We start from the raw sequence: 144,179 nt of genomic DNA on the forward strand, positions 1-144,179 counted from the left end.
TAGTCTAGCCTTATGCTAATCCACACTTCCATCCACTAAAAATTTGGTTTGATAGATCCACTTACACCAAACTAGCTTTCTTCCCTTAGGATGGGGAACTAAGTCCCAAGTATTATTTTTCATCAAAGAATTATATTCTTCCTCCATAGCCTTGTCCCATTCTGGAATTCCTGATGCTTCCTTAAATGAGTGTGGATCTGAAGCAATGGAAATATAAGCATGTGGAAATGATTTGTGTTGTGACCTAGTCCTCTGAGTGTCTGAAGAATTACCCACCAATGAACCTACTACATCAAGGGTTTGTTGTGCCCAACGAGGTTTAGTGGAAGAAGAAGGAATTCCCTCAACTATTTGTGGACCCTGCGAAGGTGGTGTCCTATGAGTCAAAGTTGAAGAAATTTCATCTTTCGAATCACTATCATCACTATGATCACTGTCCACAAAGGAGAAGGAGGAGGAGTTGAAGAAGCCAAACTTGGACAAGTTTCTTCAAAGTGAACACTCCCCTTGTAAAATATTTCATGAGTCTCTAGATCCATTAGTTTGTATGCCTTGAGATGATCAGGATATCCAACAAATATACATGGTTTTCTTTGAGGTTTTAATGCCTTTCACTTTTGTGGAGGTATCCTTGCCCATGTTGGACAACCAAAAATATTGAAGTGCTTTACAATTGGTTTTTTTCCACACCATGCCTCAAAAGTTGTAATTCTATTGAAGGCCTTATGGAGACTTCTATTTGGATATAATTGGCACAACACATGGCTTCTGCCCAAAACATTTGATCTAGAGACTTATGTTGAAGCATACAAGTGGTCATTTCCTTAAGGGTTATATTCTTCCTTTTAGTGACATTGTTCTACTATGGCGTATATGCAACTGAATGTTGAAGATCAATACCCTCATGAGTGCAAAAGTCTATAAGCCTGGAGTTGACATATTCCCTGCCATTATCTGTTCATAGAATCTTAATGGCTTTCCTTGATTTTTTCTCAACTTGAACTTTGAAGGTGATGAACTTATCAAATATTTCAATCTTATGAGAAAGAAAAAAGACCCAAGTGTATCGTGAAAAGTCATCAATAAAGGTTAGAACATAGTGGGCCTTACCAAAAGATGGTACTAGAAATGGGCTAGCTACATCACTATGAACCAATTCAAGAACAATAGTAGCCTTCCAAGACTTCCCCTTGTCATATTTCTCTTTGGGATGCTTGCCTACTTCACAACCTAGACATACACCTTCTGAATCCTTGACTTGAGGTAGACCAATGACCATATCCTTGTTGTTGAGTTGTTGAAGGTAGTGATAATTGAGATGTCCAAGTCTCTCATGCCATAGTTTACTTTGTGTATTTGAATGAGTCAACAAGGCAAGGGAAGTGGACTTAGGAACAAAATGTGAGAAAGAATAAAGTCTTGTCTCATGATTAGCCTTTCCAACTGCCACCATAGAGTAATGTCCCCTTTTTGGACATTAGATTTAAAACCCTAACTGTGTATATATTTTCCATTTTTTTCTCTTTGATGATTCCTTACCAACATTTTCATTCTGTATATATATTTTAATAGTAAGAGTCATGTTTTTCCATAATATAATAATTATATTAATTATATAATTATATTAATAATAAGAATATTAATATATAGATTATATTATATAAGTTAAATTATACATATATTATATCTAAAGTGACATTAGTAATATGAATATTATTTATTTATTTTATCGATTAAAATATCATTATATATATATAATTTATATTCAATAGTATATTAAATATCTAATATATATTATATATATGATAATAAATTTATATAAACTCAATATATAATATTTATTTATTATTAAATTATATGTCAAAATAGGGATATCACAGTCCTCCCCTCTAAAATTTGCTTGTCCTCAAGAAAAATCATTCATACACAAGCTCCTCCACAGACACAACATATTTGCATACAAAGTCTTAAAAGATTTATGAAATATACATCTTAATGAATGAAAACTCGAAGCAAACATGGTGCAGACAGATGAAGACACAAAGCAAACACGGTGCAGACAAATGAAGACACGAAGCAAACACGATGTAGATAGATGAAGACACATGTTATGCACTTCCTTGATTGTGAATCTACAACCACAAAAAAAAATCATTAGTACACATTTATATATAAATTTTTCTTTTTAGTATTTCCTTATATCAATTCCTTGAGAAGGTATTTATGGTCTGAATTTAGTGATTTGTTGATCAAAAGTATAGTTCATTTATTAACTCGTCATGTTCTTAGTATGGGAGGAGAAACTATAATAAGGTGCCCTGTTACCCAGTCATGGGCCTCATCTCTCTCTGATCATCATCTCTAAGATAGCGCCTTTGTATGATGTACCCCGAGGTATTCTCTCCACCATAGGCCTTACCTAGTACCCTCGATGATGCAGCCCAATGCCCATCTCACCACAAGCCTTACCTAGTACCTTCGAGTGGTGTTACCCGGCCCATTCCACCGCAGGCCTTATCTTATCTTGGAAGATGATGATGTTCAATAATTTAATTATTTTTACTTAACAACATTAGTTATGATAATGATTGAAAACTAATCTAAATTAGAATTCAATATTAGAATTTGGAAACTTAGTTCTAATCAATCATTACTTAATTGTAATCATCCTATTTGATAATTATTTAATTAGAACCCTATCATCTTAGGGAATCAATCACTCCATTATAACTAATCAATTATAAGTATCAAATATTCAATATTCATCAAAAGAAATAATCCTTGTTTCCTTCTTATGAGTAAATTTTGGCATAATAGTTATGCGCAAACAAACAATGATTTGGAAATTAATTTCAATTAAGATTTAATATCAGAGTTGTAGAAGTTAATAGTAAAAAGAACATTATTAATTGCTAATTGTAATAAGATATTGAATAATATGCATCTATGCAATTATACCATTTCATTTAATATTTTTATATAGAAACAAATAAATGTGAGAGAAATATTTAGCTTTAATTATGTACCTCACATACCTTTTTCCATCGTTGATGCCACTAAGAGTATCTCTATTCATAAATAATTATGATTGGATGATGTTCCTCATGCTTTTACTTTCATTAATTAATAGTTTCCTTTGGTAATAGTCTATTTAATTTTCTTACTTACCTCACTTTCCAATATAGTGGAGTCCTTTCCTTACATTCTATTTGCCTTCTTTCCAATATAGTGGAGTCCTTTCCTTACATTCTATTTGCCTTCTTTCCAATATAGTGGAGTCCTTTCCTTACATTCTATTTGCCTTCTTTATTCCCCATGTGAACTCTACTAAAGGGAGATGTAACTTATCAAGTAAAGATATCATTATTGGCCAACGATGGGAGTTGTATGGGTGATGATTGTCTTGTTAAAAGATTTCTATTTGTCACTTAGTGCTATGTGGAAATTAGATACCAAAGCTAGGTCCGACACTTTAAGGGTTACATGGTGATACCTTTTGATAGTCAATTGGATGATGTAAACAACTCATTGAGCATTTCGACTACTAAAATAGGTGATCCCTTTTTATGTGAATGAAATATATGTTAGGTATAAGCCTAAAAAGTGACTCCTCCAATCTTCCATTGCCGATGAATAGTCCCTAATTCTTCAATTCCTTATCCCTCTATTGTGCATCTCTCTATTGGCTAATTAAATACCTTGATTCCATTGCACAATCGTGCTTGACGATTATGTCAAATTATAGATCGAGTGTATGTTGCAGAATTTGGCCATACAGTCATCTAAGAAGCTGAGAACATGGTTGGTGCCATCACAACATGAGCAAAGACTTTGTTTGTGTTACCAGAGGACCTGAAAGGATCTACGTCTGATGAATCTATACCTACCAGGCATAATGTTGCACCATTTTTCTTGTTCAAGAAGCTTTTCTTCATATTTTTCCCCATGGCTTTCATATCTCTCATACTCCCTATAATTTCAGGATTTTTTATTTGGTGTGATCTCCTTTTTCTTTCAAACAAACACGTCTCCCTATATTGTTGTCAGTGTTGCATCAAAACCCACTTCTCCTCTCGCAGGTTGTGTTCCATTCGTTGGACTAATATTTTTAATATTGCTCTTCATGTTTGCAATCACACACTCTCATCGAGCTTGTGTAATATATCTTTATTTAATATCTCACTTTGTACACAATCTTTTCATCGAGCATCCACACATATTTCAGTGATCTTCTCAGCTTAAATATAAGCTCTAGCTTCTATCTGACAACCAAATATAGCCAAACAGTTGATATTCTATACAAGGCAAAACTTTAAACCATTACAAAATCTGATTAGGATATATCTTTGTTTCAACTCTTACCATATAATATAATATTTTTCTTTTCTTAACCCTAAAACTGTAGAGTAATCTTTGAAACTATACGTGTTATATTTGACATTTCCTTATATAAAATGATCAATAATGCATGGATTATAATGTGAAGGGAGCACTGAGTGACAGAAGGGATATCGCAACTAAAATGTTGTCCGTGGACAGAGAAAACAGAGATTTCCTTTTTGAATTGATGTTACAGAGGTTCCTAAGTCATAGGAACATTATAAGACCACTGGGGTTTTTTCTAGAAGAGAACAACGCGGCACTCATCTATGATTATATGCCACATTGCCTTGCAGACTATATTTCCATTGGTGAGAACGCCCCTTTTATCATTGCAATTAACTTTTCTATCCTTCTAATGATATAATATTCTTTGCAAATTGATAACTAAATGTTCAATCATGATGTTCTGTAGATTGATGATTCTTAAGGTGGTATTCAAAAGAAATTCCTTATTTGAGCAGAAATAAGCTTGCAAACCACATGGTTTGCCATTCTCAAAAAAAAACTTTGGTTTTCATAAACACCCATATGTAGCTTAATACAGATTCATGTGAGTAATCACGACTTCTGCTAAGAATGTCTTCACGCAACTTGAACTTTATCCAATGTTCTAACCCTCTTAATATGTAATAGCCACTCAATAAGAGTTGTCAATATCAGATAGAGAATACAACACCAATGAAAATACTTGCTATCTGCATTACCAGTTGAAAGCCTAACACCTTTCTGTAATGTCTCCTAATTATTAGTTTTCAAGTTTACCTTAAATTACAAAAAAATCGTAGATTTTAGGGATAGCTTTTGAAACTAAATCAGATTTAAGATGTCTCAATCATAGAGGTAACAAGGATGTAATTGGATGAGGTGCCTTGAGAGATCCCTAACCCTAGGGCCAAGAGTAGACATCCTCATGTGGTTCTTGTCGTGAGTCACTAAGTGATATTCAAACTATGATCAATATCTATTGCTACTGGCATATATACCTAGCTTCAACCGCACTCTCAGATGGAAGTTTGCTTGCTTTTTAGTATCCCTTTCATATTACTATTATTGTGTTACAGTAATTTAATCTTTCTGAAATCATATTTTTGGTAAATCTTGGAGGGAAACAAATTTTGATGAAATATTTTTACATAAATTTCACAGAATGACAAGATCGATGCTCTGATACCACTTGTAATGTCCCCTTTTTGGACATTAGATTTAAAACCTTGACTGCGTATATATTTTCCATTTTTTTCTCCTTGATAATCCCTTACCAACATTTTCATTTTGTATATGTATATATATATATATATATATACATATACATATATATATATATATATATATATATATATATATATATATATATATATATATATATATATATGTATATATATACATATATATGTATGTATATGTATATATGTATGTATATATATATGTGTATATATATATATATATATATGTATATGTATATATATACATATATATATATATATATATATATATATATATATATATAGTAAGAGTCATGTATTTCCACAATATAACAATTATATTAATTATATAATTATATTATTAATAATAATAACATTAATATATAGATTATATTATATAAGTTTAATTATACATATATTGTATCTAAAGTGATGTTAGTAATATAAATATGATTTATTTATTTTATCGATTAATATATTATTATATATATTGTTTATATTCAATAGTATATTAAATATCTAATATATATTTTATATATGATAATAAATTTATGGTATATAATAATTTATATATATTATTAATAGTTTAATATTATAAACTTAATAAATAATATTTATTTATTATTAAATTATATGTCAAAATAGGAATATCACACATAGAATCACCTTTGAGATTTTTCACCACAACTGTATCTGGAAGGAACTCCACTTTGTTGCCACATCCATAATGAGTTATCTGGTAGATGGAGAGAAGGTTGGTGCTAAGGTTAGGAACATGAAGAACATCCTTGAAGACGCCATTTTCCAACTCAACATTCCCTTTCCCTTCAACTTCCACTTGAGTGTCATTACCCACATAGATGCAAGGTACATTTGATGGTTTCAAAAAGGAAAATTGCTCCCTTGAAGCACCCAAATGATGTGTTGCTCCTGAATCAATAACCCATTCCTTAGCATTGTTTGTACTTGCTACCAAAGCTTGTCCCTTACCCTTTGAAGTGGTTGAAGATCCTTTATCCTTATATGTATTTTGTATATCAATATTGTGTTTCCTCATTAATTTTACCAATTCATCAATCTGCTCATCCTTACACTCATGTTCATCATGACCATTCTTCTTACAATAGGAACAAGTTTTCTTCTCCCTTTTGTTGGAGTTGTTCCCCTTCTAATTATTTTTGGAAGAAGACTTACCTTGTTGTGAAGAAAATTGTTGAGTAGAAGAAGATTGATGTGAGAAAAATTGTTGTTTAGAGGAGGATTGTTGTGTGTTATCTTGTGGCTTTTCCTTCCACTACTTATGCTTTGTGTTGGAGTTTTTACCACTTGAATTACCTTCATTAGCTACCAAGGCTTTGGTCTTGGAAGACTTGAGAATTCCCATACTAAATTGTCATGTTCTAAGATCAACATTTCTGAAAAATTCTCGAATGAAGGCTTAGTATAGGCACTACCCATCATTAATTTGTGAGTATTATAACTGGAAACAAAAGGAGCATATTCAAGTGGAAGATGAGTTATTATATGTTTGATCATCTTTCCATCCTTGATGGGTTCACCACAATCCTTAAGTTGTGCCCTATACATGTCTACTTGGGTAAGATAGTCTTTGATGTGTCGAAATTCTTAGGATCCAACTTGAGAAGTTTGTCCTTAATGGTGTAAGCCATGTCTTCATCTACTATCCCATACAATGCTTCAAGTTTAGCCCATACCTCTATTAGATCGGTAAACTTCTTAATGTGATATTTAACGGGATCAGAGATATTTTTCAACAAGGTACCTAGGGCCATCTCTTGTTTGGATTCTCAGTCTTCTTTCTAAGCTTCATCAGCATCAACTGGAGGTTTCTTTGTTGCACCACTTACATAACACAATAAACCTTTTTCTACCAGTGGTTCCTTAATGTTTTATTTCCAAGTAGCACAATTATGTGGAGTTAACTTTGAAAAAGAACCCATAATGCAAGAGCACAAGATCAAGGAGACACAATACACAGTACACCCCCCCCCTTTTCACTCAGTCAAAAAATCCCCCCACAAATGAAAGATTTTGGCACTTTATATGTAGTGCTTTTACAATAGGCCACTTGTCAAAATGGACAAAGTGAGCTTCTGATTTTGCTAATTACAACCTCTTTTAAGAGTACAAATCTGGAACTTTACAATGTAGCTCAAAAATACAACAATTGTGAAGCAATACAACGCAAAAGAGGACCTATTTCCAAAAGTGGTATTTTTGTCCACACAAGCCTATAATCTGTTAATAGATCTAAAAAGTAGATGAAAAAATATACACTTTCAAAAAAATGAAACCTGAAAAGGAGTCTAGATGAGCCCATACGGAGCATTTAAATTTGCAAAATGTAGGATTGGACAAGTACAGTTGCCAAAAAACACTATTTCTGACAAATCCTTGTACCAAAATTAGAAAAGAACTGCACCACTAAAAAATTTTAGGAAATTTTACCCAAAATATAAAAAAATTGCACCTGATTTGGAGCCTGGATGATCGAGTTATGGCCCTTCAAAGTTGGGCTATCAAATCAAAACTGCATCTAAAGAGGGGTTTGAAGAGGAAAACACAAGGTTAAATTTGACGTTCAAATAGTCATCTCAGCAATTCAAAAATGCCTTTGGATGATGGTCAAATGGCCATCTTGAATTTAAGCTCTTCATGACATGGCGGTAACGTAAGATGATGTCAGCTGTACAAAAAAGTATAACCAGGTCCAACGTGGCAGTATGAAAATCTAATGTGGCTTCCAACGTGTTGTACGGTAGTACATGCATGTCAAAGTACAAATCACTGAGCTATCTTATGACATGGCACTGCATCAAAGTTGATATCCACCAGGTGGAGGGTAAGGGCCGGTCATCGAATGCCACATGGACTGTTGAGGGGGAGGCCATGTGTTTGTCCCTTACGAGATTTGTTTGGTTGGCAAGTTTTTGCGGTTGCTAGTGAGTGGGTAGCAGTGTCAGACTTATGTTTACGGGTGTCAGTAATCAACAGACATGCCAAAAAAATTTGACGATGGAGCGGCTATTGTGATTAGGATGACCGATGGGGTGGTTGTCAGAGGGTCAAAATTTGATGGATTTATTTTCCCACATGCATGGTGCAGGGAATGCTTAGTGTGTTCAAAAGTGTAGACCGTCAAGGATAGAGATGAATGTGAGAGCCACCGAATTATGGAATGTTACTGCCATGGCCAGGCCAAAATTTGCAATGTCGTGAATAAGGAATATGTCGCAAAAATGTGGTCAGCTACGCCATGATTTGGAATCATATGCACCCATCAAAAAATTGGTATATTCAAGAGGAATATTCCACATAGGGCTGGGGTGTCACTACCTAGTGCCTATGCAAAAAAAAATTATGCATGCCCAATTGGGCCACAGATTTTGAAAAAATTAGTTTCGAAAATGCAGAAAAATAGCAAATCTAACAATCAATTAAATAGATCAAATAATGACCATACCATATTTGCAAATTGGGCCTTCAGGTTCTGGTTTGCAAAAAAAATTCCTCAAAATCCACTATGGCCAAAAATAGGCAAATTTATAGTCAATTTTCACCGATTGATGCTCTGTACACAATGGCAACATCTGCTTTGGCTCTAGACACTCCCAATTGTTGCAGATACTCTAGATATGAATTGGGTATCTTCGGGAGATGAAGCAACAAGGTCTCTAATGGCTATGTGACAAGTATCTCCCTCAGCTTTCATACCATGTAAGAATTTGTCTTAGAGCAAAATTTACCCAAGACCAAAGAACTCAAACACAAGCACAAAATAGACCAGAGTATGATTAGAATAACAATATAGTATTCAATTCAATGTACAAGTACACTAGGAGTGCCTATATATAAAGGCCTCTAGAATGCTTAGAAGTTAGCAACATGATAAGCCATACAACCAGGCACATGTCCACCAGGTGTGGGTTATCCTCCATTAAGCACAGGAGTAAGTGTGATGATGAGAGGATAAGCCTACAAAGGTGTAGCATGAAAAATAATGTTGTAGATACCATCTGCTTAATTAAGAGTGCAAATAACTGTGTTGTCTACATGACAACTCAGCTAATAATGCAAACTCCAGTGTTGTAGACACCATGTGCTGAATTAGAGTTGCATACTTCTGTGATGTCAACATGACAACTCATAAAAATACATAAACTCCTAAGAAATAATAAAGTAATGCATAATGATAAAATAATGCATTAACGTAAGTAAACTTAAGTAAAGTGTAAATAGTGAATACTTATTTACACCAACAATACAAAAGTCTTCTAGAACTTGAAACCTATTAGGGCCACTGTATTAAGAAATTTTACTAATTCACCTATTACAATGTTTCAGCCTTGACCCTTTAGTTAGCACTAGTCTGTCAAATATTAGATCTTCTCTTTACTAGTGTATACTTGATCCTTTTGATTAGATGTATCACTTCTATCCTTTTCTCTACTTTCTTTTATTCTCTCTAATTGATTCTACAATGCAATCCTTTTACATCTCCTTAGTCACCATGAATGCTATGTCTGCACATGCAAACCTCTTCCTTCACACACAAACTCTTTAGGCTTTTCCTTCCTTAAAAATATTTAGGTGACCTAAGGGTAGGTAAGAATCAATGATTGTGATTCACCCATTTTGCCGCTTAGAAAATCCCTTAATATTATTGGTTGCATGTTCTACATAGGGATTTATAATATACCTTCGTATATATTATCTAGAATCATAAAACAATCGTCAAGTCAACCTAAAAATAGTTTACATTGGAGTTTGTGCTGTTAGAAACAACTATGTCCAAAACTGTTTACTCAGCACTTGAAGCCTCTGATGCTCGACATCCACTATATCTTTAATTTTGTAGTGTGTCATATAACTGACTCAGCATCCACTATTCACTCGGCATCTGAATCACTCAACATGCATTAGCTTGTTCATCACTGGAGTGACTCAGCACTAACTATTTTCTCGACACAAATTGGTGCTCAACATACACTAAGTACTATTAAGTAATGACTTTAAGTGTATTGTTACTTCACATATCAAAACCACAATGAGATCAATAGTACACCCATCCATGATGATACAAAATCCATAAGTCATCCATGTTTGTCTTATATCCTCCATTAAAATACTTACTTTTGAAGAATCTTTATCAAGGATAATGGTTTGTAGTTTTTTTTAAAATTGATGGACCAACAACATTTTTATTTTTTGAAACTATAGTTGGAACAATTGTTATGTTTCCATTGATGTCGAACATACTTGTAAAAAATTACTAATAGTGTAGAGTGCCATATCATTTGATTTCTGAAGAGTAGATAACAAGGTGAGCTAGTCAAGTTGTTGAGTGATGAGAAGTTAAGTATTCATAGAACTACAATGGGAATTTGATAAGTTAGTCATTAACAAGATAATTTTTTGTTCAATCAATATGTGAAATTAAGAAGAAAAGTGAAGTAATGTATGAGTTAAATGACAAGAAGTTGAGTAAAACTCTAAGCTTGACCGAGTATTAGTATTAGTTGGTCAATGAAGCAAGTGGAGTAGAAGACTAAAGAAGTTAAGTAGAAGCTAAGAAAATGTTGATTGTGAGTTATAGCTGAGCAAGATAGTGATCATCAAGAGACATAGTGATGACTGAGAAACTGAAACTAGTGATTTTCGAGTGTCAACAAAAGTTATAGTTTATGAAAGAATTGGATTTGAGGCTGACATATAAATAAATTTTTGGTTTAGTTAAAGTGTGTGGATTATAAGAACTGATAAGATGACATATTTAATTCATGATGAGAGTTTATTAACTAATCTATGGTAAGTATTTGATAAAAAGTTTCTAAAAGTGTTCACAAAGAAGAGGAATAGCACAATGATGGAAGTATTCGATGAATTTGACCTAATCTTGAAATCTAGAGTGATGTTTAAGTGAGAAAAGATCAAAATTACCTATTTAAGGAGGCATACGAGATGTTTTATAAGGCTGATTATTATTGATTATTGATCTCGAAGAGCACCTGTGAAGAGAAGAGAAGTAGAAGGAGAAGTGAAGAGATTGGTAAAGTATGATTTCTTGAAGGGATGCTAAGAAGATCAATGATGGAGATTATAGTGAAGGCTAGTCAATAAACCAATAGATGAGTAAATGGAGATCAAAAAATTTTAAGTAAGTTATGATTTACAGATCAAGCCTACTATTATTTTCTAACCATTGTGGCAGTCAAAATTCTTTAATTAAGGTTGACCTAATAGTCATTTTTGTAAATCCTTTAATGAAGGTGACATTCTAATGGAATGATCCAAAGTGTTATAATGTAAGGCCACTCCTAACAGGGTGATCAAACCCTTTAACAAGGTCATACCTAACAGTTTGTTTTATAACCTTTAATAGGGTTGGCTCTTAATAGAGCTCACTTTAGAAGAGTGAAAAGTTGTTAGCTTGTTACTAGTTGTTTTTCCCAAACTGGGTTTTCACGTTAAATCCTAGTGTCATTTACTTGTGTGAATGTTACTTTATACATGTTGTTTTTACAGTTGTTTATTTTACTATTAGTTGACATATATAGGAAATAGAGATTTGAGTAACAATATGAAAAATTGATTTATTGATGATATTCTTTATTGACCAAGAGGGTTTATGAATTGAATTAAATTTTTTGAAGCTAGTAAAATTTGAATTGGTACTTCTGGACTTGAGGATAACTAATTCACCACTGTCTCAATTATTCTAAATCATACTAACAATTGTTATTAAAGATGTGGTGATTGTAAGGAAAGTTTGAAGGGACTTATAGCTAAAGATAAACATGTACAAGAGAGAGATATCCAAGCTAAATCAAGATAACTTCCTAGCATAGAAATGCTTGATGAGATTACACTTATCTAATATTGGAGATTCTAATTCATAATAAAATGTTTACTATCTGTCAAGCATATGATACATCAAATGGTATAATACATAAGAACAAATCAATACATCATGTATGATCAAATACATCCAAGTAAGACTCTTGGTCTAATCATCAAGACACCACACTAAAACATCAACCCTATCTCCTAAGCCTCCAAATGTAAAGTCCACTTGCTAATCGTAAGACAACAGTGTGGTCTGCGCACTTTACCACCCAACCACAGAGTGGTTAGATCTGTTGGGGTTCTTCCTAGCATGAAGAACTCCCTGACCCTATCCAAGAAGCATAGAAACTTGACATTGATTGATTAGAAAAATTATGGTGAAATTGTACACTTATCTAATAAAATTTCTTTAGTCTAATAAAAAATAATAGACATTGGGTGCCAGAGAGAAAAATATATCTAACCAAGCATATAAAAAGCCATGTGCAAATTAAGCTTTGACCAAAGGATCTTAAATCTCATATTCTAATTGGTAGGTAAATAAATTTATCCTATTTACCCTTCTTTGTATTCCTCGTTACATCTAGTTTCTTTGGTAAAGGTTTTTTCAGCATACATTCCCAACAAATCTTAATGATCTATTTCAAATGAGTTTTAAATATTCTTTCACTAAAATTAATAGAAAATGAATACATAAGAATCTTTTCACTTCTTAAAGGACACATAAAATTTATATAATTGCTTAAACAAAAGTTATATCATGACTATTTTTTATTTTTTAAATTAAAAAGATAGATTTGAATATCCTTATGCAATGAAATTAACATGAATAGTTTTGAAACAAAAAATTTATTTTGGCAATCCAACATGACTATTCATGCAAGATTTATAAAGTATTTCTATAATTGAATACATGACCGAAATATTTCTAGATTACTATATTAAAATTATCGTTTTCCCAATTGAATTACTGATTCTAAATATTCCCATCATTTCTCTTAAATACACTATAATACATATGTTTAGATAGTGACGTAAATTTGGAGATTTAATTTCTGTATGTATGGACCAATTCATTGCTAAAAAATTTTAATAGAATTAAAAATACCATTTCTAGATTTATAAGAACTTATAGTAAAATAGATTTACTAATTTTTTTCTTTCTTATATCTTTTATGATGATCTATGGATACTTAATTCTATATTATTATTATTATTATTATTATTATTATTAAAATCAGGCAACACATATTCTTCTATCTAAGCTATAATTTGAGGGCAACTATTTTGTTTGAGACCCAAATTTTTTAAACAGCTTGTTCAGCTTAGTCAAAATTGTATTTCCAAGCACATGTACACTTCAGAATTTAGTGAAATATATTAACTATTTTGTTTAATCAAAATAAATAAATTCTTGCACATGTATTATCCTTGAGTTCTTGAACAATTGCCAATGGCAAAAGTTGAAAAGCCTACATAATAATAAAATAATGTAAATGGATAAAAGTCTCAGCACGGTTCTAGAGTAAATCCACAATGCTAGGTTAAGACATGAAAGAAAATTTGGCAATAATGTTCTGACTTTTAGTGCAGATAATGCTTTTCTTGTATGTGTCATCTTGTAAACAATCCATCTCTACTATTCTTAGACATTTTATGCATTCACAAGGGATCAGTTAGAATTTTATGCATAAGAAAACAGAGGTTTTGAGAAATTCCTAAATTTTAACATCGATTCACCTACAGGTTACTTGTCATGCCATCTACTCTCACCCTCACTATTGCTTTCGACGTTGAAGGTGGAACCAAAGAAAATAAAAAGAAAACTACAATCATGTCTACAGTCTACAACGTAGTAATTTACTTACTATTTAAGAAACAATTCAACCAATAAGAGAAATTAAGAAGAATAAAATATTTGGTACTGAATAGATATTCCAAATTTAAGGCAATTGGTAAAAAAAAAAAATTAATTTTTAAATTATATTTATAACAGTACCACAACAATGCTCAAATCCCTCTATTCTATAGACGTATCAATAAATAAGAAATTTAAAATAAAAAAACCGGCTCATGTTTGGGCTTCCAACTCTGCACAATTTCTAAATAGGGCAGACATTTCCAGTATCTAGACACGACTTATAACATTGAAGGCACACAAAATAAAAAAATTATAGAAAAGGAGAGTAAATTAGCATAGAGAGAAATTAGCGATACAAATTGATTCCATTGTTCTCTCCAACCATTCTCCATACCAAGAAAGCAAACTTTGAAGGAGACAAAAGTAAACCATAGTTTTTCTTAAACGTTATTAGTACTTGTCTACTATTATGATAATTTTTGGATTTGATACATTAACTAGTGATTAAAACTAAATGTCTCGACCAATTACAATTTACAATTTTTTGAATTCTTTTATAATTTTTTATTTATATAGTATAAATGAAAGATTTTTATCTTTATAATAAAATTATTTGTTATTTATTTGATTGGCTGAAGAGATTTGACTCTTATATGGCATGATTCAGCTTATATATTATAACAATATATTAATATATTAATAATATATAATTATAATTTAGATTGTAAAATACATTTTTAATATATATATATATATATAATTTTTTTCAATTAATATTAAATTTAATATAAACATATAGAATTTATAACATTTATTATTTTAATTTTATTTAAATATGTTTAATATAAAAATATATTTGTAAAATATTATAATATTTTTAAAATGATTTATCATTATAGATATATTCAAATAATAAATTAATATAAAATTATATGATTTAATGCATTGTATATTTATTTTATAATTTTTATTTCGATATATTCTTATAATTTAAAAAAAATTAATATTTTAGATTTTAACGATCATTATATATATATATATATATATATCATATTTAATTTTTTTTAAATTAAATATACTTAATATCTATAATAATAAAATAAGTGTTTTATTTTATTAATTAAATTAAAGCTATAATTAATTAATAACTAAAGACAAGTACTTAGCCACTATATGACACTTGTTTTACATAATTTATATTAAAAAATTCTGAAAAGAATTTTAGCACACCTTTAAACATATCACAAACAAAACATCTATAAAGAAAAATATCGTGTAAAATTATTTGAAGAAATTTTTGTTTAGATTAACAACTAATTTCATTTCATCTATCATTTCGTGGTATTGAGACTCGTGGTTTAACAAAGAAAGAACGATAATCTACAAATATAAATGAAGAACGTAGCAAGCTATAGAAGAGCTTTAAAAAGATTTGTCGTCCCATTTGTCGTCCCTCCTCTTCTCTTGTAGACTTTATTTTTCCTCCTGCGTCCCGCGCCACCCCACCCCACCCAAGTCCAATTTAACCTACTAGTAATTCTAATCTCTTCCCTAATGATAGGAGGGATTCGTGCCTCATAACTAACATGACCACTATTATGTGCATCAATAACTCACTATTTACTTTATGACTACTCTTAGTTAATAATAATCCGCTCTTTCTTTATAGTTATGTAAACAAGTGTCGCATAGTGACATGTACTTGTATTGTTATAATAATGTATTGTTATAGAAAAATTTATTCATAGATAAAAATAGTTGTATAGTCAAAATATATTATAATAAAATATTATAGAAAATACAATGCATACCATGTTAATTTTAATTTAAATAAAAATAAATTGAAAGTTTAAAAAATTAATTTACATAGTAATATTTTTTTATATGTGAAAATTTCTTTTGTATTATGTTAATTGCTTTCGTCATATAAAGAATTTCTTTTTTATTTTGTTATTTGTTATTTTGTTAAATAGTGAATGCTTGGTAATTCTTAAATATTTAGGTTAGATAATAATGTCAAAAAATTCAAACTCAAATTTTAAAAATAATGTCATTTGTTTCTTTTTTATGGCTATCAAAAAAAATTTATAAGAAAATATTGATAAAGAAAGACAAATTGGATGTTATTGAAAATTTGGAAAGTATAAAAAAGATTTGAAATAATAAACACTTGAATATTCTTTCTAAAACATTAATTCTTAAAAGATAAAATTTAGAAATTAAATATTAAACAAATCATTTAGTTTATTTATGCTAGTTTCAAATGTCTAAGTTTTTAGATCAAAGCAATACTGTTTAATTAGAATGTGTATATATCATTAAATTTCAAAAATGTTGTCGAGCTTCGAAAAAAGGACTCCTATAACACCAAATGCCTTCAACCAATTATAGTGGAGAGAAAATATTTCTAATAATACATTTAATTGATGAAAAATATTTAAACTTTAGAAAAAATAAAATGAGGTAAAAATACTTGAGTACAATTGGTGGACATGTTCAAAACTAATTCACTAATCTTCGATATTGAATTCAATAGTACTAGCCTACGGCAAGTAGAGTGTCAAAGTTTATAAATAAGATGAATAATAAATTTCCACTTAACAATACGCTAACTCATTTTTTTCTTTTGCCAAAAATAAATAAAGTCATACGCTCTACTTTTAATTAATATATATTTTATATTTTTAATAAGGAATTTAATCAACTTCTTATTGTAATAATTTTCTAAGTAATAAAACTCACTCTATGGAATATAATTAAAATTCAATATTATTATTATTTAGGTTTTTTTAATGAAAGAAGCTAAATTTTATTAAAAAATAAATAATTAAAATGAAATTTAATTTTGTACAGAATTTTGAAACACTTGACTTTCTTATAATTAAAATTTAAAATTTTTCTTCATAAAATATAAATTTAGTTGCAATCTTACTGGTTCAAAACACTCTGTGTTATGGGATGCTTTTTTGGGAGATGTGAATTGTTTCCTCCACTTTGCATGATTTTCGCCACAATTCTCTCATAAATTTAAATTTTGAAAATAGTTTTACCTTATAAATATAATAATAAAGATATATTTAATTTATTTTATAAAAATATAACTACATAAACCTTTTAATAACTACTATTAAATTTCAATATTTTAATGTTAAATCTATTTATTAATTATAATTGAATTTAATACAAATTTATTTATGTATAAAAATATTATCCATTAATAATTTATGTTTAATAATGTTATGATTTTTTAAATTTTAGTATTAAAATTGAAATTAATGAAGTATTATAAATTTTAAAGAAATTCTAAAAAATTAATAATAATATGTATATTATTGAAAATTATTTTTGTTTGAACTCTTTAAATTATTTCTCAACAAAAAATCTTTCTTTTTATATTTCTTGAAATCGTATTCATACAATTTGGTGTAGTTGAAAAAATGTAATTTTAACGATAATTTAAAAGTGACACATCCTATAGTATTTAGATAATATCATACTATTTTAATTATATATTTATAATTACACTTAAGAATTTATAATTTATTAATTATAATTTTCATTTCAATTAATTTATGATTTGATAAAATTTAAAAGTGATACATACAATAGTATTTAAGTAATATCATAATATTTTAATTATATATTTCTGATTATATTTTACAATTTAATAATTATAATTTTTCTTTCCACTTACTTTTCAACACAATATATATATATATATATATATATATATATATATATATATATATATATAAGGCAATTACATTTCACTACGTGGCACTTGTCTTAGTGGTGTGTGCAACCATACTTTTCCAAACCCATTTGTATTGAGGAGCTAACCTTCTCTACCTCAACCACACCCCTTTCTTCACAGTTCTACTTGTCATTTTTAACTCAACTCAACATCATTAGGTTAGTAACAAAAAATCCATAGTTGGATAGCGGAATGGGGAGTGGAGCGTGTGGAGCTAGCGGGAATGGGTTTTTGAATTAGCAGCTAGGCGGGAATGGGATTTTGAATCAGTAGCTAGGCGAGAATCGAAAGAACACAAGCGTTGGGGGGCAATCTACAACTGCAGGGCAGGAATCGGAGGTGAATGATGTGGACACCTCAAAAGGATGGGGACCCACGGAAGTTGTTGCCTCACCCAAGTGAGAAGATTCCTCCCCTTCACTCGGGTGGTAGGCCGCTTAGGGCCTGGGGGCACTGGTCGAACCTATTTGGAGTCAAACCATCAGGTAAGTTGACATTCTCAAAATTCGTTGATAAATTAGACAAGGAGAAGGGTATCTTTGCTCTGGAAGTTCCTCATGAAATTATAGACCACAATATCCTCAGTATGGTCAATACTCTGGTGGGAAAATATATAGGGCCAAGGCCCAACATTGATGTTGTCAGGGTTTTTACCAAAAACAAATGGGATTTAAAGGGGCATGTAGAGGTGACAGCAATGGCTAAAGGTTTCATGACTTTTGAGTTTTCTTGCTCGGAAGACTTTTCCAGAATCCTGTGTGTAGGGAACTGGTCTCTGGGGAGATCTACTTTAATCTTGCAGAAATGGTCTTCCAATCTGGACTTGAATAATGATTTCCTATCCCAGGCTCTAGTTTGGATTAGACTCCCAAAATTGCCCATGGAATACTGGCACAAGGACGTCTTTGATGGCATTGCCAGGTCTTTTGGAGAGCTTCTTTCCATTGATCCTGTAACGACAGCTAAGAAGAGACTTACCTATGCAAGGATATGTGTAGGAGTGACCGAAGGATAGGATATGCCTCAAGTTATAGAATTTCAATCTCGATTGGGAAGCAGAATCCAAAAGATTGATTATGAAAGTGTGCCTTTTGCGTGCTTCCATTGTAAGAAGGCAGACCACAAGGCTGTATTCTGCCCACTATTCAAAGGAAAGGGAATGGGGGGAAAGGCCCGCCCTTAAGGTGGGAAGAAAGCTGCTCATGTTCCCAAAAAGATTTGGAAGAAGAAAGAAATCAAGTCAAGAAAAATTGAGAGGCTGAAGGAAAAGCTAATGATTCAGTTCCTAATTTCCAAGCTGAACCCCAGGACCTCTAGGTTGTAGTGATAGCACTAGAAGGAGAAGGGAAAGAGACTTCTGAGGACAAAACCAACCCTTCCCAAATGAAGGAAACCAAGGATAATCTCGAAGAGGCAAGTATTATGGAGTCTCAAATCCCTGAGACTTCTGAGGAGGTTGATCCGAACTTTTCCTTTGTCCTAGACTCTATGGAGGAACAAAAGGAAGGGGAACCAATGTCTCAAAACTCCACAAACCCGGTTAGTAGTGAACCCCCTATAATAGTGAATAGAATCTTAGAACGGTTGTCTGCTTCAACATCAAAACAACTGGCCAGGCTAGATGCTTTGTTTGATTTATGTAAAGAAGAAGAAGAGCCACCCTGGACAGAAGTCAGAAGAAGAAAGAAGAAGAATAGCCAGGACCCCTCTCCTGCCTCACCTGCTTCAACTAGAAGCAAGGCCAAAGCAGATCTTGGTCATAAAACCAACTCGGTGGGAAGGAAAAAAAAAATGAAATTAGGAAGGAGGAAGCAAGAAGAAACATCATGGATGGAATGCAGCGCACCATCCAGGAAGCCTGCTCATCAATTAAAGCATGAAGATCATCTCATGGAATATTCGTGGACTTAATGGAATCCACAAGCAAGAAGTTGTAAGGAATATGATAAGCGATCAAAGGCCTGATATATTTCTTATTCAGGAAACAAAAATGAAGAAAGAAAATCTGGAAAATATTAGATTCAACAGCAATATGAATGGAATTGCCTCAAACTCAAAAGGAGCATCTGGAGGGCTGCTGCTATTATTCAATAACAGACATTTCAATATTGTGCCTGAGTATGATGAGGATAACATCCTCTTCTGTAGAGTTCAATATTTGCAAACTAATGATTGCTAGTTTTTAGTGAACATTTATGCTCCCAACAACAAGAGAGATAGAAAAAATTATTGGGTCAAAGTTGGAAAGTTGGTGCAAGCCAGTGACATTAAGAAAGGTATAATCCTGGGAGACTTCAACTCTCCGCTGGAGGACAAGGAGAAGATGGGAGGATTTCCCCTAGATTGGGAAAGTAAGCAGGATCTTTCCAATTTCATCAATGACCTAGCCCTAATGGATTTGGAGCTCTCGGGGGGTACCTTTACCTGGTCTAACAAGAGAACTGGTCAGGACTACATTCAGGTCAGATTGGACAGAGCTTTAATCTCCTCGGATTCATTGCACTCTTTTAGTTGTAGATTATCTCTACTTCCTAGAGTTGGTTCTAACCACTCTCCCATTTCTCTTTCAGTGTCCCCTCTTGAGCCCAGGAGAAATTGCCCTTTTAGGTTCGAGAAAATGTGGACTACTCACCCCGACCTATTGGATAATGTCAAAAGATGGTGGGGGATTGGTGTTGATGGCTCAACCATGTTCAAATTCACCAGAAAGCTTAGCAATGTGAAGAGGATGATAAAAATTTGGAACAGGTCAGATTTTGGCCATATTTTCCATGACAAGGAGGAGTTGTCAGATAACCTATCTATTATCCAAGATAGTATACATGTTAGGAATAAGGTGTCTCAACCTTGTATAATTCCTATTCTTATTATTTGTTTTGTAAAATGTATTTCTTGCAAATAATGTTGATGTGTCAACATCTTGAATTGTGTGTAAGGAGATCATGACTAAAATGGTTATGGCGGATTCCTATGACATGTAAGAGCTATGTTGGGAAGATTCAATGACAGGTGAAGACATGTGGCAACTAAATTTTTTGGGGTTCCTATTTTCTCGAAGAATGGTAAAACCCTAATATAGTTTACCTTTTGGGAGTAGCCTTAAAGTGAAGAGCATTTTATAAGCATTTTTAGGTTTGTGAAGAGATGTGATGCGAAAAAGGTGTATTGTTGGTATTGTGAGTAGCTACTGGAGTCTTCTGTTGTTGATGTTGAACTTGCATTGCAAGTGTATTGTAACCTCGTGTTGAAGATAATACATTGTGCAGGTTCTGAAGGGATGGGGTTGTTTTACTAAAAGGTTTTTTCCCACCGGCAAATCCTTTTGTTATGTGTTCCTTTCTCTGTCTATTTTTTGTATGCATGGTTGGCTGCAATATTGTTGTTTACATGATATTGAATTTGTAAGTGTAGAATATTTTAATAGGATTTGCATCATACTTTCCTTATGAGATTAGTGTAGGAAGCTGTTTTCGCACCTGAGTCTCCTTACAAATGGTATCAGAGCTTGATCAACTTTTGATCCTAGTTGTTGGGTAGGGTTTTTTGAGCTAATCTCAAGTTGAGTGGGAGTCTTGTGCAGAGCATCCTGAATCTTATTTGCAGATTGAGATGGCGAGTTCATCATATGGAAGAATGGAGGTGGAGAAATTTAATGGCACTAATTTTGAGTTGTGGAAACTCAAGATGGAAGAGATGTTGGAAGATCGTGACCTATGGGAAGCGACTACAAGCACTACAAGACCAGCAACTATAGATCAAGCAAATTGGGATATCAAAGACCATAAAGCTAAGGGTCTCATAAGACTCTATTTAACCAATGCAGTCCTTCTGAATGTTCTAGATGAGAAAACTGCATATAGTTTGTGGGAGAGACTTGGGGCCGTGTATCAAGCCAAATCCTTGGTAAACAAGTTGTTCCTGAGGAAGAAGTTGTATTATTTGTGAATGGAGGAAGGTGGATCCTTAACGGATCATTTAAATGCATTTAATTTGCTAGCTACATAGTTGACATCAACTGGTGTCAAGTTAGAGGAGGAGGATCGTTGCTACACACTTTTGTGTTCTTTACCGGATTCATGGGACCATCTTGTGATGGCTCTCAAAAGCACATTAGTCACCTTCAAAATGGATGATGTGGTGTCTTTTCTGCTATCAGAGGAGATGCGAAGAAAGGCTTCTGTTTCAGAAAAAGAAGCCCTTGCTGTTAGTGGGAGATCCACGGAAAGAGGGAAGAAAAATGACAATAAGTCTGACAATAAGGGTAGATCCAAATCCCGTGGGAAGTCAAAGACTTCAAATAAGTCCAAGGAAAAATGTTGGAACTATGATAAGACTGGGCACTTCTGTAAAGACTATAAAGAGCCTAAGAAGAAGAAGAAAGCCTCAGATTCTGGTTCTGAAAAATCTCAAGAAGATGGTGATGCATTCATCGTAGCTTTGGCAGCCCATGCATCTAATGATGTGTGGTTGGTTGACTCGGGTGCATCTTTTCACATGACCTCTCATCAAAACTAGTTCTCAAGATATGAAGAGTTCGATGGTGGAAAGGTGTACTTGGGTGATGATTCTCACCTAAAGATAGTTGGATGCGGAAGGGTCACTATCAAATTTCCTGATGGACGAGTAAAGGGAATCAATGAAGTTATGCACATTCCAGGTTTGGCACGAAACCTATTATCTATAAGTATGTTGAATGATGTAGGTGTGCAAGTTGTTTTTTCTAAAGATGGATGTAAGATGATGAGAGGAGCTATGGTGCTTGCTAAGGGTACTAGGAGAGGTACTTTGTTTCAGCTTGATGCACACATTTCTTAGTGTAATAGTTCTTCTGTTTCAAAGAAGAGAGTAGCTATCACTTCATCCCCACCATCTGAATGAGCAGTAAAGAAGACTGTGGTTAGTGGTTCTGATGGTAGTGCAAGAAGTGTACCTAAGGGTACAAACACTTTGGAAGGAAAGCTTCCTGCAGAAAAGACAATGTTGTGGCATTTGAGATTTGGTCACATTGGTGAGAAGGGTCTCAGAACCCTGAAAAATAAAAAATCTCGTTGAGGGGTTAAATGATTGCAATCTCGAGTTTGACTTCTATGAACACTATGTATATGGTAAACAAAATCGTGTTCAATTTTACTCTTGTTCTCACAAATCTTTTGATGTTTTGGATCTTATTCATTCTGATGTATTTGGTCCTGTAAAAGTTCCTTCAATCTCCAAGTCTGTATTTTTTGTATCTTTCATAGATGATTATAGTAGAAGGACATGGATTTATTTCCTTAAAATTAAGACACAAGTCTTTAGTTGATTCAAGGAATTTAAAGCCCTTGTGGAGAATCATACTAGTAAGAAGATTAAGTGTGTGAGAACTGACAATGGTGGTGAGTTTTGCTCAGCAGAGTTTGAACAATTCTGTAAAGAACAAGGTATCGAGAGGAATAAGACAACTCTGTATACCTCACAGAAAAATGGAGTTGCAGAGAGAATGAATAGGACACTGATGGAGAAGGCTAGGAGTATGCTTAGTGGAGTTGGTTTAGAACAAAGGTTTTGGGCCAAAGTTGTGGCCACTACTTGTTATCTGGTTAACAGATCTCCTACATCAGCCCTTGTTGGTAAGACACCCATGGAGGTGTGGTCTAGTAAGAAGCCTTCAATTAGACATCTTCGTATTTTTGGTTGTGAAGTTCATGCACATGTTCCAATGGAGAAAAGATCTAAGTTGGAAAACAAAGCTGTTAAATGTATTTTCATCAAGTACAGTGTTGGTGTGAAAGGATACAAGCTTTGGGATCCTGTGACTAGTAAGGTGTTGTATAGTAGAAATGTTATTTTTAGAGAGCTAACATCTTCTCCTATTGTGCTACAACTAGATGAAAAAGAAAAGGAAAAAGATGTTGTTCAGTTGCCTCCTACCCCTGAGAAGACTGAACAGAGAGACCATGTTGGGTTTAATGATGAGGAGAGCTCTTGAAGCTCTGATAGTTTAGAAGAAGAGGAAGAACAACCTCAACCTCAGCCCTTGAGGAGATCCACAAGAGAAAGAAAGAAACTAGAAAGGTTTGGTTATTCTATGTTAGATTCCAGTTGTGTTTTTGCTTTGATTACTAACACTGATGAGCCTAGATCTGTGAAAGAGGCTTTGGGCATTAAAGATGTAGGTTCCTAGATTAAGGCTATGGATGATGAGATGGCTTCATTAGAGAAAAAAAAAACATGGGACCTTGTACCTTTGCCTAAAGGGAGAAAATATATTGGCTGTAAATGGGTGTTCAAGAAGAAATTTTGTGCAGATGGCAATGTTGAAAGGTACAAAGCTAGATTGGTTGCAAAGGGGTATTCACAAGTAGAGGGAATAGATTATGGTGAAATATTCTCTCCTGTTGCAAAGTTGACATCCATTAGATTTCTGTTATCTCTTGCTGCATCATATGATTTAGAGATAGAACAGATGGATGTGAAGACAGATTTCCTTCATGGTGATTTGGAGGAAGAGATTTATATGTCACATCCTGAGCACTACATTGTTAAAGGTAAAGAATCCTTAGTTTGCAGATTAAAGAAATCTCTATATGGTTTGAAGCAATCTCCTAGGATGTGGTACCTTAATTTTGATGCCATTGTGTTGTCAATTGAATTTGTAAGATCGAAATCAGATCATTGTGTTTATTTCAAAATTGAAAATGATCGCCTTCTTATTGTTGCATTATATGTTGATGATATGTTGCTGTTTGGGAAGGGTAAGGGTATGATTTCTGATTTTAAATCTCAGTTGTCAGCACAGCTTGAGATGAAAGATCTTGGGGCAGCTAGGTACATCTTGGGTATGGAAATCAGTAGAGACAGGTCTAACATAAAACTTTGGTTGAGTCAGAGTAAGTATGTGAAGTCTATGTTGGACAGGTTCAACATGGTAGATTATAGACCACTATGTGTTCCCATTCCTGTGGGAACAAAGTTATCTGTAGATGATTTTCCAAAATCTCCTAGTAAGGTGGAGGACATGAGTAGAGTACCTTATGCTAGTGCAGTTGGCAGGCTTATGTATGCTATGGTCTGTACTAGACCAGACATTGCCCAAGCAGTGGGGGTCCTGAGTCAATTTATGGCTAATCCTGGACGGATACATTGGGATGCAGTTAAGCGAGTATTCAGATATTTGAGCGGTACATCAGATTACTCCATATGTTATCATGGTAACTCTTTTGGATCTCTGAATTTAGTTTGTATTCATGGGTTTGTGGATTCAGATTGGGCAGGTGATATTGACCGCAGGAGATCCACCAGTGCTTATGTGTTCACTATGTTTGGTGGTGCCATCAGTTGGATGAGCAAGCAACAACCTGTGGTTGCTTTGTCCACTATAGAAGCTGAGTACATGGCTACTGCTCATGCTTGTAAGGAAGCCATTTGGCTTAAGATATTGTGTTCTGATGTTGGTGTTGATGCAGAATAGATTACTATTTGGTGTGACAGTCAAAGTGCTATTTGCCTTGCAAAGAATCCAAATTTCCATGGTAGAATGAAGCACATTGATGTGCAGTATCACTTTGTGAGAGATATGGTGGAAGATGGAAAGGTAAATTTGGAAAAGGTAGATACTGTGAAGAATGTTGCAGATGCATTAATGAAACCAGTGGGCACTAAGAAGTTCAGATGGTGTTTGGAGTCTATGGGCCTTTCGGCCTATAGCGATTAGTTTTTGTTATCTTCTTGTTGCTCTTACAAGGTGTTCGACAAGTGGGAGAATGTTAGGAATAAGGTGTCTCAACCTTGTATAATTCCTATTCTTATTATTTGTTTTGTAAAATGTATTTCTTGCAAATAATGTTGATGTCTTGACATCTTGAATTGTGTGTAAGGAGATCATGACTAAAACGGTTATGACGGATTCCTATGACACATAAGAGCTATGTTAGGAAGATTCAATGATAGGTGAAGACATGTGGCAAGTAAGATATTTTCTCATACTGTACACTCTACCCCAATAGTGGTGTTGGGGTTCCTATTTTCTCAGAGAATGGTAAAACCCTAATACGGTTTACCTTTTGGGAGTAGCCCTAAAGTGAAGCACATTTTATAAGCATTTTTAGGGTTGCGAAGAGATGCGATGCGAAAAAGGTGTATTGTTGGTACTGCAAGTAGCTACTGGAGTCTTTTATTGTTGATGTTGAACTTGCATTGCAAGTGTATTGTATCGTGTTGAAGATAATACATTGTGTAGGTTTTGAAGGGGTGGGGTTGTTTTACCGAAAGGTTTTTCCCCATCGAAAAATCCTTGTGTTATGTGTTCCTTTCTCTATCTATTTTTTGTATACAAGGTTGGCTACAATATTGTTGTTTACATGATATTGAATCTGTAAGTGTAGAAGATTTTAATAGGATTTGCATCATACTTTCCTTATGATATTAGTGTAGGAAGTTGTTTCCGCACCTGAGTTTCCTTACAATATAGAAGGAAGGATATAATGAGAGTAACAGGGAGGCACAGGGATTCTGATGCTAAACTCGCTAACAATAGGAAATAATATACTTAGCCTACACTTTTTTTCCTTCAATGAGTTGCCAACTTATCTTAGAAATGAGAGCTCTATTAATTTCTTTGAATTTACTTATCCCTAGACCACCAAGAGCTAGGGGTTTATAGACCATCTCCCTTTTAACTAGGAATATATTTCTTTTTTCCTCATTACTAACCCACAGAAATATTTTATGTATTTTTTCCAAGGGTTTAACAATTTTTTTAGGCATGGTCACCATAGATAGAAAAATAATAGGGATACTCTAGAGGACGGACCCTGTAATTAGTAACTACCCCCCTTGACTTGAGAGATTTCCTTTCCATCCTTATTACACTTACTTAAGTTTACTTAGGTTAATGCATTATTTAATTATTTTGTATTATTTTACTTGTAAGACACTTAGGAGTTTGTGCACTCTTGAGAGTTGTCATGATGACATCATAGGGGTCTGCACCTCTTTTAAGCACATGTTGTCTACAACACAGGAATCTTCTACACACATCTGATACTTTATCATTCTTATCCATTCATCTAGAATTTTGGATAAGGTGCTTAATTGTCTTATCTTTTGGTTGTTTCTAGAGACATTCTAGGTGCTCCCTGAGAGACCTTTATATACAAGCACTCCTAGTGTGTTTGAATATCTCATTCTGAATAGAGAAATGTATTTGAACATACTCTGATTAATTAATCATATCTATTTTTGGTCTATTGTTGTGCTTGCGTTTCAGTTCTTAGTTCTTGGGTGAATTTTTCCCATAGAAAAATTTTTACATGGTATCTAAGGATAAGCGAGTTTAGCATCAGAATCCGGGTAGATTCTTGTGGTTTCATTATGATACTTCTGCATCTTGCTTTCCCCTATCTTCTTCGTATTTTCCATATGTCTTCATTGTGCATTTTCAATTTGGGGCAATTAAGTTTTATTTAAGAATTCTATATGTTTAGATCTGAAAATAATATGGACTAGGGTTGCAATTTCATGGACAAACCCATTAGAATTAGTCATCAGAGAAATTCTTAAAAGAACAAGTTCATAGAGAGGTTCTGAAAATGGAAGCTTGTAATTTTATAAACAATCTGAGATTCTGCATATTATATATATATATATATATATATATATATATATATATATATATATATATATATATATATATATATATATATATATATATATATATATATATATATATATATATATATATATATATATATATATATATATATATATATATATATATATATATATATATATATACATAAACCTTGTTATATATATATATATATATATATATGTATGATATGTATTTATATAATTGTATCCTTATTATGGCGGAATCGCAACATGTTAAATCGCGTTGCGATTGTTTGATTTCATAAAAACTAATGCATATTGGGTGGGGGCGGAATTCGCACCCCGTACCCGTGTATTTAAGGGGCGCGCGGTACCTGCTGCGCAGTGTACCCGTGACTACATTGGTCGCAGGGTACCTGCGACAGCAAGGTACCCGCAGCAATGGTCGCCACAGTGACAGCCGACGGTATATTGATTCGGCTCTGTTCTAAGGAAACTTTGTTATTCGATTTCCTTATGAATCGAAATTAATAAAAATTCGGTTCTATTTTTTATAAAATGCAAAAATATTAAATATTATATTATATATGTAATATATATATATTAAAAGATTTAAAGTTGTTAATAAAAGATTTATAAATTCATCTCTTTTTTAATGATGAATAGTTTTGTAATTTTATAGTTTTAACTATTATGAATTAATAGTTTAAGATTATAAGATAAATGAAGCATATGAAAGTTAAGTTAGTGGAAACGTCTTTTAAATGTTACAATTGAAAAAACTTAAGTTTAGAGGGAATTTTTAATCCATCCAAAAGAAATTAATACATGGAAAAACGTAGGAAAATGTTCTTTCTCTAAACTTGGAATACAAAAACTGAGATTATGCATATGAATTCAAATTTGAAAACTTAGCAAACCAAAAACATGTGTTTACATTGTGTATTCATTATACTAATGTTTTGGGTCTTGGGTTGACTAGTGTTGACCGGTATAGGACGTCTACCAGAGGCTTGGGGGTTATGTGAATGTGATGTCTTGATGATGTTTTCATTCGATCTTTATAAACCCAACCATGATTATGTGATGGAATGCTCTATGAGTTGATTATGAATACTGATTGTTATAGTTGAGATTTCTTATGTCTGGAACCCTTGACTTAACCATTATTTTGGTCATCGATCAGTTGTCCTTGGATATATTCTAGTCGCCATGGTGGGACTAATATGTGGATTTATTATTGATGATGTCATGATGTGACATGTGTTGACTCAACCATTTTGGAGTCTTCGATCAGTATGACTTTGAGATATATTTTGGTTATTGAGAACCAATGGATATTTTGATTATCAGTAATACTTCAGTTGCTAATAGAGAGCTGTTGTGTTCATGATTTTCTATGGATGTTGCTCATGGTGATTTGATGCTTTTATGCATATTTAATGATTTTTAATCATGGATATTTGTTGATTCCTTATTATGGTGATTTTGTGGACTTTCTTTATGATTATGATACCATGAGCATTAGGGTAGGATATCTGCATGTAGTGTCGGGAAGTGGCTTGCAATGGGGGCCGGGGCCCTAAGAGGCTGCCAGGGTAACTCATTGTAAGTTGGTTAATAAGTGATAACATTCACACACTTAATACTAACTGAATGAACCTAAAAAGATAAGAGTTTTGGTTCTTGCCCATGCCTTGAGTGCTTGTATAGGCTAGGATGGGAGTAGAGAGAACGCATGGTTGCGACCTTGCATTCCATAGTATGCCTTGTCAGTATGAAAGGATACTAGTGGCCGCATGAGAGCTGTATGGACCCATGGAGTTTAGCTAACTACCAAGGTAACTTGTACGAGATAAATGCGATGACACTTTCCCGCTTGCATAGTAGGTTCCTACATGTCATTGTGTGCCTCTGGGAAGTAGATGTCTGTTTTGTGTTTGGAACCTTTGAGTTAGTATACTTTTAGGATTCCTGGACTTTAGAGTCGTGTGCTATGTGGTTTTGATAACCTGTTTTGGGACTTGAGATTATCTCCTCAGCACGGTGGGAGTGGACCACTTAGGTACCACGTGGTCGGGTGGTAGTGTATTTTCCACTCTTATCATTTGAGATTCATTGAGACTTTGTGGTTAATGCGTCCTTCATGATGTTGGATATGTATCCTTTCATTGATGATTAGCATATATTAGATGATGATATCTTATGCTTTACTTTTTATTTTAGTAGGATGTTAGGAGTGACATTCCTACTATGATAATACCGATGACCTCTTCGGTGCTTGGAATGTTACGCATGGAGGGATGGCTAGGATCCACGATGGTCTAATGATGCTATTAACAGTTGGGAGGAACCGTGCACTTAGTTTATTTATTTGATCTTTCTGATAGATGTAAATGACTTTTATGATGATGTATCATGAGTATCATGTGATGTATCATGGATTAGAATAGGATGATGTACTTTATTCTACATATGTATATTCTTTTAAGCCTTCATACCCTGTGACATGTACAGTGGATGAATGAGCAGTTGGATATCTAATAACTGAACATTGGACTTATCATATTATTTCATGTGGATGTTGTACTAGATGGATTCGTGTAAGTAATTCACGTTAAGGGAATCTTAAAGAATGTAATCTGTTGTATATGTTAAGTTTACTCTTTAGATGGACATTGATATTGCTTTTGTTATTGTGCATAAGTTGTATGTGGTAGTGACTTTTAAAAAAAAAAAAAAACTACCAAACTTAGTGAAATACCAGGTTAATTCTTTGGATCCCTTGACGGGGCTTTACATTTGGTATCAGAGCCCAAGTTTCTACGTTGGGAACTCTGGGTATTTCAGAACAACTAGAACTTGAACTATTAGGTGTACCTCTTCAACTTGAACTAGGTAAACTGAAAATGGAACTTGAACTGTACTCGTATGGTTCTCATACTTTAACACTTAGCTGTCAAAACAAAAAATTTACTTAGACCTAAACATAGAACTGAACTTAGTCTATTGTAACATGTGGCTCTTGATTGTAATAGTACTCTGTACTATTGCAGGATGGTATCTGGGACTAGGTCTTCTGTTAGAGGCTGAGGTAGGGGCCATGGAAGAGGCCGTGGTCATGGCAGAACCGTCAGCGCCCATGAGTCTGCCCATGAGGGATCGGTTAGTATAGAGAGCAGGGAAGAGCACTCTAATAGGCAGCAGGAAGAGAACCAAAGCGAGGACCAAGCTGATTCTGAAGAGGTTGGTCTGAGACAGTTAATGCAGACTATTCTAGAACGTCTACCTCTTGTTCAAGAATAGCCTAAAGTGCATCAGATAGAACAAGAGCATAGACCCAGATCTAGAAGCCCTCGAAAGGATTGACAGAGGTCCATTGTGTCCACTCAGATGAAGGATCTTTCAAGATCCAAGGTTAAGCCTTTCAATGGGCAAGGGTCTGGTTATGTGGCCGAGCAGTGGCTAATTTCTCTCGACATGATTTTCGCTATGCAAGACTTTGATAGCAATGTTAAGGCAAGATTTGCGATCACCAATTTAGAGAATTTTGGAGCCACTTGGTGGACAATTGAGGAGAAGAAACTAGGGATCGATATGAGCAGTGTCACTTGGGAACTATTTTTGGAGAGTTTTCGGGAATGATTCCTACCAGAGGAATGGAAACAGCAAAGGGCAGATGAATTTCATAATCTTAAGCAGTGCACTATGTCAGTGACCGAGTATGAGTGTAATTTTTATGAGCTCATGTCTTTTTCAGGATTCAGTGAAAATTTAGCTCAGTTGACACAACATTTTATTAGGGGTTTGAACAACCATATTATTGGGGGTGTCAAAGTATTTGAGCCAAAAACCCTCAAGGATGTGGTACATCGAGCAATTCTTGTTGAGCAAAGCGTCAACCTTGGTCAAGGTGGTTTTGTAGGAGGGCCAGCAGCGTCAGGATCTAAAAGCAACTTTAATTCAGATGGCAATAAGAAGCCTTTCTCTTCTAAGGGAAAATAGTTTCTCCAGCAGTCTCGGCAGACGCAACAACAGAAGGGATTTAATTCTCAGGCTCAAGGTGGTGGCAAAGGTTCTAACTTTAAGAACAATCGCAATGCTCAATGCAATAAAAAAAATCAACCCAATCAGCCAGCTCAGAGTAGTCATTCGTTTGTTAGCAAGAACAGCCGACAACAATCAAATGTACCACCTATGGGTAGAGGGTCCGACAGGAATACAGAATGTTTTTCATGTGGACAGATTGGTCATTATGCAGCTCGTGTCCACAGCGAGTGCCTCAGTTTTCTGGACCTAGGCCTACCGCCTCAGAGTCTACAGTAGGTGATGCAGGCAGAGCTCATAGAGTGTTTGCAGCAGTTGATCACTGTCAGGCGGATCATCAGGGTACAGTGGTTGAGACCATAGGTGTTATTCGAGGTATATCTCTTTTAGTGTTATTTGATTCAGGAGCTACAGATTCATTTATTTCACCATCTATAGTTTCTAAGTGTAAGCTGGATGCGGTGAAGCAAGATCATGGTTGGCAAGTGGAACTAGCCTCAGGTATCAAGGTCTCCATGAATTCTGTAGTTCATAAGTGTGGGCTTAGCTTCGGAAGCTTTGTTTCGGTAGTGGATCTTCGAGTCATACCCCTTGGTTCCTATGATGTAGTTTTAGGCATGGATTGGCTTGGAACTCATAAAGCCAGTATAGATTGCAGGAAGAAGATAATTATGTGCCAAGATGACCAAGGGAATGATGTAAGGATAGCTGGGGTACCAAGGCCCATATCTCTGCAGATGATTTCTGCTATGCAAATGAAGCGAAGTTTTCGTAAAGGATGTCAAATATTTGTTGTTATGGTAAATGATCTTGATGAGGAAGATCCTGTGAGGAAGAATTTAGATCACCTTATTTTGCAAGAGTACGCAAATGTTTTTCCAAGTGAGATTCCAGGCATGCCTCCAAAGAGGGATATCAACTTTAGCATTGATTTAGTTCCTGGAGCAGAACCTATTTCTAAAGCTCCTTATCGCATGACTACACAGGAACTGGGAGAGTTACGTCTTCAGTTAGAGGAACTTCTGGCCAAAGGGAGCATTCGACCTAGTGTATCACCATGGGGAGCTCCAGTGCTCTTTGTGAAGAAGAAAGACGGTTCTTTGCGCCTTTGTATCGATTATAGATAGTTGAACAAGGTGACTATTAAGAACAGGTATCCTTTTCCTAGGATTGATGATCTATTCGATCAGATCAAGGGGGCTACAGTTTTCTCCAAGATTGACCTTAAGTCAGGATACCACCAGCTTCGCATTAAGGAAGCTGACATTCACAAGACCGCTTTTTGAACTCGCTATGGCCATTATGAGTTCACAGTGGTACCTTTTGGGTTGACTAACGCTCCATTAGTATTCATGAGTTTGATGAATGGTGTTTTTCGATCATATCTTGATAGATTCGTACTTGTGTTTCTTGATGATATATTGATCTATTCCAAGAATCAGAAGGAGCATGAGGAACACTTGCGGTTGGTATTGCAGTGTTTGAAAGACAACCAGCTTTATGGTAATGCAGCTAAGTGTGAATTCTTCAAATCAGAGATTCAATATTTAGGGCATGTTATCTTAGGTGATGGTATATCAGTGGATCCTGCCAAGATTCAGGCGATAATAGATTGGCCAACGTCGACTAACGTGTCAGAGATTCGTAGTTACATGGGTTTAGCTGGATATTATCAAAGATTTGTCCAGAACTTCTCTAGGATAGCACATCCTATCACTTCTCTTCAAAGGAAAGGAAAGAAGTTTGTGTGGACAGAGAAATGTGAGGAAGCATTTCGGAAGCTCAAGGAACTTTTAACGAGTGCACCCATCTTAGCAGTACCTGATCCAAAGGGAGATTTCATGGTGTGTACAGATGCTTCTCTTGAAGGTATTGGGGTAGTGTTAATGCAGAATGGGTGAGTAATAGCGTATGAATCACACAAGCTCAAGGATCATGAGTTAAATTATCCTACGCATGATCTTGAGTTAGCGGCAGTAGTTCATGCTTTGACAAGATGGAGACACTTCTTGTTGGGGTACAAATTTGAGCTACACAGCGATCATCGCAGTCTTCAGTATATTTTTACTCAGCCTAATTTGAATGCTCGCCAGAGACGATGGATGGAGTTTCTATGCTAGTATGATTTTGAGGTTAAGTACATTCAAGGTAAGGAGAACGTGGTGGCAGATGCTTTGAGTCGCAGGAGACATGTGGTATCATCGATGACTCTTAGTGTTGATTTGAGGGGTCGGATTCTTCAGGCACTTCCCACGGATTCATGGTATCAGGAAGTGTGTAGAGAGATAGATTCAGGAAGACCCTTGGAAGGAAAGTTTGCAGGCTATGTTCAGGAATTAGATGGTCTTTTGAGACATTTGGGGAGGATTTATGTGCCTTTAATGGATGAGCTTCGCAACTGGATTCTAGCAAAAGCCCATCGTACACCATACTCAGCACACCCAGGTGTTAAAAAGATGCATGCTGATTTGAGACGTTTGTTCTTTTGGTCCGGAATGAAGCGAGATATTGCTGATTTTGTGGCTAGGTGTCTTGAGTGTCAAAGAGTCAAGGCAGAACATCAGCACCCGGCTGGACTTTTGCAGCCAAATCTCATTCCTTCTTGGAAGTGGGATATTATTTCCATGGACTTCATTGTAGGATTACCTTTGATAGTTCGCCGTCATGATGCTATCATGGTCACGGTTGATCGGTTGACTAAGGTGGCACATTTTTCACCTATCAGGTCTTCTTACACAGCAGCTTCTGTAGCTAGTGTCTCCATGCATGACATTGTGAGATTACATGGTATTCCTAGAAAGATCATCCTAGACAGGGATCCTGTATTTACATCTGCATTCTGGACATCGTTGCAGCATGAGCTTGGAACGCAGTTAAACTTCAGCTCGGCATATCATCCAGAAACTGATGGTCAGACGGAGAGAGTGAATCAGGTGTTGGAGGATATGTTACGAATGTATGTGATGGATAGGCAGACATAGTGGGAGGACTATCTCTATCTAGTGGAGTTTTCTTACAACAATGGATATCATAGTTCTATTGGCATGGCACCTTTTCAGGCATTATATGGTCGTCCTTGTCGTACACCCTTGAGTTGGGACAACCTTGAGGATCGCATTCTGTTGGGTCCTGAGATGCTTCGTGATATGGAGCAACAGGTAGTTCGTATCCGTGAGAATTTAACTACGGCACAGGATAGACAGAAGAAGTATGCTGATGCTCACAGGTCTGATAAGTAGTTTGCAGTAGGAGATAAGGTTTTCTTGAGAGTGCGACCGCGAAAGAGTCTGATCCGATATGGAAAGGGTTCTAAGTTAGCACCTCGTTTTGTAGGACCATTCGAGATTTTGGAGAGGTTTGGCTCGGTTGCTTACCGCCTTGCTCTACCACCCAGCCTAGCTCGCATTCATGATGTTTTCCATGTTTCAGTGCTTTGGCAGTATATTCCTGATATTGTACATGTTCTTGATTGGAATGCGTTACAGGTAGAGGATGGGCAGCTGGCTTTGGAGCCGGTTCGTATTCTGGAGCAGCGGGGGTTGACCCTCAAGGGTCGAACCATTGAGCAGGTAAGGGTCCAATGGGACCCTATTGATGATTCTTCAGCTACTTGGGAGGATGCAGCTAGATTGAGGGAGTTATATCTCTATTTGTTTGTAGGCTTCCAGGAGTAAGCCTAACCCAAGGGGGGGTGGATGTAGTGCCTACCATCGTTCACATCTTCTCTGGACATATTATTGCTATTGTTATCAGACTTTGATGGACTAGTTTATGTAGATGGATTAGTGGTATTGTTTTGACACTATCAGACATTATATTATGGATTCAGTTATCATGTGATGAGATCATTTAGACTTCACATTTCATGTATGTATGGTGATAACTATATTGTTTTCGGTTACTGCTGATGATTAGTTAGATGGTTGATTATCTTATGTGCTTTATTATGGATACTTACCCCATACTTGCATGTGTATGGTGTGCGTGTTTTCTTATTGTATGGCGTTTCTGATGTTGTTAAGGAAGGGAGTCGTAGTCACCTGCTTAGTCGGGATCTACACGATGCACCACTTCCTGCCATTGCCTATTTAGCTTAGCACTATATATTTTGTATGTACATGCATGGCTTTTCTGTAGGTTGCAGGTACCGGGTATCGACTTCCCTGAATTGCCAGGATGAGCGTACCCTATTATACTATCGCAATGATAAGAGAGGGGAGATAAATTCTCAAGTCCAAATCCCAAACCCTAAAACCATTTGTCCTAATGAGTTAGGATAAGTATCTGAGTTGAGTACCCATTGAATGTGTCGGATGACATATTTTGTAATTTTTAATCTTTTAGACTGATTTGGTATGAATTGTTCCATGATGGGTTTTCATATTTTATCATGAAGGTCCATGGTGAATTTTCTATTAACTAAGTTTTAATAAATAGATTTAATTAACAAATTAATTATTTGAGAGATTAAATAGCATGATTTTGATATTTTGATTATTAATTAAAGGAGAATTAATTGAGAGAAAAGAATTAAATTAAAAGAAAATTAGAAATTAAAATAAATAATAAATTATAAAATATTAATTAATTAATAAACAAATATTAATAATAAATTATAAAATATTAATTAATTAATAAACAAATATTAATAATAAAAGTTATAAAAAAATTAAAATAAAAGTTATGAAGATTAAAGTGGAAGTTATAAATATTTAAATGGAAATTAATTTAAAAGTTATTGGAGTTATAAGTTTGCATGGGAAATAATGCAGTTCCCTATTTTTCATGTGTCAACAACACGGGGGTTAGTGCATCAATTGAGCACATGGAGTCTACAACCCTAGGGCTTATCTAAAAGGCTAGAAATAGGTCCATGCTTAGTTGGCGATATCTTCCCGCTGATTCTAGAAGCATTCTAGGGTTATCCGAAAGCTCTTTATATTCGGGCATTCCTTAATAGCTCGGGGGAGAGAGCGGGGACATAGCGTGGATAGTATGGTTAGCGCGGAGAATAGTTGAGGCATTGGAGGATTCGGGAAAATTCTGAAGAAGGGAAGCTTGCTCTGCGGGTTGTCTGAGGATAAGCGAGTTTAGCATCAGAATTCGAGTAGATTCTTGTGATTTCATTATGATACTTTTGCATCTTGCTTTCCCCTGTCTTCTTCGTATTTTCCATATGTCTTCATTGTGCATTTTCAATTTGGGGCAATTAAGTTTTATTTAAGAATTCTATATGTTTAGATCTGAAAATAATATGGACTAGGGTTGCAATTTCATGGACAAACCCATTAGACTTAGTCATCAGAGAAATTCTTAAGAGAACAAGTTCATAGAGAGGTTCTGAAAATGGAAGCTTGTAATTTTATAAACAATCTGAGATTCTGTATATTATATATATATATACATATATATATATATATACATATATATATATATATATACATAAACATATATATATATACATATATATATATATACATACATATATATATATATGATATGTATTTATATAATTGTATCCTTATTATGGCGGAATCGCAACATGTTAAATCGCGCTGCGATTGTTTGATTTCATAAAAACTAATGCATATTGGGTGGGGGCAGAATTCGCACCCCATACCCGTGTATTTAAGGGGCGCATGGTACCTGTTGCGCAGTGTACCTGCGACTGCATTGGTCGCAGGGTACCTGCAACAGCAGGGTACCCGCAGCAATGGTCGCCACAGTGACAGCCGACGGTATATTGATTCGGCTCTGTTCTAAGGAAACTTTGTTATTCGATTTCCTTATGAATCAAAATTAATAAAAATTCGGTTCTATTTTTTATAAAATGCAAAAATATTAAATATTATATTATATATGTAATATATATATATTAAAAGATTTAAAGTTGTTAATAAAAGATTTATAAATTCATCTCTTTTTTAATGATGAATAGTTTTGTAATTTTATAGTTTTAACTATTATGAATTAATAGTTTAAGATTATAAGATAAATGAAGCATATGAAAGTTAAGTTAGTGGAAACGTCTTTTAAATGTTACAATTGAAAAAACTTAAGTTTAGAGGGAATTTTTAATCCATCCAAAAAAAATTAATACATGGAAAAACGTAGGAAAATGTTCTTTCTCTAAACTTGGAATACAAAAACTGAGATTATGCATATGAATTCAAATTTGAAAACTTAGCAAACCAAAAACATGTGTTTACATTGTGTATTCATTATACTAATGTTTTGGGTCTTGGGTTGACTAGTGTTGACCGGTATAGGACGTCTACCAGAGGCTTGGGGGTTATGTGAATGTGATGTCTTGATGATGTTTTCATTCGATCTTTATAAACCCAACCATGATTATGTGATGGAATGCTCTATGAGTTGATTGTGAATACTGATTGTTATAGTTGAGATTTCTTATGTCTGGAACCCTTGACTTAACCATTATTTTGGTCATCGATCAGTTGTCCTTGGATATATTCTAGTCGCCATGGTGGGACTAATATGTGGATTTATTATTGATGATGTCATGATGTGACATGTGTTGACTCAACCATTTTGGAGTCTTCGATTAGTATGACTTTGAGATATATTTTGGTTATTGAGAACCAATGGATATTTTGATTATCAATGATACTTCAGTTGCCAATAGAGAGTTGTTGTGTTCATGATTTTCTATGGATGTTGCTCATGGTGATTTGATGCTTTTATGCATATTTAATGATTTTTAATCATGGATATTTTTTTATTCCTTATTATGGTGATTTTGTGGACTTTCTTTATGATTATGATACCATGAGCATTAGGGTAGGATATCTACATGTAGTGTCGAGAAGTGGCTTGCAATGGGGGCCGGGGCCCTAAGAGGCTGTCAGGGTAACTCATTGTAAGTTGGTTAATAAGTGATAACATTCACACACTTAATACTAACTGAATGAACCTAAAAAGATAAGAGTTTTGGTTCTTGCCCATGCCTTGAGTGCTTGTATAGGCTAGGATGGGAGTAGAGAGAACGCATGGTTGCGACCTTGCATTCCATAGTATGCCTTGTTAGTATGAAAGGATACTAGTGGCCGCATGAGATCTGTATGGACCCGTGGAGTTTAGCTAACTTCCAGGGTAACTTGTACGAGATAAATGCGATGACACTTTCCCACTTGCATAGTAGGTTCCTACATGTCATTGTGTGCCTCTGGGAAGTAGATGTCTGTTTTGTATTTGGAACCTTTGAGTTAGTATACTTTTAGGATTCCTGGACTTTAGAGTCGTGTGCTATGTGGTTTTGATAACCTATTTTGGGACTCGAGATTATCTCCTCAGCACGGTGGGAGTGGACCACTTAGGTACCACGCGGTCGGGTGGTAGTGTATTTTCCACTCTTATCATTTGAGATTCATTGAGACTTTGTGGTTAATGCGTCCTTCGTGATGGTGGATATGTATCCTTTTATTGATGATTAGCATATATTAGATGATGATATCTTATGCTTTACTTTTTATGTTAGTAGGATGTTAGGAGTGACATTCCTACTATGATAATACCGATGACCTCTTCGGTGCTTGGAATGTTATGCACGGAGGGATGGCTAGGATCCACGATGGTCTAATGATGCTATTAACGGTTGGGAGGAACCGTGCACTTAGTTTATTTATTTGATCTTTTTGATAGATGTAAATGACTTTTATGATGATGTATCATGAGTATCATGTGATGTATCATGGATTAGAATAGGATGATGTACTTTATTCTACATATGTATATTCTTTTAAGCCTTCATACCCTGTGACATGTACAGTGGATGAATGAGTAGTTGGATATGTAATAACTGAACATTGGACTTATCATATTATTTCATGTGGATTTTGTACTAGATGGATTCATGTAAGTAATTCATGTTAAGGGGATCTTAAAGAATGTAATCTGTTGTATATGTTAAGTTTACTCTTTAGATGGACATTGCTATTGCTTCCGTTATTGTGCATAAGTTGTATGTGGTAGTGACTTTAAAAAAAAAAAAAAAAACTACCAAACTTAGTGAAATACTAGGTTAATTCTTTGGATCCCTTGACGGGGCTTTACAAGTTCTTAATACTTACTCCAGAGGGACTAGACAGCTAATTAACTGGAAGAAAAGCTCGACCTTCTTTGTTAACACCGCTAAAGTCAAACAAAGGAAAATTGCCAGAATCCTTGGTTGTGGGGTGGGCTCTCTCCCTTCATCCTATCTAGGGCTCCCCTTGGGCTCCTCTCCCCCTGACTCTTTCTGGAATGGTATTCTGGATAGATTCAACAAGAAGATGGTTGGATGGAAAGGTGCCTCTCTCAGCCAGGCTAGGAAATGTTTACTGGTCAAATCTACTCTTCAGAACCTTCCCATTTATGCTCTGAGCCTTTTTGGAATTCCTGTGAAATTTGCAGAGAAAATGGAGAAAATCCAAAGAGACTTTCTATGGACAGGACTTGAAGGAAAGAAAAGGTACCCTCTTGTTTCCTGGGAGAAGGTATGCCTCCCCAAGAGGTATGGTGGTCTGGGCATCAGAAAGCTTACCCATCTCAATAAGGCGCTTCTTGCAAAACAAATCTGGCGAATCTTTAATAACACTGGTGAATGGAGAGACATTCTGGAAAATAAATACCTCAGAAGACCCTCTCTTCATTTTACTTTATTCAATGAGGACATCCCTAAAGGGTCAACTATTTGGAATGGTTTCCTGAAGGCCAAGGACCTGGCTAAGGTGAGGGTCTCTTGGAAACTAGGCAATGGGGAGGATATTCAGTTTTGGTCTGACAGGTGGTTATGTCAAGACCCACTTTCTAACAACCCAATTTTTGAGAGATGGGTGCAAGAATGCACAGAGCTATATGGGTTTAAAGTAAGCAATTATAGGGTTGGTCAGGAATGGAGAGACATTTCCCTCATTTTTGAGGATTTGAAACCAATAATGACTATGTTTAACTCTTTGATCCCAAGTAATAATAAGGATGAGCTGGTATGGAGGGATAATCCCAATGGAAGTTATTTTTTTGCTTTTGGCTACAACTCTCTATGGGGTTTAAAGGAGAAACCCCCTTGGGTGGATGCCTAGCTCACGGGCCTCACTCTAAAGATCAACATATTTTATTGGCTCGCCCTTCAAAACAAAATCTTAATGCAAGATAATCTCATGAAGAGAGGCCATGTTATGCCCAATAGATGCCCACTCTATAAAAACCAGTCTGAGTTGGGAAATCATATCTTCATTCAATGTGACTTTGCTAGGGAGGTGTGGAGTTCTCTTAATCAAGAAATGGAGATTCTTTGGTGCTGGCCGAATAACCTTATCAACTTTTTCAGTCATTGGAAAAGCCTTTGTAAAATTTTAGGCCGGCAGGATAATTATACCTGGTTTTTGCCTCACTTCTATTGGAGCATTTGGAAGGAAAGGAATAACAGAATTTTTAGGGACAGAGAGGAGCCAGAAATTATTCTGGGAAGGAAGATTTTGAAAAACATAAAAGAAAACCTTCAAGTGATGAAGGAGGGGGAAGTTGATATAGGGGATAGGAAGACGGTTAAAGAAAAAGACAGGATGCCAGATGGATTCTACCCCCGGAAGGATGGTCAAAAGCCAACTTTGATGGCACTTCTAAGGGAAACCCTGGCCCCTTTGGAAGTGGTGGAATTATAAGAAACAGTTTTTGGGAGGGGATTGTGTCCTTTTCTCTCCCGCTTGGAACCCAAACCAACTATTTGGTTGAAGCCAGAGCCGCATGCAGTGTGGTAAAGCTGGCTTTTGAAGCTGGCATTTCCAAACTTTGGCTTGAAGGGGACTCCAAAAACATAATTAACAATATTAATGGAATCTCCCTCCCCTCGTGGTCAATTGCAAATATAATTGATGAGACGTGTGCCACCCTCACAAAATTTGAGAAGGTCCACATCACTCATGCATTTAGAGAGGCAAACCCAGAAGCTGACTGGTTCACTAAAAAGGGGGTGGGAGCAGACAAAGAGATGATCTGGCATTACGAAAAAGATTTTCCAATGGAGGCTAAGTCACTAATCGAGCTGGAGAAAATCCATGGAAGTATGGGTCAATCTAACTGTTATCATGTTTAATAAAGAAAGATTGGATGTTGGTACGAGCCATAATAAGTTTCTTGGTTTTCATAATCTCAAGGGATTTTTTTCATCATTTCGATACGTTTGGAGGATCGTTATCATTTTCACTTGCTATTGTATCAGAGAGGCGAATGATCACGAACCCAATAATAGAAGCAGAGCCAAAATCTTGGCTGGAAAAAATTTGCAAAGATTGGGGCTCATGAGAATAGTTGAAGAAAAAATGGATGTCATGACTGGAGAACGGAGTAGAAAGGAGCTGGAGGGTGAAGTGGAGAAGTGGAATAATATGGGCAAAGTCTAGAAAAAATTGGAAAAGGGCAGGGTTGTGAATTTTTTTGAGAAACTCTATGGTTTTGACCCTGAGGTCACCAACAGCATGATGAACTCATGGAACAATGGCAAGGTCAAGGTGAATGGGGTTTCTTTCCAAATCACAAAGGAGGTGGTTGCTGAGGTCACTGGTATCCCTATGGAGGGTTTCAAATTCTACAGGGACAAGAAACTTTCGTCCAATGCAGTCAAGGAGTTCGTGAAAAATTTTGCAGAGATGAACAAGCTGGTAAAGAAAGAGTCTTGCTATGTGACAGAGACTATAAAGAATTTCTGGAGATATGTTTTATATGCCCTCATTGATTATGTTACCTTGGACCCTAGGTTTGGTCGGGTCAGAACTCAACATTTTGTGATTTTAAATCATTTTCGCCATAAGAGTAGAATTTCCATTCCCTTTTACCTTCTCACTTCTATGAATAAGGCAATCTCTAGTTTCAAGAAGAAAGCCACTGTTAATCCTACTTTGCATGAGGGATTATTGCTCCTTATCCATGAGCATTTCAAAGCCCAGTCTATATGCAATAACCCTCCTCAAGTTGAGGATATTGACAAAGGCAGCTCTAGCTTTTCTTCAGACTCTGATGACATTGAGAGCATTAGCTTAGAGGAGGAGAATGTTTCCTCAGGAATGAAGAAAAAAGGTCAAGATAGGAAACAGTCCATAGCTACAACTCCCAGTAGGAAAAGCCCTAGGGATCATGGCCAAGCTCAAGAAAAAGAGGGTTATGCTGAGGAGGAGGAGGAAATGGATACGAAAGATTCTAACAAAGTGTCAGAGGAGGAGTTGGAAGAGGAGAAACCTAGGAAAAAATGGAAGAGGGAGGTAGTGATAATTGAGGAGACTAGGAATCAGAGGACGGATGCTATTCCTCTTCCCCTCTCCCCTGTCCAGTCTCAGCCTCCTTTGGAGGAAAAAGTGAATGTCATCACTGGTGAGAATGAGGGGGAAGTGCAGGTCAAAAATAGAAGAAAGGCCTGGAAAAATTTCAATGTGAGGACTGCTACTATGGGGATTTATAGGGAAGTTATGAACCCTTAGATCCTGGTGGACAACTTGGAGCAGCCTAGGCTCAATGAGCTCATGGATCGAGCTATCCTGGCCATTTCAGACAATGCAAGGGAGACTGGAATGAACCTTCTGAATAATGCCCGCAGTAGTATGATTGACAACTTTAGATCAATCAAATGGCTCTTCTATGAGCTAGAGGAAGTTAGAGAAAGGGTATCCCAGATGGAAAGTACTAAGAATAAGACAAGTAATGACAGCCAGGAGGACCAGGATAACAGAGAAAGCTTAAATGAAAGGAGATTTAGAAATTTTGAAAAATACAACCACAACTCGGCAAGTCGGATGATTTCTCTCCTGAGTTTGATGAATGAGAACATCCATTCCCTTGCTGGTAAACTTAAGGACAGGGGCTTACTGGTGGAGGAGGGAGGACAGAATAGGGATAAGGCTAGGTCAGATGATGACAAGGCCACAATCAGTACATTTACCAGTATGGATCAGGGCATGGAGAAGGTCCAGGATCAAATGGCAAAGGAGCAACAAAAGATAGTCAAGGCAGCTCAAACTATGCAGGAAATGGAGAAGATAACTAAAGACTAGTTTTCTTGTCTTTTGTCTTTTTGTCTTCTTGGCTTTTGGCTTTTGGATAGGATTTCTATAGTCTGTTTTAGTTTGACTATTTTCTGGCCTTTCTGTGGGCCTTTGTTTTGGGCTGGGCCTTTGGGCTTTTTGTTTTCAGCTGTTGGACCTCTATTTTGGCTGGGCTTCTTTTTCTTATTATCAGCCTTGTTTCTATAAAACTTATAGGTTTCAGGATCCCTTTGTCATGTCCCTTTTTCAAATAATTAAAAATAATAATCTTTCCTAAGGCAGGTAGGCCCAAAAAGGTGAAGTTTCGGAAAAAGGGGATAATCTTTGGAAGCTAATGGACTAATAAATGAAAATTATTATTAAAATATTTTTTATTAACCCCTCTTGGATGTGAGTTAGGGTTATGCCCTCTTTTAAGGGGTTTGGAGACATTTTGGGCTCATTCCAGAACTTGATTTTTGTTCATTTCTTTGTTATTCTTCAGAGGCTGCCAAACTTGTGGAGAAGGAGACCCAAGAATGGGAGTTTGCATGTTTCCAGGAAGGCTAAGGATGGGAATTTGAAGCCATTCCATGTGCATGCTCATGCAGAGTTTGCCTTTGTGCTAAACAGTGCAGATTTGTGGTTTTTCGGGTGTGTTTTTTGTAAGAGTTTGGTGTTTCTGGTTGAGTATTTCATATCAGTTTGGGTTGCTGCTGTATTTTAGAATTTTAGATGTTAAAATAGAGCTGAATATATGTATTTGGTCATGATTATACTTCTATGATAGATTATTAGTGTTTTTGTGGTGTTTTCGAGCTATTCTATGTTGTTTTTGGGAGCCCGATGAGCATTGTTTTTATCCTCCGTTTGGAGCTGTTGTGTAAATGTTATACAAATCTGAAAATATAATTTTGTAGGCTGTTATTCTGCTTAAATTTCTATAAAAATTTCCACTTTCATATTTACTAATAATATGTGAAGCTGTGAAGTTTTTGGCACTATTTCCGGCATACCCGATTTGGGGTTTATTGAGAAATTGGTGGATCTTTGAAAGATTGGTTGTTTGATCTTAAAGATCTGATTAGAGGCTTGAAATATCATATAAAATCAGAAAAGGGACATTTCAGTGGTATCAGAGCTATGATCTTGCTAGCCTGAGGGTTTTTAGAAGTGTGCATGTTAGTTTTGAGAACTACCCAAATTTTGCATGTTAGTTCTTGGTGAATTTGGTGGTTGCATGTTGCTTCTAATCAGCTGCATGTCAAAATCTATGGTTGCATGCTACTTCTAATCATTTTCATGTTAGTTCTTGGGGAATTTGGTGGTTGCATGTTGCTTCTAATCAGCTACATGTCAAAATATATGGTTGCATGCTACTTCTAATCATTTGCATGTTAGTTCTTGGTGTTTGAAGAAGTTATAACCTGTTGGGGTTACACTCTACTTTATCCAGAATGGACAAGTATAGTACAGAGTCTCAGAGGACACGATCTTGGACAATTGATATCTAGAGTCAGAACAGTAGAAAGGATGGTTATTTAGACATTCGAGATAAACTTAGGAAAATAAGCCATGACATGTTTGAACAGTTGGTTGAGCACCACCGTATGATGAATGACATGTTGTCTGACCCAGCTAAGGTGGATAAGTTGACTAGATTTCTATTTGGCAAATTTTCTCACAGGGCAGATGACACAATTAACAAGAACTTGCATGAGGAGTTTGAGAAACTAGCTTATAGCCAGGTAGAGGTCTCAGATTCTACTCTGTCACAGGAGGTAGTGGGTTTAGATGATGATTATGAGGATGTTATTGTGCATGATGGTGAGATACCTGATAGAGATGATCAGACATTGAGCATTCATGACTTTGCAGAGAAAGAGTACCAGGCACAGTTAGATGCTTCATCACATGAGGTTGAGGCTAGTAGTACTTCACATGATTTGTCCAACCAGCCGAAAGTGAACAAAGATAGTATTGTGACTTCATTATCTCATCATGACAAGTATGTGGAGTTTGTTGGTATTGGTCATATTACTCAGGTGAGGAGTTTTCTTGAGTTACCAACTGATTCTAGTTTACAGATATGGACTCGAGATTGTTATATTGGCATTTGGGATTCAGTTGACTGGAGATCTTTAACACTTTTTCGTAGCAGTGTTTGTTTGGGTGCTATCATGGATTTGATTAGCAGATTGCACGATGTTGTCTTTTCTTGTGCTAGCAGCTTGTCTGATGTTGGTATTAGTTTTTATACACCAGTGTTGGGCTTTGTTCATATATCCAATCGACCATACTTGTTGGAATGTGTTGATGATCTTTCATATTTGGCAGTGTGTACAAATGAGTCCCAGGATCATATTGGCATTGATGACATCCAAGAGGATGCAGTGGGCAATTTTGAAGACTTAGTTTCCTTGGCAGTTTCTTTTGGTACAAAGGAGTTGGATAGTAGTGCTATAGTTTTTTATACTCTGTATGTTGATATGAGCTTTGGATTTGATTCACAGGATATGGATGGTAATACTCTAGAGACTAGCAACTTTGAGGATATTCCTTTAGATAGTGCATCAGAGGAGGTTTGTAGGAGATAGTCTAGACAGTGCCATCATGTGTCTAATCAGTTGAGAGTTAGTGAGCGAGACATTTCTATCGCTTGCCAGCATTTCGACGTTGCTCGTCAGTTGTTAGCAGTTTATGGATGGGGTTCTCCTACTAGTGATGAGTAGGGAGGTAGTTATCTTTCCTTGACAGAGTTCCACTCTTTTTGGGAGGCTATCCAGATTCTGAGACAGAATTATATGCAGTTGGTAGCCAATAGAGATTATCTTATGGAGTGGGGGAGTACAGCATATGATGCATTATTGGCCAAGAAAGACGAGGTGAGTGAGCTTACTCAGCAACTCGAGGTGACTTCTGAGATTCTTGAGAGTACACAGTTAGCTTTTGAGGAGTCGCAGTTTCATTTGGCTAAGGTGACCATGGAATTAGAGTGACTATAGTCTTTACCTGATTCTATACAGTCACAAGCTATGGTGTTTGGTGATTCGAGGATGTCCATGGCTGAGATTGTCAGAGACTGTGGAGATGGGGATGCATCCATCCTTGATACTAACATTGGCATATCAGGTTCGTTCCCACTAGAGTCAGGTTCAGTTGAGTTGGGTGTTGTAGCAGATTGTTGTATGCCAGACATGGTGGTGGCCTCTAGTACTAGTGGCACAGAGACTAGAGATGTATCAAAGATCATGTGTGATGTTGGTGAGCCAGAAGTTGGCATGGTTCCTGCTAGTAATACTACTCCCTTGGTGATATCTTCAGAGGTAGTAGTCAGTACCAACATGGTTAATGATCAATTGTAGTTAGTTTCATCTGGATTGCAGTCCGAGCCACTGACTAAGATTGGTGCATTCTATCAACATTACATTATGAGGTATGCTCATCAATTCACCTTTGATGACCATGTTGATGAGATGATGATATAGAGATGTATTTTGGTTCCTAATGCTTATCATCAATTATGGGATAGTTTGATGCCTCGGGATGAGAGTTGTGATGGACACGACATGGCGATAGGTTTTGCAGTTGACAGCTTGATAATACATGACTTAGAGCAGGAGTTTTGGAGTGATGCTTCAGCAGGTGTTGTTATTGATTCTACTCCTTTGGCTATGACATCTCTTGACTTAGCTGGTGATCAATCATAGTGGGTTATATCACTTGTTTATGGTGAGTTTTTGACTGAGTTTGGTTGAGCTATAATTGTCAGTTTGGTTATGGATTCCTCTTGGTTATATTGCAGAGGGTATTGCAGGAGCTTGTGTTAATTGATAATAGTATAGTTCATGACTGCATTTGGGGTCCAGGTGGATTGATTGGTTTATTTTTCAGTCATTTCTTGAGGACAAGCAATATTTGGGAGGGGAGGACTTGTCATGTCCCTTTTTCAAATAATTAAAAATAATAATCTTTCCTAAGGCAGGCAAGCCCAAAAAGGTGAAGTTTCGAAAAAAGGGGATAATCTTTGGAATCTAATGGACTAATAAATGAAAATTATTATTAAAATATGTTTTATTAACCCCTCTTAGACATGCGTTAGGGTTATGCCCTCTTTTAAGGGGTTTGGAAGCATTTTGGGCTCATTCCAAAACGTGATTTTTGCTCATTTCTTTGTTATTCTTCAGAGGCTGCCAAACCTGTGGAGAAGGATACCCAAGAATGGGAGTTTGTAGGTTTCCAAGAAGGCTAAGGATTGGAATTTGAATCCATTCCATGTGCATGCTCATGCAGAGTTTGCCTTTGTGCTGAATAGTGCAAATTTGTGATTTTTCGGTTGTGTTTTTTGTAAGAGTTTGGTGTTTTCGGTTGAGTATTTCATATCAGTTTGGGTTGCTGCTGTATTAAAGAACTTTAGATGTTAAAATAGAGCTGAATATATTTATTTGTTCATGATTATACTTATATGATAGATTATTAGTGTTTTTGTGGTGTTTTCGAGCTATTCTATGTTGTTTTCGGGAGCCCGATGAGCATTGTTTTTATCCTCCGTTTGGGAGCTGTTGTGTAAATGTTATATAGATCTGAAAATTTCATTTTGTAGGCTTTTATGCTGCTTAAATTTCTATAAAAATGTCCACTTTCAGATTTACTAATAATATGTGAAGCTGTGAAGTTTTTGGCACTATTTCTAGCATACCCGATTTGGGGTTTATTGAGAAATTGGTGGATCTTTGAAAGATTGGTTGTTTGATCTTAAAGATCTGATTAGAGGCTTGAAATATCATATAAAATTAGAAAAGGTACATTTCACCCTTAAAACCTGTTTATCTTATCAAAAACAAAAAATCCATAGTTGAATTGAAAAGACGTTGATTTACCATTAGATACTTATCATTTTCTTTTTTATTAGAATCTAAAATAATGGAACATGAATATTAGCATTTCTATATACATGATATTATAGTGAAACATGAATATTGTACATGATATTTCATCAATGAATATATATGTATACATGTATGTATGTATGTACGTACATATGTATGTATGTATGTAAATGCATCACATGTCAAAATATCAAAGATATAAAATCTATATATCTATATCAACTAATCTTAACTACTTGGGTCAACAAACATCCCAACCAAGTCAAAAGAGTCAAGAAAGTTGATAAATCATACAAAAAATATAGGAGTCTAAAAGTCAGTTGTGACATCCCTCCCCTCTAGGAAGAGACATTGACCTAATATCTTATAAAAATATAGAAAATGTTCTCACACCATACATAATAATAAAACCATAACTGAAATTTCATAATAGAGTCTATGAAAATAAACGTGGAAATGAACTATGCATATCATTTATGTCCTCACATGTAGCACTATCAATAGAGAATTGGGCCCATTGGACCTTATACTACAAGATATATCTATCATGTACCGTGATAATACATTGATCAACAATGTGGGATGACTCCACTAGCACCACTCCCAGAGCTTGTACCTGTAAAGAATGCCAATCAAGGATGTGAGAAGCATTTCAATGGTAAGGTTTTCAACAATGAGACATAAAACACACTATGATATGGGAAAGAGTGGGGGGCAAGAAAGTCTATATGCAATAGGATAGATAACCTCCAAAATGTCAAAGGCCCCCACATATCTAGGTGTAAGCTTAGAAGCTTTGCAAAATGATATGGAACTCTTGTGTGGCCTCAAATATATAAAACATTGTCCTGCACTTGAAACTATGTGAAAATGTGGTTCTTGTCCGCATAACTCTTTGTTGATTTTTTGTTTCCTTCAACCTTTCCTTAATGAAAGTTATTTGTTTTAAACCATCTCCATCAAAATGTCACAACAAATAAGAATTTTGTCTTGAACTATGTTACCTAGGGTTTTAAAACCCTTAATATTCCCCTCTCATTCAACTATGTCAAAAAATATAAAACGTAAGCTTTTAAATCAATCATTTATTAATTATTTTTCTTTATATAATATTTAATTCTTAAAAGTGTTAAATATTAATATTTTCAAATGCAAAATAATTAAATGCCAAATTAATTTAAAAGAAAATTAATCTCTCACATATTTAATTATTATGTGAAAAGAAATAAACTAGATGACTTGATGGGGAGTGGAGTAAATTGAAAAAGAATGTAAAATAATTAATTCTATTAAGAATTAATTATTATTGTCATGTGCATCAAGATTTGTGAAATTGAAGTGGGGGATAAGGTAAGGAGATTAAATTTTAAAATTTTGGTTTGGTATGAAGTTGTGGTAGTTGCCAAACTTATTTGGGAAATTATTTAATGGAGAAAAAATATTGTAATGGGATTCTTCTCCGGCTTTGAGATGCCAATGCATTTTTCAAGAAAGGGAAGGAATTTTTAGTTTTAAGATTTGTAACAAAGAAGGGAAGTAAGGAGATTTTATTTGTGTTGCAACTTGTTTATGGTGTAAGGGTAAATAATCATATGGTTATTTGCTTGTATATTTTGGAATGAAGGAAATTTTACTTTTAGATCCTATGGTTTGAATTTACAAATTTCTCTAGTTGGAAAAGATCTTGTGGTTCTTCTAATTGTGTTCAAAATATTATCTTTCTCTCATCTATCAAGATTATTGTGTGTCATGGAATCCTAGAGTTTTGTGCATCATATATGCAGTGAGTATCATATCTCAATTTTTTTTCTTTGTAAGCGGGAAGATTGATTAGATAGCATGTGTGCTATATATTTGATTTCCTTTTAAAGTTATTTAAATCAAGCTTCGCATTCATATCATGTTGATGAATGGATGTTAGTATTACTTATGTGCCTTCTATTTAAAGGCTAATAAAAAGAGTACTTATTATAAATCAAAAGGAGGGAGTTGTACCTTCATTTCAAAATTCAAAAGCACTTGACAAAGCAATTGCAAGTGAATCAACTGTTGGTTTCAAAATTGTCTTTCATTTTGGACATTTCAAAGTTGTTTGTGAAGGATTTTCAAAGAAGACAAATTTGTTTACTAGCAGATTTTTGGCGACTCTATTGGGGATCGAAACGAGTGCCTTGTGCAGTTGATTTGTAAATTTTTTGAGGTACCTCCCCAAGGATGGAGGTTGGCAGCTCTATTGAATTTGAATACCAGAAAGTATTTCAAAGATATCTAGAAATCTTGAAGGATTGGATTCCTTCAAGAAATGAAAATGAAAATTATGTGGATATCTTTGTTTTATACCTCCATTTAGAGAGGATCCAATCCAAGAGGTTGCAGGGCATTTGAGAAAAAATGTAGCATTTCTAAAGTCCTTTTATGGTGCTATCCTCATCTAAAGAAAATCTCCTATGAAAGAGCTAGAAAAAGCAGAGGAGATGTGTGAAAAAAAAAAAAGAAATTGGTGGAATTGAATTTGTGCAAGAAAAGGATGTTGAAGGGGAACCAAATGATAGCGAAGAGGTAGAAAAGGATCCTTTTTTTTTTCAGCACCCTGCAGTTCTCTCCTCAATGTCACCTTTGGAGGAACCAATGCAACAATCAAAGGGTTAAGGTATGGAAGAGTTTGTTGGAATTTCAAATATAGTTGTGAAAAATTCTATGCAAGAAGTTGGTTTCACATTTCACTGTGAATAAATTCATGTTATTCATTAGAAAACTCTTGAATCTGTGTTTATTTTTCAACCCCTACCTTGTCTTTTTAAGGGAAAAGACCTTACACTTTGGTTGTTTTTGGTTTACCTTTCGCAAAATCCACTTCCATTCTATCAAAAGTTGGTTTAAAAAGGCTCATACTTTTTCTATTCTGTAAATGGTCACATTTAAGTTTTAGGGTTTTCCCCTCTCCATTGTAAATAATGGCCCCATTTTACAAACTTTTTCTTGGTTTGTTTTTGTTTCTTTTAGATTGTTGTTTTCCTTTAACAAGGTTGCAATAGGTATGAAATTTTCCCTTTTTCTTCCAGTCATCCATATTTTGAAAAATTGATTTCCCTACAAGATCAACCTACTTTGTCATTGAGTCAAGGTATTTATTCAAGAAGACTACATAAATTGTTAAAGAGTTAATTGAAAGAATGACAGGTTTATCAAAACCATCATGGAAGGAAGTTGGTGATATTACTACTACTTTATAGCAATGGAGTTCTACAGTTGCAACAATTTTTCAGAACCAAAACCTTTCAATCAGTTAGGTGATATGTTGAATATAGGTTTCAAGATCCACTTTCTCGGCCTTCACCTACAGCGTCTCAAGTTATAGACATGCATGGTTATGAGTTCATTTTGCATCCAAATGATGACTGTAAGACAAGGTCAAAGTGCTTCCTTCAGTTGAAAGTGTTGTTGTTTGCATTGTCAAGGAAGAGGATGACAACATGCCAAATGGAACTTTGGGTGATAATTTACATTTTGATTCTCTTTTGTACTCAGAACTGGGTGATAGAATCGAAAGACCAAATCATAAAGTTTTCATTAAATGCCAACACTAAAAGAATTCAAATCACATCATGGTCTACTAAAAGATATTCAGTGATCAAATATATGGCAACAAATTTGTCAAATTAGATGCCCCAACTCAAAACATGTGTTGTTCAAATGGTGTTTTGTAATCTTGAAATCTAGAAAATATATAATAAATCTATGAACAAGATGAAAATTGAGAAGTGAGTTGATGATTAATGCTATGAGTGATATCACGTTTGTCCTTTATTATTTCCTAAAAGCTAAAGTTTTATGGAGAAAGCCAAAGTTGTGATTTCTACGTGGACATTTTTCTTGGTTCCATAATACCTTGTGGCAGGGCTTTCAAAGACATTCTACATAGTAAGTCCATTGAGTTTTTGTGTAGTTTATAGAAAATACGAGGAAGGTGGTAGGTACACTTTATTTTATTAACATGGGGGCACCTAATATGACTAATCAAAACCATTGAAAATGATATAAAGAGGTCAAATGATGTCTCTTCCATATTATATGTCGATTTTAATTGGAATATTTGTGGCAGGTTGTTAATCCAATCATAATAATTTTTCAATGTGCATCTAGTTTCTAAGTTGATTCAATATATTCCCCTTGGTCACTCATATCTTGAACGTGATCATATTCAATATACAAGCCTACATGATGAGTCTCTCCAAGTGCAAAAACACTTAAAATTTACAAATCTGGGCACAAATCAATGAATGTTTCTATGAATAGGCTACAGTGTGAAGGTGGTCTTCAAGCTCAACACAAAGAATAGGAATGTATTGCTATTGGAGTGCACGGGTTTGTACACATGTTGTCAAGGTACCAGAGTAAGCCATTAGTGACTGTGTATTGTGCAGAGTTGAAATTTTTAGTAAATTTGGATAATTATGCTTTGTGATCAGGGTGATAATGACTTTCATGTTGGTCATTTGAGAGATTATGAAATGGTTGATCCAAAAATCTACTTAAAGAACTAGTGAAGAAGCAAATCAAGACCAGTGAAACTGGAAAAATTACATAAGAATATATTGGCAAACATGCTCGCAAAATGTGGATGATGAATTGAGAAGCTACCTGCAATTTACCAACTTCTACCTTTGATGGTGATAGAAGCTCTCCAATCCACAAGGAATATACACATTCTAGCGTAGTGTGATGTAAGGGGCAAATTTTCAATCTCTACGACCTTTGTCAGCATCATTTCAGCCCATCATGCAACAAGAACAATGTCTGTGGGAACTCTAGAAGTCTAAGAAAAGAGGACCATATGGTGTCTAGAAGGTAACAAAACATTGTGGAAAAGTTGTGTGCCTTAATATTTTCATAATGTTTGTTCAGGTAGGGTTGAAAAACACATGAAAAATATGATGATGGTTCCCATTTGGTATGGTTAACAAGAGCTCTGAAAGAGCTAGAGTCCCTTCCTTTGGAAGAAAGAGAAGATTGATTTTTATTTATGAGGTTGGAATGTAGTAATTGAATGCGAAAGGGGGTATGTGTAGCGATTCCCAAACTTGAAACTTCTATTTGAATTCTAGAGACTTGTAGCTTTGCCTCAAAATAATGATGAATGGTATGTGTCTATTGAGGTAGAGCTTAGAAGGCATGAAAAAATATAAGTGTGAGAGAAAGGTCATATTAGTCCACAAAGTTAGAAGATGCAAAGACATTGGTGCATGCTAAATATTTATGAATCTCAATTGTTATTGCATACGTAATATTTTAATGTATAATAATTTATAGTATTATATTATAAAAGATAGACATTTTTAGAATACAAATATATCATTTTATAATATAAAAATATATAAATTAAATAGATATTATTTAAGGATCATGATGAGTCTTGATAATGCTCTATTTTTATTAACCTTTTACCTCCTACAGTTCCCACTTCTTTGGCATGAAATTCCCTTTTTATTAAATTATTGATAGGAAAGTAGAATATTTAGTACTTCTAAAGAGAGGGAAGAATAGTTCCTAAAAAGCTATTAATTACAAGAAAATGATATATTGTGACTTGTGTTGCTACAAGGCCTAAAGATGCGTGACATGAAGCCAATCGAAGCAGTTTGGCCATTGTAGTTTTGCTATATTATTTTAGGCATATAGTTCTGAAAGGCTAAACAGATAAGTTTTGGCCATATGCTATCTTAAATAGGTTGTTTTGTAAACTGTTATGTGTGGCCAAGGGCCAAAAAAAATTACTATGTATATTTAGGGAATAGGCCATCGGCCATTATAGTTTAGTTATTAATCTGGTTAAACATTTTTAGTCTATCTAAGCAAATGTTAAACAAAAGACATGATATGATATATGAAACACCCTGTTTATATTATCTCAAAAATCTATGGTATTAAAAGTGTGGAGTTTATGTAGCAGTCGGCTTTAAAAACATCTCTCACCTTACGAACCAGAGGAGGGCCCCCTCTCAAGAAACTTGGTGAGATTATCTTGGTTTGTTTTGTAAGTATTTCAATTGATTTTGTGTGTTCTTTATAGCTTTAATCGATCGTGTGCATTTTTAAAGATTTTATCATGTGTGTATATATATATATATATATGTTTGTCAATCAAATCTGTATAGTGCTTGTTGAGAATTCAATTGTCTGATAAAGTAAATGGTTGTGACATTCTTATTAAGTAATTGTTCGCTATATATCATTATTTTGCCGCCTGTATAAGTCTATAACAGAACATTGTCTGTTGCATTCTTCCTACCGCATTCATCCATCTATTGAACCACTTCCTGTCGCTATTCATAATACTTTTTGTCCCCATTTATCATACTTCTTGTCACACTTATCAAACTTCTTATCACACTATGTATTAAGAGCTAGTTTGTTTTAAACAACTTCTTGTCACCACAAAACCTCCTGTCGCAATCCAAGTATATTTCAACTCTTAATTAAACCAACTTTTAATTAGACAAAAATTTGTAATAGCATTCGATAAGACATTATAATTAATTAGAGGAGTGTTAATAGTACTTGTGATTAATTGTTTAGAGGTGTGTTAATAACATTCATAACATTTATAAAGACATTGTGTTCAATTGTTTAAGTGTGCACTTTAGATTAGAATCCATTTGCAAAAGTAATCTTAGATGTGTGGTAATTTGAACAGTTCAATTTATTAGCAAGTAATAATTGCATTCATAAACCTCTTGATTTATTATCTTCATCCCTTGTACAAATAGTCATTATATCTCTCACGAGTTTACGAATCTCGGATTGACATTTTTAAGGTATTGTTGATTCGATCATATACCATCAAGTTGAACCTCAGTTTTACCCAACAGATAATGTTATTATAATGTATTTAAAATATTAAATATAATTCTTTTTTTTTCTTTTTTTTTTAACATTCAATTGAAATTATCAGTAAAAACTATTTTATAATATAAACTTAAAGATTATTATACTTGAGTTTTATATTTTATTTTAAAAAATATATCATATTAAAAATGCAAAGTAAACAATTAAAAAATCTAAAAATAAATATAATGTTTGGTATTTTAAATAGTTAACTTCAATTTGACAATGCGAAACTCTTGACAAAGTAAAAGTTGAAACATTGAAATTTGTTGAAAATAATTAAAATATCTTTTTTATTGAAAGAAGCATTTTATTATATAAAAAAATAATAATAGACCAACAGTAATGCAGCAATTGTCTTCCACCTGTATATGTTGTATATTATTGTTGATGTGATATGTTTCCCGTCACAGTTATCATATGCAAGTGCATGAAATAAAGCATTATGCTTTTCACCTATCCGGTTAGTTTTACCCAAGAAGCCCATAGTGAGAATGGTGATCTGAGCATATTGTTCAGTTAAATCTACTACAGGCTTTAGCATGGTCAAGGAAGGAACAAAGTCGCATTTCCATGTCAGCTGTGTGCTTTTCCCTTCCTCTGCACCGTGTTTATAAACATGTCTCTTCCTTCCTGCAACTCCAAGTGACTGATGTGAGAAATATTAAAAATTTCAATCACAAAAACCTAAACCTAAGAAAATCTACTCGGCAACAACTATTACTGAGTGACAGATTTTGCTTGATAACCAAAGAAAATAGGTGGCGAGAGAGTTTACCGAGTGAGCTCGATAAAGGAAGGATAAGCAACTCGGTAACCAAAGTGATTACCAAGTGAACTCGGTAGAAGAGTGATTACCGAGTGAACTCGGTAGGCAAAGTGATTACCGAGTGAACTCGATAGAAGAAGGCACTGAGTGTACTCGATAGCCAGGAGAATGGAGCTCGGTAGAAAAAGGCACCGAGTGTACTCGGTAGCCACTGCAGAGAATGACTTCTACCAAAGACAATACCGAGTGCAAACTTATAACGTGAATATTTCCACCATTAAAACTAGAGACCCAAAGCTTCAAACTTTCAAATAAACTTTCTAAAATGCAATGAATAGAAGAAGGACAATAATGGATTCAAGTATGTCTGCTTGCTTTCTATTCAAATCTGATTCAAACTATTACAAAACTGAGAGCATTCGGCTTCAACCAGAAAACCCTAAAATAACCCTAAACGTATAAAACTTCAAACTTGTAGCTCTAATGGCTGCATACAATAACACCTGGAGCAATCACTGCTTCAACAAGATGTATGAAACAATAAAACATTCAACTTTAAAAATGACAGAAAGAAGCACGTGCAACTGCAAGCACGATAATGATTCCTTCTATCTCTACAACAAACTGATATGTTGATCACCTTTTTCTTTCTTTCTCTGCTCTGCAACTTCTCTGCTCTGTTGAACTCTCTCTGTCTCAACTGGTTGAATGGAATAGAACATTCCTTTTGTCTTCTACCAAAAATTTTTCCCTCTCATTTCTAAATTCAAAAAATTTCCACCTACCATGCAATAAATTCAATTGATCATTCTGCAAGCTGTTAGGGAGGTAGGTGGGTGTTTGGCTCCAGGGAGTAATGACTAACTGCATTAAATATTCCAACACTCCCCCTTTGTCCCGAGCCAAACAAACAAGGATCACTTCTGATCCAAATCAACTACACCAAGACTCTCTCTTAGGTGTACAAAAGTTCCAATGCCTAATGGCTTGGTAAAAATGCCTGCTAGCTGCTGCTCAGACTTGCAATATTCAATCTTGATATCCCCATTCTCCACCAACTCTCTGATGAAGTGATATCTGATCTCAATGTGTTTTCTTCTCCCATGGAAGACTGGATTCTTGGACAATGCAATAGATGAGATGTTGTCACAATAAATTGTGGTTCCATCCTCTTGCCTTTCATTCAAATTTATCAAGATCATCCTTATCCAAATAGCCTGACATGCTGCTGCATTTGCTGCTATATATTCAGCCTCTGTTGTAGATTGAGCAACAATAGATTACTTCTTGGATGCCCATGAAATTGCACCCGAACCCATATGAAACATGTATCTGGAAGTGCTCTTCCTATCATCTAAACTTCGAGCCCAATCACTATCAGTGTAACCAACCAATTTGAATTCATCATTTGCAGTATACAAAATTCCAAATCCCTTGGTACCTTTCACATACCTTAGGATCCTCTTTCCCGCTTGCCAATGGGAATCCCTTGGTGTTTCCATAAATCTGGAAATCAAACTTACTACATGCATTAGGTCTGGCCAAGTTGCAGTCAAATACATCAAACTTCCAACCATACTCTTGTATAGTGTTGGATCCACTCTCTTGCTAGAGTCTTCCTTGCTCAACTTCAGACCTACTGTTGTTGGTGTGGGGGTTGCCTTATTGTTCTGCATTTTAAATCTCTCCAAGATCTGCCTTGCATATTTTTCTTGAGAGATAAATATGCCATCATGCATTTGTTTTACTTCTATGCCTAGAAAGTATTTCAAGACACCTAGGTCTGTCATTTCAAATTCACTTTTCATGGCCTCTTTAAACTCACCAATAAGAGCCTTGTCATTTCCAGTAAAAATTAAATCATCTACATACAAGACAACAATCAACACATTTCTATTTGTTGCCTTGATGTAGAGATTAGGCTCACCATTGCTTTTGCTAAAGCCATTGCTCATCAAATATGAGTCAATCCTACTATACCATGCCCGTGGAGCTTGCTTGAGCCCATAAAGAGCCCTCTTCAATCTATATACCTTATTCTCTTCACTTGCAACTTCATAACTAGGTGGTTGCTCCACATATACTTATTCTTTCAATATACCATTTAGAAAGGCGGACTTCACATCCATTTGATATACCTTCCATTTGTGTTGAGCTGCAATTACTATGATAGCATGCATAGCTTCCATTCTTGCAACAGAGGCATATGTCTCATCATAGTCTCTTCCATACTGTTGTTTGTAGCCCTTGACTACCAGCCTTGCCTTATGCCTATCAATTTTGCCTTCAGCATTGCATTTGGTCTTGTAAACCCATTTCACTCCAATCACTTGCTTCTTGGGAGGCAATTCAGTTAGCTCCCATGTTTCATTTCTTTCTATAGCATCTATTTCCTCATCCATGGCCTTACACCATTTCTTCTCTTTGATTGCTTCTTCAAAATATATTGGATCACTATGAGAAAATAATGCAAAATTAACACTCTCATCATAATCTTCATACCTTTCATCTTGGTATATCTCCCTAAGACTCTTGGTCTTTCTTGGTAACAGGGAGGAGAGTGTGGGATTAGAATCTCCACTACTACTGCTTGGTACTGACACTCGGTCATGCCTAGAGGAGCTCGATAATGACTGAGGTTGCTTTTCTTTTCTTCTATCTATTCCTTCTTCTTGATGTTCATCAACATCCTCTTCATTCATAAATGGCACTTTACTTGAAGTGCTTGGTGACTCATCACTTGAACCATACCAAGATTGATTTTTAAGAAATTCCACATCTCTTGAAAGCATCATCTTGTTGTTCAATGGGTCATACAATCTATATGCCTTTGATTCTGGGCTGTACCCTGTGAAAATGCATTTCACACCTTTGTCATCAAATTTTTTCCTTTGCTCTTTAGGCACATGTGCAAATGCAACACATCCAAACACCCTTAGGTGTTCAACTGTCCATCTTCTTCGTGACCATGCTCCCATTGGAATTATGTCATGGACTACCTTTGTAGGACACCTATTAATTAGGTAAATTGTTGTTGCTACAGCCTCTCCCCAAAATTCAGTTGGGATACCTTTCTCTTTCATCATACTCCTTGCCATTTCTACAATGGTCCTATTCTTTCTTTCAGTCACTCCATTCTGCTGTGGTTTATAACTGGTTGTGAGCTCTTTCTTTATGCCATGTTTCCTACAAAAATTTACAAAAGAATTGGAGGTATACTCCCCTCCTCTATCTGATCTTAGGACCTTGATATAGTGTCCACATTCTCTTTCAGCCTGGGCTTTAAATTCTACAAATTTATCAAATGCTTCAAATTTGTTCTTTAAGAAATACACCCAAGTTCTACGACTAAAATCATCTATGAATGTCATGAAATAAGTACTCCCCCCAATGGAAGTAACTTGCATAGGACCAACTAGGTCAGTATGCACTAACTCTAATGGATATCAAGCCCTCTTAGAATTTCCAAAATTAAAGGGAAGCCTATGTTGCTTACCCAAAATACAAGCCTCACACTTGTCACATGAATTTCCTATACATGGAAAACCTTCTACGATTCTTTTATTTGATAGTAAATTTAAACCAGCATAGCCAAGATGACCATACCTGAGGTGCCATAGTCGTGAGGGGTCTTCAATCACACTCCCTAGAGCTGATTGTGTGGGAGGTGTAGCACTAATTTGAGATGAGAAACATGTGTCAATCCTCAAGGGAAACATTTTGTTCTTGGTCATTTGAACTGCTACAAGTAAATTCTTGGTCCCATCATTTTCTTGAATGATACACCTATCATTCTTCATCAGCACTTTGTATCCATTTTGAATGAGCTGACCAATGCTCATCAAATTGTGCTTCATACGAAGGGCAAAATACACATTTTGTATTTCCCTTTTCTCACCTTTCTTGGTGCGGACCATAATAGATCCTTTGCCCACAACTGGTAGGGTTCCATTGTTACCCATCTTAATTTATGATTTGAAGCTCTTGTCAATGAATGAAAACAAGGCTTCATTACCACTCATGTGGTTGCTACATCCACTATCAAGGTACCAAACCTCAGAGCTTCCTTCTTCACCAACATTACACATGATGAAGGCAGCAGCATTGGGTCCACTTCCCATATTCACATCAGCCACATTTGCTTGTCCTGACTGATCATTCTGCTTCTTCCAGCATTCACTTGCATAATGCCCATATTTATGATAGTAGTAGCATTCTACATTACTCCTATTTGAGTTATATTTTTTCTTACCTTCTCTTGAAGTATTTTTTGAGCTACTTGCTCCATCTACTCTTCCTGAGCTTTCTACTGCAATATTTCTTTGTCCTCCATTTCCTCGGCCTCTGCTTCTGGAGTTTTTGCCTAAGTCATTTCTTCCTCTCCCCCTTCCTCTTGGATTTGACTGAGCCTTGAATTCTTGCTCTTGGGAAGAAGACGATGTGGATCTATTGATCCTATGCTCATGGGTTTGAAGAGTACCCATCAACTCATCCATTGTCAAAACAGTGAGGTCTTTTGCCTCTTCTATGGTTATGACCAAATTGTCATATTTATGAGGTAAAATCCTCAATATCTTATCCACTATCCTCTATTCTTGATAGTCTTCTCCATTTGACTTCAACTGGTTAATCACATTGGAGGTCCTTGAACTGAAGTCTGCAATTGATTCATTTTCCTTCATCTAAAGGTTCTCAAACTCCCTCCTTATATTCTATAGCTTTACAGTACGAACTTTATCAGTCACTTTGAAGTTCATCTCAAGGATATCCCATGCTTGCTTTGCATAATTTGCTACTGCAATCTTTGGAAAAATAGTTTTTGTCATTGCTACTTCAATAAGACTTAATGCCTTAGCATCCTTCTTTCTTGACTCTTTCAAATGAGTCTTCTGTGCATTTGTGAGAGCAGCATACTGAGTTGGATCAGTCACATCATTGAAACCATTTGTCACAAACTCCCAAAAATCATTTGCAACCATTATGATTTTCATCTTCTTTGCCCATGTAGCATAATTCTATCCATTGAAGGGTGGTGGCTACTGCCATATATTTCCTGCATCTGTTGCCATGATAAATGTCCCAAGAAAAAACTTTGCCCTAACTCACTGTGGATGTGGGGCCTCAAAGCTCTGATACCATGTGAGAAATATTAAAAATTTCAATCACAAAAACCTAAACCTAAGAAAATCTGCTCAGCAACAACTATTACCAAGTGATAGATTTTGCTCAGTAACCAAAGAAAATAGGTGGTAGGAGAGTTTACCGAGTGAGCTCGGTAAAGGAAGGATAAGCAACTCAGTAACCAAAGTGATTATCGAGTGAACTCGGTAGAAGAGTGATTACCGAGTGAACTTGGTAGGCAAAGCGATTATCGAGTGAACTCGATAGAAGAAGGCACCGAGTGTACTCGATAGCCACAGGAGAATGGAGCTCGGTAGAAGAAGGCACCGAGTGTACTCGATAGCCACTACAAAGAATGACTTCTACCAAAGACAATACCGAGTGCAAACTTATAACATGAATATTTCCACCATTAAAACCAGAGACCCAAAGCTTCAAACTTTCAAATAAACTTTCCAAAATGCAATGAATAGAAGAAGCACAATAATGGACTCAAGTATGCCTGCTTGCTTTCTATTCAACTCTGATTCAAACTATTACAAAACTGAGAGCATTCAGCTTCAACCAGAAAACCCTAAAATAACCCTAAACTTATAAAACTTCAAACTTTAAACTTCAAACTTGCAGCTCTAATGGCTACATACAATAACACTTGGAGCAATCACTGCTTCAACAGGATGTATGAAACAATAAAACATTCAACTTACAAAATGATAGGATGAAGCACGTGCAACTGCAAGCACAAAAATGATTCCTTCTATCTCTGCAACAAACTGATATGCTGATCACCTTTTGCTTTCTTTCTCTGCTCTGCTAAACTCTCTCTGTCTCAATTGGTCGAATGGAATAGAACATTCTTTTTGTCTTCTACCAAAAAATTTTCCCCCTCATTTTTGAATTCAAAAAAAAATCTACCTACCATGCAATAAATTCAATTGATCATTCTGCAAGTTGTCAGGAAGGTAGGTGGGCGTTTGGCTCCAGGGAGAAAGGACTGACTACATTAAATATTCCAACAACCAATGGGGCAGAAGAGTTCCCGACATCGTTTCAGAAGATCACAAATGCGAATTCTATTTTGCACAGATTTTCTTTCAAACCTAGATAAGTGTGGGGTGATTGCATGAGAGAAAGGAATATTTTTGGATAATCGAAGCTTTGGGATGGCTATGGAAAGTTGCAAAGGGTTGTAGAACATTATAGATCTTTTTTTTTTTTTTTTTCTAATTTTGGTGTTAAAAATTTAATTTTACCCCCTTAAAATATTTTACCAATCAAAAATTAGAAATTTTTGATTAGAAATTAATTTTAAAATAATTTGACTTTTAACTTTAGAAACTCTTTAATTTTGATTGAAAAATGTTAATTATGACCACCACTGATTTCCCTATAGGTAGGGGGCAAGGACTAATAAGATTTACCATGCTGGTGAAATGGCATGGACATCGAAAAGAAACTGTCTTCCGCATTTGGGTGAAACTGACTCCAAAAAAATTATTCAGTTGCTAATTTTTCTTGTGCCATCACAAATGGTTGATACCTATTGGTGGACAATAATGATGGAGAATGCAATGATGCAATGAGATTCATTTCCCAAATGCTCCTCATGCTTCTAGGCAGCAATATGCTATCTCTACCTAGTGCATTGCAATGGTGAGTTTCTATTAAAAGTAATTGGGTAAGTGATGTCCCCAACACACAGGCATATATACGTCTTGACTGCATCCTATTGACTCCAAAGGAAAAGAAAAGGTCATATTAGGTAGGGGCAGAGATGCAAACTACCTAGCTCCGATAGCCCGACGGGCTGATTCAGGCTGATAGTTTCCAACTTGCTGATCGATTGATTGATCACCTTTCATTCTCATGGTCTTATTATCTGGTTAGTAATGATAGATCGATATCTAATACTAGCATATTCCTCATTAAGATCAAAGGGGGTCGATATTGGGAGAATGGAGAAGAGCAAAAACTTAAGTACTCAGATCGGCTTGTTTTGACACACGAGCACAAGAGAAGAGAAAGCACAAAAGCAACTAGCGGTACAGATAAATGATGATATTGTGTGATGACTTCTTAATGCAACAAGAATAATTTAAAACTATTAGTTTTGTTAGCTTTGGACAGCTATTTGTCCATTTTCTATTATTTAGCAAGTAATTATTTTGCTAACTAATTGGTTAGATTAGAAACAAATATTTGTTAATTAATTGACCACTTTTGGAAACAACTAGAAACCGACTTGGTTAGGGTTGTTAAGTTTTTTTAATCTCAACCATTGATTGTAAATCAATCTCGGCCGTTGGTTTACCAACAATAGTATAAAAGGAGGTCAGGGGGGCATTTGGAGAACATGAAGTTTGGAGAAACGTTTGCAATGTTAGCAAACAGTCTTGCAGTGTTAGCAAGGGCGCAGTGTTAGCGTGGGAATAGCAGTGGGGAATATCAGCGGGATAAATTAGGAGGTTGTCGAAATTCTACCAGTAAGAGGCAAGGAATTTTGTATCTCTTGATTTGCTGAAGTTTAATATAATTCCTCATCTGTATAACTGGTTTTCCCTTAGGGGTTTTTCCAAGGACAATTTATCCAAAAATATTGTGTTCATTGTGTTGCAAATTTCTTTCCATATTTATAAGTGAAGTTGCAGTTGTGTTATTTTTTTATATTAGCTAGAAAATTATTTTCAGCAATTTAATAATTTTTTATGATAGAAGATTAATAATCAATGATTGCAATAGTTAAATTTTTCACATGGTATCAGAGCATTATTAAGGGTAGAAGAGTTTTGTGCTAGGAAAGAAGTTTTGATCTCTTTAGATTTATTATTGCTTTAAACCCTTGAGATGGCTTCAGCTTGTTTGAGAGATCAGGATAGATTGGATGGTGCCTCAAATTTTGGTGTCTGGAAGGCCAGGATTTCCTTATTGTTGGAAGAGAATGGTATCAAGGATTATGCTACCAGTTTTGTACCTGTACCAATAGATGCAACACAGCTTGCAACATATAGGAAGGACGATGCCAAAGCGAGGAGGATTATCCTTGATGGTGTCAAGGATGATATTGTTCCACATATTGCAGAGCTAGATACGGCGAAGAAGATGTGGGATGCCATTCTGAATCTATACCAGAATGCTACCACCAACAGGAAGTTGATTCTCAGAGAGAAGCTAAAGAATACCCAAATGAATCAGGGAGAAGATGTCACAAGTTACCTCACTAGGCTCAGACTTGTCAAGGATGAGTTAGCAGCTATTGGAGATAGCCCTAGTGACGACAAGCTAGTGAGAATAGCCCTAAATGGGTTTACTAAATAATGAGTGTCTTTGTTCAAGTTGTCAGTGGACGAGATACTTTACCGAGTTGAGATCGACTATGGACTGATTTCACTTACGAGGAGTTTAGACTAAGTCTTGTCAATGGGGCCAATAAGAGTCAGAAAAATGAGGTAGAACAAGAGAACGTTGTCCTAGCGGGTAAAGGGAAAGCAAAGAAAGGATCTAGCAAAGGATCAAATTCACAAAGTGAGAAGAAGAAGAAGGACCTTTCTAAGGTCAAGTGCTTTGGATGTCATGAGTTTGGACACTATGTTAGTGATTGCCCAGAGAGGAAGAAGGGTAAGAAGCAGGTGGCAGCTTCAGCAAGTGCGAAAGAACTCTCCAGTAGAATGGAAGATGAGTTTGCATTCATAGCTTGTATGTTTAGCTCAACCTCACAGTGTGTTTGGTATATAGATAGTGGGGTGTCATTTCATATGACAAGAGTTAGAGAGTAATTCTCCAGTTACAAGGAGGAGGACACCAATATCCAGATTTCTATGGGAAACTTGTCCAAACTCAACCCTATTGGGAAAGGGACTGTTTAGTTTCAAAGGGAGAATGGAAAGATAATCCCACTTCATGATGTGTTATATGTGCTAGGCTTAGGTATGAATTTGATTTCTATATCTGTTCTTCAGGATAGGGCGTATAATGTACTCTTTAGAGGGACAAATGTGTTGATTAAGCATAAGGATTGCAAATCACCCATAACTATTGGAGTTAGGAGTGGTAGCCTTTATAGATTGTAGTTTGATACTCCTAAGGCACTTATGAGCAATAGTAATCCTAGAGATCTTAGAGAGCTATGGCATAGGAGGATGGGCCATATTCATCATGGAGCACTTAGATTGCTTCGTGAGACAGTGACAGGTGTTCCAGAGGTGAGCACAGAGCATGACGATGTATGTAAGGGATGTGTGTTGGGCAAGTTTGCAAAAGCATCTTTTCCAAGGAGTGACACCAAATCTAAGGGTGTTCTTGATCTAGTACATTTAGATGTTTGTGGACCAATGTCGACGAAATCTCTCAGAGGATATGAGTACTATGTTACTTTTATTGATGATTTCTCTAGAAAGACCTAGATATACTTCTTGAAGACTAAGGATGAGGTTTTTAGTCGATTCCAAGAGTTCAAGGCTCTTGTGGAGAATTTGATAGGAAAGAAGATAAAGGTTCTTCGATCAGATAATGGAGGTGAGTACAAAGGAAATGTCTTCCAGGAGTTCTATACCAGAGAAGGAATCAAGAGAGAATGGATTGTTCCTTACAATCCACAGTAGAATAGAGTTGCTAAGAGGAAGAACCATTCTATATTGGAGGCAGCAAGAGCTATGCTACATGACTAGGATATGCCCCATTACTTATGGGCAGAGGCGTGTAATACAGCAGTCTACATCTAGAATAGAGTTCCACACAAGGTGCTAGGGAAGATGACACCAGAGGAGTCTTTCACAAGGAAGAAGCCAAATGTTAGTCACTTCAAGATATTTGGGAGTTTGGCATATTGTCATATTCCTAGAGATACACGTACAAAGTCAGATTAGATTAGAGAGAGGGGGTACTTTGTTGGGTACAGTGAGACTTCAAAGGCATACAGGATTTTCATTCCAGGGACTAAAAGAATTATTGTCAGACGGGATGTCAAGTTCATGGAGGACAAGGCATTCAGGAAATCTAGAGATTTGCCAACAGATGATCAGAGTGAGTAGCCAACAGAAGCTCCAAGACCAAGTCAAGAGCATCAAAGCTCAAGTATAGTTACCAGTACGAGTGTAGACTTAGTTAGAGAAGATTCACAGAGTATGGAGCAACAGGTGCAACAAGAAATGCATCTAGAAGACTTAGAGGTTGACATTTCATCCTCTATAGTTGGCAGCGGGAACCAAGTAGTTCCAGATACACAAAGGGATACTCAGGAGTTTGTGGGAGCTCCTAGGAAGAGTATTAGACAGTGAAGACAACCAGCCAAGTTCAATGACTATGTGGTATTAGTTAGTCAGTTGGTAGATAGTGAGCCTTCTAGCTATCAGGAAACTGCAGAACATTAGGTATGGTGAGATGCTATGGTTGAGGAATATTCTTCAATAATGCAAAATGATGTGTGGGAGGTAGTACCTAGACCAACAGATAGGGCTGTAGTTGGATCACACTGGATCTATAAGATAAAGCATGATGCAGATGGTAGCATTGAGAAATACAAGGTGAGGTTTGTGGCAAAGGGTTTCTCTCAGAAGGAGGGAATAGACTATGAGGAGACATTTTCTCCTGTTGCCAGGTATACTTCTATACGAGCTATAATCTCACTTGTAGCATAGATGGGATAGAAAATCCATCAAATGGATGTCAAGACAGCATTCCTTAATGGTGAGTTGAAGGAGAAGGTATACATAGAACAACCAGAAGGCTTTGTAGCACACAGCAAAGAGACCAACATGTGCAGATTGAAGAAAGCACTATACAGACTCAAGCAGGCTCCTAGAGCTTGGTATGAGTGCATTGATACATACTTGTAGAAAATGGACTTTGTGAAGAGTGAAGCAGATGCTAACCTCTACTACTTGGTGTTTGGGGGTGAGATTCTCATTCTTTTTCTTTATGTGGATGACCTATTTCTTACAGGTTCACTAGGGCTCATAGTGAATTGCAAGAGGAACCTTGCAGAAGAGTTCGAGATGAAGGATTTAGGACTTATGCACTACTTTCTAGGCATGGAAGTGTGGCAGATAGATGGGGAGATTTTCCTTGGTCAAGGGAAATATTGCATTGAAATATTGAAGAAATTTGGGATGGAGGATTGCAAAGCCATGTCTACACCCATGATCACGAATTGGAGGAAGGTAGAACAACCAAGGAGAAAGATGTAGATCCCACTTTATATAGACAGTTGATTGGTTCGCTTATGTATTTGGTCAACACTAGGCTAAATATAGCATTTTCAGTTAACTCTCTTAGTCAGTTCATGGTTGAACCAAAGAGAATGCATTGGATAGCAGCTAAGCATGTGCTAGGTTTCTTGCATGGTACAGTCAAGTATGGGATCAAATATGTTCAAGGTGAAGGTATTAGGTTGATAGGCTACACTGACACAGATTGGGCAGGAAGTACAATAGACAAAAGGAGCACTTCAGGGTGTTGTTTCAGGTTGGGATCAGGAGTTGTATCTTGGTTCAGTAGGAAGCAAAATTTTGTGGCTCTAAGTTCAGCAGAAGCAGAATACATAGCAGCTAGCATGGTGACATGTGAAGCTATATGGCTTTGGAAGTTGTTAGTAGCCTTGTTTGGTCAGAAGTTTGAGGCTACTATGATACATTGTGACAATCAAAGTTGCATCAAGTTGTCTAAGAATCTAGTGTTTCATTATAGGTCTAAACATATAGATATCAGATATCACTTCATCAAAGATTTTGTACAAAGGGGAGTTGTTCAGCTACAGTACATACCTATAGAGGAGCAAGTAGTAGACATTCTGACTAAGGCATTGGGGAAGGCAAAATTTATCTTCTTCAGAGATAAGTTAGGTGTCCTACAGAACAGCTTCCTCACTAAGAGGGAGTGTTAGTTTTGTTAGCTTAGGACAGTTGTTTGTCCATTTGCTATTATTTAGTAAGTAATTGTTTTGCTAACTAATTGGTTAGATTAGAAACAAATATTTGTTAATTAATTGACCACTTTTGGAAACAACTAGAAACTGACTTGGTTAGGGTTGTTAAGTTGTTTTAATCTCAACCATCGATTGTAAATCAATCTCGGTCGTTGGTTTACCAACAGGAGTAGTATAAAAGGAGGTCAGGGGGGCATTTGGAGAACATGAAATTTGGAGAAACGTTTGCAATGTTAGCAAACAGTCTTGCAATGTTAGCAAGGGCGCAATGTTAGCATGGGAATAGCAGTGGGGAATATCAGCGAGATAAATTAGGAGGTTGTCAGAATTCTGCCAGTAAGAGGCAAGGAATTTTGTATCTCTTGATTTGCTGAAGTTTAATATAATTCCTCATCTGTAGAACTGGTTTTCCCTTAGGGGTTTTTCCAGGGACAATTTGTCCAAAAATATTGTGTTCATTGTGTTGCAAATTTCTTTCCATATTTATAAGTGAAGTTGCAGTTGTGTTATTTTTCAATATTAGCTGGGAATTTATTTTCATCAGTTTAATAATTGTTTATGATAGGAGATTAATAATCAATGATTGCAATAGTTAAATTTTTCACAAAAACCTCTCAAAATGAGAATGGAGCTTCGAATGCAAAGGTCTTCAAAAAAAGATATATGTGGGCCTAGATACTCTAGCTACACTTAAGGTGAGGAATCTCAGTTGTTAGAAATAATCATCTCCATTGAACAACTTTCAAATTCGCATCAAGATTTAGAATCTAGGCCTTTCACTCCTACGGCTGTGCAATTCATAAGGCCCTGTTTGGTTGGGGAAGATGAATTTCTCTCATAACCAGGTTATTTCATAACCAGGTTTTCGAAAATCTGGTTATGCATTTTAGGAAGATAGTTGGACCGTTTGGTTGACATGGAAGATGAATATACAAATCCATATTCTACATTTGGTTGCCAATTTAGAAATTGGAATTGGAACGGAATATGACTGGGAATATCTTTTTCTTGCGTTTGGTTGTTCATTTTCAAATTGGAATTGAAATTTGATGTAAAAAATTTTAATCTTATTTTATTAATGAAACACAGGTATTATAATGAGTAAAGTATTAATATTTAATTTAATATTTATGATTATTTATTTATTTATAATTAAACTACATTATTATTATTTTTAATTCTTGAATATTCATAGTTTTATTTTGCTAGTCAAGAATAAATAAAATGATTATTATTTTTTTTTATTTTTTTTTTATTAGCAAAGAAAAGTTTTTAAAAAAATCATACTTGCAATCATTTGTACAAAGTTATTTTTTGTTCCATAGTTGGAAATTGTGATCATATATATTATATATTTTTGAAAAATTATATAAGACAAATTTATAGTCGAATTGAATTTATTGCCGAATTCATCCGAACTTCATAATTGTTGAACTCGAACTCAAACCTTGTGAGTTAGCCGCTAACTATGAGAACACCAAGAAATCCATGCTCTATACCATTATGCCCCACATTCGACGAGAAACCCTCTCATGCTGCTCATTATTCCCATTACTATTAGTATTGTTAGATGGTCAATCCTGCATATATAAACTAGCAATCTCACCTTGGTGTGCAATGGGTATGCCAACTTTATTTTGGAGATAAATTATATAAAAAAAATTGTATTTATGTATAAATTTGTGTTGCATGTGATCAACTATGCATCCACCTAAAAGGATCCAAAAATGTCTTAAACCAAACTTCAAAATAACTTGAAGATAATTAGGCTCCTCACTCCATTAGAAATAGCTTCGTGTTTGAGATCTCCATCTTTCTATGTCCATATGTCTCTCTCACTTCCTCTATCCCTCTCTCCCCCCTTTCCTTTGTATATGTGTGTGTTTGTGTCCTCCCTCTGTCCCTCTCTCAACCTAGCCCACTCTTCTCTCCCCCCTCTATATATATATCTCTTGAGGACATCTTTCTACAGATGCAGGAACACACAAGCTCCTCTCTCTTGCTCTCTCCCTCTCTCCCTCCCTCTCTCCCTCTCTCCCCCCTTCCTATCCCGCACTCTCTGCCCCTCTATGTATCTCTCCCTTTCAATAAATTTATTAAGTTAGTTAATTATTCAACAAAATATGCAACTAAAATTTTACGTGAAATATTATTTAGGAAAAAATATACTATTTTACATTCAGACACATTAAATATTTGATGATAACTTTAACAAGAAAAATGATGCTTTGTCAATAATTGTTGTTAAAAAATGTGGCATTTTGGCTACATATATTTTATGTGCAATTTTTTTTTTTTTTTTTTAAATTGTCTATATAAATGTCTACCCAAATCTTCAGCCATATCTGTCCACTCAAATCACACTTTAGCATGTCTAATTTGCAATCCACTTTGGTGCATGTGTAAATAGACTTCACATCATTTCCCATTGAAAAAAGTTCCAATCCAGATAAAAACCAATTGACCAGGTTATTTTTGTACAACCATTACATCTATAATAATAATTACACATAAAAAAGCCATAGTTTTATTTCTTAAATACTTAAATATCAAAATCTCATTGACTATTTTTTTTAATGTTATTTTATTGTTAAAGGGAACACTATAAAATAGTTTTAGCTTTCAAATTTTAATTTAATTATATTTATACTTAATTTTACTATTTTAATTACCTCTCTCTCTCTCTCTCTCTCTCTCTCTCTCTCTCTCTCTCTCTCTCTCTCTCTCTCTCTCTCTCTCTCTCTCTCTCCCTCCCTCCCTTCGTCTCTCTCTCTATCTCTGTTTGTGTGTGTGTGTCTGTGTGTGTGTCTGTGTGTGTGTCTGTGTCTATGTCTGTGTGTGTCTATGTGTTTCTGTGTGTTTCTGTGTGTGTGTGTGTAGTACTTTCTATCTAGATACTTTCTTCCTAGAAAAATATAACAACAATCTATTGATAATGGAGTAAAAAAGCCTATCTAGTACACTATGTTTAATAAAAATTCTCAAAGAAATTTTGTAGCTTTCAGAGTTAGGGACATCAAAAAAATATTATAGGAAGTTTTTAAATATTTTACTTATAATAAATCTAGAGTGATTAGGCTTGTGTATTTTTACACTATTTGACATGTTACTATGAATCAGGGCAAGGATATGTGTTTGACTTGAGTTAATCCATGATGATGCACACTATATCCATCTTCAAACCATAGCCATATTTGGTTTACGTAAACATGATCATTCCATTAAGCTTAGACACACATTATTTGTCTACAAATATTTTGTTCATGTAATCTTTCTTGATTGAATATGATGAAAAGGTGGTTTCATTGTTGCACAGGGTTTTTCATGGCTCTAGAACTCAAAATTATAGCTTGTGAAAACTTAGTTACAAAATTTACAATGGTTGTGAAGTTTCTGAGTGTGCAACTATAAGAACACTATCATCCCTCACAATTGGACTCAAAGGTTTGCTTTATTGTAAAGCTATAATATATGAAATACTTCTCTATGGTATCATCCCCTTTGTCTTTGCAAAAGAGTATAGTGTGCATTTAGATATACTAAACATAGGATATGCTTCTAGTTCTACTTGGTTCACATTGCTAAGTGTTAGTTTATGTAATTAAAACTATTGGTGATGCATGCTTTTCAATATTAGGGTCATATTTGGCATTTCAAATCACATCATTACCAATAAGGAGTTTGACACTAGGACTCACAAGGGAAGAGTCTCATCACGTGGTTCTATCCTTACATTACCCAAGTTTAGCCACTTAGGGCACAAACCCCCAAGAAGGAACAATCGATGTGGATTCAAGCCACCTCCTCATGTTGACGAAGATGCTTAGTTATGCATTACACTAAAAGCATCTTCTCTCACTCCCTTTATGAGCCTAAATTAGCACGCAAGACAAGGGTGAGGCACATTTTATCTTTATTAGTGTTATCCATAATTTATTCATTAATTTTTCAATTGATTAATCACTTTCTATAGGTTGTTGCACCAACCCCATGGAAAAACTCTCTCCGTTAGTGTCCATAGACTTTCATCTTAGGTGTTAAAATACATATGAAATCCATGACCAAATTTACACACATCTATACAAGTGACCTCAAGCAACTTTGAGAATAAATAGACACTTAGGTTCTTTCAAAGATCATGTACTAATATTTTTTTATTATTATACAAATTGACATACAATATTATGAAAAGAAAAATAAAATTCCCTCTATGATAATATAAATCATATTTTAACATCATGAAATTCTGATAATGAATTTCACATAATTACTACAATATGAAAACTTGCTAACTAGATCACATTATACAACCATTAGAAAATTTTACCCATCATTTAAACAAGATTAATAAATTTGAAAATAATTAATAAATAATCATTTTCAATAATGGTCGTCTAAGCCCTTCCAGACATTCTAAATCATTGATCATCATAATCAACACTCACACTTCATATAGGAAATGCCTTCAACATAAATATGTATAGATCAAACAAATACCAACATTAAAATAACAATGTCATCAAAATATGTTCAAATTATGAATGTGATCCAAATATGTTTAAATTAGGTATGTGATCAATAATTCAATGTTACATATGTAGCATAAGATAGAAGATAGAAAAACAATATCCATGAACTGATGAGAAAGAACAATATCCATGATCTGAATGGTGGTGTGAAAACACACCATTAAATATGAAAAGACTGAGAAATCCATGATGTATTCCCTTATGCCCCACATTCGACGAGCAACCCTCTCATGCTGCTCAATCTTCCCATTACTATTTGTATTGTTAGATGGTCAATCCTGCATATATGAACTAAACATGCTTGAAAAATTAAAACCTAATTTTTTTTAATGGAATACACCAAGGAGTGGCATCAAAAATATTGACCGTTTACAAACATGCACAGTAAAAAATCATCAGATAGCTCATTTTTTATCAACATGTGTGGTCTTGCAATATCAGCAAATCAGGAGCAATAAAAAAATACAAAAGAAAGACACTTTGTCAATACCATTAACAATCTTGTCAAGAAGCACATACATAGGAAACCAAATTGTGGAAAAAAGACAAGAACTTTAAAAAATATCCAAGCAAATTAGGAATATACATATAACATGGGATAGAATCATGAACTATACAATCATCTACTGAAAACCCTCAATACTTTTGATAATCTTGTCAGCGAGAACATACATAGGAAATAAAATAGGGACAAAAGGACAAGAAATAAAAACATATGCAAGCAAATTAGGACTATAGATATAACATAGGAAAAAATCATGAACTGTACAATCATCTAGCAAATCACATTTCTATTAGCATATGCTCTCAAGTTCTACAATTGAGCATTCATCATTTTCCACTCCTCGTGTATTTCACGTATGTATGGTTCAAATATAACTCTAATTAAAAATGCAATGAACAACTATGCCAAACATTTATGAGATCATAAACTATGTATAGATCAGGTATGTATACATCAAGTATGCTTAGCAAAATAGTAAAAATGTGCTCGATAATGAGTTCCAGTATAGTGTTGTGACAAATCAATGCAATACCATTAAACAAAGCCAACTAACCATGTGGAAGTACTTCACATGCCAATCATGTGAATGCCAATGAAATGAACAACTAAACTATGTATTGACCAATGCCAATCATGCCAATGAAATGAATGACTAAACTATGCATAGATTAAGTATGTATACATACATACATACATGTGTGTACATACATACACACATATTTACATACATACATACGTACATGTGTGTACATACATACGCACACCCATACATACATACATACATGCTTAGCAAAATAGTACAAAATGTGCTCAATAATGAGTTACAGTATAGTGTTGTGAGAGATCAATGCAATAACATTAAACAAAGCCAACTAACCATCTGGAATTACTTCACATGCCAATCATGTGAATGCCAATGAAATGAACAACTAAACTATGTATTGACCAATTCCAATCATGCTAATGAAATGGATGACTAAACTATGCATAGATCAAGTATGTATACATATGTACATACATGTGTGTACATACATACGCACATACATACATACATACATTCATACATACATACATACACGTGTGTACATACATATTCACATACATACATACATATGCACATGCATACATACATGCTTAGCAAAATAGTAAAAATGTGCTCAGTAATGAGTTCCAGTATAGTGTTGTGAGAGATCAATGCAATGCATAGATCAAGTATGTATACATATGTACATACATGTGTGTACATACATACGCACATACATACATACATACATGCGTATACATACATATGCACATACATACATACTGTTTGTTTCAAATCTGTTTAGAAAAATATTCAATATGTGCTGACTAATGAATTCTAATATAATGTTGTGAGAGATCAATACTAGTGAAATGAACAACTAAAATTTGCAATAATTTCTTGCCAGTAATGAGTTCCAGTATAGTGCTATGAGAGATGAATGCAATACCATTAAATAGAGCCAAGTCATAAACTATGTATGGATCAGCTATGTATAGATGTTTATCTATACATAATCAATATGTGCTCAATAATGAATTCTAGTATGTGCTCATGTGATTACCTATATATATCATAGTGCCAATCATAATAGCCATATCATGGTTCTATTTCAATCTACTATTTTCTTAGCAAAACAATCAATATACGTTGTAACTATTTGTTTCAAAATTGTTTAGCAAAATAGTCAATATATGCTATAACAGTTTGTTTAGAATCTATTTAGCAAAATAGTCAATATGTGCTCACTAATGAGTTCTAGTATAGTGTTGTGAAAGATCAATGCAATACCATTAATCAAAGTGAATCATGCCAATGAAATGAACAACTAAACTACGGATATATCAAGTATGTATTGATCCATGCAAAATCATTCAACATACTTATGAGGTCATAAACTATGTAGAGATCAATGCAATACCATTAAATGCAGCCAACTCATAAACTATGTATGGATGTCTTTCCTATATTTATTTAGTATACATGGAAGATCAATGGCAATCATGGCTTTTATCTATACATAGTTGACCTATACATAATTTATTATGGTTCAAATCTATTTAGCAAAATAGTCCAATATAGAGATCAATGTAATACCATTAAACACAGCTAACTCATAAATCATGTATGGATGTTCGTCCTATATTTATGTAGTATACATGGAAGATCAATAGAAATCATGGCTTTTATCTATGCATAGTTGACCTATACATAGTTTATCACGGTTCAAATCTGTTTAGCAAAACAATCCAATATAGAGATCAATGCAATACCATTAAACACAACCAACTCATAAACTATGTATGGATGTTCATCCTATATTCATGTAGTATACATGGAAGATCAATGACAATAATGACTTTTATCTATACATAGTTGACCTATACATAGTTTATCATGGTACAAATCTATTTAGCAAAACAGTCCAATATATGTTGTAACAGTTTGTTTAGAATCTGTTTAACAAAATAGTCAATATATGCTCACTAATGAGTTCCAGTATAGTGTTGTGAGAGATCAATGCAATACCATTAATCAAAGTGAATCATGCCAATGAAATGAACAACTAAACTATGGATATATCAAGTATGTATAGATCCATGTGAAACCATTCAACATACTTATAAGGTCATTAACTATGTAGAGATCAATGCAATACCATTAAATGCAGCCAACTCATAAACTATATATGGATGTTCGTCCTATATTTATGTAGTATACATGGTAGATCAATGGCAATCATGGATTTTATCTATACATAGTTGACCTATACATAGTTTATTGTGGTTCTATTTCTATATGCTATCTACTTAGTAAAACAATCAATATATTTTGCAACTATTTTTTTCAAATCTATTTAGCAAAACAGTCCAATATATGTTATAATAGTTTGTTTAGAATATGTATAGAAAAATAGTCAATATGTGCTCATTAATGAGTTATAGTATTGTGTTGTGAGAGATCAATGCAATACCATTAATCAAAGTGAATCATGCCAGTGAAATGAACAACAAAACTATGAAGTGATCAATGCCAATCATCCTAATTAAATGAACAACTAAACTATGTGTTGATCAATGCCAAACATTAAATAGAGGCAACTCATAAATTGATCCATGCAAAACAATTAAACAGAGGTAACTCAAAAATGGGAATTACTTTAGATGCCAATTAAATAGTCAAAATGTGCTCAACAATGAGTTCCAATATAGTGAGGTGAGATCAATATAGTTTTAGTTTAGTGCTATTAGAGATTAATGCAAAACCATTGAATAGAGTAATCATGCAGCATATGTCATTGCAATCTAGTCAGTAGCTGAAATAGCTAAATCATACCAAATGTCATTGCAATCCAGTCCACTCTCTCTGCCTCATCCATCATCAAGAACCCTTTGGCTCTTTCACGTTGAAGCACGAAGGTATCATTTACTTTCATAAAAATTGCTTGACTCAGTTTAGGGACAGCTTTGAGAGCAATATATGCGGCACTCAAAACATTATCCTCTTCATATTTATCCACTTTTACAATCTAAGGCTTACCGAGGCCATCTTTCAATTCCTTCATAGTTTTTCATATCACATCCAATGATGTAGACAAATATGTCTTCTTCCTCTTTCCCCTCCTTGATGATGATGGTGGAGGAGACCCTCTAGCACTTGCACTCAACTAATTGGAATGATATAACTCTTCATCAAAATCTGGTTGGCTGTCAAGAGGTGTACCATAATTGGTATCGTCCTCATCAAGCACATTAAATGCATCATTCATAGGGTGTCCTTCTTCAGCATCAAGGGGTGTTGTAGCTGTGAACCCTTCAGCAATGTCATTTCTGACAATTACAGCCAAGTCATTGAAATATTGGAAAGGTGACCTCTTATACATTTTTGCATTTTTGAATTCTCTCCTCTACATGTAAGCATTAATAGATTGATTAGGTTGTAATTTTTTCATTATTAAAATAAGAAGGGAAAATTTCTTCAATGAAAAGAGTACAAAGATCATCCTACCTTCAATTTAAGCTCATCCCACATTGAATCCTCAGCATCCACAGTTTGAGTTTCTTCATTCCAAGCTAACCCATTTGTATTTTTCAATTCCTTCATTACTCTATATCCTACTTTCCATGTTTTTAGCTTATTCTTAAAATGATCTCGTGAGAGATTCAAGTTCATCCCTGCATTGAATGTCCTCTCTATCGTAGTCCACGCCTCTTTTTTAAAACCACCTTCACCTTTTCATCTAAGATGAACTTGTTTGAGGGAACAAGTCTAGAAACTTGCGTTCCATTGGTTTTGTCCACATTTTCTTCTTTGAAGAAGAAGATTTGTTGCTTGCAATGAGGGATCCATCTATATCACTCAAAGTAATGGGAGAACGCATCTAGTTCACTTGATCAGATCCGTCCATGCTCATCATGAGCTCGGTATATGCCATTGTGTACTCCTTCCTGTATTTCATTTAAATTTGAAGGTGATAAACTTTAAATATCAATTTTTAATACATCATAATGGAATGAGGCTAACATATTGAGTAGGTAAACGTATTACAATTTAAAGTAATCATACGACTAAAATTGAAAGTTACAACTCTTTAAATTTAAATGGAATGCAGCAAGGAGTAACATCAGAAAAATAGGATTTTCAGCAAATTCATTGTTCTCTTGTTACTAGTGGGCTTATGATCTTCATCATTCGGTACTCCTTGTTGTATTTCATTTAAAATTGAAGACAATAAACTTTAAATATCATTATTTAATACATCCTAATGCAATGAGGCTAACATTTAATAAAGTTGAAAGCATTTAACTGAAGATGATAAACATTATTCAACTATAGCATGTAACAGTTTGGGTGGTTTTGAGGTAGAAAATAGGAGGAGTAGTTGGGAGACATTTAAGCTACTCCTATTAGATGATACACATTTTAAGCAATAATTGATGATAACACATCAACATCAAAAAAACTACCAGCAAGACAAAATGGTGCTATCAATGGCAGGTAAATAGTCGTGAGCCCCATTATGAAGCATGTTATTGTACTTTCTCAATGCAAAGATGTATAATAATTGTGCTTTCTTACATTTAAAACAATGTAGTCTAAATTTCAAGTTGGATTGTGTATTGCAGATATGATCAACATTTTTTGTACATAAAGTAGGTGTGAAATTGAAATTTAATGCTCTTTTTATTTAATTAGAATGTAGCAAGGACTGATATCAGAATAACGAAATCACACACCATCATTGTATATGCATACATCAATTTAATCATATAAAGCACATTGCCTCCTAATAAAACATTTATTCTCAGGATCTATAATCTTCCCACATCCTACTTGCCATATCTTCTCAAAATTGGGCCCACTCATTTCTATCATCCTGAGACAACCCATATGTCTCAAGTAGTGGTACCTCTATCCCATCACGATCATCTTCCTCTTCAATAGATACTTCCAATGGAAGGTCATCCTCTATCATAATGAAATTGTGAAGTATGCAACATGCTAAAACAATATAGGATTGTGTCATGATATCATAAGATGTTGCATGTGTTAGAGTAAATAATTAATTTACTAATTATTTATTCTATTTACTTAAGCTTACTTAGGTAAATGCATTCATTAATTAGTTGTAGTCTAGGATTTAGTTATAAGTTGTTGACAATACGGGAGTTTGTTCTCTCCTAAGTCATACTTATCCTCTCACATTGTTTGAGTACTTTCCACCTCTAGTGGATATAGGCTTAGTTTTCACACTTATCTCCTAGCATCTTCTCGCTTGTTCTAAGAGATTCCTGGAGCTCTTTATATTCAGGCTCCCTCATTGTATCAACAAAACAACACATTCTCATTGTAAATACAATTTCATTATTTTTGCATACTTGTTGTCTCTCATGTCCGTTTAGGGTTTTTCCCCTTGCTCCACGCTCTTCTCATTGGCTTCCCTTTGACAGGTTTTCACATGCAAGTGATCTTGGGCATCTTCAGAGTTGGATTTCATCAACTCCAACATGGTGTCAGAGCCTCCCTATTGTTGCTTCGTTGAAGGATTTTTGAAGCCGTGATTTGGAGTCACAAACCCTAGTTTGTTTGTGCATTTTTTCTTCAAATCAGGGGATCAAAAAAAATTTGGAGCACTTTCAGCCTAAATGAACATCGCCATTGGGTTCAGAAGGCTGTTTGCATTTAGGATTCATATAAAATTTGTCTTTTTTGGCTACAGGGTGTTTGAGAAAATTTTTAAGGCTCCCTACAAGTAGTCGTACGAAAGAACAGAGCAAAAAAAAATTATAAATTATAAACAGGTATGCCACCATGGCACTGCCCAGTAGCCATCGTAGGGCCACCCGTGCACCACCTGTATGCATCTTACCACTGGCACACCACCCTTTAAACACCATGGCTTGGGCTCTGCCCTGACTCCGCTTTCACAGTGGCCGCAGCCAGCAGCGTCCCCACTTTCCTCCCCCACAGCTCTGCTAAACAATTAGCTCCACTCAGATTTATAGCCTCTCCACTACCTATGTATAATCAGTAGGGGAGTTTATTTTTATGCACAATCAGCAGCAGTTGCAGCACAGTCAGCGCCACATCAACAGCCACATGTGTGACATGCGGCACGTGTGCCACATGGCCCTGCCATGTTAGCTTTCTGCCATGTGGCGTGCCACATGGCTTCTTTTTTTGTCTATGACAGTCATTTAGCCATCAATTTTACTATAGTGAAATGCTGATGTCAGCATTATGTTAGCACTACATCAGCAGACCTTGCTTGCACCTCTCCAAGTTCTGTTTTGGAGCTAATGTCAATTTTTTGGCCATAACTTGAGCATACAAAGGTATTTTTCTGATCTGAAAGAAGCATTAGAAAGCTGGTTCCAAGATGGAGACATTGATGTAGATATTTTTAGGTTTTGATGCATTTTTGTTGCCTATTTTTTTAGTTAAAGTTTGAAGTTGTGTTTTTGACTCTGGCTTGCATATCATTTGCATCCCATGTCAATTTTTTGAAAACTTTATATTTTTGGAAAGTTGGTTTTGACACCTTTTCAAAAATGTGGTCATTTTTCTTAGTTTTTGGCCCATGCTCTTTCTATCATATTTTTAGCATTTTTTCTATATGGTGGATATCTTGAGTGTTTTAGGCCCAAGGATCATTTTCCTAGCATGGTTTCTTTTGTTTTAGGTTGTACTATGTTTTGTTACACCTTTTTTTTAGTTTTGATCATTATAGAAATCATTTTGAAGCACTTTTATGTATCCCACTGAGATAAAGTGTCACTTTTACATTCTAAGGGTCATGAATGTTATTTTTGAGTCAGTTGTACATGCACTATTTTCATAAAGCACCATGGGGGGGATAGTTGTTTGCTATTTTAGGCATTCTCCCTTTGTCAAGTGAGTGTCCCTTCCACTACATTAGCCCCATGCAGTGTCAGTGTGACCATGTCTTTATAGGTGTTTGTACCTCTTTCTCTCTCGTTGTTCTTGGTTAGTTTGCAGGAGACTTTGGCCCACCTTCTCAGTTGCCTATCATCTCACCCCATCTGCATTAAGGGGGGGTTATGTTGTTGCTCTAATGCATCCTTGGTTTGATGGTTCAATAGTGTGAGCTATGTATTCAGTGGTTGATCCTATATACAAGTCAATTGCAGTGGCTGGCTACCTATGCATTTCGGTAAGATGGATCATCTACCATATAGACACGCTCAGTTCATGCCTTCTTCTTCCATAGAGGTTCTTTAGATCAGCAGTTTTCTTCTGATGGTAGATTTTTTGGTTTCTTCTTGCTTCAGTAATGCTCTTCATGATCAGTTCTTGCTCCTATTTTAGGGGACATTTCCCTAGTTGGAGGCTTCTTCAGTTCTTCACTAGATTTTTACCTCTTTTTGGGGGAGGGTTTTTCCCACGTGGTTTTCTCTCTTTCCCCATTTTTAGGGGTTTTTTTTTGTTGCATTATACATGGATACCTAACATGGCCTCGTTGTCGAGACCCATTCTGCATTTCATCTTAGTCTTGTGAGCTTAAGGCATTTTCCTAACTTACAGTTAAGGGGCAGTGTTAGAGTAAATAATTAATTTACTAATTATTTATTCTATTTACTTAAGCTTACTTAGGTAAATGCATTCATTAATTAGTTGTAGTCTAGGAGTTACTTATAAGTTGTTGACAATACGAGAATTTGTTCTCTCCTAAGTCATACTTATCCTCTCACATTGTTCGAGGACTTTCCACCTCAAGTAGATGTATGCTTAGTTGTCACACTTATCTCCTAGCATCTTCTAGCTTGTTCTAGGAGATTCTTGGAGCTCTTTATATTCGGGCTCCCTCATTGTATCAACACAACAACACATTCTTATTGTAAATACAATTTCATTATTTTTGCATACTTGTTGTCTCTCATGTCTGTTTAGGGTTTTTCCCCTTGCTCCATGCTCTTCTCTCCTTGGCTTCCCTTTGACAAGTTTTCACATGCAGGTGATCTTGGGCATCTTCAAAGTTGGATTTCATCAACTCCAACAGCATGTCTTAAGATTAGAAAATGTTGCTTCAGAATACCAAATGTATGTTCTATTGCATTTCTAAGAGAGGAGTGTCGATGGTTGAATAACTCATGTGCAGAGTTTATTGGGTTCTCTCTTCACCATTCTTTTAAGTGGTAGCGTGTACACTAATAAGGAGTGAGAAATCTAGGTGCATTTGGATATCCAGCATCCACTAGATAATATTTTCCTACATAAAGAAAGTATATTGTCAATACTTGAACCATTTAGCATAACCTTGAGTACATTAAAATGTGATTTGGCATACCAGGGTGAACTACAAGTGGATATGATCTGGATAGAGCTGAGGCTAGAACATGGCTATCTAGAGTAGAGCCTTCCCAACCAGCAAGGCAGTACTAAAACTTACAATCAAAAGAGAAGACATGCATAACATTTTGTGATAGGTTCCCTTTTCTATCACAATATTTACCTTGTATGTTGACATCAACTCGCACTGTAATATGGGTTCTATCAATGGCTCCAATGCAATCCCATGGGATATGATACACTGATCAAATGTATGCTCAAGTAACAATAAGATAAGTACAACATCCTAGACAATAAACTTGTAACAATGTGTGATTTACCTTGAAGAATGGTTCAAAATTATCCTTCCCAATAATTTCGAGAGGAGTGCTTGGACCAGGTGGTATGAAGTAATCTTTGTGAAGGGCTAAGACAGCTGTCAAAACCTTGTCAAAGTATCGATTGACTGTCTCTCCTGAGTGCCCAAAGTTATGAGCAATCTTGTGGTTCCTTAGATTGTGCCCAAGGGTGTGGAGGAACATCACTAGTTGTTCCTCTAACTTTAAGTGGATTTTATCTCTCAAGCTTCCTTTCAGCCTGAGAGTACAAGCTAGAGAAAAGAAGGCTGCCCTACTCATCTAAATCTGATCATGACAATCCATCTCATTCAAATGAATAATGTCTCTACAAAAGGACTTTCATTTTCTTATTTGTTTACCCATTTGACTGCCTTCCTGGGCTACTAGTACTTTGGCTATGCCAACAAAAGAAAAAAGAATTGTGAGAATGTGGATGTATGTCGTCTTCCTAACTATGCTTCCTTGAACCTCTATACTCTCCATAGGATCCATCAGTGACCTGAAACATGGACAATTTAAACACTATCAGTTATGAGATATCAACTATCACCTATCGAGATACAACATGATTATTTGCTAGCCTTGTTGCATTAAGAAGTCAATTATTTATTCAATTACAGCAAGGAGTACCAACTATTGAGGATCATAAGCCCATAATGAACAAATTACAATAATGTGTCATTCTACTCCATGTAATCTATCTATACCAATGAAAGCATAATACCAATTCCATTTGTCTATATGTATACACACATGTATGTGTATATGTATGTGCACACACATGTATGTATGCATGTATGTACACACACACATGTATTCATGTATGTACGTACACACACACATGTATGTATGTATGTATGTGTGTGTGTATGTATGTACACACACATGTATGTATGTATGTACGTACACACACATGAATGTATGTATGTATGTATGCACATACACACATGTATAAATGTATAGACACATATGTGTGTATGTACACATACACATGTACAAACTATAACCTAAATTTGGGTTTTTATGAATGTGTTTTAATAAACCATCGGGTCTGCTGAAACTGAGGCTCATCTTTTAGAAGATGAAAAGGAGCATTGTTGGCAGTGGGAATAGAGTTTCTTTCTGCATTGATCTATACATAGTTTATGACCTCATAAACTATGTATAGTTGATGTATACATAGTTTAGTTGCTCATTTCATTGCCATGATTTGCATTTATCTCATTACTAAGCAAATATTTATTGTTTTCCTAAGTAGATTTGAAACAAACTATTACAGCATATATTGGATTGTTCTACTAAATAGATTTGAAACATGATAAACTATGTATAGGTCAACTATGTATAGATAAAATCCATGATTTTCATTGATCTTCCATGTATACTACATAAATATAGGACGGACATCCATACATAGTTTATGAGTTGGCTGCGTTTAATGGTATTGCATTGATCTCTACATAGTTTATGACCTCATAAGTATGTTGAATGATTTTGCATGGATCAATACATACTTGATATATCCATAGTTTAGTTGTTCATTTCATTAGCATGATTCACTTTGATTAATGGTATTTCATTGATCTTTCACAACACTATACTAGAACTCATTAGTGAGCACATATTGACTATTTTTCTAAATAGATTCTAAACAAACTGTTATAGCATATATTGACTATTTTGCTAAACAGATTCGAAACAAATAGTTACAGCATATATTGACTATTTTGCTAAGTAGATAGTAGATGGAAATAGAACCATGATATTGCTATTATGATTGGCACTATGATATATACAGGTAATCACATGAGCATATACTGGAATTCATTATTGAGCACATATTGATTATATATAGATAAAAGCCATGATTGCCATTGATCTATACATAGTTGATCCATACATAGTTTATGACTTGGCTCTATTTAATAGTATTGCATTCATCTCTCACATCACTATACTAGAACTCATTACTGGCAAGAAACTGTTACAAAGTTTAGTTGTTCATTTCACTAGTATTGATCTCTCACAACACTATACTGGAATTTATTAGTGAGCACATATTGACTATTTCGCTAAATAGATTTCAAACAAATAGCCATAAACTGTTACAAAGTTTAGTTGCTCACTTCACTGGTATTGATCTCTCATAGCACTATACTGGAATTTATTAGTGAGCACATATTGACTATTTTGCTAAATAGATTTGAAACAAATAGTTACCACATATATTGACTAAATTGCTAAGTAGATAGCAGATAGAAATAGAACCATGATAAACTATGTATAGGTTAGCTATGTATAGATAAAAGCTATTGATATGCTATAAATTTCATTGCTATGGGTACAGAAAATCAAAACTTTAACTATGATATATACAGGTAATCAGAGTTAATCGCATGAACACATACTGGAACTCATTCCTGAGCATATATTAACTATTTTTTCTAAGCAGACCTACAACAAAATGTTACCATTTGAATGAACACAAAAAACCTATAAAAAAAACCCAATATGCAAAGGTGGGTGGGAGGAGAGAACCATTCAAAGCTTCCACCATCGTTCAAAGCAGAGAAATGAGTTGTGTTCAAAGTCGCCACCGCTGCCACCGTCCAAAGTAGAGAAACCCTAGCAAATGCCATGACCATAACCCAACAAACACCACGGCCACAGCAAACACCACAAACCCTCATCTTCCCACAACACAAAAAAAAAAAGCACAAACCCTCATCTTCCCACAACAACACAACAAAATAGCAATGAATGCACTTTTGTTCTTCCAAAAACCTAAGGTGAATTTTGCAGACCCAATAGTTTATTCAAACCCATTCATAAAAACCCAAATTTGGGTTTTCATTTCAACTTCCACCTATTTCTTGGAAGATGTTTCTTCCATTTTTGGAGAAAAATTGGTAGAAGAAAGCAGAAATTGGGTTCTACATTTGATGATCCAAACACCCCTTTTTTCCTCCATAACCAGGTTTTGGCCCTCGAAACCCTATTTTGCACCGCTTCTTCCCATAACCAAACGGGGCCTAATTGAATTGAAGTGTTTGTGTGAATCATAGACATGTGTTTGCCTTTGATAGATGTCTGGTATTTCACAGGCATAGAGAATGAGTTCTATAGCAACCAGACTCTAAAAAAACTCGATTCATATTGTAAAATAATCAATGGAACAGACCAGCCTCCTTCAGTAGAAACTGATGCAAGTTGTTAGACTTGGATTAGGAGCTATTGAAATAGCAGCATGTCAAAGACCATAGGAAATAGATTTGATTGAATTTGATGCGCATAATAATGATGACGATGCTAACAAGAACAACCACAACCTTATCGCACTAATTCCATAATCTATAGATCCATGGTTCACATTTTGGATGTGCGATGAAGGTATCTTGCAGTAGATCTATGAAACAACATGCCATAAATACTAAAGGCACAATGTTATCAGCAAGAGTTTGGTCTCCTATCAAAGAAACATCTTCTTACCAATGTGAGATCAGTCTTTATATTTCCCTCCATGTCAGCAACAAGAAAAAAGTTGGTAGTTGACAAACATGGTCAACATTTTGGTTAATACTTGACTGGTTCATGAGGTTGAAGGTTTTTATTTGAAAGTAGAGACCAATACGAGAAAATGTTTCATAGTAAAGTAAAATGAGTATCTTGTCAATCTAGAACATTATAATCTGTTACTCAAGATGTCATTGAGCATAAAAGTGGCATTGCACTCTATAAATAATGTTTGGTCTATAAATTAGAATCACAGGTGCACCTTATGGTGTGGGTATAAATACCAAAGATAGTGTTGATTCTTTTGTTGAATTTTTGTGGAACCTACAGTTGTAAAGGTAAATGCAATCAATGTTTCCACATAAGCTTTTCTCGGTGTGAACAAAAAAATAAAGAAACCAAAGTCTAAAAGTGCTCAAAGGAGTATTTGTAAATGCAGTGGAAGGCTGAGGGCATTGTGGTGGCTTTCCAGGTCAATGTGGATCCTCCATGTCAAGTACATGCAATAACCAATTCTTGGGGAGTGATATTACCAACATGAGGTTATTAGAAATATTTCAATTGCACAAAATGAGGAATATCATATTTTATTTGAAATGTCAAATAAGATGAAAGGATTATGCCAATTGAGAAAATGATAAATCAATTTTTCCAAGCAAAAGAGCATATTGATAGTGACTCTATGGCCAATGGACAGACACTAGATAGAAGTAGCAAGAGATTCTGGAGTTCTCTACATCTTGGCACAAAATGCAGCCCTCAGAGAGAGCCACTGTTACCTAGGGTTTTAAAACCCTAAGTATTTCCCTCTCATTCAACTATATGAGAAAATATAAAAGGTAAGCTTTTAAATTAATCATTTATTAATTATTTTGCATAAATAAATAATTAAGAATTAATTATTAATTATTAATTATTATTGTAATGTGCATAAAGATTTATGAAATTGAAGTGGGGGATAAGGTAAGGAGATAAAATAAAAAAATTGGTTTGGTAAGAAGTTGTGGTAGTTGCCAAACTTCTTTGGGAAATTATTTAATGGGGAAAAACTATTGTAATGGGGTTCTTCTTGTGCTTTGAGATGCTTGTGCATTTTTCAAGAAAGGGAAGGCATTTTTAGTTTTAAGATTTCCAATAGAGAAGGGAAGGAAGGAGATTTTATTTGTGTTGCAACTTTTTTATGGTGTAAAGGTAAATAATCATATGGTTATTTGCTTGTATATTTTGAAATGAAGGGAATTTTACTTTTAGATCCTATAATTTGAATGTACAAATTTCTTTGGTTGGAAAAGCTCTTGTGGTTCTTCTAATCATATCCAAAATATTATCTTTCTCTCATCCATCAAGATTATTGTGTGTCATGGAATCCTAGGGTTTTATGCATCATATATGTAGTGAGTATCATATATCCATTCTATTTCTCTGAAAGTGGGAAGATTGATTAGATAGCCTATGTGCTATATATTTGATTTCCTTTTAAAGTTATTTAAATCAAGCTTTGCATTCATATCATGTTGATGAATGGATGTTAGTATTCCTTATGTGCCTCCTGGTTAAAGGCTAATTAGAAAATTAATTATTATAAATCAAAAGGAAGGAGTTGTACCTTCATTTAAAAATTTAGAGAGCACTTGACAAAGCAATTGCAGCTGACTCAACTATTGGTTTCAGAATTGACTTTCATTTTGGGCATTTCAGAGTTGTTTGTGAAGGATTTTCAAAAAGGACAAATCTATTTACTAACAAATTGTATCCCAAGTAATAGGAGTTTTAAACTTTCATCCATATAGTGCTTCAAATGGAGCCATTAGGGAATGTACTACACCCACTTGTATTACTGATCTATACAGTACATCTAAAGCAAGTCCTCAAGAACTTGATTAACCCTCTCATTTTGTCCATTTATCTATGGGCGATAAGCTATAATTAAGTTTAACCTAGTGCTCAAAGATGTATTCAAGGTTTTCCAAAACCTCAATGTCATCTGAGTGTCCCTATTTGATATTATAGTCTTAGGAACTCATTGAAATATAAATATGTCTTGAACAAACTTCTTAACCAAAGCCAAAGATCCATCCTTAAAATACCTAGTATGAAATGAGATACCCTAGTCAATCTATCAACCACAACCAATATTACATCATGTTTATATCGTGTCATAGGCAACCCTGGGACAAATTCCATTGTGATAACCCGTCACTTATACTCTTGTTTATTATGAAGATATAAAATTCCAAATAAATAAACAAGTTCATCCTTAACCTGGTAACATTCAAAATATTATGTTATAGAAGAAATCACATCTCTCTTAAGTCCTAGCCAAAAGTTCAATACCCTCATCTTAGCAAGAATCTTATTTACCCCTAGATGCCCTAAAAATAGAGTGCAATGCATCTCCTCAAAACTAACTTCCTCAACCTTTCCTGGTTGGAATCCTTAACCTTGCCTAGTTAGAAATATATATCCTTCCTTACCACCCTCATTTATGGAGTATCCCTCAAATAGATAATCTACTAGATAATTAAGCAATGTTGATTTGACCAAATTATTGTGGTCATCACCTTGAAGATTCTAAAAAATATATTCCTTCAAGCATATCCTAGTAGTGAATATAGTTGTAATATATATCCTTCTTCTCAATGCATCTACCACTCTATTTTATTTAACCTTTATATACTCAATCCAAAAACAATAGTCACTTAAGAACTCTAACCAATGTCTCTACCTAGCATTAATTTTTGGTTGTGTGAAGATGTACCTTAATTCTATATGGTTTTTCTTCAATTCAAATGGCTTACCCAAAAGGTAGTGTCTCCACATCACAAGTATGTGTAATATGGAAGATAGCTCCAAATAATGAGGTTCATAATGTTGGAAATGATTGAAATGATCATAAGAAAAGTTGTTGGAATGATATATGGAACTGGTAAAGAATGTTCTCAATCATTGTTTTGTCATTGATGTCAAACTTGCTACTTGCAGGAATGACAATTGCTTTAGTGATCCAAATACTATCAATTAGTTGATTGTCAAGGAGGCAATCAATAAGATGTAACTAGAACACCTAGAGAAAGGTTGAAGTTATGATGTTGTACCTAGAGAAAGGTTGAAGTTATGATGTTGTAATGAAGTACAAGGATCAACTAAGCCATTGATGAAAAAGTGTATTTGATGACATACTATGAGTTACAGAGAATGGGCACACTGAAACATATCAAAGATGTAAGATTTTAGCTAAGACATTTGTAAAGCTCAACTAAGTTCATTAGAGAGAAGGAGCCGAGCAAATTCCTAGTATGTGCCGAGTAAACTTCAAGTGCCGAGCAAGCTCAAGTGCCGAGTAAACTTCAAGTGCTGAGCAAGTTCAAGTGTTGAGTAAACTTCAAGTGCCGAGCAAGTTCAAGTGCCGAGTAAACTTCAAGTGACGAGCAAGTTCAAGTGCAGAGTAAACTTCAAGTGTCAAGCAGAGATAGGTGTCGAGTAACACAAAGATGCTGAGCACCAGTAAAACCAATAGTGCCGAGTAACACAAAGATTCCGAGCACCAGTAAATCAATAATGCCGAGTTGCTGCATTATTTTGAAAATTGAAGATTCACCAAATCTAAGCCGACAAGGTTGTTATCTAGAAGTTTGTGAATTAAAAATAAGAATGATGAGCTGGTGGCACAGAACACCATGTAAAACATTTTTAAGAATACAACTAACGAAATTTGAAGATAAGAACAAGATATGAGGTAGATACATTGTATCTTACATAATCCATTCAAAACCCTAAAATTGGAAAGGGAGAAAAGAGCGGCAAAGGCAAATCAGATTTCTATTTAATGAGTCATAAGTTAATGAAAAAAAGAGAGAGGCGGTCAAGCATGAAAGCATGAAATGTTGAAGGAGGTGCTAAGGAGATAAGAGAGCATAGTGACTCTGTTTCAGTAAGAAGACCCTTGATATGGATGCATTGGTACAATGAGTTAGAAGACTCAAGGAGACGAAGCTTGAGAAGAAGTCAAGTAGTCAGAGTTGAAGTGATTGAAGCCAAGCATTAGAATTGAACTGAAAGTGTGATCTAAAATTTGCAAAGTATGTTGTAAGTTATATCATATCAAAAGACCATTATCATTACTTTCTAACAATTATAACAGTAAAGTTTCAATCTTATGGACTTAGGTTGGTTTAATAGCCATGAAGTAAATCCTTTAACAGGGTGACATTACAAGTGAATGTTCTAAAGTCCTTTAACCAGGCCCATTCCTAACAGTTTGGTGAAATCCTCTAACAAGGTCACATTTAATAGTGTGTTGTAAGCCTTTAATAGGGCAGGCGTTTAATAGGGCGTCACTTTAGAAGAGTGAGAATCAAGTAGCATGTTACTGGTGGTTTTTCTCAAATTGGGTTTCCACGTAAATCATTGTGTCATGTGTTGATCTTGCATGTTTTATCTTTGCATGTTGATTTACTATAACTTGCTAATATGGTTGATTTAAAGTTTGGATGGATGGAAAGTGTATGGATTCATTAAAAGTAGTGAAAAAGTATTAATAGGGCATTTGGACCTTGGATAACTGATTCACCCCCCCTCTCAGTTATTCTAAAGAATTCTAACACATAATTAACCTCATATTATTTTAATTTTTTTTTACTCATAAACCACCATCTTGCATAAGTACACATCCTATATCCTCACCTAAAGCATTAGTGATAACTATGAAATGACCATTAGGGTCAGGTATGATCAAGATAGGAGCGGTTGTGAGATAATACTTCAACAACTAAAAATATTTCTCATAGCTATCAATCCACTCATATCTCTTCCCTTTTATGTAGAGGGATATAATAGGTGCATCTATCTTGGAGAAACCCTCCACAAATTCCTTGTAGTACAATACTAATTCCATGAATCTCAAAGATGTATTCAAGGTTGTCTAAAACCTTGATGTCATCTGAGTGTCCCTATCTAATATTATAGTCTTGGGAACTCGATGAAATATAAATATCTCTTGGAAAAACTTCTTGACCAAAGCCAAAGATCCATCCCTCGAAGTACCTAGTATGAAATGAGATACCTTAGTCAATCTATCAACCACAATCAATATTACATCATGTTAATATCATGTCATAGGCAACCCTTGGAAAAATTCCATTGTGATAACCTGCCACTTATACTCGATGAAATATAAATATCTCTTGGAAAAACTTCTTGACCAAAGCCAAAGATCCATCCCTCGAAGTACCTAGTATGAAATGAGATACCTTAGTCAATCTATCAACCACAATCAATATTACATCATGTTAATATCATGTCATAGGCAACCCTTGGAAAAATTCCATTGTGATAACCTGCCACTTATACTCTCATATGTCATGAGGATACAAAAGTCCAACTGGATAAACAAGTTCATCCTTAACATGGTAACATTCTAAATATTATGCCATAGACGAAATCACATCTCTCTTAAATCTTGTCCAAAAGTTCAATACCCTCATATTAGCAAGCATCTTATTTACCCCTGGATGCCCTAAAAATAGAGTGCAATGCATCTCCTCAAAACCAACTTCCTCAACCTTGCTTGGTTGGAAATATATATCCTTCCTTGGTATCTCAATAGACCACCCTCATTTATGGATTATCCCTCAAATAGATGATCTACTGGATAATTTAGCAATGATGATCTAACCAAATCATCGTGGTCATTGTTGGTGTTTTAAAACTACCAAATTGCAAAGACCCAATACCAAGATGCAAAAGACAAATTTTAGTCTAAGGGTTGGCTATTTCCTATACTCAAGTAGATTTTCTTCAGATCTAGACCAACATTAACATAATCACAAAGGATTATCTACACTTTAGGCTCTGTAGGGCCAAGGTGGGTGCACCTTAGGGATGGAAATGTGACTAGTTTTATGATTCTTTATTCAAACATGTGCTCACTAATATTCTTCTCTCAGATCTATCCCCTATAGCAGACAAATGGTCAACAATTCTTCTTAGATTTTCAATGACTCCCTGATTACAATAGCTTACTATGATTCAGAGAAGGACCATTACAAATAAGTACTGACCAACACTTTAATTCTTCATACAGAAAAGTAAATATTGATTTGATTTTAATTTGTACTTTATGCAACCATATGAACTTTTCAATTTTTATCTAAATTCATGAACAATGCCTTATCCATTGCTACACAGAGTCTAACCAACAAACTTGACCTATTTAATTTCCTTACAAATAAATCATTAGAAGTTAACCCTAAACCTCATTCTTATGATATCCCTCTCATATGACTAGAAACCCTACCAATTTATGGAGGCATTTACTTAATTTCTTGAATTAAAAGCAACAATAAATTGATATACAACCTATTCTAGTTGCCTTAAATTGCATAAACCTTGTTCATTCAATCCCAAAATAACTAGCATATGAAAATGGAGATAGAATTTAGAGACACAAATATTGCAAAACATTCCTTTGTATTAATCTTCCTTGAAAACAATACATTACTAGTGTAATACTCAAATATGTTGGAATTACAAATGGGAAACATATACTTCTGAGGGGGGGGTGAATCAAAAGTTCAAACTTCAATACTTAAAACTCTTATACCATTCATTAGATGCATGTGATAAATTGAAATGAAATGTAAAGTAAATGCAACAAAACATATAAGCATATACACACTTGACACCTGATATGATTACCCAGAAACCCTTCAAATGAGAAGGTAAAACAAGGGTGGGGATGACACCCACAATTCTTCACTACTACAGCAATAAAGTGTCACCTATTAAGGTTACAATAGGTTGACCATAAAACATGATCTACCTTGTGAAAGGCTTTCCCTATTAAAGGCTTACAAGAGACTGTTAAATCCCACCCTATTAAAGGATTTTAACACCCTATTAGAAGTGTTCTTGATTAAAAGATTTTAGAACATTCACTTGGAATGTCACCTTGCTAAAGGATTTTGCAATGACTGTTAAGTTAACCTTAGTCCAAAGGATTTCACTTTGTTGATATAGTTGTTAGAAAGTAATAGTAGAATGTTTGATCTGATGACTTACAACTTTAACTTGTTGGTTTCAAATCCCCATTATGTCCTTCTTAATCCTTTTTTATCTGATTTGCCAATGATGTGTCTTTGATCCTCTATTCTATAAACTAATTTTGCAATTATTTCACTCTGCTAAGTCACCTTGAATGATTTTTGATCAATTCACCCCTTTGCTTCCTTCTACTCTTTGCTCGCATGCATACTAAATTATGGGGCTTTTTCTTCCTTATAAACACTTTGGTGGCTTAGGGTTAGTTATGAATCTATAGCTGAGATTTATTCTTTTTTCCATTTAATCCCTTACAATTTTTTGATTGGTTACATGTTGATTGCATAGGGAATCCAAATAGATTCATTCTTATCTTCAAATTTTTGAGATTTATCCATAAATTGGCATAAAAATGGTTTACATAGTTGTTTGTGCCATCACAAAGAACTAGATCTAATCTGTGTTACTCAGCACTTGATAATACCAATGCTCAGCACATACTATAGTTCTGTTTCTAGCTCAATGCCTGAATTTCTCGGCATCAACTACTTGCTTGGCACTTTAATGACTTGAAACTTACTACAACTCGGCATCTATATATTCTATACTCAACATGTATTACTAGCTTGGCATGAACTTAGTAAATATCTTAAGGGTGTTGGCACTCAATTGTCAAAACCAATCTGAGATCAAAAATCTCCCCCTTTGACATGAGTGTCAAAAACACTTAACTATATATAACAGATCTAATCTCCTTCAGTATAATACATTCACAGCTAGACATATACACAAAATTTCAAAAAAAATTCAAAATTTTGTAATAGACTTATATACCTCAAAATTTTGTAACTCCCCCTGAGTTAATATGCCTATTCTGTATCCAAAATCTATTCTCCATAGATTTTTCTTTTACAGATACTCTTTGGCTTCAAAAATACTGATACTTTTTATCTAATATATACTTTGTTTCTGCTCTTTTGTTGTTTGCTCCCCCTTTTTGTGTGCTCTCCCCCTTTGGGTTATCTCCCCCTCTTTTTCTATCTTTATTCTCCCTTTTTCTCAATATCTCCCCTTGCATATTTGTCTATCTCCCTCTTTTTGACAGTTATGTTAAAGGGTCTATACATTGATTGTGTATATATCCAAAAATTTCTTGTAGACTTCCATTATAATCTTCAGAGTAGCATCCCAGTTGTCTAATGCAACATCTAATGATTTTATTTGGATGGCTATCTCTACTGCAAGGTGAACTAGTCCATCTGATGTAGAAAGATTTGGATCTTTCTTCATCAAGGTTTCTTCATAGCCTAGTTCCTTGTGGAGTATCTCCATGTGAGGGGTAAGGGAGGCTTGAATGTTAGTCAACTTGGCTCTTATATTAGCCTCTTCTATTTTTAACATAGCTAGTTGACTTTGTGTTTGAAGCAATGAATGGAAATGCTTCTCATTTGATCTAGATTCTTAGGTAATTGCATACCTAATAGTTTCAAATTATTCTCCAAACTTAGAATTTTATGGCTTGTTTCCTTTGTGAAGAGTGTGGGATCACACAATTTTGTGTACAATGAGAATATGTTCTCAAGTACCTTCTTCACTTTCTCAATTTTTGTGGCCAATTTAACTTGTGATAGTGCTATATCACCTGATATTTTCTCATTGACTTTCCCTTGGAATTTCCTTTCAGACCATTCTATAAGTTTGACATTGGCTTCCTGGTCTTTATTATTCACCTGTTCTACAATTTTTTATAATTGTTCTAATATTGGTTTTGATTCATCAAGCATTTGCAAGCTAAAAGCATCTAAAAATATGTCTTTAATATCTTGTAATTCTTGCCTCTATTTATACTCCTTTCTGAATATTTCTTATTGTTTCTTCTTTTCTAAGGTTTCTTGCATTATGCCTATTTTCTCTGATGTCATGGTTGCATAGTCATATTTTGGTATCACTATTTCTTAATCTAAAATTGCATCTCCATAGTGAAATACCTTGGAAACCTTGGATGAGTTGGAGCCTAGTGCTGAAATCTGTAGTGGTATTGCATCAGTGCTTGGCCTTTCAAGGACTTTTGTTGGAATGCCAGATGTTGGTAAATTTTCCAATGTTTGTATGGCTTCTTGCTCCTTCTCCTTTGGTATGTCCTTTTCTTCATTTTTTTCTTGGTCAATTACTATTATCTGACATGTTCCTTGTGTTTGTGCTTCAGGTATAGATACCTCTATTTGTTCTATTTGTGTTTTTAGAGCCTTCTCTTCTTGAGTAGTCTGAGTTTGTTGTTCAACCATGTCAACTTTTATAGTAGTGTCAACCTTTGCAAATGTATCATCTTATGTTTACACTAGAGGTTGAGCACTAGTAGTTGGAGTGATGGTAGAAGGTGGTTATTGTGTTCACCTTATCCCTTGTTATATTAGCTACTACCTTTTGAAGCTCTTCAACACTTACCAACCTAGGATTCTCACACAATCTAGCTTATAGTGTGGATTGCTCAAGGATTTTCTTTAGGTCCTATGTAGTTAATGGGTTGATGTTCTAAGGTGAGTTATCAAGAACATCCTTTACTATTATGGTTTCTACAAGTGTGCTTGTATCATGTGGAAGGCTCATGGTTGGCATTTGTGTGTCTTGCACATTTTGTTCTTCTTAGTGCTTTTCAGCTGTGGCCATTTCATCTTTCTTCTTTTGTATCTCCTCCACAGTGGTATCTTCTTTTTCTTTTTTTGTCTCCTCTTCATTTTCTTCCTCTCCTTCTTCATCATTTCTTCCCTCAAAGGGATGCTCTTCTCCTTCTTTGACAGTTGTTAACCCATATATCAATTTCCACATTTGAGTGGATTTCTTTACAACATCTTCAATGTTGTTTTGGAGTATGTTGAATGTCTTGTATTTGGGTGCAAAACTACTACCATGCTTCTTATTTGCCTTGATAATTTGCCCCTTTGTTAGTCTAGGCATCACTTGGGCTAGGTTGATTCCCTTATTTTCTTTTCCAAGTTTAAGTAATAATGCCACTTATTTTCTACAAGGGTGTATAGCTCCTCGGGCATTGTGTTGTTTAATTCAAGTGGAGTATTCTTGAATTTAGACATCATGGCATACATTGACTCTTCTACCTTGTTTTGCTCTTCTCTAACAAGTTTTCCAAAATCAATGTTCTTTAATCCTATCATATCTGCATTATCTTTAACATTATCATAGATATTCTCAAGATTAGATTTAGGTGCATGACTTACTACCCTAAAATGACTTGTATCTTTTCACGAGTTGTCTTTTCATCATCTGTTTTAGGCTATGCAATATACTTTCTCCTTTATTTCTTTTGCATTGGACCCTTCTGTTCAGTTGCTTTTTTTTTCTCCTTTGCCTACTTTTTGGCCTTTTGAGTAGTGGCCCTTGTACTAGCCCTTGTTGTTGGGGTAGTTGGCTTTGTTGTGCTTGGCTTGGTAGCCCTCTTTGATTTTGGTTTGGCTATAGGTTGTGCCTTAGCCTTCCTATTTTTAGGTTCTAGCTTTACCGGTGCTTCCTCGGCTATTTCTTCCTCTACACCTTCTTCTTCTAGGTCTTCACCCATGCCTTGAATTAAAGCTAAAGGTTCTTGACCTTACACCTCTTCTTCATCTTCATCTTCTTCATCATCACATGCACCTTCTCCAAACTTGGCCTTCAGTTTCCTTACCATTTTGTCCTTCTTTCTCAAAGTAGAGGCTATCTTCAGTTCCATCTCAACCTTTGACTTTACAACATCATAATTGCCAAATATCTTGGCACTTTTGTCAATTTCTTCAGCACAGAGTGCAATAATGGTAGTTAAGGCTCCATCACATTTATTGCATAGCCTAGGGGCCTTAGCCATCCAACCCTAGGTACAACAACCTAGATGTAAGTGTAATCAATATCTACAAGGAAACAAATGTCATTGTAGTATTTCTCAACTAGGGAAATAGGAATCCTTAACCTTTGCTTCATAGACTTCTTAAAGTCTTCAAAATAGCTTGTCATAATTGATTCAAAATTGTCTCCCATTTGCTCAATATACTCATTGATTTGAATAGTAACTAACCTATTTGTCTTCCATCCTACTTTACCAAAATATGGAAACTCATTTTGTACATAGAAAAACATATGTACAAGTATTGATCCAAACTTACATTGAGCAATCTTTGACCTTCTAATAGCTCCAAGATTCTCCATTATTTTCTACAATTGGAGTTCTGCTAGATCATAAGTATGATCCTTCTTAAAAAAATTATAACCTACATCAACAGATATGTAGGGAACATTTTTTAAACTACTTGATTGATAAAATTTATGTGATATGACCCTTATTGAAAAATCAAGAAGTGGAACTGTAATAGTGTCAATGGTCATTCCACACTTGTTCTACTTAGGACTTGTGTTTTTCTCTATCACCTCTTTGGAGTCACTTCTTAATGTCTTGGGCCAATCTAGGGTTAGATAACTAGTAACCCTATGGAAAATTCTCTTTGAAATTTTAATGGGTCCATAATCTAACTACAAACATCCATCATGTTATCTACTCAGAACTATTTTAATCCATTCATTTTTTTAAACCATGGGAAAATCTAGGGCATAGGTCAAACCCTTTCTCTCTATGATCTTGAATTCCTATTTCAAAACTCCATTTTCACACATTTTTTCATATGCTTGTCTTATTTCCATGTCTCCTATGGATCCTACTTTGCAGTTGTAGTATTTTCTCACATCTTGAACCATTATTACTTTAGGCATGATCATGGATAATACTCCTGCTAGGTCATTTTTATAGGAAACTTTTGGAATAGGTTTGAAATTTGGTTGTTTAACTTCATTGCTAACTAATTGAACATCAAATGCCTCTTTCTCTTTCATAGTTTTTGAACTAGAAGTCTTTTTGATAAACTAGGGTTTATTAAATTTGAAAACTACACAACTCAGCTTATGAAGAATACCTTTTAGATTTGATAAACTAATGCTTAATCATTGCAGAAACCCTTGCAAATGCTTTGAGCTAGTTTTTAGATCACTTCTTTGCTCTACTTGTTCTTGCTTTGAGTTTGTAATGATGAAAAATAGGTGAAAATTAACCTTATACCCTTCAAAACTTTGCAATTAATGCTTAGTTGTGTGCAGTTGTAAAACTCGGCATCCATTGATTTTACCACTAGTTGGCAGCTATTGGAATTACCTTTACTTGGCACCTAAAGACATTTCACTTACTTGGCAGCTACTGTTGACTTGGCTTCAACTAACTTTGGCTGAAAGCTCAACACTAACTGGTATTTTATTCAGCATCTGAAGTGGACCTTTCATACTTGGTAGTAATGTGAGAACTTGAAGATTTGACCTTGGACTTTCCTCATTTTCTTGCATCTTTATTCATGCTAATCTATCTTATTTAGTACTAATATTTCTTGGAACTGATGTATGATAAAATATTTTAAATATCAGTCCCACATACCTCATTTTGCTTAGTTTTATGAGGTGTGACCACTTGACCTATCAGGTGAAGTGATCCCTTCTTCATTTGATGTACTGTTAGTATCTTTCTTCTTACATGTCTTGTTCATCTCATTCCTGATGTGCTCAACATCTACCTTGTTTTTACCTTTATCAAATTCACAATTTGGTGCCTTGGACCTAGTTGGATAGTTCTTGCTAATGTGACCAGTCTTGTGACAACTAAAACATGTGGTTTGACTCAACCATCTCTTGTAATTACCATTGAAGTGTGTTCTAATGCAATTCTTAGGGATATGTCCATATTCCTAACAATAGTGAAAACTATATCTTGTATTGTAATCCCAGTTATAGGAGTTTTCATAGCTTATTACCTTTGTTGGCTTGCTTGATGACCATGTGGACTTAGATTTTCATTCAAAGGCTATGTGTCCATATTTCTAACAATTGAAGCAATGTCCTTCAAATTTTGGTGCATTCATGGTTTTGGTTCTGCATTCATGTGCATGATGACCTTGTTTGTTGCACTTGTAACAATGAGTCATGTTCTTTGGCTTAGCATTCCAACTTGCATTCTTGCTCCTACAAACATTAGTTGTATGTCCTTTCTTACCACAATGATGACAAGTAGGTTTAGAGTTCTTACCTTTATTGTTCCTTTCCTCAACAAATTTGGATGATTCTCCTTCATCAGTGCTTGTGTAGCCCAATCCTAATGTATCTCTACTAGATCTAGGGGATTTCAATAGTTGCTCAAAGTACTTGATGGCTTCATTTGGCTTGTTCAAACTTTCAGCAAATTCCTTTTCTCTTTTTAGGTCATTCTACAATTGTTCATTCTGCAACTTCAATGTGGTAATTTCAATGTCTTTGACATTCAACTCATGATGAGCATTCATCGTTTGGCGTAAGGTGTCCAATTACATGTTTGAGATCCTAGATAGCTCTGCTAAATTTTCCTCCAATCTATTTGCCAAAATTCTTTTGTCTTCTTCAATCATGGCCCTGTCTTTTTTAGCTTTCTTCTTTTGTTCAGTCACCTCACATAGCAGTATAGATTATGATTCTTGCTCCAACTTGAGATCTCTAATCTCTTTAGCTTGTGCTCTATTCTTTTCCATCAGATCTACATTGCTACATTGAATTCACTAGAGTTACCATCTACAAATAGCTTTGTGGTGTCTGCTATACCAATCTCTTTCCTTCTTTTTAGGGAACTCTTCAAAGCATCTCTAGCTTCATTCGGTTGATGTAGTATGAGATGTATCTCAATCTCTTCATTTTCAATGGTCTTTCCCAACTTGTAGACTTCCATTTCAAGATCTTTTCTCCAAGTTGTAAAAATTCTCCTCTTGAGAACTCATCTTTGATACCAATTGTTGGAATTAAAAATGGGAAACATATACTTCTGGGGTTGGGGGTGAATCAGAAGTTCAAACTTCAACACTTAAAACTCTTATAACATTCATTAGATGCATGTAATAAATTGAAATGAAATGTAAAGTAAATGCAAGAAAACATATAAGCATACACACACTTGACACCTAATATAATTACCCAGAAACCCTCCAAATGAGAAGGTAAAACTGGGGTGGGGATGACACCCACAAGTCTTCACTGTTGTAACAATAAAGTGTCACTTGTTAAGGTTACAATAAGTTGACCATAAAAAATGATCTGCCTTGTGAAAGGCCTACCTTGTTAAAGGCTTACAAGAGACTGTTAAGTTACACCCTATTAAAGGATTTTAACACCCTATTAGAAGTGTGCTTGATTAAAGGACTTTAGAACATTCACTTGGAATGTCACCTTGTTAAAGGATTTTGCAATGACTGCTAAGTCAACCTTAGTTTAAAGGATTTCACTCTACTGATATAGTTGTTAGAAAGTAACAGTAGAATGTTTGATTCGATGACTTACAACTTTAACTTGCTAGTTTCAGATCACCATTCTATCCTTCTTAATCTTTTATGATCTAATTTTCCAATATTGTGTCATTGATCCTTTGTTCTGTAAATTGATTATGCAATTCTTTCACTCTGCTAAGTCACCTTCAATGCTTTTTGATCAATTCACCCCTTTTCTTCCTTCTACTCTTCGCTCGCATGCATACTAAATTATGGGGCTTCGTCTTCCTTATAAACACTTTGGTGGCTTAGGGTTAGGTATGAATCTATGACTGAGATTCATTCATTTTTTCGCTTGATCCCTTCCAATTTTTTGATTGGTTGCATGTTGATTGCATAGGGAATCCAAATAGATTTGTCTTTATTTTCAAAGCCTCAAGATGTATCCATAAGTCGGCATAAAAATGGTTTACATAGTTGTTTATTGCATCACAAACAACTAGATCTAATCTGTGTTACTTGACACTTGATAATACTGATGCTCGGCACACACTATAGTTATGTTTCTAGCTTAGCACCTAAATTACTCGCCATCAACTACTTTCTCGGCACTTTAATGACTTGGCACTTACTGCAACTCAACATTTGTATATATTATACTCGGCTTGTATTACTAGCTTGGCATGAACTTAGTAAATATCTTAAGTGTGTTGACACTCAATTGTCAAAACCAATCTAACATCAACAAAATATAACTCAAGATATGATAAAATTTTCATTCAATAGTCACTTGTATTCTCAAATTTTGCAAAATAAATACAACACAAAAATTGACACAAAGACTAACTGGACTGATTGCAACATAGCATAAACACTAAAATCGTACAAACTTCAGACCCTCACTCCACATCTTGGAAATCCTTTTATAGGAAGGATTGCAACAAGCTTCATATGGGAGGACACATGTCAAAAATTCATTGGAAAAATAAATACAAAGATATTCTATATTGTTACACTGCAAATATTCTTTGTATTTGGGTCAAAATTTTGGATGTAGTTACAAAACTGGCAAGTGGCACTTTTAGCAGGTGTCTTTAACATAATTATGTTTTTCTTTTGGCTCTTGTCACTTTCCTTACCTTTTCTTTACATACTTAAACTATCTAGTCACTTTCAATGGATGGTATGGCCTTTATGTTTGCAATGACTTCCCAAATGGCAATATGATCAGTATCCACATCAGGCCATGTGGCATCCCAGATGGTCTCTAACTCATCTATGCACTTATTCCATTTAGTTTCAGTTATTTCCTTTAATTCTCCAGTAACTTTGCTCATATCTGACTCAATTCTAAATAGAAAATCAATCATGTCATAGAAAGCTATTACATCTGTCTCATTATTGCAATATGTAATAAATTGTGGATGCCTCAAAATATCCTCAAAAGAGGAAGACTATTCCTTTCATTCATTTATAACTCCATTAACATCTAAGATAGTAGGAATAAAATTGGGAATCCCCATAAAAATTGTCTTCATTTTACCTTAAATCAATTCCATTTTCCCTAAGAAAAAACCATGTAATTCCTTTACTATGTTAATCATCTTCCTGGAACTGATAAATACCACCTTGGGAAATTCTTTCTTTTGAGGTAGTAGAGGGACTAAGCTATCAAAACATTGGGTGTATGGCCCCCATGTTGTAAACAAAGGGGACAACAAAGCTACTTCTTCTGAGCATTGAAATTCAGCTCCTTCCATAAAGATATAGTGGATATGCACATTTTGTGAAATAATTTGCAAAGCACCTATCTTGTGCATCATCAAGATCTAAATTGTATTATTTTCCATCCCACTCATCAATGTCCATTTTCTGGTTCTCTCACATATTTTTTGTATCAGCTTCTGTCTAGGCTTCTTGGTCTTTCACCTATGTGATGGGCCTTGCAATATTTCTAAGGCTTCTTACCTCTTCTTCCAAGGCATCTAGTCTTTGTTCCAGGACATAAGTCCTCTTTAATTCTTCCCTATATTTATTCCTAGAATCAATAGATATGATGTATGTTTGATAGAGTTTACTTCCAACATATCCATTTTCTCTTCCCCATTAGTGATGCTTTGTTCATCAGGTGGATTTGGTCAATAGAAACATTAGTGAAATTCCAAAATATTACATTTTCTTGGGGGGAATCTTTTATCTCCATAAGGGTTAGCTTATTTCCCTCAAGAGCCATGCTCCATACTGCCATAATTTTTCTATCAATATTAAAACTAAACCCCTACAACTCACCAGCAATATTGATCTCTTCAAACAAAACTGATTTGTCCAGCCTTCTCATTTGGTCTAGCATAATGGATCAACTGAGCTCCCATCTTGGGATAAGAAGTATCCCACTTCTTGTTACCAATTCTCTAGCCTCTTCAATGGTAAGAATCTCACTATTAGGTTCATACTCTTGCAACCTCTACACTAATTCTATAGTCTTCTCTAGGGAATCTCCTAGTTGCATTTGCAGGGTAAGCTCATTTTGTTTGACCCTATATACGAATGACTTGAATTAATCTCACTTGATGAATTCATCATCCTTCATGAATTCTTGAGCCTGAATTATTTGCTCATCCAACACCTGAATTTGTAATTCATTTTTATTAGGGATTTTCTGATTCTCCCATGCTTGCTTCAGTAATAAATTATGCCTTATTATATCAAAGAATTGGGATCCTCTCGAAAAAAAATTGAAATGCCTTCCCTCTAACCTTATTAGGGATCTCAATCATCTTTTTTCTCTTTCTCCCTTGAGCCCATAAAGATTCATCTAGCTAATCATCTACTACATCAATAGTTATGACATTCTCCTACTAAGGTTCATGAGGCTCTGCTCTATTTCTGATCTCTATAGGTACTTATTCCATTATTTGGTCAAAATTACCCAGATACTAATTATACTTGTCCAAGTATGTTGATTCATGATAAAACCCCTGGAAAGATGGATATGTTGCCTTCATGGCTTCCTCTATTCTCATTATCTCTCTCCATCTATAGGTTCTATCCCTACAAACCTCTATGTCTAAGAAATTTATTATGTAGTCCTCTTCCCATTTTGGCTTGTTGTTAGGGAGGGTATACTTTCTCATTTGTTTAAGAGCATGTTTCTCCAAATTATTTGGATCTTAGGTCCTGGTAGGGGCTATAGGGAGCATAAATTCAATAGTGCATTTATCTATCTCTTCTATAGCATCTTTCCCTATCACAAAATCCCCTATTTTGGTATTTTTGGCTACAAAAGAGCCTTTTCTTAATAACAGGGCCTAAATACTCCTTATTCATCATGATTAATTGCCAGAAGAATTCTAACTAACCTAATCTCTCTGGAACATATTTAGGTAGCACATGAGGGGGCTGAGGACATCCGAAAAGCCTTATTATTGAAAATTTTCCAAATAGAAAAAGACTAGCCCAATCATGGCTCAATACCCTACTCCCATTAGGATAGGCAGATGATCTTATTAACATTCTCACTCCTCTAGGTATCCTCTCAATAATATCAACTAGCATATTTAAAATTAGAAAAACAAAATCATTATAGAAAGCAATAGAACTAGCATAAGGACAACACCTTTGCCAAAAATGAGTCCACATTTGCACAGGAAAGTTCTCTCCATTCTCCTCGGTGGCTTCAATGAAGTCTAGACTAATATGCCCTATGTTCTTGTAAAGAATGATGTGCATTAGCTATGAGTAATGGAAGAACCTAAAATTTTCTAATTCTCCCTTCTATGCTGCCACAATCTCATCATGCATCATGTTGATGATAAACTCAACAAAGTCATATCTAGCATTGTGAATTGGGTCCTAGACATCTAGAACAATATGTAGATATACCCAAGGGTATTCATGGTTCCATCTACTCCTACCAGTTTGTTGATTCTAAAAATGGTGTATCTAAAGTATTTTTAGAAGAATCCAAGTGGCATAAGTTCTCCTACCTTCTTTGGTAGTCCACCCTTCTCCTTGTTTTGTGTAGGGATGTGTCTTCTCATAACCCTTCCAGTAAAGAAGATTTTCTAACTCTTAAATGTTTCATTCATCTTTTTTTTCTCAATTGGCCTAGTTATAGGTCCCCCTAGGTCAAAAACTTCAATAAAAGTCTCCCTATCCAGCCTGCAAAGGATATTCATATCCTTCCTATGAAGTCCTTTAGTTGTAGGATTGTATGATTTGATTAATGCCTTTATTAAATCAACATTTACTATTACCTCTGGCATTATCAATTTAGCCATGTTTCTGATCAAGGGTTACAAATTGGTGTTTTCTCAAATTTGTTATTATAAAAATACTAGAAGAGCTCATTTTCATTGGTATCAGGGACAATATCATCTTTGTAGAATGAGTATGCATCTTTGAAAATATGTGCATTCATGTTTTGAGCATGAGAAGACCTGGAAGGAAGTATACCCATTCCTTTGGATATAGATTGGCCAACTTTGGTTTGGCCTATTTAGTGGCTTGTGAAGACTCTTCTACATCAACTTGGGCTATCATCTTGCCTTCTTCTTGTTCCATGACTTCTATAATCAAATTATTTTAAACAATCTCTATCAATATCAACTTTTGAAAACTCTGAATATCTCTACAGATTCTCGATATCTCTTAGCACTCAAACTTTATCTCTACATTGTGCAAAATATTATAGCTCATAAAAGTGTTATATCAACTTATTAATAGAGAAAAGAGTGGCACAGAAATATTTAAGTGTCTTAATGTCAACGTATGCACAAATCCCCAAATTATGTAAAGGTACCAAATTCTACTTGCAATGCCAGCCTTTCAAATCTTTTTATGAACTTTTTTGATAGGACATCACTTTTAAATCATGATGAGCTCTTAATAGTTAGTTTTTTTTCTTTGAAACTCATGCTTGCAACCTAGAAACTCCTTTTATTTGTTGTTCCATGGTCATTTTGTTCCTTAGCATTTAACACTGATGACCAAATGACCATGGCTTCATGTTTTTATCACTACTCCATAGTCTAGTTAATGTTTGCACAGTCACTCCATCTCATTAATATTTTTATTTACAATTTATGACCACATGAATTTTCTTAGAAGTCATGAAGTTGCACTTTGCATGCTTTTCTTGCTTTTAGGCTTTTATTTATGTGAGCATGTGATCACTTCCTACTTATAATTTATTTAAGACTTCATAGGGTCGCGGCCTTACTTATCTGATAACAAAATTTCCTTGTGACCATGCGATCAAAGGATTATTCATGCTCTTTTAACCTGGTCATCACTTAACAGCTCATTCTTACTATCATTTTCTTAACATCATGACTATGTGACTCCTTATATTTTGCTTTCATTCTGACTTGTTCACCTGGTCATAGTTTAAACACTTCTCTCAATCCTTAACCACAGGACCATGCGAAAGGGAATCTTAAATTGGTTTCACCATATCACAGCTTGTTTTAATCACTTTCCTCTCAACACCACAATAGTGAAATCACTCATTCTTTATTCAAACTGACTGTGTCATCAAGTCGCTAGCTTTACAACTTTTATTCTCTTCAACTGCATGACTGAGTGAACAAATAGATTTGTACCTCTTAAATATTTATTCACTAGGTCATAACTTATCTTAACTGTTATGACTTAACTACTTTGACCATGTGACTTAACCCTATCACTACTTCATAGTCAAACTTCTTAATCATGTGTTTATCCCAGAGACTACATGATCAAAGGTTTACTCAAGTTCCTTTGACCACTTTCACCTAGTCATGGCCATCTCAAAAGCTTTAATCTTCAAGGCTCCCACCATGTGAATAAAGATTTCTCATAGTCACTGTTAAAATTCCAAATATGCTTTTCAGTCAAGTGACTACATGACTAAGGCTATACTGACTACTTCGCTTAGTTGCATTACAAAAAGGGCTTCAATGCTTAACCGCCATGACTCAATGATCAAAGGAAACTTAGTTGCTTCGCTGAGTCACACCATTTGATGTTGTAGTCTAATTAAGAGCCTCAATGGTGCAATCAACTTGGTCACATGGCTACAAACTTCAAAAAAATTATGACCTCAAATGAAAACACAAAAATACATTAAGACAAAGGTTGAACCAAATGATTTTTTTTTAATTTTTAATAGTTCAAAAAAAGGGGCACAAACTTAAAATCAAGGGTTTGCTAGGGTAAAACATCTTTTATAAAGTTTAAGGAAAACCTAAACACCTAGAGTGGGAAAAATTATTAGATTAGGGTTTTCAATAGAGGATTAATAACATAATATAACAAACCCTAGTTGCACAAAACAATTCAAGGCATTTTCACATTAAAATTTCAAAATTTAGGCATAGTGAAAATGAGGGCTAATAGTCATCACCTTGAAGGTTCTACAAAATGCATTCCTTCAAGCATGTCCTAGTAGTGAATATAGTTTTAATATGTCCCCTTCTTCTCAATGCTTCTACCACTCTATTTTCTTTAACCTTTATATACTCAATCCCAAAACCATAGTCACTTAGTAATTCCAATCAATACCTCTACCTAATATTAAGTTTTTGTTGTGTGAAGATGTACCCCAATTCTACATGGTCTATCTTCAATTCAAATGGCTTACCCAAAAGGTTGTGTCTCTACATTACAAGTGTGTGTATTATGGAAGCTAGCTCCAAATAATGAGGTGCATAATTAACCTCATACTATTTTTATTTTTTTGACTTATAAGCCACCATCTTGCATGAGTACATCTCCTATAGCCTCACCTAAAGCATTAGTGGTAACTATGAAATGACCATTAAGATCAGGTGTGATCAAGATAGGAGAGGTTGTGAGATAATGCTTCAACAAATAAAAATATTTCTCACAATAATCAATCCACTCGTATCTCTTCCCTTTTCTCTAGAGGGATGTAATAGGTGCATCTATCTTGGAGAAACCCTCCACAAATTCCCTATAGTACAATACTAATCCCATGAAGCTTCTAACTTTACTTACATTATGAGGCGTTGGTCACTCAAGAATGGAATTAATCTTCATAAGATCCACTTGTATTCCTTTAGAAGAGATAATATATCCCAAATAGTGAATCTCCTTCTCATAAAATGAAACACTTTGATAGCTTTCCATATAACTTTTTGTCCCTAAGGCATTGCAATACTATTCAAAAGTGTTCTTTCTACTCGTATATATTCTTGTTAAGATTAACCACAGATAGAAATAACAATTACATGCAAATATAAACAATATCAAAAAATAATAAATCACATATAAGAGAACACAAGGCACTAAGATTTAATGTGGTTCACCCAAACCCTGGGCTACGTCCACCAAACAACAAGTCCAATATAATTACAATCTAGTGATTACAACCTAATTAGAATCTGTAATCCCTTATAGCTCAATACCACTGCAAGAAAAAAAAATTGCATCACACCTTATGAAAATCCCTAACCCTGAGCTCTTTTATACAAGTATTTTTGTTACTTTAGGGTTACAACATGTTGGCCATATGTACAGTATTTTCCTGATTAGTCACAATAATCTAACAATCTCTCACTTGGGGACTGATCACGCTCCACACTAGACAACAACTCCCACTTGGAGATTGATCCTATAGCTATGTCACTACTCCATGAGGCTCCCACTAGATCAAACCACCCTAGACTCTGCTGTTCTTTTATTCTGTTCAATCTAGAAGACCAACCATAGCTGAAAAGGAGTTCATCTTCTCCCTTGTCACTACCCTTGTAAACATATATGCTAGATTGTCATCTATTTATATCTTATCCTAATTTACTGTCCATCATCCAAAATTGACTGAATGAAATTGGACCGCAATTATATGTGTGTTGTCTTTGAATGCAGAGAAAATTTATTCGCAAGATGAATGGCACTCTCACTATCTATAAACAGGTAATTATCCCTCTAAGGGTGTCCCAATTCTTCCAAGAAGAACTAAAGCCATGTCATCTCCTTGATTGCTTTTGTAGCAACAACATACTCTACCTATGTAGTGGATAAAGTGTTCACCTTATGTAACCTAGAAACCCAACTCATGGTTTCCCCACCAACAATAAATACATAACCTATAGTACTTTGCCTAGTATCAATATCCCCTACCAAATTTAAGTCAATATATCCCTATAAATCAGTAGTAGAGCCCCCAAAATTTAGACACTTACAAGATGTTCCTCTCAAATATCTTATAATCCATTTTACTGCATTCCAATGCTCAGTTCTAGGATGACTCATATACCTGCTAACAACTTTCGTTGCATGTGCAATATCTGGCTGTGAACATACCATAGGATACATCAAGATTCCTATAGTTGAAGCATAAAGTACCTTAGACATTTTATCCTCCTCTTCTTGTGTCTTGGGACACATCTCCTTAGTCAACTTCAAATGACTAGGTAAAGGTGTGCTGATAGCTTTAGTATTCTTCATAGAGAAATGTTGCAACACCTTCTCAATATAATTAGCTTGAGATAAAGTCAATTTTATATTCTTCCTATCTCTACAAATTTTCATACCAAGGATCTATTTTGCTACTCCCAAATCTTTCAGAGAAAATGAATGTGCTAACTAGCATCTCAACCCCTTAATGTGATCTATGTTAGACCCAGCTACAAGCATATCATCAACATATAAACATAAAATAATGTAGCTACCATTATCCAACCTTTTTAAATAAACACAATGATTTGAATGACACCTACTATATCCATGCTCATGCATAAAACTGTCAAATTTCAAATACCATTGTCGAGGTGCTTACTTCAAGCCATATAAACTTTTCTTCAATATGCACACTAAGTTTTTTTTACCTTTGACGTCAAATCCCTATGGTTGTGCCATATATATCTCTTCATTCAAATCACCATGAAGGAAGGTTGTTTTAACATCAAGTTTCTCCAAATGCAAATTATCTTCAGTAGCCACAATACTTAAAATAGAGTGAATAGAAGTCATTTTAACAATAGGAGAGAATATCTCATCAAAATCAATGTTCCTTTTCTATACAAATCATTTTACAACTAACCTAGCTTTAAATATTTTCTTACCTCCATCCTCTTTTTTCAACTTGTAAACCTATTTATTCTGTAAATCCTATTTACTTGTAGGCAACTTGCATAAATCCCAAGTCTTATTTTTCAACAAGGAGTCCATTTTATCTGACATTATAAACTCCCACTAAATATTAGTATCCACCTACATAGCTTCATCATAACATTCAAGCTCACCAACATCTGTTAGTAAAATAGAGTACAAAGAAGGAGAAAATCTTTCTGGAGGTCTACTTAGCCTTGTTAGTCGTCTAACATTCACTAGGTTGTGTGGTATTTTTTGTTGTAGTTGTTGTAGATCATGAGGAATTGTTGAAAAAACATATTTTGGAGTATCATCCAAAACTACATAATCATCTTCTTTCTTCTCATGTTGTTGCAACATATCTTTGTATAACACTTTCTCATTCAATATGACATCTCTATTTCTTACAATTTTACGATTTTCAAAATTCCAAAATCTATAACCAAATTCATCAATGCCATATCTAAAAAATACACATTTCTTTGACTTAGCTTCCAACTTGGTTCTATTTTTAAAATTTATATGAGCAAATGCTTCACAACCGAAAGTTTTGAGAAAATAATAACTCACCTACTTACCAGTCCATGCTTCCTCTAGAATACTACAACCCAAAGGAGTAGAGGGACCTCTATTAATCAAATATATAATAGTATTGATAGCCTCCACCCACATGTTTAAGGGCAACCCTTCATGCAACCTCATGCTCCTTACATGCTCCATTATAGTTTTGTGCATGCGTTCAACCACTATTTTCTCGTGGAGTCCTTGGAATAGTTTTTTGTCTACAAATATCATTAGTGGAGAAATAATCTTCAAATTCATGACTGCAATACTCACCACCATTATCAGATCTGAGATATTTTAATTTCTTACTAGTCTCACTTTCCACCAAGCATTTCCATTTCTTAAAAGTTTGAAATACATTAGATTTCTTTCTAAGAAAATAAATCCATACTTTTCTAGTTGCATCATCAATAAATGTAACATAATAATGAAAGCCACCAAGGGAAGATACCTAAGCTGGTCCCCATACATCTGTATGCACAAGCTCTAATCTCGCACTTTTCTTTTCCTTCCCACTCTTCACAAAACTCACTTTTTTTTGTTTTCCATACACACAACTTTCACAAAAATTAATATTAACACATTTCAAATTTGGTCCAACTTTCTTTGAATGAGGTAATTTCATACCTTTCTCACTCATGTGCCCAAGTTTGTGGTGCCATAGCACTGTATCAGAATCTACAATATTTGTTTGTTCTCCCTACTCAATTGCAACAACTATTCTTGAACATTCATTTTTTTCTAAAACAATCAAAGTAGAAGGAACAATATGACCTATACAAAGATATAAGGTGCTTAATTTCACACATTTTGCTAATACAAGGGAACCTTTTGAAACCTTTCAATTTTTATCATTAAAAGTAACTACACAACCCTCATCACTAAGTTGCCCTGCTGAAATTAAATTCCTACTTGGCCTTGGAACATGTCATACCTCATGTATTACCCACTAATTCTCATTGTACAACTTAATCTTAACTTTTCTCTTTTCAAAAATCTGATAGGGTTCATTATCCCCCAAATAAATAAGCTCAAAATCCCCTTGGACATTATCAATAAGATAACCTCTATGAGGTGTAGCATGAAATGAAGCACCAGAATCTAATACCCATGAATCATCAACACTTTCTAAAGAAAGAAGCAAAGAATCCTCTTCAAATTTGTTACTTACCACATTTGCCTCCTTGTTACCTTCTAGCTTATCTCCTTCATTATTCTTTCAATTTCAACAATCTTTCTTCTTATGCCGTGGTTTACCATAGTACCAACAATCTCTTGGTCCTCTAGATTGAGTCCTCTTTTCCTTTGACTTTCCTCTTGATTTCCCATGATTTCCAAAATTATTTCCTCTCTCAGTCATTCTGCCTCTACTTTGTGCATTCAAAGAACTTCTAATGTAGATCCACTTGTTTTTTTCCTATAAGTTTCCTCACTCAAAATAACACCAATCACATCGTCAAATTTTAGGGTATTAGATCCAAAAACAAAATTACTCACAACCATTACCAAGCCATTCCAGCTTTCAAGCAAAGAACACAAAATCAAGAGAGCCCTAATTTTCTTCATCAAAATTAATACCCATAGATGATAACTGACTAGTAATAGTATTAAACTCATGTAAATAATCTACAACAGATCCACCTTCTGCTATCTTCATATTAAATAAATGCTTCATGAGAAATACATAATCTTAAGTAGAGGGATTTTCATACAATTTCGCTAAGTTTCCATCAACTCTTTTGTCGTCTTCACTTTTGTAATGTTAAACGTCACTGATGGTGCCAAGCATAACTGAATACCTCCAACTGTCATTCTATCTAAAATATCCCATTCCTCATCTATCATAGTTCCATGTTTCTTAGATTTTCCTTCTAATGGCTTCCATAAATCCTTCTAATAAAGATAGTCTTCTATTTGTATGTTCCATAACTGAAAGTTCTGACTATTAAACTAATCCACCTTCAGCTTACCCTCGTCTACCATCTCTCCCACTCAACTGTGAGACTCCCACTCAACCGTGAAACTTTTTTGCAGAGAATAACTGAAAAAATAACCTCGCTCTAATACCACTTGTTGATATTAGCCATGAGCAGATATAATAATTACATGCAAATTTAAACAATATCAAAAAATAATAAATCACATACAAGAGAACACAAGACACCAAGATTTAACATGGTTCACCCAAACCCTGGGCTACGTCCACCAAACAACAAGTCCAATATTATTACAATCCAGTAACTACAACCTGATTACAATCCATAATCCCTTATAGCTCAATACCACCACAAGAAGAAATTATTGCATCATACCTTATGAATATCCCTAACCCTAAGCTCTTTTATACAAGTATTTTTGTCACTTTAGGGTTACAACATGTCGGCCATATGTTAGACATGATATGAAGTATGGACAATACTTCCCTAATCAGTCACCACAATCTAACAATTCTTGGAATAGATCAAAATATCATCAATGAAAGTATCAACAAAATTAACACACTATTCATTAAGTTCATAAAAGATATAGGAGCATTGGTTAAATCCCAAACTCATAGTTTCCATACCTTTTTTTGAATGTGATTTTAGCTATATCTTCATGTTTGACTCGTAGATGATGGTATCCAGATCTCAAGTCAATTTTGAAGAACACAGTTGCTCCCTTCATTTGATCAAATATTTGATCTATATGAGGAAGTGGATATTTTCTCTTAATGGTTATCTTGTTAATAATTTGGTAATCTATACATAGGCTCAAGGTGTCATCCTTCTTCTTCACAAAGATCACAAGTTCTCCCCATGGTGATACACTAGAGCCTATGAACCCTTTATCTAGAAGTTCCTATAATATGCACCCTAAAATGGTCACCTAGACTATGGGCCCCCATTATTCAATTTATCAAAATTCCTCAATCAATGGTTTGTAATATTTTATTAAATCAATTCAAATCAATTTCTTTGATCAAATTATAATTAATTCAATTATTTCAACATTTCCTAAGGTTTGATCATTTTATCCTAAGTAGTATTTAATTAAAAGATAACCTCTCTTTTAATTAAATAATTAATCCATATTTAATTAATTGAGAGAAAATTCCCTCTTTTAATTTAATTAAATATTTTCTATTTAAGTAAAAGAACTTGCTCCCTTTTAATTAAATAAAATCTCACTTGAAAAAGGAAATAAATTAAATAAATTAGTTTTTCCTCTACAATTAAATGCACATATTTCTAAGTGAGATTCCATTTAATTTTCCTCCTCTTTTCTCATTGGTGGAATTTTGTCTCACACAGATCATTCTTTCTCCACCCTTGATTAAATCTCATTGCCTCTTAATCTTAATCCTTTATTCTTCTTTATAAGGGAGAGCCCTCTCCTCATTTTTGACATCCATGATAATGCTATTGTTATGTTGTAGCTTTGGAGAGCAATTTTTGGAGGAGTTTGAGCATTAAAGCTTTTTGTGGAGAACCTCTGTTTTCTTTTCTTCTTCTCTCATGCATCCATGACTTCCATCATAATGATCCATCTTTGCATTTTCAAATTAGCTTAGATCCATATTTTCTTTCATATATTAATCTTGCATTGTTATTTCCTTTCATAGATTATATTTCCTTACTTGCATTGCTTTACATTGTCATCATTTAGATTAGTTTGCATTTTCATTTGCATTCATATTATGATCTTTGAATCTCTCATTTTATGGTTTACTTGCATGGGCACAAACTAAGTCAAATTGAGAGTCTCCATTACAAACCTTTGCACTCCATGAATAGAGAGCTATGAGCTACCATTTGAGACCTTATTCTTGAGCAATCTTGGATATAATGACTCATAGAAGTGTGCTTACATTTTTAGCATACATTTTTGGCACCCACCGTGGGCAACCCACCTTTACTTTCTAGTTTTAGATATTTTTGGAGCTAACCCTCTTATGTGGATTTGTTTGGAGATGAAAAACCCTAAATCTAAAAGATTTGATCATATATCCCAAATGGCTTAGTATTTTGGTCTAAATTGTTTTTTTTAGGGTGGCAACATATCAGAGAGGCTTCAATGAAATTTTTAGATTTTTCTGAGGTATTTTTTATTTTTTATAGATTTTTTTCTTGATTTTTCATGAAAAAACATTTTAAGGTGTAAATTAGTGAATTTATTAGAAAATTCTAAATTTCTAGAAAGGTCTCTAAATTCTAAGTAATTTTGGTTCTTTGTGTTTTGATTTTATAGATCATATTAAGGCTCAATAATTTGATTTGAAAAAATTGGTCTATTTTGACAAAATGGCTCCCTAGGGCACAAATGAAAAGATCTTTTCAAAATTCTAACATTTTTGGAAAGCTCTCTAATTTTTTATAGGGGTCTCTTTTTTGCATTTAGGGTTTTGGATCTGAATTCATATCATATAGGTTCAATCTTGTCGATTAGGTCAAAAATCAATATTAAAAAAAGGACATTTAATGAATAGCTTGAATTTAATTTTCACATGGATCAATGCATGATGTGAGCTTTCATTTGGGTTATTTTCTAGTTATTATCACTCTTAAAAATCAGATTTTCATATCTAACCCTAGTTTTGCATAAGTTGGATATATATTACATATCTTGTGTTTGCTTGTTTTGCTTATTGCTTTGTTCGTTGTGAGCAAGCATTCAAGCATAAACAAAATGTATAACAAAGAAAAGACGTGTTGCAAGGATTACCAAGTATTTTGTTGGATCTCTATAACATTTGAATTTGGAAATGAAATGAACCCTCTCATGTGTTTGGCTTGAGTGCTTTTACATGCTTTCATAGATTCACACTTCATTTGGTGCTCTAAAATTGGATCTAGATTTACTTTCACGCATATGTGTTTCACATAGTAATTAAGCCCCATGAACACTATTTGTGGATTTCTCAAGGGAATGTGATTTATTTTCTTTCCTTACATGTAAATCTCTTCTCAATGATAGATCCCCTTGTAGGTACGGAAAGATATTTGTTATTATCTCACTATTTCACTTGGGTTTGTCATCAACATCCATTAGTACTTTCTCTTTTGAGATTGGTGGTGTTTGTTTTTTACTTTTTCAAAAATTTGGTGAGGTGATTTTGAATTAGTGTGCCAAAGAATCTTATTTTCTATGTTTGGATATGGTGAAGAGGCTAGAGGAGTATGCTTTGTTCCCTTTTGGGCACATCAAAAACTTGGAACCCTTGAAACCAAACTAAGTCCCCATGTGGTACAACTTTTGAGTCTTCCTTGATTAGAGAGGGTTAGCCATAGTGAACATTCCCTTTATTGGGTCAATCATGTAGATGGAACCTCAAGTAGTAATAGCCATTTTTGACATGGTAGTAGCAACTACAATATAAATGTCCTTTTGGGGGAAATCCTCACAGGTGTAGTCTTTTGTTGGATTGTCAAATCTCTTTAGTATTTTTGATTGATTAAATTCTCACAATATGTTAAAATCCTAGTGCACTAGGATTGGATTTCACTCACTCTAGATTGCAAAAGCTATAGAGTTGAACATTACAAAAAACCATAGTGCTACCAAATTTTCTTTTCTAAGACTATGTGCATGATTGAAAATAATTTTGAGAATATACACAGTGGTGGTTCTAGGCATTAGACTGATACTACGACACTATTCTTGTTCATGTGCAAGGTTGCTTTGTCTCTTGCTCATTGTTTGAAGATGTTTTCTTGAAATTCCTTATTACTATATTGCATGCCTAGTTTATGATTCAAAATTTATCATGCCTAGTTGGATATTTAAAACAAATAAAATCTAAGTTCTTGAATTAAGACTTTATGATCAAACTGCTTTGTTATCCTGTTATTTTCAATCTCCCTAGCTTGATCTGATTCAGATTAGGCTACTTATCTCATTGTTAAAAATATGTTTACACCTTGAGTTATTGTGTTTTGACCTCTTGAATTAGTGATCTTTGATTTCACAAGTGACCTTGTTTGAAGTAGGTGAGTTAGAGACCGTCCTTCTTGAGAAAGATATACTTTTGGATTCTTTGATATTATGTTTGGAGAGTTAGTAATTTTTTGTCCATCCACTTTCATAAAAATTCAGTTTTAATTATTTATAATTTAGGTAAATCATCCTCCTGGTCCATATGTGCTAGGGTATTCACCCAAAGTTGTGGGCACCTCTATGGCAGTGTTGGTTTATGCCTATTGCAAAATTATATCTTATCACATCTCTTTTGGACAAGTGAGTGCTTCTATTATCGTAGTTTGGTACCAACATTTCTTAGGGTTATCCTATCACATAGTCCCTTTTCTTCCATGTCAGTTACAATAAGATATCAAGTAGATCAAGGAAAGGAACCTCACATAATCTTCAAACAATTACCTTTAGTTCATACTTGTCAACAACATAAGGGAAAAAACCTGTGTTTGTTTAATTGCTTGAGAATATTCCAAAAGCTTTGTTTGACCATAGTAGTGACCTTATTGAGTTTATTACACCCTTAAAATCACCTCATGGATATGGATTTTATGATGGCTCGACAAAAGAAGAATCAAAGTGGTAAATATTATGTTGACCTTTTAAGTGGTGGTCTCGCTCATGAAAATAGACCAAACTCACCCCATATTGAGGATAGATATTTTGATGCACACCAAAGGGCTGAGAAAGGTAAGAATTATGCCTATCAAGAAGAGAAATCCCAATATGATGATCAAATTAGTGAGCCTTCTAGTGCTCATGTGAATGCAACATGTACTGGTAACCAGTTTAGACAGTTAAGATTGTATACACTGCTCATGACACCTTTAGGTTATGCGAGTGGTAGACTCAAAGTACTTGAGTATAAGAGAAAATCCATTCTAGAAGAACAAGCTAAGAAGGAAGAACAATTTAGATGCCTAGAGGAAGAATGTGAGGCCTCGCCCCGACCCATCGTAGCATAGTGATACCTTATTATTTTGATACTTATGACTCGATACATCGAGACACTTTTGGATACACTAAACATATTATGTTGTGTGATGTTTACCTTCAAATTTTTGAGTTTGTCATTTAATGCTTTATGAACATGTATGTTGATGAAGTAAGTAAATGCAGGATTAACACTTTGATTATGAGATTGTAATGATTAAGAATATGAGTAGGACAAGAGAAACCCTGATTGATTGAAAGATGTATGTTTTAATTTTTGTGATTTCCTGATACGTATATACATATTTGCATGTGATTTTATGGGGCTACTGATGTGTGCAATGAGTGTGCAGGATATTTTAGCCAAGAAACCCGATGGAGGAATGGAATTGATCCCTATGTGCTATTTGTGGAAACCTTGTTGTTCGTAAATTAATTTTTTTTGGTGAGATGTATGAATGTATCTTCCCGTGATCAGTAAATATTAATGTTCATAACTATGTTCTAATAGTGTCACTTGACACTCGAGAATTGTATATGCATTCTGCCATGTTGGTAAGGGTTATCTATGTAACCTTGGACCTAAGCCGGATTAAGTTAGTGTCATTTTTGCTAAAAAAAATTTAATCGAGTTTAGTCACCCCTAACCCAGATTAGTGCTTAATCTGCATTATGGAGTTGTTTGATGGTCCTAAATTATCCCTAGCTTTTGTTTTGTTCCAAATCAATTCCTAAGGTTTTAAAACATTAAATTTTTATACCCAAGGGGCATGGGTATGGGTTGGGGGCATTTTCCACCCCCTAAGCCCCTTTTGTTGACTTTTGAGGTCACTCAAAAAGTTTATTTTTGCCTTTGTGCGAAAATTGAAAATGGTTATCATGAGTTGCATCACCTCAACTCCACTCAATGGTTAACCTTAGGATTGGTTGAGTTAGAAACTTCTAGACTTTTAGGTGAGTGGGGGAAGTTATTGCCCTTTTTGGTGGTTGAGTTTGGATCTTATTTAGAGGCCCTTCTTGGAGTAGTTTTGGTTGTTACCCAATCTCTACTTTTAGAGAGGAGTCTTGAAAGATTGACGGCAAGGAAGGAAAAGCTCTTCTCAAATTATTCATTTACCATTACCTCTTTGTGAAGGTAGGAGTTCTTCATCTCCTTTGTTCAGATTGTTCATGCTTGTTTCATGCTTATGCTATTGGGATTGTTTATTTGTATGCTTGTATGTATGTTGGGTATGTGGGGAAGGATTGAAACCATGTTTCTTGAATGCTTTTCTTTCATATTTTTGTTTGAATTTTGAAGTTTTCTTGTATGGGTGTTTTTGGCATTACTCACCCTTGGATAGGGCAGAAGTGGCCAATTTCAGGAAAGGTCTTTTTAGTTGGACTCCAATAGTGTAGAGTCTCTTCTCAAGACGAGAAGAGGGAGAGAGGGTAGGTTGTTACGGGCCCCTACCTGTCAGCACAAACCTCATATGAGTTTTGGCATGTTAAAATGGAAGAACGAAAGTTCTTGAATTATAACCTTGATTGGGCATCTATTTTGGTGTTGTGTCTGACATCTCTTGTTGGAAAAATCCACCTTTCCCTAGTTTTGATTCATTGTGAATCCTGTTGTGAAAACTGAGTATGAATATGCATGTTTGATTTTTGTCTCCTGCTCATGCTTGTTTGTCACCCGTCAGATTTTGTTCCCTCCATGAGCTTAGCAATGTATTGCAAAAAATGATATGGATCCCTTGATAAGGGACATGAAGGAAATTTATTTGATTGTTGAAATTTCGGGACTGAAATCCTATGAAAATTGTATTTAATAACTTTGGTGTAATGGCAACGACGCTAAGTTTTCTTCCTGGTTCTTTCCCAGCTGAGCCTTTGAATCAGGTTACCAATAAAATAGTGATTGAGTATTATTGTTTCTCATGAGATTTTTTGTATTTCTCGGTTATATGGGTGCATATCAGAAATAAGATGAAATGATGATGATGTTATAGGCAAAATTCAATTTTCATATATGTTGAGATAAAAATTCTGTTATGAACGTAGATTCGTGATTATTGAAAACAAAATCAATCTTGCAATGTTGTTTAAAGAAGTTATTCAATTCTATGTTTTAGCAAAATTCAATAGCATTATATATATATATATATATATATATATATATATATACCCTCCTTTGAATAATGGATAAAATTGGTATTCATACTTAGACAAAAATTTATCTTTATGCCTTTTGTTCTTAAAATTCTAACACTTAGAAAAATATATATATATTCACTTTATTGTTAAAAAAATGATTTGAAAAAAAAAAAGGTTTACACTTAGAAAAAAAAAATACACAAAACCAAGAGTGAAAACTTTCTGGAGTTTGTATGGAGAAAATTAAAATTCTCCTTTTAAGACAGAGAATCTTAGAGATTCTCTCAAATTTCTTTAAATTTATTAAATATTATATTTTTAGATATATAAATAAAAGAAAACAAAAAATAAAAAAATAAAGAAAAACACATATGGTAAAACAAAAATCTAAATCCTTACCTAATTAACTTTTACAAACCTATTACCCATGCTTTTTATCCATCTTGCCTTGACGTGGTGATAAGGCATTAAAGAGGATGGTTTGTAAAGTTTTAAAAAATTTAAAACTAATTTTTTAATAAAAAGATCTTTCCCCCAACGTACCTGCGTACTTCTTCCTTGGCATGGTGTAGAAATAGAGTTTGATGTGAGTGAAAGGTAACGTGGGATGGGAAGAGTATTAGGTTGGTTAGTTCTTTTTTTAGCTTTAAAACATTTATGATTTTTCTCTTGTTTTGAAAAGTGACATGGAGGTGGTAGATAAAGTAGGGTGGGGTAGTTTAGTTTGTATTAATGTGTGTTTGTTTATATATATTTTTTAAAGGTTTTAATCTAAGATTAGTTTTTAATTTAAGTTAGTTTTAAATTAAGATTAGTTTTTTAATTTACGTTAGTTTAGTTTTTTTTTTTGTTTTAGTTTAAATTTTAAGTTAGTTTAATTTTGTGTTAGTAGTTATTAATGGGGTAAGTAGATAAAGTTGTTTTGTTTGAAAGAAAGTTTGTTTTAAATGTTAGAAATCAATGGGTTCTCATTAGTTAATATTTATTGTAAGTTTAATTTAGTTAAGTTTTGTTTTTTTATTAATATTTATTTTTAGTTGTTTTATTTGTATTAAATTTAGTTAAGTTTTGTTTTTAGTTAGTGTTTATTATAAGATTAAGTTTTGCATTAATTTAGTTTAAATTAAAGATTGTTTAAATTTTAAGTTGGTTTAAGTTTAATTAAGAGGTTATGAAATAAATATTATTAATGTTATAGATTAATTTTGTTTGAGTTTAGAAATTGATGGGTTCTTTTTAGGAATTAATTTAGTTAATGTCTTGTTTAGTTAATAATTATTGTAAGTTAGCTGTGTTATTAAGATTTAAATTAGTTAAAGTTTTTAATTTAATTTAGTTGTCATCCTAAATATTAGTATCATGTTATTTAGTTAAAATTAGGAAGTTAGTAGTATTGGATTTTAGTGATGTTAATATTAATATGCTTAGGGTTGGTATGTTAGTAATAAAGTTTTTTATTATAGTTAAGAGTTTTGTTAAGAAAATAAATTTATATGTTTTCCTTAATATTAGTTAGTAATTATTATAAATTTAAAATGCTTAGTAAATTTAATCGATAGAAAGTTAATTAGATTAAAAGTTATGCAAGTTACATAGTTTAGTTTTAGTTTATAAATATTAATTAGTTTTCATTAGATTAGTAAAATGTAGTTAGTGATATTCTTTTTGCAAATTGATACATGTTGCACTCTTAATTAATGTTTAGTAAAATTTTGGTTAAATGTAAATTTAGTTTAATTGTTAAGAAAGTTAATCATTATGTTTGTAAACATAACAAGTTATGTTAGACTACTAAGATAATGTAATTTGTTTTGCGTAGTTAAATTTAAGATGAACGTAGTGAATCTATTCTTGCAAATAAACTCTTAAACCCTAGTGAACCTTATTATTAAAATAATAAAAAAAATTGTGTTTTTGCCCTCATATTTTGCGCATGACAAAGAAAGGCAAGTTATGATTGAGATAGAAAGGAAATCCTATCAAGAAGCACAAGACCTTCTCGTGGCTTCGCAACTTGACAATAGATTCAACAATGTGCACATTGGTGGTGGAAACAACTCTCCTCCATCCACCCCTCCTAAGACTCCACAAAGTGGAAGACACTCATGATTATTATAGGAGACCAACACCTCCTAGAGTTTCAAGAAAACCTTCACAACAAGCTCATCATGGTTCACAATATGGAGGTGGTAGCTCAAACTTTGATTGTAATTCTTATGATTTTATGGCTATGCAACCAAACCCACATTTTCAGCAACATATAGAAGCATATATGAACCCAGAAAAAGATGCATGCTTTCAAAATTTAATCAACAAGGGTGCTAAGGTCCCTTACAACTTTGATGTAGACAAAAAGATTCAAAAACATGATCCCTCTATGAAAGAAGAAATTTACCAGTTGAAGAAATAGTTGAAGCAAATATCGGCACCCAAGAGTTCTTTTTCGCTTGATTCAATTTGTCCTAATCCTTTTGATAAGAGCGTTGACATGAAAGATTTTCCTAGAAAAATTGAGATCCCCCAATATGACAAATATGATGGAAATGGGGATCCAAATGATCATGTGCATCAGTTCTATAATATGAGTTTTGAGTTTCATCATGGGGACTCTTATCTTATGAGATTATTTCGAAGGAGTCGTAAGGGTCAAGCAATGGAATGGTTTACCAATATAACTCCTCCTATTAAGATGTTCCCTAAGTTAATTCAAAGATTTGTTCAACACTTTGCATACAATCTTTCACGATCTGTCTCGCTATTGGACTTATGTCACAGAAAGAAAAATGAAGGAGAATTCTTTGTTACTTTCTTGCAAAGATGGAGATGACAATGCTCTCGCTATTCTAGGACTATTCTTGAGAAAGAAAAGATTGAAATCCTCATTAGTAACATGGTTCCTAAGATGAAGTACGAAGTTAAGAAGGTTTTTTTTGAGTCCTTTGATACCATGGTTGAAGTCGCATTTAGAATTGAGGATCTGTTTTGAGAGAGCAATGTATTTTGACAAAAAATAGAAACAACAAAGAACAATAATCAGAATAACAACAATAACAAGGATAAAGGAAATAACACATATTGAAATAAGAACAAACAAGTGGTTAGTAATGGAGTTATGGATTCCTCTAAGCCTAAAGACCAAGTTGTTCTCCATTTGGCTAGTACCAATCAACAAAGTAACAAGCCAAGACATCAAGAAAGGCCTAAAGGAGAGAAACATAACTTTACACAATTGGGTGAGTCATATGAAGAGATATTCACAAAGCTCCCTACTCATACTCTTGTGCACCCTTATGATGCCTCAAAGTTCCACATACCTGAAGTTAAGCCATAGTGGTGGGATGAGGAGGCCTATTGCAAGCTTCACAGTGGCATTGGACATGATATTGAAAATTGTGGAAGATTTAAGCATATTGTTCAAGATCTTATTGAGAATGGAAAACTTGAAATAGATCGATTAAATAGAAATGTTGATCACACAGCATTCAAAGGGCCTTTTCCCAAGTATGAGAAAGGGGAAGCTTCCCAACCTAAGAATGGCAAGGCTACAATCAATTACACTAATGCAAATGCAGAAAATGTTGTCAATATGCTTGAGGTTATAGAAGAAAGTGTCAACATGATGGACGATAAAGATCCTAGTGGTTATGATTTAAATTTGAGCTCTCTTATCCTTGATGAAAAATCTATTTTGGTGCTAAAGGTTCTCACTCTAAAGAGTCATCTCAAGATCCCCTTATCATTAGAGGACCCAATTCAAACTAGTCAAGTAAACCTAAGAAAGTGTCTTCCCAAAGGCTCAATGTTGTTATGCAAAGTCAAGGTAACCTTGTTGTCAAATGACCTAGTTCAAACCAACCAAGTAAGCCAAAACAAGTGCAATCCAAGTATGTTCCTTCAAAACCAGTGGTCAATTCTAGGTTGAATTATAATCATGTTTGTCAATTGCAAAGAACCCCCACTCAAATTTTGATCTTTGAGCTTTTAGAGTTGTCTCCATGACACAAACAAGTCCTTGAGGATTCTTTGTGCATAGCAAATGTCCCCAAAAATTTAGATGTTGATCAATTCCAAAACATGGTTAATCATATTGCTAGCCCTCACTACCTTTCCTTTTCGGAGGAAGATGATAAATCTTTGAGCCATCTGCACTGTCTTGCCCTTCATATTGAGGTCATGATCCAGAGAACCTGTGTTAGGTGTGTGTTGATAGATGGGGGTGTTGGGCTTAATATTTGTTCTTTGAGTCTTTTAAAGACATTAGGTTATTCTGAACAAGTTATTGATACTACAAGGAAGATTATTATCAAAGCCTATGATGAGGCAGAGAGAAGTTCAAAGGGGTTAGTTGTCCTTCCCATTAGGGTTGGTCCTGTTGAAAAAGATATTTTATTCCAAATAGTTGATTTTGGACTTGTTGCATATAATATTTTTACTTGGCAGACCATGGATTCATGATATGCAAGTAGTATAGACCATGGATTCATGAGAACGGAATAGAGATTTGTATACCTAGGGATAATACTTTGTCTATTAACTTTATTTCAGCAAGTACTTATGTTCCCCTCAATAGAGAAGTAGGTGATTTTGATGCAACTTTAGCTGAATGTAAAGACAAGTTCAAATCCATAGACCTTGGCATGGGGGGATATCAACTCAACTCCCTCACAGCATTACCAGTTTCACCTAGGTCTTATGGTAAACCTTCACAAGAGATGAAACCTTTGTCTTTAGCTATGACATCATTTGACACATTTGTATAGTCATCAGTGCCTATTCAAGATGAGAAAGAAGATGTGGCTATTAGAGATTGGATTTATAGAGAAGAGAAGTATATGCACAATGAGAACTTCACTCCCTCTCCTAAAGCTTATGGAAGAGGGTATACTTTTTGTCAAGAAGATGGGCTATCCTGGACATGGCCCTCTTAGTAATAAATTGGATGCTAGATCCAAACCCCTTGATCATGGTCATTTTGGAAGCAAGCCTAAGAAGCTGGTTGAGCTAGGATATGTGAATAACAATAATGTTGCTTCTATCCTTGATAAGCCAGATAGTAAAGAAGAACAAGATTACATACCTAATTTGGAAAATTAACAAGATATGTTTGAATATTGGGTCCCTTCTACTAATCTCCTTTGGGAAGATTTAGATAGTCCAGTATCTCATGAGACAGTTGCAAATTTAGAACAAGAGAGTGTGACCCTTGATGATATTGAGCCTTCTACATCTAGGCATCCCAAGCCTTCATGGTGTAAGCATCCTAGTCGAGATTCAGAAATAGATTCCAATGAGTATGAATGGGACTCCCTCTCAGAGCCTTCTATAGTTGATATGGACATTGATTTTGTTCATACATATAGTTCTCAATTTGAGTTAGTGAATAATTCGTGTGTAAGATTAGATGATTGGAACTCATATGTTACCTTAATGGATGATTCTTTACTTGTTAGGAAAAATCCCAATTTGGGTAGTTTAGGAAGTTACTTGACAGACTCTGACTCTTTAGTCACCAGAGATATCATTCATATTTTGAACCTTGAACTAGTCATTGATTTACCCCTTGTTCAGCTTGATTTGATTGATTGGTCCCAATGCAATCACAAACCTAAGCTTTTAATGTTTCAAAATGATTATCAAATAGCCTGCTATTTGAATGCCATTGAACTCACAGTCTCTTCCACTAGTGAATCAACTACCAACATGACAAAGCCAGACATCAAGTACCTTAGTCACAAAATAAAAAGAATAGGAGTTCTGATGGTGAAAACCACTATGTGGTGGTGTCAAAACCAAAAAAAAGTAAAAACAAAGGACATATCTAAGGCTGAAAACCTCTCTGAGGCACCTGAGGATGAGGTACTTGATCGTCTCCCTAGTTATTTTTCAAGATAGATCTTCGGTGCTTATTGAACCAAGACAAGCAGTCAATTTGGGTACAGATGAAGCTTTAACAAATGGACTTAAGATGGCTATAGAATGGAGAATTATAGAGTTACACATCTATGGGGATTCACAACTGATAATAAACCAATTTGATGACAATTATTTAACAAAAAATGAGAAATTGGTACCTTACAAATAAATGGTTGATTCCTTGAGATGCTACTTCATATTTGTCTCATTTCAGCAAATCCTTAGAGCAAAAACCAAAGTAGTTGATGTTATGGCTACACTTGCTTCAATTCTTCAATTAGAGCAACATGAATCAAGATTTAAATTCCTAGTGGAAGAGCTACTTCACCCTATCTATGATTCCCAAGAAAGTCATGTTATTTGTACCCTTGTTGGTCGTGAGTCATCTTTTAATGGTGTCATTTATTTATACCTTCATGATGGCCTTATACCTGAAACCTTTAATCAATCTAAATGTAGAAACCTTATTCAAAATGCCTTTCGCCATTCCCTTATCTTTGGAGATTGTATAGGAGGGATCTAGATAGAACACTTCTTAGATGCTTAGAAAAGGAAGAATCCAATCAAGCGTTAGTTGACATCCATGAGGGAATCTATGGGGGACATTCCAATGGTCCTTCCATGGCTCGAGGGTTGCTTAGGGTGGGGTACTATTGGCCCACGATGCAGAGTGATGCAATAGCTTTTGCAAAGTCTTGTCAAAAGTGTCAAAAACATGGTAACCTAATACATGGTCTTGGAAAGGAACTCATTCCTTCTATCTCCTGTTGGTCGTTTTAGCATTGGGCCTTTGATCTTGTTGGATAGATTCATCCCAATTCATCATGTGGACACAAGTTTATTATCACTACTACTGATTACTTCACTAAACAGGTAGAAGCTATCCCACTTTTTGTTGCCTCGGGCAAGATAGTTTCTCTATTTATTCTGAATCATATTATCTTTAGATATGGAGTTCCTTCTGAGATTATCACTGAAAATGGAGGCTAGTTTAAAAATAAGGATCTTAAACAACTTTGTAAGAAATTCAAGATAAAGTAACATTGGTCCTCCATTTACTTCCTACAAGGAAATGGTCAAGCAAATGCATCAAATAAAACCATTCTCAAAATCTTACATAGAATAGTTCATAAGAATGGTAGGGATTGGCACTTACAAATAAATCTTACTTTTTAGGCCTATAGAACAAGTATTCATACTCCTATTGGGGCTACTCCTTTTGCCCTTACATATGGTGCTCAAGCTATGTTACCTTTAGAGGTTGAGATTCCTTCACTTAGAGTTTCCCTCAAAGGTCTAGTTATAGATGAAGACTACCACGGTGTGAGACTTCAAGAGTTAGAACTTCTAGATGAGAAATGCCAAGCATCATTTGACCATATGAGGGTCTATCAAAAGCACATGTCAAAAGCATTCAACAAAAAGGTTTACCCTAGAGAATTCCAGACGGGAGATCTTTTCCTACATGAAAATATTAAGAATCAATAGAATAGAGATCAAAAGGGTAAATTTGAACCTAATTGGCTTGGACCTTACATTATTATAACAACTTTTGGGGCTGATGCCTATTTACTATCTACAACAAAGGGAGATCAACTCCCTAATCTTATCAATGTCTTACACCTAAAGAAGTTCTATCCATGATGCTTGTTCTGTCTAGAGGCATCTTTGTACATATTTATTGATCCTAAAAAAATACAAAAAAAATGATATATTTCAAAAATACAAAAAAATGATATATTGTCAAATTTCTAAAAATTGGAAAATGTCCTAAAAAAATGCTCATCGTAGTAATAAGCACTTTGATGTATCTCCAAAAAAATTATATATTCCCAAAAAAAAATCCAAGTGGTGAAAACTTGGAAATGGGTGCTACTTGAGGCCTTTGCACCCCTATTTCTTAGCATGTGTCTTCAACATTTAGCCTTTCTCCATCATTCCTTGTCCTTGTTTCCTTAGTATGGAATTGGTCTTTGTCTTTGTCTAAGGGGCATAACTATGTTAGCTTTGGTCTCTTCACTGCATTAGTCCTTAGGACACCTCGCAAATGGTGTTTTTCAACACTACCCCAACTGTATTTGTTGATGTAAATAAGTATTCACTATTTACACTTACTTAATTTTACTTAGGTTAATGCATTAGTTTATTATTTTGCATTACTTTATTATTTTTATTTGTGAGACACTTAGGAGTTTGCGCACCTTTTTGAGTTGTCATGTAGACAACACAGGAGTGCGCAACTTTATTTTAGCACATGGTGTCTACAACATTAATTTGTGTGTCACACCCTTGTAGGCTTATCCTCTCATCATCGCACATACTTTCGTGCTTAATGGACAATAACCCATATCTAGTGGACATGTACCTAGTTGTATGACTTATCATGATGCTTATTACGAGGCATTCTAGATGTATCTTAGAGGCCTTTATATATAGGCACTCCTAGTGTACTCTCAACATGGCATATTGAATACATCGTCATTCTAATCATACTCTCTCTCTTGGTCTACAATTGTGCTTGTGTTTGAGTTCTTAGTTCTTGGGTGAATTTTTCCCTTAGGCAAATTCTTACATGATATTAGAGCTTGGAGTTTTTCTCATCACATAGCCATTCAAGACCACCTATTGCTTCAAGCACCTCAGGCTGAATCTGGAGTACTGCAGAAATTAGGAGTGTCTAGAGCCAGATATGACCTCACCATTGCATCTAGAATGTTGAACCAGTGAAAATTGACTATAAACTCGGCTACCTTGGCCCAAAGTTGACCATGAGGCAAAAAAAATTTACAAATCAAAACCCTGAGGCCCTAATTTGCTATTCAGGTATGGTCATTTTTTGCAGATTTAATTAATTTTGGATCTGCAATTTTATTTTTATTTCTCTAAAAAAAAATTTAGAATTTATTTCCCGACAGAGAAATTTTTTTAGTAGAATTGAGCAATGACACCCCGTCTCTACTATTTGGAGGAATTTTTCTCTGCTATTTGGAGGAATTAATTATTGTTCGCAAGAGAAATTATTTTATTTCTACAGGCATATTCCATTATCCTCATTGTAGAGGCCATACTATGGATCTACAAATTATTGGGCAGATTAAAATCTGGCTAAGTCTCTTCTTAATCCTATCTACGTCAAAGCACCAAACTCACCAGCGGTTGCAACTTTGTTTCAAAATCATGAGTTTGTGTTTAAACACAATGTATCATTTTATTACTCCACCCATGTTGGATATATAAAAGAAAACCTTGGTAGCAATTACAATATCTGGCCCACTCAGTACTGTCACTATGACGCATGGTTTCTCTGATTCTAGCCATTGTGTTCACCTTTTGGCCTCGCATGTCACGATCTCGATGCAATCATAGTTTTTTAAATCTCCTTCAAATTTTTATGGCCTGTGCACTGCATCTTCTCTAGTGCCTACAAACTCCACTATTTATTAACTTTGGCTATATTCAATATACCGGTGTGATTTTTTAAACCCATATTTAATAGTAGTTTTTCGATGAAAGTTTTAAAACTGGCATCTCTACACTATTTTTTTGGCGATGCTATTTTTCTAATCTCCCACCTACGCATTTTAAACCCTCGAACATGTAAGCAGTTGGACACGTGGACTACCCAAATTGCCATGCATTCCCTATCTTCACCGTAGACTGCCCAATCAAATATTTTGGCCACATTGACCTGTACCAGTTGTTTGCCATCTTAGCAATGCCGGGTGGACAGCGACAGGGAATCACTTATTGCCATATGTATTGAATCCCACGTCAGTAGGAGGCCATGTTAGCAACCTGAGACTACCACGTCACTATGTGGAACCTGGCTTTTACTGCCACATCATCAATTTTGTATAGTACAAAAATCACAGTCAGCATCCCAGACAACCTAACACGTCAGCCCAAGGGCTCAATTTTTTTGCTAACATCATCAATTTACTATGTTAAAATTGATGGCCATTTGACTGTCATAACAAAACATTTTACAAATATAGTGGCAATTATTTGACTGTCAAATTTAGACTCACATTTTTTGCTCCAGACCCCTCTCCAAATTGCTTTTCAATTTGGCAACTTGACTTTGCGAGCTCATAACTTTGACATCTTGACTCCAATTCAGGTGCAATTTTTTTTAAAATTGGGTAAATTTTCCTAAATTTTTTAGTGGTGGTGTTGTTTTCTAGTTTTGGTGCACAGATTTTGCAAAAATTATGTTTTTGGTGATTGTACCTACATAATCATGTGTTTTGCAACTTCAAACGCTCCGTATGGGCACATCTGGTCACTTTTTTAGATTTCATTTTTTTTTGAAAGTGCATTTTTTTGTCTACTTTCTAGATCTAAAGTCAGATTCTAGAGTTGTGCGGACCAATTTCTCACTTTCAAAATTAGGCCTTTTTTCGACATTGTAAAGCTTTGATTCTTTTTCAGAATTGTTGTAAATCTGAGCTACAGTGCTTAAGTGATAGATTTAAGCCTTATAAGGCAGTTGTAAAAGCAAAATCAGAAAGTCCACTTTGTTCATTTGGACAAGTGGCCCATTGTAAATGCACTACTTATAATGTGCCAAAAGCATCTTTTTGAGGGGGGTCTTTTGATTGAGTGAAAAGGGGGGGGTGTACTGTGTTTTTGTGTCTCTCTATTGTGCTCTTTTCATTTCTACATCATGAGTTTTAAATGTCCTCCTCTAACTTCATGCAACTATTCTACATGGAAAGATATTGCATGGAGTAGAGTAATGGAAAAAGGATATAGTATTTATGTTCATGGTGTTATTACCAAACCTACTGATGCTAAAGGACTCATTGATTGGAGAATTCAAGACCAATGGGCTTTAGGAGTTGTGTACATGGGGATCTTCTCTTTCACATTAAAAATTGTTCTAAATCCAAAGAAGCTTGGGATAAACTTGAACAGTTGTATGGTAAAGTGGATGAAGAAAAGGGATTTCAGATTAAGGATGATCTACTTCTCTTAGATCCAAAGAATTTTGACACAATTCAGGATTACATCATCAAAGCCAATGAGTATAGGGTACTTCTAAAAGAGAGTTTTAATACTCACAAGTTGACCATGGGATCTACTTACCAAAAGCCTTCATTTGATGCATTTACAAAGATGTTGATTGCTAAACAATATCACTTGATGGATTTAGGACTTCTCAAGTCATCAAAGACCAAAGCCTTGGTGACTAGTGATGAGCACAAATCAAGTCAAGGAGGAAAAAGTAACAACAACAAGAAGCAGTGGAAGTAGAAATCAAAATCTAAGACACAACAATCCTCCTCTCAACAAGGCAATTCTTCTTCCAACAAGAAGGGAAGTAATGAAAAGAAGGAAAAACTCTTTTGTGCATATTGCAAAAATCCAAATCATGACGAGCATCATTACAAGACAAAAATAATCAATGAGTTAGAGAATCTACTTAGGAAGAACAAGATTCAAGTGTTAGGTACTTCCAAGAATTCTACTCCAACCTCTTCAAAGGGTAAAGGGCAAGCACTTATGGCAAACACAAGTTCTTCTTCGGAATGGATACTTGATGTAGGTGCCTCTTACCACATGGTTTCTTCAAAGGAATATTTTTCTTCATTGAAGCAGTCAAATATACCACACATCTTCGTGGGAGATGATACTAAAATGGAAGTTGAAGGGAAAGGACATGTGAAAATGGAAAATGGGGAATTTAAAGATGTTCTCTATGTTCCAAACCTTAGCTCCAATCTCCTATCAGTTTACCATATCACTCACCTTGGAGATGGTCACAAAATTGAGTTCCTTCCAAATTCAGTGATGGTGTGAAGTCTAAGAGATGATTCATTGGTTGCAGTGGGGAAAGTCAATGATGACAAGAGGCTTTATTCCTTCTCCCACTTTGTGCCTAAGTCTCCTTCTCAAGCCTTGTTGACTCACTCTACTTCAAACATCAACTTATGACATGAGTAGTTTGGTCACCTTGACTTTCACTCTCTTTAGTAACTTTGCTCAAAACATATGGTCAAAGGTCTACCAAATATCAACTTTTCTAAGGGAGAGTGTTCATCTTGTTCAATGGATATGAATCTCAAGGGGAAGTACGATAAAGGGAAGTATTCTTGAGCTCTAGTTGTTCTTCAGCTAGTTTACATGGTTTTAGCAGGACCCTTTTCAATGACTTCAGTCAGCCAAGGCCGCTACATACTCACATTTGTTGATGACTTTTCAAGATTCACTTGGGTCTTCTTCCTTGATCATAAGAATGAAGTGGTTCATAAGCTACAAGACTTCAAGACTCGTGTTGAACACTAGTCAAGGAAAGCCATCAAGGTACTAAGGGTGGACAATGAGAATAGATATGTAGATAGAAGACTTAAAAAAAATTGCAAAATTGAGGGGATTGATCTCCAAAACTCACCAACATTTAGTCCACACAAGATAGATGTTGCAGGTATGAGGATTAGGACTCTTAAGACCATGGCAAGTTGCATGATAAAGGCCAAGTTTCTTGATCCCACACTTGAAATTGAATCAATTAGCAGTGCTACTCACATACTTAATAGGTCTCCTCATAATGCCTTGGATGGAAAGACTCCTTTTGAGGAATGGTGTGGCAGAAAACTAGTTGTGAGTCACCTTAGAGTCTTTAGTTGTCCAACATAGGCAAACCTATCTTCCAGGAGATGCAAGGCACCGACACCTAGGCCTTGTACCTTCATAGGATATGAAGACAATGCAAAAGCTCACAGACTTATGGATCTTGAGATTCATGAGATATTTTTGGAGAAGGATGTTCATTTTGAGGAAAGTTCACCCAACTTATCCTTTACTCCTCTCTGCACATCATACACAATGGAAACTAATAGTGACACCAGTGATAGTGCTTCAACAGGTTCAGACATGTGGAGTTCTATCGATAGTTCCAGTGAAGTCACATCAGTCCAGTCCACATGCTTACATTGCCACAGTTAAAGGTCCACCACAACATGGTACATCTCATCTTCTAGCTCCAGCTTCAATTGACTTGGGAGACAGACTTGAGGACATACATCTTCCCATTGATGAAGGTGATCCTTCTACAGTTGTTGTGAGGGCTCACTCTGGCCCTCATGTCCATTCTCTACATGATCAATCTTCATAGGTTGGCATGATTGTTGATCCTTATGAACAACGATTAGTGGAGGTCTCTTTGTCAGTTGAGGAGACAAATGGTTTAGTGGAATAGGTTCAACAGACATCTTTTCTAGATTTGCACTCATTCTTTTTAGCATAGTTGGAAGGGGTGAGCATCAGCATCAGCACAGGGATACTTGAGCAAGTTTCAGGACCACCATACATCTTCAAGATTGTACCTTTGCCATTTTTTCTTCCTAAGGGGAGGAACAATATTCTACACTCTTGGACCAGCTTCTTCATCGAAGCATCTTTCACTTGTTGGCACTCTTCTTTGGGGGAAGGAGCCTATTCTGTCTCTCTTCCTTCTCTCATTCTCTTATGTATATACTGGATGTATGTCGTAATGGGGGGGTCTTGATTACTCCATCCATCCATGCATCCTTATTTATCTCTCTTTTTGGGGGAGGGTTTTTCCCATGAGGTTTTCCCTCTTTCCCCACTTTATGAGAGATTGCATCATCATTATGTACATGGGTACCTAATATGGCATAGTAGCCAAGACCCATTATGCATCTTAATCCTAGTTTTCGTAAGCTTAAGGGCATTTCCCTAAGTTGCACTTAAGGGGGGGTGTTGGTGTAAATAAGTATTCACTATTTACACTTACTTAAGTTTACTTAGGTTAATGCATTAGTTTATTATTTTGCATTATTTTATTATTTTTATTTGTGAGATACTTAGCAATTTGCGCACCTTTTTGAGTTGTCATGTAGACAACATAGGAGTATGCAACTCTATTTTAGCACATGGTGTCTATAACATTGATTTGTGTGTCACACCCTTGTAGGCTTATCCTCTCATCATCGCACATACTTTCATGCTTAATGGAGGATAACCCATATGTGGTGGACATGTGCTTGGTTGTATGACTTATTATGATTCTTATTACAAGGCATTATAGATGTATCTCAAAGGCCTTTATATGCAGGCACTCCTAGTGTACTCTCAACATGGCATATTGAATACATTGTCATTCTGATCATACTCTCTCTCTCTTGGTCTATAGTTGTGCTTGTGTTTGAGTTCTTAGTTCCTGGGTGAATTTTTCCATTAGGAAAATTCTTATAGTATTTTTCAATACAACCCTGACAACTGTATTTTTCAATACAACCCCTAGCATCAAGTGTTTTTCAACACTTATCAGTTTGGTCTTAACTAGTTTCATCATGTGATCTTACCTGCTTGCAAGCATTTGATCCTTATCCTTGGAACTCAGTATTAGTTAACACACTTAAATTTTTTAACACAAACAGTTAATGCTTGACCTATGTCATGATCTTTTCTTTGTGTGCTGACTATTATTGATTTTCCTTGAATGTCCTTGTCTGATAAGTCTCTTTGGGATGCATAGCTAGAGGACTTGGGGCATGGGGCATGTTTTTGTTTGGTTTCTACTTGTGGTTGTGGTCTTGAAACTCTAGAGTGTCTCTTGTTGTCCCCTTGAGACACTTAGGAGATTTGAGGCATCATCCTTTACTATTTTTGCACAACCGTTCTTACGGTCATCTTGGCATCTATGCCTTGATGCAATCATGGTTTTGCTACATAAAATTGGGTAAGCTAACATCGAAGTCATCTTGACCTTTATGTCTTTGATTCTTATGTTAGAATATTTCCACATTCCAATCCAATATAAAGCACATTCATATCTTCATAGTTGCACTTGTGACTAGTGATGATTGTGTGATTTTTAGATGTTTGTTACTAATGACCCAATGATAAAAATAAGTTCTTTTGCATTCTCTAATGAATGATGAACATTAAATCTTATGTTACAGTTTCTCTATTGCAAGTACACCTTTACATTTTCATGTAGCTTGTATTATTAGACTTCATGTTAGTTTGCATTTTTAGGCTGTATTATGAGTTTGAGAGATTTTTCCCTTCATCTTTCTTGTGGGCTTTTAATCAAATGTGGTCATGTTTTGATCTTCATTTTCTTATCTTATTTTGTGATCTCAATCAAAATTTCTATTTTAAACATTTGACTGATTTTGGGGCATTCTATTTCTTACAGAAAATTATCTTTTCTTCTCTCTGTTTCTTTCCATATCTTCCAAATTTCTACCTTCCATTCACTTTCACCCCACTTATTTTCTTCTAATTCAACTTTGGGGATAATATTTCATGCTTGATGATCTACCTTGGTTTTTTGGTCCTTATATTTTTCATCTTACATGAAGAACTTTATCTTTTGTTTGATTTGATCAAATTTATCAATTTGTTGTTTCTCCTCTATCTCATTTTGATTTCAATCATGAGGGGGAAGTATCTATCAACTTCAATCCTTGAATTATTCTTATAAATTTTATCCTCAACTTTTTTTTGTCAAAATTAATTAATATTCTTTGTCCCGATGTGTTCCTGAATTGACCACACATCTGGGTTGTTTTGTGATCCCAAATCAATCTCACACTTTAATTTCTTTCTTTGATTACATGTGCTTCCAAATCAATCACACATTAGTCAAAGAGGGGCAAATGTATGCACTCTAAAATGGTCACCTAGACTATGGGCCCCCATTATTCAATTTATCAAAATTCCTAAATCAATGGTTTGCAATATTTATTAACCAATTCAAATCAATTGTAATTAACTCAATTATTTCAACATTTCCTAAGGTTTGATCATTTTATCCTAAGTCTTATTTAATTAAAAGAAAACCTCTCTTTTAATTAAATAATTAATCCACATTTAATTAATTAAGAGAAAAACCCCTCTTTTAATTTAATTAAATATTTCCTATTTAATTAAAAGAACTTGCTCCCTTTTAATTAAATAAAAATTAAATAAATTTATTTTTTCTCTACACTTAAATGCACATATTTCTAAGTGGGATTCCATTTAATTTTCCTCCTCTTTTCTCATTGGTGGAATTTTGTCTCACATGGATCATTCTTTCTCCACCCTTGCTTAAATCTTATTGCCTCTTAATCTTAATCGTCCATTCTTCTTTATAAGGGGGAGCCCTCTCCTAATTTTTGACATCCATGATTGTGCTATTGTTATGTTGCAAATTTGGAGAGCAATTTTTGGAGGAGTTTGAGCATTAAAGCTTTTTGTGGAAAACTTCTATCTTCTTGTCTTCTTCTCCATTGTGTACATGGCTTCCATCATCATGATTCATCCTTGCATTTTCATATTAGCTTAAATCCATATTTGCTTTCATAGATTAATCTTGCATTGTTATTTCCTTTCATAGATTAGATTTCATTTCTTGCATTGTCATCATTTAGATTAGTTTGCATCTTCATTTGAATTCATATTTTGATCTTTGAATTGCTTCTTTTATGGTGTACTTGCATGGGCAAAAACTAGGTCAAACTAAGGGCCTCTATTACAAACCCTTGCACTCCATGAATAGAGAGTTATGAGCCACCATTCGAGGCCTCATTCTTGAGCAATCTTGGATATAATGACTCCTAGAAGTGTGCTCACATTTTAGGCATACATCTATAATTACAACTTGACCTCATAAATCTCAGTTGTTTTCATTCTATAAGGAGCCTTAGATAGGGGTTCTTCTTTAGGAAAAACTTCTATTGAGAAGTAAAATTCCTACTTAGGAGGCAATTCAAGAATTTTATTTGGAAACACGTCCTAGAACTCTTGTAAAATGGTAAAATTGTTCATGCTAGGAGAAGTGTCAATATCCTTTGGCATATTCTATGTAGATCATGCACTCCTCCCTCTCAACCTTTTTCAATTACATAGTTGATATTTTTCTTAGCTCCAAAGGCTTCTTTATACCCTTAACAATAATAGGTGACCTTGAATGATCTAGAAAATCAATGGACTTATCATCTCTATGTTTAGTTAGCCAATTGATACCTAAGATAGCATCATATGATCATAATGGGGCTACATAAATATTAACTTGTGTTTGAAAATTTGGAAGTTCCAGCTCACTACAAGCTATACAATGGTCAACCTCAGGCTTTGTCCTATTATCATAATCTACCATGATGTGAGAGAATCCTACATCATGAAATAAAAGGGTGTGTGATAAAAAAAAATATTTAAAAAAAAAATTGGAGGAGAGAGAAAGTGACAAAAATTAGAAGAAAAATAATTTTAAAATTGAAAATTGAAAAATAGAGAGAAAAGGCTTTTTTGTCTATCGGTGCATGGGTGGCATAAAAAGAAAAATAAGAAAAATGGTTCTCATTTCATTTATCAAGGTGTGTAGGTGACATCTTAGAATATTGTGGAAAGTTCCTTAAATCATGCATTTAATATTTTTTGTCATCCTCAAAGGCAATGTAATTTTCTAATTGGCCACATGGTGGTGCTTAGTTGTATTTGAGTGGCAGTTAAATATTTGTTGTAAGGTAGTTGCATTTACCTTTTATCCCATATTGGTTGTGTTTGTAACATCTTGGGCGGTAAGTGCCTATTTAATCAAGGCACATGAGCATTTTTAATCAAGCTATCAAGGTGTGATCTCTTCTTGTATAGAAGCAAAGGAGTGAAGTTTGAGAAGAGCTAGTGGTTGTAGCTTGGTAAACAAGGAGAATGCATGGTGGTTTACAAGCACAAATTTAGATTTTCCTTGGAGGTTTCTACTAGAGTGTGGATCTAGACTTGCTAGGGATTGAATTGGATCTTCTAGGATCTTACAAAACTATTACGTTCTTTGTATTTGGCCATAACCAGGAAGGCCTTACAACCCTACACATTACATGTAATCAGTTATTTTATGAATAAAGATTTGAGTTTGGCATCAGATCGTGTATCTTGTGTTTTGTTTCCATTATGTGATTATTGTTTGGGGGCTAGGACATCTCCTTTAGGGATTCTCCTACCTTGCATTGTGTTAGATGGTATCAGAGTGAAGATTTTCCTGAGCATGTAGATCGATCATCAAAGTTGAGGCAATTTGCACCAAGGCCTGGGGTGAATATTATCTTATCAATATTGAATTTGATCAATCTTGTGGTGGTTTTTTCCTTCTAAAGTCCTAGATGTCTTTGATTTGAGGTGGCAGATCATAGTTCTGACTTACAATTGCAGAGGACTTGTAGATGGATCAATGGTTGTGAAGATGGAAATTTGATCTTATTAACTAAAAGTTTGATCTGGTTAGTGATTGTTAAGAGCATGGATTTGTTACAGAGGGTTTGTGAAGATCTTGCAAGATGCTTTCGAGAAGACTGGGCCATGGGATGATCACAGATCTCTGTGATGTAGTGGAGAAGAAGATTTTAGAGATGACTTCTCGATTAGAATCTAGATTGATCGATTGAGTAAAGGAAGGGATAGTTGAGTTTCATAGAGATTTATGGAATTGGAGTCTACTAATCTGAAAGAGATTGGTTTGGTTGGTTAAGAAGATTGTGCAAAGAAGAAGACAATTTTTTTTTGAGGAAGAGGTAAAGGATGACTTTGTTGAAGCTGAAGAGGTATGTGTGGTTGGTTTTGTTGATTAGTTTGTGGAATCTAATATGAAACCTGCAGAGAAACTTGTGGTTGTTGCTAAGACACTTGAACTTATAGAAGAGATTCTTAACCTTTCTGAGACTAGAAAGGAGATTTGTTTTCATGATTAGTTGGTTGGATTTGACATGAAAATTGCAATGCATCTTATTGTGGATGATGAGATTATTGATTATAGGGATTTAAATATGGATGAGGATTTGCATATGGTTGTTTATATGGATTTGAATTCATCTGTTGTTGTTTAGATGATTGAGGATGTACCAATAAATGTTGATATGGTTGATATGGATGTTTCTACTGATGTGGAGTTGTATATTGTTGATGTGGTTGAGGATCTACATGATACTATGGATCTGTGTGTTCCTAATTTCTCTGAGTTATAGGGATTATTGGTGAAGCATTATGTTTAGTTTATTTCTGGTAGTGAGCATGTTTATTGGGTTACTAAGATTCAAATGTTTGTATGCATGAAGTCAAGATGGTTGGTGTACAAATTTGTTCTTTTTTCTAGGATGGATTGGAAACCTTTGGTGAAGATGAAGTTGATTGGAGAAATTTCTTTTGGAATCAAAGTATGGGACACACTTTTTTATCTACTTGGGGAGTCTGATGTAGGATCATCTTGCATCACAAAATAAAAGGGGGCGTGATAAAAAAATTATATTAAAAAGATGGAGGACAGAGAAAGTGATGAAAATTAGAGGAAAAATAATTTTAATATAGAAAATTGAAAAATGGAAAGAAAAGGCTTTTCATCTATTTGTGCATGGTCGACATAAAAAGAAAAATAAAAATGGTTGTCATTTCACTTATCAAGGTGTGTATGTGACATATTAGAATTTTGTAGAAAGCTCCTTAAATCATGCATTTGTTATTTTTTGTGATCTGCAAGGGCAATTTGATTTTCTAATTAGCCACATGGTGGTGCTCAATTGTATTTGGGTGGGAAATTAAATATTTGTTATAAGGTAGGTGCATTTACCTTTTATCCCACTGTAGACACTCAAAAATGGTTTGCGTCTATAATTTCATCACATTTTCGTACTAACTCATCCCATTTACTCATTTTATTAATTCTGATCTTTTGGCCAAATTGATTATATCTAAAAAATATTCTTCATCATTCGTATCCATTTCCACATCAATTGTAGATCATTTCTAAATCATATCCGATCAACCCAAAACCATTTCAACATTATCAAAATCATATTAGACCAACCTAAAATCACCCCATATCTACTCAGAATCACCTAGAATCAATCCTAATCAACTTGAAACATGTTAGATAACTTAAATATATCATCATCTATCCAATCCTAGGCATTTTTGTGGCTTCTAGTGCCTCAAAAACCTATCAATCTATGAAACCTATCAATCTGGCCTTAGTATTGACATGGCTCTCAGTGCTAGGTCAAACTGTCATTTATATTGTCATTCAATCATTGATGTTGTTGAGTCCCTCAGTATCAAATCATGACATCATCAAACCATTTTAATAAAATTGACAATGTTTTTCAATGTTAATATGATCAACCATATCAATCAATCTCAATCTTGTAGCATTTACAATATCAATAAAATATTACATGTCTTTAATTCATGTCATGTGTCCTTGGCATGTTATCAATTTTAACCAATCAATCAATTTGACCATGGCTTTGGTCTATTCATCATCATCCTAGTTGATTTACATAATCATCACATTTCATCAAAGCATATTGTCACACTTATCTAATCAAATTGGCCAATCATCTACTAATTTTCTCTATAGGATTAAATGGCCCATAATTTAATCCTATGTCTTCCCAATCATTTCCATCTCACATTGCTAATTATTCTTCCTAATTAAAATCCTCAATTAATTAATTTTATTAATTAATTGATTCATCATTCGCAAACCATGGAAATTCTCAAGCTCCTAACTCATGTTTTCCACCTCTAATTTCCAAATTCCTTATTTCCATTTGTGTGGATATATGAATTTTTAATTCAAATATTCCACATAATATTGACATAATCTTGACATCATCATGACACATGGGCATCTTACATCATGGATTCTCCATCTACACTTGGCTAAGAGTTGTCATTATTCATATATTCTTATTCCTTAAGCATATCTATATTTGGCTTCCATTATCATAGATTCTTGGCTTTAAGTGGGTTTGAGGTGTCACATGACACATCATAGACCCTCATCCATTTAAATCCATGTTAACTTTTATGTGTCATACAATCCTACATTTGGCATCTTGTGTCATATGTGTCATGGATTCTCAAAGTAATCTCTTGCCAAGTTGCATATCAAAGTTGACAAGTCCAATGCTCTCATCTTGCATCTTGATTATAAATTTAGCATTCTTCCTCTCATTTCTAGTCCCTTCATTCTTAGTCCCTTGGTCTTTGGTCCCTCAAGCTTAAAATCACTCTTCTAGTAGTCTCATATCATTACCATATCATAGGCTTTTTTCTTTTCAATAATGTGCATTATAGGCAATTGGAGTTACATCATATGGAGAAGAAAGAAGGACATGGGAGCTACAAATGAAAGAGGAGGTTTTAACTTTGTGTTGCTTTCTTTGTTTGTTTAGCTTTCATGGTAGACTAGAGGGTATCAATGTATGTTTATTGTTTTTGTGATTTGCTTATATTATGTTAGATATTAGCTTGTTTTCTAGTCCTACACCCACATTGGTTGTGTCTGTAACATCTTGGGTGGTAGGTGCCTATTTATGTAAGGAATATGAGCATTTGTAATCAAGTTCTCAAGGTGTGATCTCTTCTTGTACAGAAGCTTGGAGAGAAGGATTAAGTAGAGGAGAGAAGTTTGAGAAGAGTTAGTAGCTGCGGCTTGGGAAACAAGGAGATTTATTAGTAGCTTGCGAGCACAAGTTTAGATTTTCCTTGGAGATTTCTACCAAAGTGGGGATTTGGACTTCCTAGGGTTTGGATTTGATCTTGAAGGATCTTGTAGAATGATTACTTTCTTTTTATTTGGCCATAATCGAGAAGGCCTTACATCTTGACACATTGCATTTAATCAATTATTTTATGAATAAAGAGTTGAGTTTGGTATCAAATTGTGTATCTTGTGTTGTGTTACCATTGTGTGATTATTTGAAAAGGACTAAGACATATTCTTTGGGGATTCTCCTACCTTACAATACATCATACCATCCATGGTTTAGACATGAAACTAGATACAACAAGTAACAAAGATGCTACTTTAGGATCTATAAAATTTTCACTAGCTCCAGTATCAATTAAAATATTTACATTGTGTTTATAGAGTTGACCAACTAACTAAATGGGAGTTGCCTAGAAATTAGCTTGATGGTGGTCAACAATTGCATGAATTTGGTATTGAATCTGTTGTGCCTTACCATCCCTCTATTTAGTATTTTGAGGATAACATGCAACATAATGATTGATTCCATATTTGAATCACCTTATTCTCAGACCCTTTTTATTCTCATTTCTATTCCTCTAGTTATTTCCATTTGTGTTATTGGCTTTCCTATAATTTCCCCTATTCTAATTCTGATTTAGGTTCTAATTGGTATTGATATTCCCTCCCTTATTACACCTACCTTTTCCTCTCATGTTTTGTACTTTTTGTCAACATTGTTCCTATTAGGATCAGCCACAAATAGAAATAAAAATTGCATGCAAAATATAACTAATATCATAAAATAATAAATCTCAAAGAAGAAAACACAAGACACAATGATTTGACTTCGTTCACCTAGTCCTTGGGCTACATTCACTAACAACAAGTCCAATGCTACCCCTTGATCCCAACTTGGGGGCACTGTCTTCAAACCCCTATAGAAATAATCTAGGGGGAAATTGTGTCAAATAAACCTCTTAGTTTGATTAAGCTCTACATAACCACAATCTCCCACTTAGAGACTGATTAGACTCCACACAAATATCCTTCCACTTAGAGAGTGATCATAGCACTACTAAACCTATAGCTCCCACTAGAATATCAAACCACCATGGACTCTGTTATTCTTATATTTTGTTCAGTCTAGAAGACCAACCAAAGTTAAAAAGGAGTTAAACTTCTCCCTTGTGATTACCTTTGTAAACATATCTACTAGATTATCGTTTGTATGTATCTTCTCCATATTTAACTATCCATCATCCAAAGTTGGTTGAATGAAATGGTACCACAATTGTATGTATTTTTTCTTTGAATGTAGGGAAGAATTCTTGGAAAGATGAATGACACTTTGGCTATCTATAAACAAATTAGTATCCTTCTGTGAGTTTCCCAATTCTTCCATGAAGAATTGAAGCCATATCATCTCCTTGGTTGCCTTTGTAGTAGTAACATACTCTGCTTCTATAGTAGATAATACATTGATCTTCTCTAACTAAGAAATCTAACTTACTCATGTCCCACCAATAGTAAATACATAACATGTAGTACTCCTAGTATCAATATTTCCTACCAAATCGAAGTCAACATAGCCCTATAAATTGGTAGTAGAACCCCCAAAATGTAAACACTTACTAGATGTTCCTCTCAAATATTTGAGAATCCATTTAACTACATTCCAATGCTATCATTTTGCACGATGTTGAACGACAAGAATCCTTTCGAACTCCTCTCTTGAAAAGCTAATCCAGGATCAACTCCAAGGTTCTGGGTGATCTTGCGACCAAGATAAATCCACTCAATTGAAGATAAATGTGTATGTTCATGAGGAGCCTTTTCAGGTTCAAACCAATATCAGATAAGATGTTTGATTTTCTTACTATTTTTGAAAAGTAACCACAAAAAAAGATATATTTTTTGTATTTTCATGTTTTATTATGAATGCAATTTATCGATGCAACTATATGAATTCCTATTTTAACCAAGTGTTTAGAAAATCAAATAAAAAAGATAGGGTGACAAGAGATTAAAGAAAATAACTTGAAAGGAAAATTCCTAATGGACATAAACCATAGTAACAACACGTGTACAAGTTAAATTATCGAATAGATCGAGTAGGAAACCAATGAAAATAGGAAAAGTGCTTTCTTAATTCCACTAATACAATCATTGGCTTAATAACAATGGAAAGATCTTTCACGTCTCATCAAATCACAAGGCCATGAAAAGTGCGCTCATGAGAAACAAGATGCTATGTAGGACTAATAGATGATCTTTTCTCCAACTCAATACGCCAACAAAATTTGCTAACATGAGGTAAACACCAGAACAAAAAGATCACACAATCATAACAACATAATAAAACCATTGGCTCCTGTTGGGCCCATTTGTCATTGCACCAAAAGCCATGACTGTTAGTGAACATGGAACACCACATAATTAACCACCTGTGGGCAGGGGAGCGCATCGCATCACCCAACAATCTCCCCCTCGACGCGCATACCAGGTGCTTATGCGGGTCGGGAAGGCACCGGGGAAATTTGAACCCATGACCAGGCCAAAACCAGGCTTTGATACCAATTGTTGGGCCCATTTTCCATTGCACCAAAAGCCATGACTGTTAGTGAACATGGAACACCACATAATTAACCACCTGTGGGCAGGGGAGCGCATCGCATCACCCAACAGCTCCATTATTTTTCATGAACATGCATTCACAAAAATAACACAATTTGGCAAGAATAACTACACTTAGAATGATAGCACCAATAGCATATATTATTATATCCATGTATTTATAAGAAATCATTTCCTCTTTTTTTGTTGAGAGTGAGAGCTCTTAAAATGAAAACACATGCTAAAAACTAATTTAAAAAATCTAATTATATACAAACTGACTCTCTAAATGGTGCTAAGTAGGTCTCCACCCTTTTTTATATCGAACAATGAGTGTATGAGCTTTCACATGACTTAAAACAATAAAAGAATGAAAAAATAAGAAGAAGCAAGTTGTAAGATGATCTGGGAGTCTCTAGAAGCTCTAAAAATGGAAGCTTGACCTAGTCTAGGCATTTATGTGAATTGAACTATCATCAAAATGTGTTTTTAGTGCATGGAATGCTCTAAATTAGGAATTGGCAGTTAACTGTTGGCACATTGCTACTTCTTCAAAACTATCAATGCACCTTTGTGAAAAGAACACCAGCACACCTTGATGACAAGTTCCAAAAATCCAAGATTTTCTTTAAGTGTCAAAATTACATTTCCAATATCTGGGTTTTCTTCCCCTTTAGACCAAAATGATGTCTAGATGTTTGTTTTTGAATTTCTCTATAATTTTTGCCACTAGGGTAACCTCTAGAAAATCCAAAACTCTATATTTATCCTTTACTGGCTACTGGTAGTTACTTAGTTCAATCCAAGTAGCTACAAAACCTTCAAGCTTTGTATCCAACTCCAACAATACCTCTTTAGTCTTGAATGCTTGTCTAATGTCTTCATCTGATGAAGCATTCTCGAATGTTCCTCAGAATTCTTGGACCACTGATTGTATCTAAATAAGCTTGGTCTTGTACTTCTTTTCAAAAATCTCAAGGCAAGCGGCAATATATTACCTTTTAGCTTCCAAAAATTGCTCTTGAGTCTGATCTTTGATCCTCTGGATTTCTACGTGTATCTTTCCATGAATTTATTTCTAGTTGATATCTTCTCAATCCAATCATCGATCTTGTCTATCTCTTCAATAGTG

Source organism: Cupressus sempervirens, chromosome 10 (assembly GCF_028749045.1).
Source record: "Cupressus sempervirens isolate cs-2001-9-10 chromosome 10, ASM2874904v1, whole genome shotgun sequence".
Taxonomy (NCBI): Eukaryota; Viridiplantae; Streptophyta; class Pinopsida; order Cupressales; family Cupressaceae; genus Cupressus; species Cupressus sempervirens.